Below are 144,179 nucleotides of genomic sequence, written 5' to 3'. Positions count from 1 at the left end.
GAGCTGGCTATTTCTAAGTCTGTAGTTCCGAGAGGGGGTAACCAGGCTCACTAATAAAGGTCAAGCCACTTGGCTGCCAGAATGCCCTGCTTCAGCACAGACGAGAAAGGCATTGTGATAAGCGTATCCCCGGTATAGTCAGGGGTTAATGGGAGTCGTCCCCGTCCCCCCAGTATACGCCCAGAACCATGGACCCGGTACTTGTGGTTCGGACTGTCTCCAACCAGCCATAATGTTGTGAGAGTGAAATTATGTCTAAGTCCAGCTTTGGTACATTAGAAGCAACTCTGAAACTTAACCTAAGCGTTTTTCGAAGCTACTTTTTGGCTAACTTCTTATAGGAATGTCTAGGAGCTCTGAAAATGAATGTGCGCGTCTTTCACTCTTCCCGAGGGACTTAGAAGAATTTTGTGATATTTTTTATTAAAATGGTTTATAAGGGTATATATATAAATATATTTTATGCACTGTATATGAGCTGGCGGTTTCTAAGTCTGTGGTTTCGAGAGGGGGTAACCAGGCTCACTAATAAAGGTCAAGCCACTTGGCTGCCAGAATGCCCTGCTTCAGCACAAACCAGAAAGGCATTGTGATAAGCGTATCCCCGGTTAAGTCAGGGGTTAATGGTAGTCGTCCCCGTCCCCCAGTATACGCCCAGAACCATGGACCCGGTACTTGTGGTTCGGACTGTCTCCAACCAGCCATAATGTTGTGAGTGAAATTATGTCTAAGTCCAGCTTTGGTACATTAGAAGCAACTCTGAAACTTAACCTAAGCGTTTTTCGAAGCTACTTTTTGTCTAACTTCTTATAGGAAGGTCTAGGAGCCCTGAAAATGAACGTGCGCGTCTTTCACTCTTCCCGAGGGACTTAGAAGAATTTTGTGATATTTTTTATTAAAATGGTGTATAAGGGTATATATATAAATATATTTTATGCACTGTATATGAGCTGGCTATTTCTAAGTCTGTAGTTCCGAGAGGGGGTAACCAGGCTCACTAATAAAGGTCAAGCCACTTGGCTGCCAGAATGCCCTGCTTCAGCACAGACGAGAAAGGCATTGTGATAAGCGTATCCCCGGTATAGTCAGGGGTTAATGGGAGTCGTCCCCGTCCCCCCAGTATACGCCCAGAACCATGGACCCGGTACTTGTGGTTCGGACTGTCTCCAACCAGCCATAATGTTGTAAGAGTGAAATTATGTCTAAGTCCAGCTTTGGTACATTAGAAGCAACTCTGAAACTTAACCTAAGCGTTTTTCGAAGCTACTTTTTGGCTAACTTCTTATAGGAAGGTCTAGGAGCTCTGAAAATGAACGTGCGCGTCTTTCACTCTTCCCGAGGGACTTAGAAGAATTTTGTGATATTTTTTATTAAAATGGTTTATAAGGGTATATATATAAATATATTTTATGCACTGTATATGAGCTGGCGGTTTCTAAGTCTGTGGTTCCGAGAGGGGGTAACCAGGCTCACTAATAAAGGTCAAGCCACTTGGCTGCCAGAATGCCCTGCTTCAGCACAAACCAGAAAGGCATTGTGATAAGCGTATCCCCGGTTAAGTCAGGGGTTAATGGGAGTCGTCCCCGTCCCCCAGTGTACGCCCAGAACCATGGACCCGGTACTTGTGGTTCGGACTGTCTCCAACCAGCCATAATGTTGTGAGAGTGAAATTATGTCTAAGTCCAGCTTTGGTACATTAGAAGCAACCCTGAAACTTAACCTAAGCGTTTTTCGAAGCTACTTTTTGTCTAACTTCTTATAGGAAGGTCTAGGAGCCCTGAAAATGAACGTGCGCATCTTTCACTCTTCCCGAGGGACTTAGAAGAATTTTGTGATATTTTTTATTAAAATGGTGTATAAGGGTATATATATAAATATAATTTATGCACTGTATATGAGCTGGCGATTTCTAAGTCTGTAGTTCCGAGAGGGAGTAACCAGGCTCACTAATAAAGGTCAAGCCACTTGGCTGCCAGAATGCCCTGCTTCAGCACAGACCAGAAAGGCATTGTGATAAGCGTATCCCCGGTATAGTCAGGGGTTAATGGGAGTCGTCCCCGTCCCCCCAGTATACGCCCAGAACCATGGACCCGGTACTTGTGGTTCGGACTGTCTCCAACCAGCCATAATGTTGTGAGAGTGAAATTATGTCTAAGTCCAGCTTTGGTACATTAGAAGCAACTCTGAAACTTAACCTAAGCGTTTTTCGAAGATACTTTTTGTCTAACTTCTTATAGGAAGGTCTAGGAGCCCTGAAAATGAACGTGCGCGTCTTTCACTCTTCCCGAGGGACTTAGAAGAATTTTGTGATATTTTTTATTAAAATGGTGTATAAGGGTATATATATAAATATAATTTATGCACTGTATATGAGCTGGCGATTTCTAAGTCTGTAGTTCCGAGAGGGGGTAACCAGGCTCACTAATAAAGGTCAAGCCACTTGGCTGCCAGAATGCCCTGCTTCAGCACAAACCAGAAAGGCATTGTGATAAGCGTATCCCCGGTTAAGTCAGGGGTTAATGGGAGTCGTCCACGTCCCCCAGTATACGCCCAGAACCATGGACCCGGTACTTGTGGTTCGGACTGTCTCCAACCAGCCATAATGTTGTGAGAGTGAAATTATGTCTAAGTCCTGCTTTGGTACATTAGAAGCAACTCTGAAACTTAACCTAAGCGTTTTTCGAAGCTACTTTTTGTCTAACTTCTTATAGGAAGGTCTAGGAGCCCTGAAAATGAACGTGCGCGTCTTTCACTCTTCCCGAGGGACTTAGAAGAATTTTGTGATATTTTTTATTAAAATGGTGTACTGTATAAGGGTATATATATAAATATAATTTATGCACTGTATATGAGCTGGCGATTTCTAAGTCTGTAGTTCCGAGAGGGGGTAACCAGGCTCACTAATAAAGGTCAAGCCACTTGGCTGCCAGAATGCCCTGCTTCAGCACAGACCAGAAAGGCATTGTGATAAGCGTATTCCCGGTATAGTCAGGGGTTAATGGGAGTCGTCCCCGTCCCCCCAGTATACGCCCAGAACCATGGACCCGGTACTTGTGGTTCGGACTGTCTCCAACCAGCCATAATGTTGTAAGAGTGAAATTATGTCTAAGTCCAGCTTTGGTACATTAGAAGCAACTCTGAAACTTAACCTAAGCGTTTTTCGAAGGTACTTTTTGGCTAACTTCTTATAGGAAGGTCTAGGAGCTCTGAAAATGAACGTGCGCGTCTTTCACTCTTCCCGAGGGACTTAGAAGAATTTTGTGATATTTTTTATTAAAATGGTTTATAAGGGTATATATATAAATATATTTTATGCACTGTATATGAGCTGGCGGTTTCTAAGTCTGTGGTTCCGAGAGGGGGTAACCAGGCTCACTAATAAAGGTCAAGCCACTTGGCTGCCAGAATGCCCTGCTTCAGCACAGACGAGAAAGGCATTGTGATAAGCGTATCCCCGGTATAGTCAGGGGTTAATGGGAGTCGTCCCCGTCCCCCCAGTATACGCCCAGAACCATGGACCCGGTACTTGTGGTTCGGACTGTCTCCAACCAGCCATAATGTTGTGAGAGTGAAATTATGTCTAAGTCCAGCTTTGGTACATTAGAAGCAACCCTGAAACTTAACCTAAGCGTTTTTCGAAGCTACTTTTTGGCTAACTTCTTATAGGAAGGTCTAGGAGCTCTGAAAATGAACGTGCGCGTCTTTCACTCTTCCCGAGGGACTTAGAAGAATTTTGTGATATTTTTTATTAAAATGGTGTATAAGGGTATATATATAAATATATTTTATGCACTGTATATGAGCTGGCTATTTCTAAGTCTGTAGTTCCGAGAGGGGGTAACCAGGCTCACTAATAAAGGTCAAGCCACTTGGCTGCCAGAATGCCCTGCTTCAGCACAGACGAGAAAGGCATTGTGATAAGCGTATCCCCGGTATAGTCAGGGGTTAATGGGAGTCGTCCCCGTCCCCCCAGTATACGCCCAGAACCATGGACCCGGTACTTGTGGTTCGGACTGTCTCCAACCAGCCATAATGTTGTGAGAGTGAAATTATGTCTAAGTCCAGCTTTGGTACATTAGAAGCAACCCTGAAACTTAACCTAAGCGTTTTTCGAAGCTACTTTTTGGCTAACTTCTTATAGGAAGGTCTAGGAGCTCTGAAAATGAACGTGCGCGTCTTTCACTCTTCCCGAGGGACTTAGAAGAATTTTGTGATATTTTTTATTAAAATGGTGTATAAGGGTATATATATAAATATATTTTATGCACTGTATATGAGCTGGCTATTTCTAAGTCTGTAGTTCCGAGAGGGGGTAACCAGGCTCACTAATAAAGGTCAAGCCACTTGGCTGCCAGAATGCCCTGCTTCAGCACAGACGAGAAAGGCATTGTGATAAGCGTATCCCCGGTATAGTCAGGGGTTAATGGGAGTCGTCCCCGTCCCCCCAGTATACGCCCAGAACCATGGACCCGGTACTTGTGGTTCGGACTGTCTCCAACCAGCCATAATGTTGTGAGAGTGAAATTATGTCTAAGTCCAGCTTTGGTACATTAGAAGCAACCCTGAAACTTAACCTAAGCGTTTTTCGAAGCTACTTTTTGGCTAACTTCTTATAGGAAGGTCTAGGAGCTCTGAAAATGAACGTGCGCGTCTTTCACTCTTCCCGAGGGACTTAGAAGAATTTTGTGATATTTTTTATTAAAATGGTGTATAAGGGTATATATATAAATATAATTTATGCACTGTATATGAGCTGGCGATTTCTAAGTCTGTAGTTCCGAGAGGGGGTAACCAGGCTCACTAATAAAGTTCAAGCCACTTGGCTGCCAGAATGCCCTGCTTCAGCACAGACCAGAAAGGCATTGTGATAAGCGTATTCCCGGTATAGTCAGGGGTTAATGGGAGTCGTCCCCGTCCCCCCAGTATACGCCCAGAACCATGGACCCGGTACTTGTGGTTCGGACTGTCTCCAACCAGCCATAATGTTGTGAGAGTGAAATTATGTCTAAGTCCAGCTTTGGTACATTAGAAGCAACTCTGAAACTTAACCTAAGCGTTTTTCGAAGCTACTTTTTGGCTAACTTCTTATAGGAAGGTCTAGGAGCTCTGAAAATGAACGTGCGCGTCTTTCACTCTTCCCGAGGGACTTAGAAGAATTTTGTGATATTTTTTATTAAAATGGTGTATAAGGGTATATACAGTTTATAAATATATTTTATGCACTGTATATGAGCTGGCTATTTCTAAGTCTGTAGTTCCGAGAGGGGGTAACCAGGCTCACTAATAAAGGTCAAGCCACTTGGCTGCCAGAATGCCCTGCTTCAGCACAGACGAGAAAGGCATTGTGATAAGCGTATCCCGGTATAGTCAGGGGTTAATGGGAGTCGTCCCCGTCCCCCCAGTATACGCCCAGAACCATGGACCCGGTACTTGTGGTTCGGACTGTCTCCAACCAGCCATAATGTTGTAAGAGTGAAATTATGTCTAAGTCCAGCTTTGGTACATTAGAAGCAACTCTGAAACTTAACCTAAGCGTTTTTCGAAGCTACTTTTTGGCTAACTTCTTATAGGAAGGTCTAGGAGCTCTGAAAATGAACGTGCGCGTCTTTCACTCTTCCCGAGGGACTTAGAAGAATTTTGTGATATTTTTTATTAAAATGGTTTATAAGGGTATATATATAAATATATTTTATGCACTGTATATGAGCTGGCGGTTTCTAAGTCTGTGGTTCCGAGAGGGGGTAACCAGGCTCACTAATAAAGGTCAAGCCACTTGGCTGCCAGAATGCCCTGCTTCAGCACAAACCAGAAAGGCATTGTGATAAGCGTATCCCCGGTTAAGTCAGGGGTTAATGGGAGTCGTCCCCGTCCCCCCAGTATACGCCCAGAACCATGGACCCGGTACTTGTGGTTCGGACTGTCTCCAACCAGCCATAATGTTGTGAGTGAAATTATGTCTAAGTCCAGCTTTGGTACATTAGAAGCAACTCTGAAACTTAACCTAAGCGTTTTTCGAAGCTACTTTTTGGCTAACTTCTTATAGGAAGGTCTAGGAGCTCTGAAAATGAACGTGCGCGTCTTTCACTCTTCCCGAGGGACTTAGAAGAATTTTGTGATATTTTTTATTAATATGGTTTATAAGGGTATATATATAAATATATTTTATGCACTGTATATGAGCTGGCGGTTTCTAAGTCTGTGGTTCCGAGAGGGGGTAACCAGGCTCACTAATAAAGGTAAAGCCACTTGGCTGCCAGAATGCCCTGCTTCAGCACAAACCAGAAAGGCATTGTGATAAGCGTATCCCCGGTTAAGTCAGGGGTTAATGGGAGTCGTCCCCGTCCCCCAGTGTACGCCCAGAACCATGGACCCGGTACTTGTGGTTCGGACTGTCTCCAACCAGCCATAATGTTGTGAGAGTGAAATTATGTCTAAGTCCAGCTTTGGTACATTAGAAGCAACCCTGAAACTTAACCTAAGCGTTTTTCGAAGCTACTTTTTGTCTAACTTCTTATAGGAAGGTCTAGGAGCCCTGAAAATGAACGTGCGCATCTTTCACTCTTCCCGAGGGACTTAGAAGAATTTTGTGATATTTTTTATTAAAATGGTGTATAAGGGTATATATATAAATATAATTTATGCACTGTATATGAGCTGGCGATTTCTAAGTCTGTAGTTCCGAGAGGGAGTAACCAGGCTCACTAATAAAGGTCAAGCCACTTGGCTGCCAGAATGCCCTGCTTCAGCACAGACCAGAAAGGCATTGTGATAAGCGTATCCCCGGTATAGTCAGGGGTTAATGGGAGTCGTCCCCGTCCCCCCAGTATACGCCCAGAACCATGGACCCGGTACTTGTGGTTCGGACTGTCTCCAACCAGCCATAATGTTGTGAGAGTGAAATTATGTCTAAGTCCAGCTTTGGTACATTAGAAGCAACTCTGAAACTTAACCTAAGCGTTTTTCGAAGCTACTTTTTGTCTAACTTCTTATAGGAAGGTCTAGGAGCCCTGAAAATGAACGTGCGCGTCTTTCACTCTTCCCGAGGGACTTAGAAGAATTTTGTGATATTTTTTATTAAAATGGTGTATAAGGGTATATATATAAATATAATTTATGCACTGTATATGAGCTGGCGATTTCTAAGTCTGTAGTTCCGAGAGGGGGTAACCAGGCTCACTAATAAAGGTCAAGCCACTTGGCTGCCAGAATGCCCTGCTTCAGCACAAACCAGAAAGGCATTGTGATAAGCGTATCCCCGGTTAAGTCAGGGGTTAATGGGAGTCGTCCACGTCCCCCAGTATACGCCCAGAACCATGGACCCGGTACTTGTGGTTCGGACTGTCTCCAACCAGCCATAATGTTGTGAGAGTGAAATTATGTCTAAGTCCTGCTTTGGTACATTAGAAGCAACTCTGAAACTTAACCTAAGCGTTTTTCGAAGCTACTTTTTGTCTAACTTCTTATAGGAAGGTCTAGGAGCCCTGAAAATGAACGTGCGCGTCTTTCACTCTTCCCGAGGGACTTAGAAGAATTTTGTGATATTTTTTATTAAAATGGTGTATAAGGGTATATATATAAATATAATTTATGCACTGTATATGAGCTGGCGATTTCTAAGTCTGTAGTTCCGAGAGGGGGTAACCAGGCTCACTAATAAAGGTCAAGCCACTTGGCTGCCAGAATGCCCTGCTTCAGCACAGACCAGAAAGGCATTGTGATAAGCGTATTCCCGGTATAGTCAGGGGTTAATGGGAGTCGTCCCCGTCCCCCCAGTATACGCCCAGAACCATGGACCCGGTACTTGTGGTTCGGACTGTCTCCAACCAGCCATAATGTTGTAAGAGTGAAATTATGTCTAAGTCCAGCTTTGGTACATTAGAAGCAACTCTGAAACTTAACCTAAGCGTTTTTCGAAGCTACTTTTTGGCTAACTTCTTATAGGAAGGTCTAGGAGCTCTGAAAATGAACGTGCGCGTCTTTCACTCTTCCCGAGGGACTTAGAAGAATTTTGTGATATTTTTTATTAAAATGGTTTATAAGGGTATATATATAAATATATTTTATGCACTGTATATGAGCTGGCGGTTTCTAAGTCTGTGGTTCCGAGAGGGGGTAACCAGGCTCACTAATAAAGGTCAAGCCACTTGGCTGCCAGAATGCCCTGCTTCAGCACAAACCAGAAAGGCATTGTGATAAGCGTATCCCCGGTTAAGTCAGGGGTTAATGGGAGTCGTCCCCGTCCCCCAGTATACGCCCAGAACCATGGACCCGGTACTTGTGGTTCGGACTGTCTCCAACCAGCCATAATGTTGTGAGTGAAATTATGTCTAAGTCCAGCTTTGGTACATTAGAAGCAACTCTGAAACTTAACCTAAGCGTTTTTCGAAGCTACTTTTTGGCTAACTTCTTATAGGAAGGTCTAGGAGCTCTGAAAATGAATGTGCGCGTCTTTCACTCTTCCCGAGGGACTTAGAAGAATTTTGTGATATTTTTTATTAAAATGGTGTATAAGGGTATATATATAAATATATTTTATGCACTGTATATGAGCTGGCTATTTGTAAGTCTGTAGTTCCGAGAGGGGGTAACCAGGCTCACTAATAAAGGTCAAGCCACTTGGCTGCCAGAATGCCCTGCTTCAGCACAGACGAGAAAGGCATTGTGATAAGCGTATCCCCGGTATAGTCAGGGGTTAATGGGAGTCGTCCCCGTCCCCCCAGTATACGCCCAGAACCATGGACCCGGTACTTGTGGTTCGGACTGTCTCCAACCAGCCATAATGTTGTGAGAGTGAAATTATGTCTACTGTAAGTCCAGCTTTGGTACATTAGAAGCAACCCTGAAACTTAACCTAAGCGTTTTTCGAAGCTACTTTTTGGCTAACTTCTTATAGGAAGGTCTAGGAGCTCTGAAAATGAACGTGCGCGTCTTTCACTCTTCCCGAGGGACTTAGAAGAATTTTGTGATATTTTTTATTAAAATGGTGTATAAGGGTATATATATAAATATATTTTATGCACTGTATATGAGCTGGCTATTTCTAAGTCTGTAGTTCCGAGAGGGGGTAACCAGGCTCACTAATAAAGGTCAAGCCACTTGGCTGCCAGAATGCCCTGCTTCAGCACAGACGAGAAAGGCATTGTGATAAGCGTATCCCCGGTATAGTCAGGGGTTAATGGGAGTCGTCCCCGTCCCCCCAGTATACGCCCAGAACCATGGACCCGGTACTTGTGGTTCGGACTGTCTCCAACCAGCCATAATGTTGTGAGAGTGAAATTATGTCTAAGTCCAGCTTTGGTACATTAGAAGCAACCCTGAAACTTAACCTAAGCGTTTTTCGAAGCTACTTTTTGGCTAACTTCTTATAGGAAGGTCTAGGAGCTCTGAAAATGAACGTGCGCGTCTTTCACTCTTCCCGAGGGACTTAGAAGAATTTTGTGATATTTTTTATTAAAATGGTGTATAAGGGTATATATATAAATATAATTTATGCACTGTATATGAGCTGGCGATTTCTAAGTCTGTAGTTCCGAGAGGGGGTAACCAGGCTCACTAATAAAGTTCAAGCCACTTGGCTGCCAGAATGCCCTGCTTCAGCACAGACCAGAAAGGCATTGTGATAAGCGTATTCCCGGTATAGTCAGGGGTTAATGGGAGTCGTCCCCGTCCCCCCAGTATACGCCCAGAACCATGGACCCGGTACTTGTGGTTCGGACTGTCTCCAACCAGCCATAATGTTGTGAGAGTGAAATTATGTCTAAGTCCAGCTTTGGTACATTAGAAGCAACTCTGAAACTTAACCTAAGCGTTTTTCGAAGCTACTTTTTGGCTAACTTCTTATAGGAAGGTCTAGGAGCTCTGAAAATGAACGTGCGCGTCTTTCACTCTTCCCGAGGGACTTAGAAGAATTTTGTGATATTTTTTATTAAAATGGTGTATAAGGGTATATACAGTATATAAATATATTTTATGCACTGTATATGAGCTGGCTATTTCTAAGTCTGTAGTTCCGAGAGGGGGTAACCAGGCTCACTAATAAAGGTCAAGCCACTTGGCTGCCAGAATGCCCTGCTTCAGCACAGACGAGAAAGGCATTGTGATAAGCGTATCCCGGTATAGTCAGGGGTTAATGGGAGTCGTCCCCGTCCCCCCAGTATACGCCCAGAACCATGGACCCGGTACTTGTGGTTCGGACTGTCTCCAACCAGCCATAATGTTGTAAGAGTGAAATTATGTCTAAGTCCAGCTTTGGTACATTAGAAGCAACTCTGAAACTTAACCTAAGCGTTTTTCGAAGCTACTTTTTGGCTAACTTCTTATAGGAAGGTCTAGGAGCTCTGAAAATGAACGTGCGCGTCTTTCACTCTTCCCGAGGGACTTAGAAGAATTTTGTGATATTTTTTATTAAAATGGTTTATAAGGGTATATATATAAATATATTTTATGCACTGTATATGAGCTGGCGGTTTCTAAGTCTGTGGTTCCGAGAGGGGGTAACCAGGCTCACTAATAAAGGTCAAGCCACTTGGCTGCCAGAATGCCCTGCTTCAGCACAAACCAGAAAGGCATTGTGATAAGCGTATCCCCGGTTAAGTCAGGGGTTAATGGGAGTCGTCCCCGTCCCCCAGTATACGCCCAGAACCATGGACCCGGTACTTGTGGTTCGGACTGTCTCCAACCAGCCATAATGTTGTGAGTGAAATTATGTCTAAGTCCAGCTTTGGTACATTAGAAGCAACTCTGAAACTTAACCTAAGCGTTTTTCGAAGCTACTTTTTGGCTAACTTCTTATAGGAAGGTCTAGGAGCTCTGAAAATGAATGTGCGCGTCTTTCACTCTTCCCGAGGGACTTAGAAGAATTTTGTGATATTTTTTATTAAAATGGTGTATAAGGGTATATATATAAATATATTTTATGCACTGTATATGAGCTGGCTATTTCTAAGTCTGTAGTTCCGAGAGGGGGTAACCAGGCTCACTAATAAAGGTCAAGCCACTTGGCTGCCAGAATGCCCTGCTTCAGCACAGACGAGAAAGGCATTGTGATAAGCGTATCCCCGGTATAGTCAGGGGTTAATGGGAGTCGTCCCCGTCCCCCCAGTATACGCCCAGAACCATGGACCCGGTACTTGTGGTTCGGACTGTCTCCAACCAGCCATAATGTTGTGAGAGTGAAATTATGTCTAAGTCCAGCTTTGGTACATTAGAAGCAACCCTGAAACTTAACCTAAGCGTTTTTCGAAGCTACTTTTTGGCTAACTTCTTATAGGAAGGTCTAGGAGCTCTGAAAATGAACGTGCGCGTCTTTCACTCTTCCCGAGGGACTTAGAAGAATTTTGTGATATTTTTTATTAAAATGGTGTATAAGGGTATATATATAAATATATTTTATGCACTGTATATGAGCTGGCTATTTCTAAGTCTGTAGTTCCCAGAGGGGGTAACCAGGCTCACTAATAAAGGTCAAGCCACTTGGCTGCCAGAATGCCCTGCTTCAGCACAGACGAGAAAGGCATTGTGATAAGCGTATCCCCGGTATAGTCAGGGGTTAATGGGAGTCGTCCCCGTCCCCCCAGTATACGCCCAGAACCATGGACCCGGTACTTGTGGTTCGGACTGTCTCCAACCAGCCATAATGTTGTGAGAGTGAAATTATGTCTAAGTCCAGCTTTGGTACATTAGAAGCAACCCTGAAACTTAACCTAAGCGTTTTTCGAAGCTACTTTTTGGCTAACTTCTTATAGGAAGGTCTAGGAGCTCTGAAAATGAACGTGCGCGTCTTTCACTCTTCCCGAGGGACTTAGAAGAATTTTGTGATATTTTTTATTAAAATGGTGTATAAGGGTATATATATAAATATATTTTATGCACTGTATATGAGCTGGCGATTTCTAAGTCTGTGGTTCCGAGAGGGGGTAACCAGGCTCACTAATAAAGGTCAAGCCACTTGGCTGCCAGAATGCCCTGCTTCAGCACAGACGAGAAAGGCATTGTGATAAGCGTATCCCCGGTATCGTCAGGGGTTAATGGGAGTCATCCCCGTCCCCCCAGTATACGCCCAGAAATATGGACCCGGTACTTGTGGTTCGGACTGTCTCCAACCAGCCATAATGTTGTGAGAGTGAAATTATGTCTAAGTCCAGCTTTGGTACATTAGAAGCAACTCTGAAACTTAACCTAAGCGTTTTTCGAAGCTACTTTTTGGCTAACTTCTTATAGGAATGTCTAGGAGCTCTGAAAATGAATGTGCGCGTCTTTCACTCTTCCCGAGGGACTTAGAAGAATTTTGTGATATATTTTATTAAAATGGTGTATAAGGGTATATATATAAATATATTTTATGCACTGTATATGAGCTGGCGATTTCCAAGTCTGTGGTTCCGAGAGGGGGTAACCAGGCTCACTAATAAAGGTCAAGCCACTTGGCTGCCAGAATGCCCTGCTTCAGCACAAACCAGAAAGGCATTGTGATAAACGTATCCCCGGTTAAGTCAGGGGGTAATGGGAGTCGTCCCCGTCCCCCAGTATACGCCCAGAACCATGGACCCGGTACTTGTGGTTCGGACTGTCTCCAACCAGCCATAATGTTGTGAGAGTGAAATTATGTCTAAGTCCAGCTTTGGTACATTAGAAGCAACTCTGAAACTTAACCTAAGCGTTTTTCGAAGCTACTTTTTGGCTAACTTCTTATAGGAATGTCTAGGAGCTCTGAAAATGAATGTGCGCGTCTTTCACTCTTCCCGAGGGACTTAGAAGAATTTTGTGATATATTTTATTAAAATGGTGTATAAGGGTATATATATAAATATATTTTATGCACTGTATATGAGCTGGCGATTTCCAAGTCTGTGGTTCCGAGAGGGGGTAACCAGGCTCACTAATAAAGGTCAAGCCACTTGGCTGCCTGAATGCCCTGCTTCAGCACAAACCAGAAAGGCATTGTGATAAACGTATCCCCGGTTAAGTCAGGGGGTAATGGGAGTCGTCCCCGTCCCCCAGTATACGCCCAGAACCATGGACCCGGTACTTGTGGTTCGGACTGTCTCCAACCAGCCATAATGTTGTGAGTGAAATTATGTCTAAGTCCAGCTTTGGTACATTAGAAGCAACTCTGAAACTTAACCTAAGCGTTTTTCGAAGCTACTTTTTGGCTAACTTCTTATAGGAAGGTCTAGGAGCTCTGAAAATGAATGTGCGCGTCTTTCACTCTTCCCGAGGGACTTAGAAGAATTTTGTGATATTTTTTATTAAAATGGTGTATAAGGGTATATATATAAATATATTTTATGCACTGTATATGAGCTGGCTATTTCTAAGTCTGTAGTTCCGAGAGGGGGTAACCAGGCTCACTAATAAAGGTCAAGCCACTTGGCTGCCAGAATGCCCTGCTTCAGCACAGACGAGAAAGGCATTGTGATAAGCGTATCCCCGGTATAGTCAGGGGTTAATGGGAGTCGTCCCCGTCCCCCAGTATACGCCCAGAACCATGGACCCGGTACTTGTGGTTCGGACTGTCTCCAACCAGCCATAATGTTGTGAGTGAAATTATGTCTAAGTCCAGCTTTGGTACATTAGAAGCAACTCTGAAACTTAACCTAAGCGTTTTTCGAAGCTACTTTTTGGCTAACTTCTTATAGGAAGGTCTAGGAGCTCTGAAAATGAATGTGCGCGTCTTTCACTCTTCCCGAGGGACTTAGAAGAATTTTGTGATATTTTTTATTAAAATGGTGTATAAGGGTATATATATAAATATATTTTATGCACTGTATATGAGCTGGCTATTTCTAAGTCTGTAGTTCCCAGAGGGGGTAACCAGGCTCACTAATAAAGGTCAAGCCACTTGGCTGCCAGAATGCCCTGCTTCAGCACAGACGAGAAAGGCATTGTGATAAGCGTATCCCCGGTATAGTCAGGGGTTAATGGGAGTCGTCCCCGTCCCCCCAGTATACGCCCAGAACCATGGACCCGGTACTTGTGGTTCGGACTGTCTCCAACCAGCCATAATGTTGTGAGAGTGAAATTATGTCTAAGTCCAGCTTTGGTACATTAGAAGCAACCCTGAAACTTAACCTACTGTAAGCGTTTTTCGAAGCTACTTTTTGGCTAACTTCTTATAGGAAGGTCTAGGAGCTCTGAAAATGAACGTGCGCGTCTTTCACTCTTCCCGAGGGACTTAGAAGAATTTTGTGATATTTTTTATTAAAATGGTGTATAAGGGTATATATATAAATATATTTTATGCACTGTATATGAGCTGGCGATTTCTAAGTCTGTGGTTCCGAGAGGGCGTAACCAGGCTCACTAATAAAGGTCAAGCCACTTGGCTGCCAGAATGCCCTGCTTCAGCACAGACGAGAAAGGCATTGTGATAAGCGTATCCCCGGTATCGTCAGGGGTTAATGGGAGTCATCCCCGTCCCCCCAGTATACGCCCAGAACCATGGACCCGGTACTTGTGGTTCGGACTGTCTCCAACCAGCCATAATGTTGTGAGAGTGAAATTATGTCTAAGTCCAGCTTTGGTACATTAGAAGCAACTCTGAAACTTAACCTAAGCGTTTTTCGAAGCTACTTTTTGGCTAACTTCTTATAGGAATGTCTAGGAGCTCTGAAAATGAATGTGCGCGTCTTTCACTCTTCCCGAGGGACTTAGAAGAATTTTGTGATATATTTTATTAAAATGGTGTATAAGGGTATATATATATAAATATATTTTATGCACTGTATATGAGCTGGCGATTTCCAAGTCTGTGGTTCCGAGAGGGGGTAACCAGGCTCACTAATAAAGGTCAAGCCACTTGGCTGCCAGAATGCCCTGCTTCAGCACAAACCAGAAAGGCATTGTGATAAACGTATCCCCGGTTAAGTCAGGGGGTAATGGGAGTCGTCCCCGTCCCCCAGTATACGCCCAGAACCATGGACCCGGTACTTGTGGTTCGGACTGTCTCCAACCAGCCATAATGTTGTGAGAGTGAAATTATGTCTAAGTCCAGCTTTGGTACATTAGAAGCAACTCTGAAACTTAACCTAAGCGTTTTTCGAAGCTACTTTTTGGCTAACTTCTTATAGGAATGTCTAGGAGCTCTGAAAATGAATGTGCGCGTCTTTCACTCTTCCCGAGGGACTTAGAAGAATTTTGTGATATATTTTATTAAAATGGTGTATAAGGGTATATATATAAATATATTTTATGCACTGTATATGAGCTGGCGATTTCCAAGTCTGTGGTTCCGAGAGGGGGTAACCAGGCTCACTAATAAAGGTCAAGCCACTTGGCTGCCAGAATGCCCTGCTTCAGCACAAACCAGAAAGGCATTGTGATAAACGTATCCCCGGTTAAGTCAGGGGGTAATGGGAGTCGTCCCCGTCCCCCAGTATACGCCCAGAACCATGGACCCGGTACTTGTGGTTCGGACTGTCTCCAACCAGCCATAATGTTGTGAGAGTGAAATTATGTCTAAGTCCAGCTTTGGTACATTAGAAGCAACTCTGAAACTTAACCTAAGCGTTTTTCGAAGCTACTTTTTGGCTAACTTCTTATAGGAAGGTCTAGGAGCTCTGAAAATGAACGTGCGCGTCTTTCACTCTTCCCGAGGGACTTAGAAGAATTTTGTGATATTTTTTATTAAAATGGTGTATAAGGTTATATATATAAATATATTTTATGCACTGTATATGAGCTGGCGGTTTCTAAGTCTGTGGTTCCGAGAGGGGGTAACCAGGCTCACTAATAAAGGTCAAGCCACTTGGCTGCCAGAATGCCCTGCTTCAGCACAAACCAGAAAGGCATTGTGATAAGCGTATCCCCGGTTAAGTCAGGGGTTAATGGGAGTCGTCCCCGTCCCCCAGTATACGCCCAGAACCATGGACCCGGTACTTGTGGTTCGGACTGTCTCCAACCAGCCATAATGTTGTGAGAGTGAAATTATGTCTAAGTCCAGCTTTGGTACATTAGAAGCAACTCTGAAACTTAACCTAAGCGTTTTTCGAAGCTACTTTTTGGCTAACTTCTTATAGGAAGGTCTAGGAGCTCTGAAAATGAACGTGCGCGTCTTTCACTCTTCCCGAGGGACTTAGAAGAATTTTGTGATATTTTTTATTAAAATGGTGTATAAGGGTATATATATAAATATATTTTATGCACTGTATATGAGCTGGCTATTTCTAAGTCTGTGGTTCCGAGAGGGGGTAACCAGGCTCACTAATAAAGGTCAAGCCACTTGGCTGCCAGAATGCCCTGCTTCAGCACAGACGAGAAAGGCATTGTGATAAGCATATCCCCGGTATCGTCAGGGGTTAATGGGAGTCGTCCCCGTCCCCCCAGTATACGCCCAGAACCATGGACCCGGTACTTGTGGTTCGGACTGTCTCCAACCAGCCATAATGTTGTGAGAGTGAAATTATGTCTAAGTCCAGCTTTGGTACATTAGAAGCAACTCTGAAACTTAACCTAAGCGTTTTTCGAAGCTACTTTTTGGCTAACTTCTTATAGGAAGGTCTAGGAGCTCTGAAAATGAATGTGCGCGTCTTTCACTCTTCCCGAGGGACTTAGAAGAATTTTGTGATATATTTTATTAAAATGGTGTATAAGGGTATATATATAAATATATTTTATGCACTGTATATGAGCTGGCGATTTCCAAGTCTGTGGTTCCGAGAGGGGGTAACCAGGCTCACTAATAAAGGTCAAGCCACTTGGCTGCCAGAATGCCCTGCTTCAGCACAGACGAGAAAGGCATTGTGATAAGCGTATCCCCGGTATAGTCAGGGGTTAATGGGAGTCGTCCCCGTCCCCCCAGTATACGCCCAGAACCATGGACCCGGCACTTGTGGTTCGGACTGTCTCCAACCAGCCATAATGTTGTGAGAGTGAAATTATGTCTAAGTCCAGCTTTGGTACATTAGAAGCAACCCTGAAACTTAACCTAAGCGTTTTTCGAAGCTACTTTTTGGCTAACTTCTTATAGGAAGGTCTAGGAGCCCTGAAAATGAACGTGCGCGTCTTTCACTCTTCCCGAGGGACTTAGAAGAATTTTGTGATATTTTTTATTAAAATGGTGTATAAGGGTATATATATAAATATATTTTATGCACTGTATATGAGCTGGCGATTTCTAATTCTGTGGTTCCGAGAGGGGGTAACCAGGCTCACTAATAAAGGTCAAGCCACTTGGCTGCCAGAATGCCCTGCTTCAGCACAGACGAGAAAGGCATTGTGATAAGCGTATCCCCGGTATCGTCAGGGGTTAATGGGAGTCGTCCCCGTCCCCCCAGTATACGCCCAGAACCATGGACCCGGTACTTGTGGTTCGGACTGTCTCCAACCAGCCATAATGTTGTGAGAGTTAAATTATGTCTAAGTCCAGCTTTGGTACATTAGAAGCAACTCTGAAACTTAACCTAAGCGTTTTTCGAAGCTACTTTTTGGCTAACTTCTTATAGGAAGGTCTAGGAGCTCTGAAAATGAATGTGCGCGTCTTTCACTCTTCCCGAGGGACTTAGAAGAATTTTGTGATATATTTTATTAAAATGGTGTATAAGGGTATATATATAAATATATTTTATGCACTGTATATGAGCTGGCGATTTCCAAGTCTGTGGTTCCGAGAGGGGGTAACCAGGCTCACTAATAAAGGTCAAGCCACTTGGCTGCCAGAATGCCCTGCTTCAGCACAAACCAGAAAGGCATTGTGATAAGCGTATCCCCGGTTAAGTCAGGGGTTAATGGGAGTCGTCCCCGTCCCCCAGTATACGCCCAGAACCATGGACCCGGTACTTGTGGTTCGGACTGTCTCCAACCAGCCATAATGTTGTGAGAGTGAAATTATGTCTAAGTCCAGCTTTGGTACATTAGAAGCAACTCTGAAACTTAACCTAAGCGTTTTTCGAAGCTATTTTTTGGCTAACTTCTTATAGGAAGGTCTAGGAGCTCTGAAAATGAACGTGCGCGTCTTTCACTCTTCTCGAGGGACTTAGAAGAATTTTGTGATATTTTTTATTAAAATGGTGTATAAGGGTATATATATAAATATATTTTATGCACTGTATATGAGCTGGCTATTTCTAAGTCTTTAGTTCCGAGAGGGGGTAACCAGGCTCACTAATAAAGGTCAAGCCACTTGGCTGCCAGAATGCCCTGCTTCAGCACAGACGAGAAAGGCATTGTGATAAGCGTATCCCCGGTATAGTCAGGGGTTAATGGGAGTCGTCCCCGTCCCCCCAGTATACGCCCAGAACCATGGACCCGGTACTTGTGGTTCGGACTGTCTCCAACCAGCCATAATGTTGTGAGAGTGAAATTATGTCTAAGTCCAGCTTTGGTACATTAGAAGCAACCCTGAAACTTAACCTAAGCGTTTTTCGAAGCTACTTTTTGGCTAACTTCTTATAGCAAGGTCTAGGATCTCTGAAAATGAACGTGCGCGTCTTTCACTCTTCCCGAGGGACTTAGAAGAATTTTGTGATATTTTTTATTAAAATGGTGTATAAGGGTATATATATAAATATATTTTATGCACTGTATATGAGCTGGCTATTTCTAAGTCTGTAGTTCCGAGAGGGGGTAACCAGGCTCACTAATAAAGGTCAAGCCACTTGGCTGCCAGAATGCCCTGCTTCAGCACAGACGAGAAAGGCATTGTGATAAGCGTTTCCCCGGTATAGTCAGGGGTTAATGGGAGTCGTCCCCGTCCCCCCAGTATACGCCCAGAACCATGGACCCGGTACTTGTGGTTCGGACTGTCTCCAACCAGCCATAATGTTGTGAGAGTGAAATTATGTCTAAGTCCAGCTTTGGTACATTAGAAGCAACCCTGAAACTTAACCTAAGCGTTTTTCGAAGCTACTTTTTGGCTAACTTCTTATAGGAAGGTCTAGGAGCTCTGAAAATGAACGTGCGCGTCTTTCACTCTTCCCGAGGGACTTAGAAGAATTTTGTGATATTTTTTATTAAAATGGTGTATAAGGGTATATATATAAATATATTTTATGCACTGTATATGAGCTGGCTATTTCTAAGTCTGTGGTTCCGAGAGGGGGTAACCAGGCTCACTAATAAAGGTCAAGCCACTTGGCTGCCAGAATGCCCTGCTTCAGCACAGACGAGAAAGGCATTGTGATAAGCGTATCCCCGGTATTTTCAGGGGTTAATGGGAGTCGTCCCCGTCCCCCAGTATACGCCCAGAACCATGGACCCGGTACTTGTGGTTCGGACTGTCTCCAACCAGCCATAATGTTGTGAGAGTGAAATTATGTCTAAGTCCAGCTTTGGTACATTAGAAGCAACTCTGAAACTTAACCTAAGCGTTTTTCGAAGCTACTTTTTGGCTAACTTCTTATAGCAAGGTCTAGGATCTCTGAAAATGAACGTGCGCGTCTTTCACTCTTCCCGAGGGACTTAGAAGAATTTTGTGATATTTTTTATTAAAATGGTGTATAAGGGTATATATATAAATATATTTTATGCACTGTATATGAGCTGGCTATTTCTAAGTCTCTGGTTCCGAGAGGGGGTAACCAGGCTCACTAATAAAGGTCAAGCCACTTGGCTGCCAGAATGCCCTGCTTCAGCACAGACGAGAAAGGCATTGTGATAAGCGTATCCCCGGTTAAGTCAGGGGTTAATGGGAGTCGTCCCCGTCCCCCAGTATACGCCCAGAACCATGGACCCGGTACTTGTGGTTCGGACTGTCTCCAACCAGCCATAATGTTGTGAGTGAAATTATGTCTAAGTCCAGCTTTGGTACATTAGAAGCAACTCTGAAACTTAACCTAAGCGTTTTTCGAAGCTACTTTTTGGCTAACTTCTTATAGGAAGGTCTAGGAGCTCTGAAAATGAACGTGCGCGTCTTTCACTCTTCCCGAGGGACTTAGAAGAATTTTGTGATATTTTTTATTAATATGGTTTATAAGGGTATATATATAAATATATTTTATGCACTGTATATGAGCTGGCGGTTTCTAAGTCTGTGGTTCCGAGAGGGGGTAACCAGGCTCACTAATAAAGGTCAAGCCACTTGGCTGCCAGAATGCCCTGCTTCAGCACAAACCAGAAAGGCATTGTGATAAGCGTATCCCCGGTTAAGTCAGGGGTTAATGGGAGTCGTCCCCGTCCCCCAGTGTACGCCCAGAACCATGGACCCGGTACTTGTGGTTCGGACTGTCTCCAACCAGCCATAATGTTGTGAGAGTGAAATTATGTCTAAGTCCAGCTTTGGTACATTAGAAGCAACCCTGAAACTTAACCTAAGCGTTTTTCGAAGCTACTTTTTGGCTAACTTCTTATAGCAAGGTCTAGGATCTCTGAAAATGAACGTGCGCGTCTTTCACTCTTCCCGAGGGAGTTAGAAGAATTTTGTGATATTTTTTATTAAAATGGTGTATAAGGGTATATATATAAATATATTTTATGCACTGTATATGAGCTGGCTATTTCTAAGTCTCTGGTTCCGAGAGGGGGTAACCAGGCTCACTAATAAAGGTCAAGCCACTTGGCTGCCAGAATGCCCTGCTTCAGCACAGACGAGAAAGGCATTGTGATAAGCGTATCCCCGGTTAAGTCAGGGGTTAATGGGAGTCGTCCCCGTCCCCCAGTATACGCCCAGAACCATGGAACCGGTACTTGTGGTTCGGACTGTCTCCAACCAGCCATAATGTTGTGAGTGAAATTATGTCTAAGTCCAGCTTTGGTACATTAGAAGCAACTCTGAAACTTAACCTAAGCGTTTTTCGAAGCTACTTTTTGGCTAACTTCTTATAGGAAGGTCTAGGAGCTCTGAAAATGAACGTGCGCGTCTTTCACTCTTCCCGAGGGACTTAGAAGAATTTTGTGATATTTTTTATTAATATGGTTTATAAGGGTATATATATAAATATATTTTATGCACTGTATATGAGCTGGCGGTTTCTAAGTCTGTGGTTCCGAGAGGGGGTAACCAGGCTCACTAATAAAGGTCAAGCCACTTGGCTGCCAGAATGCCCTGCTTCAGCACAAACCAGAAAGGCATTGTGATAAGCGTATCCCCGGTTAAGTCAGGGGTTAATGGGAGTCGTCCCCGTCCCCCAGTGTACGCCCAGAACCATGGACCCGGTACTTGTGGTTCGGACTGTCTCCAACCAGCCATAATGTTGTGAGAGTGAAATTATGTCTAAGTCCAGCTTTGGTACATTAGAAGCAACCCTGAAACTTAACCTAAGCGTTTTTCGAAGCTACTTTTTGTCTAACTTCTTATAGGAAGGTCTAGGAGCCCTGAAAATGAACGTGCGCATCTTTCACTCTTCCCGAGGGACTTAGAAGAATTTTGTGATATTTTTTATTAAAATGGTGTATAAGGGTATATATATAAATATAATTTATGCACTGTATATGAGCTGGCGATTTCTAAGTCTGTAGTTCCGAGAGGGAGTAACCAGGCTCACTAATAAAGGTCAAGCCACTTGGCTGCCAGAATGCCCTGCTTCAGCACAGACCAGAAAGGCATTGTGATAAGCGTATCCCCGGTATAGTCAGGGGTTAATGGGAGTCGTCCCCGTCCCCCCAGTATACGCCCAGAACCATGGACCCGGTACTTGTGGTTCGGACTGTCTCCAACCAGCCATAATGTTGTGAGAGTGAAATTATGTCTAAGTCCAGCTTTGGTACATTAGAAGCAACTCTGAAACTTAACCTAAGCGTTTTTCGAAGCTACTTTTTGTCTAACTTCTTATAGGAAGGTCTAGGAGCCCTGAAAATGAACGTGCGCGTCTTTCACTCTTCCCGAGGGACTTAGAAGAATTTTGTGATATTTATTATTAAAATGGTGTATAAGGGTATATATATAAATATAATTTATGCACTGTATATGAGCTGGCGATTTCTAAGTTTGTAGTTCCGAGAGGGGGTAACCAGGCTCACTAATAAAGGTCAAGCCACTTGGCTGCCAGAATGCCCTGCTTCAGCACAAACCAGAAAGGCATTGTGATAAGCGTATCCCCGGTTAAGTCAGGGGTTAATGGGAGTCGTCCACGTCCCCCGGTATACGCCCAGAACCATGGACCCGGTACTTGTGGTTCGGACTGTCTCCAACCAGCCATAATGTTGTGAGAGTGAAATTATGTCTAAGTCCTGCTTTGGTACATTAGAAGCAACTCTGAAACTTAACCTAAGCGTTTTTCGAAGCTACTTTTTGTCTAACTTCTTATAGGAAGGTCTAGGAGCCCTGAAAATGAACGTGCGCGTCTTTCACTCTTCCCGAGGGACTTAGAAGAATTTTGTGATATTTTTTATTAAAATGGTGTATAAGGGTATATATATAAATATAATTTATGCACTGTATATGAGCTGGCGATTTCTAAGTCTGTAGTTCCGAGAGGGGGTAACCAGGCTCACTAATAAAGGTCAAGCCACTTGGCTGCCAGAATGCCCTGCTTCAGCACAGACCAGAAAGGCATTGTGATAAGCGTATTCCCGGTATAGTCAGGGGTTAATGGGAGTCGTCCCCGTCCCCCCAGTATACGCCCAGAACCATGGACCCGGTACTTGTGGTTCGGACTGTCTCCAACCAGCCATAATGTTGTGAGAGTGAAATTATGTCTAAGTCCAGCTTTGGTACATTAGAAGCAACCCTGAAACTTAACCTAAGCGTTTTTCGAAGCTACTTTTTGGCTAACTTCTTATAGGAAGGTCTAGGAGCTCTGAAAATGAACGTGCGCGTCTTTCACTCTTCCCGAGGGACTTAGAAGAATTTTGTGATATTTTTTATTAAAATGGTGTATAAGGGTATATATATAAATATATTTTATGCACTGTATATGAGCTGGCTATTTCTAAGTCTGTAGTTCCGAGAGGGGGTAACCAGGCTCACTAATAAAGGTCAAGCCACTTGGCTGCCAGAATGCCCTGCTTCAGCACAGACGAGAAAGGCATTGTGATAAGCGTATCCCCGGTATAGTCAGGGGTTAATGGGAGTCGTCCCCGTCCCCCCAGTATACGCCCAGAACCATGGACCCGGTACTTGTGGTTCGGACTGTCTCCAACCAGCCATAATGTTGTGAGAGTGAAATTATGTCTAAGTCCAGCTTTGGTACATTAGAAGCAACCCTGAAACTTAACCTAAGCGTTTTTCGAAGCTACTTTTTGGCTAACTTCTTATAGGAAGGTCTAGGAGCTCTGAAAATGAACGTGCGCGTCTTTCACTCTTCCCGAGGGACTTAGAAGAATTTTGTGATATTTTTTATTAAAATGGTGTATAAGGGTATATATATAAATATAATTTATGCACTGTATATGAGCTGGCGATTTCTAAGTCTGTAGTTCCGAGAGGGGGTAACCAGGCTCACTAATAAAGTTCAAGCCACTTGGCTGCCAGAATGCCCTGCTTCAGCACAGACCAGAAAGGCATTGTGATAAGCGTATTCCCGGTATAGTCAGGGGTTAATGGGAGTCGTCCCCGTCCCCCCAGTATACGCCCAGAACCATGGACCCGGTACTTGTGGTTCGGACTGTCTCCAACCAGCCATAATGTTGTGAGAGTGAAATTATGTCTAAGTCCAGCTTTGGTACATTAGAAGCAACTCTGAAACTTAACCTAAGCGTTTTTCGAAGCTACTTTTTGGCTAACTTCTTATAGGAAGGTCTAGGAGCTCTGAAAATGAACGTGCGCGTCTTTCACTCTTCCCGAGGGACTTAGAAGAATTTTGTGATATTTTTTATTAAAATGGTGTATAAGGGTATATACAGTATATAAATATATTTTATGCACTGTATATGAGCTGGCTATTTCTAAGTCTGTAGTTCCGAGAGGGGGTAACCAGGCTCACTAATAAAGGTCAAGCCACTTGGCTGCCAGAATGCCCTGCTTCAGCACAGACGAGAAAGGCATTGTGATAAGCGTATCCCGGTATAGTCAGGGGTTAATGGGAGTCGTCCCCGTCCCCCCAGTATACGCCCAGAACCATGGACCCGGTACTTGTGGTTCGGACTGTCTCCAACCAGCCATAATGTTGTAAGAGTGAAATTATGTCTAAGTCCAGCTTTGGTACATTAGAAGCAACTCTGAAACTTAACCTAAGCGTTTTTCGAAGCTACTTTTTGGCTAACTTCTTATAGGAAGGTCTAGGAGCTCTGAAAATGAACGTGCGCGTCTTTCACTCTTCCCGAGGGACTTAGAAGAATTTTGTGATATTTTTTATTAAAATGGTTTATAAGGGTATATATATAAATATATTTTATGCACTGTATATGAGCTGGCGGTTTCTAAGTCTGTGGTTCCGAGAGGGGGTAACCAGGCTCACTAATAAAGGTCAAGCCACTTGGCTGCCAGAATGCCCTGCTTCAGCACAAACCAGAAAGGCATTGTGATAAGCGTATCCCCGGTTAAGTCAGGGGTTAATGGGAGTCGTCCCCGTCCCCCAGTATACGCCCAGAACCATGGACCCGGTACTTGTGGTTCGGACTGTCTCCAACCAGCCATAATGTTGTGAGTGAAATTATGTCTAAGTCCAGCTTTGGTACATTAGAAGCAACTCTGAAACTTAACCTAAGCGTTTTTCGAAGCTACTTTTTGGCTAACTTCTTATAGGAAGGTCTAGGAGCTCTGAAAATGAATGTGCGCGTCTTTCACTCTTCCCGAGGGACTTAGAAGAATTTTGTGATATTTTTTATTAAAATGGTGTATAAGGGTATATATATAAATATATTTTATGCACTGTATATGAGCTGGCTATTTCTAAGTCTGTAGTTCCGAGAGGGGGTAACCAGGCTCACTAATAAAGGTCAAGCCACTTGGCTGCCAGAATGCCCTGCTTCAGCACAGACGAGAAAGGCATTGTGATAAGCGTATCCCCGGTATAGTCAGGGGTTAATGGGAGTCGTCCCCGTCCCCCCAGTATACGCCCAGAACCATGGACCCGGTACTTGTGGTTCGGACTGTCTCCAACCAGCCATAATGTTGTGAGAGTGAAATTATGTCTAAGTCCAGCTTTGGTACATTAGAAGCAACCCTGAAACTTAACCTAAGCGTTTTTCGAAGCTACTTTTTGGCTAACTTCTTATAGGAAGGTCTAGGAGCTCTGAAAATGAACGTGCGCGTCTTTCACTCTTCCCGAGGGACTTAGAAGAATTTTGTGATATTTTTTATTAAAATGGTGTATAAGGGTATATATATAAATATATTTTATGCACTGTATATGAGCTGGCTATTTCTAAGTCTGTAGTTCCCAGAGGGGGTAACCAGGCTCACTAATAAAGGTCAAGCCACTTGGCTGCCAGAATGCCCTGCTTCAGCACAGACGAGAAAGGCATTGTGATAAGCGTATCCCCGGTATAGTCAGGGGTTAATGGGAGTCGTCCCCGTCCCCCCAGTATACGCCCAGAACCATGGACCCGGTACTTGTGGTTCGGACTGTCTCCAACCAGCCATAATGTTGTGAGAGTGAAATTATGTCTAAGTCCAGCTTTGGTACATTAGAAGCAACCCTGAAACTTAACCTAAGCGTTTTTCGAAGCTACTTTTTGGCTAACTTCTTATAGGAAGGTCTAGGAGCTCTGAAAATGAACGTGCGCGTCTTTCACTCTTCCCGAGGGACTTAGAAGAATTTTGTGATATTTTTTATTAAAATGGTGTATAAGGGTATATATATAAATATATTTTATGCACTGTATATGAGCTGGCGATTTCCAAGTCTGTGGTTCCGAGAGGGGGTAACCAGGCTCACTAATAAAGGTCAAGCCACTTGGCTGCCAGAATGCCCTGCTTCAGCACAAACCAGAAAGGCATTGTGATAAACGTATCCCCGGTTAAGTCAGGGGGTAATGGGAGTCGTCCCCGTCCCCCAGTATACGCCCAGAACCATGGACCCGGTACTTGTGGTTCGGACTGTCTCCAACCAGCCATAATGTTGTGAGAGTGAAATTATGTCTAAGTCCAGCTTTGGTACATTAGAAGCAACTCTGAAACTTAACCTACGCGTTTTTCGAAGCTACTTTTTGGCTAACTTCTTATAGGAATGTCTAGGAGCTCTGAAAATGAATGTGCGCGTCTTTCACTCTTCCCGAGGGACTTAGAAGAATTTTGTGATATATTTTATTAAAATGGTGTATAAGGGTATATATATAAATATATTTTATGCACTGTATATGAGCTGGCGATTTCCAAGTCTGTGGTTCCGAGAGGGGGTAACCAGGCTCACTAATAAAGGTCAAGCCACTTGGCTGCCTGAATGCCCTGCTTCAGCACAAACCAGAAAGGCATTGTGATAAACGTATCCCCGGTTAAGTCAGGGGGTAATGGGAGTCGTCCCCGTCCCCCAGTATACGCCCAGAACCATGGACCCGGTACTTGTGGTTCGGACTGTCTCCAACCAGCCATAATGTTGTGAGTGAAATTATGTCTAAGTCCAGCTTTGGTACATTAGAAGCAACTCTGAAACTTAACCTAAGCGTTTTTCGAAGCTACTTTTTGGCTAACTTCTTATAGGAAGGTCTAGGAGCTCTGAAAATGAATGTGCGCGTCTTTCACTCTTCCCGAGGGACTTAGAAGAATTTTGTGATATTTTTTATTAAAATGGTGTATAAGGGTATATATATAAATATATTTTATGCACTGTATATGAGCTGGCTATTTCTAAGTCTGTAGTTCCGAGAGGGGGTAACCAGGCTCACTAATAAAGGTCAAGCCACTTGGCTGCCAGAATGCCCTGCTTCAGCACAGACGAGAAAGGCATTGTGATAAGCGTATCCCCGGTATAGTCAGGGGTTAATGGGAGTCGTCCCCGTCCCCCCAGTATACGCCCAGAACCATGGACCCGGTACTTGTGGTTCGGACTGTCTCCAACCAGCCATAATGTTGTGAGAGTGAAATTATGTCTAAGTCCAGCTTTGGTACATTAGAAGCAACCCTGAAACTTAACCTAAGCGTTTTTCGAAGCTACTTTTTGGCTAACTTCTTATAGGAAGGTCTAGGAGCTCTGAAAATGAACGTGCGCGTCTTTCACTCTTCCCGAGGGACTTAGAAGAATTTTGTGATATTTTTTATTAAAATGGTGTATAAGGGTATATATATAAATATATTTTATGCACTGTATATGAGCTGGCTATTTCTAAGTCTGTAGTTCCCAGAGGGGGTAACCAGGCTCACTAATAAAGGTCAAGCCACTTGGCTGCCAGAATGCCCTGCTTCAGCACAGACGAGAAAGGCATTGTGATAAGCGTATCCCCGGTATAGTCAGGGGTTAATGGGAGTCGTCCCCGTCCCCCCAGTATACGCCCAGAACCATGGACCCGGTACTTGTGGTTCGGACTGTCTCCAACCAGCCATAATGTTGTGAGAGTGAAATTATGTCTAAGTCCAGCTTTGGTACATTAGAAGCAACCCTGAAACTTAACCTAAGCGTTTTTCGAAGCTACTTTTTGGCTAACTTCTTATAGGAAGGTCTAGGAGCTCTGAAAATGAACGTGCGCGTCTTTCACTCTTCCCGAGGGACTTAGAAGAATTTTGTGATATTTTTTATTAAAATGGTGTATAAGGGTATATATATAAATAAATTTTATGCACTGTATATGAGCTGGCGATTTCTAAGTCTGTGGTTCCGAGAGGGGGTAACCAGGCTCACTAATAAAGGTCAAGCCACTTGGCTGCCAGAATGCCCTGCTTCAGCACAGACGAGAAAGGCATTGTGATAAGCGTATCCCCGGTATCGTCAGGGGTTAATGGGAGTCATCCCCGTCCCCCCAGTATACGCCCAGAACCATGGACCCGGTACTTGTGGTTCGGACTGTCTCCAACCAGCCATAATGTTGTGAGAGTGAAATTATGTCTAAGTCCAGCTTTGGTACATTAGAAGCAACTCTGAAACTTAACCTAAGCGTTTTTCGAAGCTACTTTTTGGCTAACTTCTTATAGGAATGTCTAGGAGCTCTGAAAATGAATGTGCGCGTCTTTCACTCTTCCCGAGGGACTTAGAAGAATTTTGTGATATATTTTATTAAAATGGTGTATAAGGGTATATATATAAATATATTTTATGCACTGTATATGAGCTGGCGATTTCCAAGTCTGTGGTTCCGAGAGGGGGTAACCAGGCTCACTAATAAAGGTCAAGCCACTTGGCTGCCAGAATGCCCTGCTTCAGCACAAACCAGAAAGGCATTGTGATAAACGTATCCCCGGTTAAGTCAGGGGGTAATGGGAGTCGTCCCCGTCCCCCAGTATACGCCCAGAACCATGGACCCGGTACTTGTGGTTCGGACTGTCTCCAACCAGCCATAATGTTGTGAGAGTGAAATTATGTCTAAGTCCAGCTTTGGTACATTAGAAGCAACTCTGAAACTTAACCTAAGCGTTTTTCGAAGCTACTTTTTGGCTAACTTCTTATAGGAATGTCTAGGAGCTCTGAAAATGAATGTGCGCGTCTTTCACTCTTCCCGAGGGACTTAGAAGAATTTTGTGATATATTTTATTAAAATGGTGTATAAGGGTATATATATAAATATATTTTATGCACTGTATATGAGCTGGCGATTTCCAAGTCTGTGGTTCCGAGAGGGGGTAACCAGGCTCACTAATAAAGGTCAAGCCACTTGGCTGCCAGAATGCCCTGCTTCAGCACAAACCAGAAAGGTATTGTGATAAACGTATCCCCGGTTAAGTCAGGGGGTAATGGGAGTCGTCCCCGTCCCCCAGTATACGCCCAGAACCATGGACCCGGTACTTGTGGTTCGGACTGTCTCCAACCAGCCATAATGTTGTGAGAGTGAAATTATGTCTAAGTCCAGCTTTGGTACATTAGAAGCAACTCTGAAACTTAACCTAAGCGTTTTTCGAAGCTACTTTTTGGCTAACTTCTTATAGGAAGGTCTAGGAGCTCTGAAAATGAACGTGCGCGTCTTTCACTCTTCCCGAGGGACTTAGAAGAATTTTGTGATATTTTTTATTAAAATGGTGTATAAGGTTATATATATAAATATATTTTATGCACTGTATATGAGCTGGCGGTTTCTAAGTCTGTGGTTCCGAGAGGGGGTAACCAGGCTCACTAATAAAGGTCAAGCCACTTGGCTGCCAGAATGCCCTGCTTCAGCACAAACCAGAAAGGCATTGTGATAAGCGTATCCCCGGTTAAGTCAGGGGTTAATGGGAGTCGTCCCCGTCCCCCAGTATACGCCCAGAACCATGGACCCGGTACTTGTGGTTCGGACTGTCTCCAACCAGCCATAATGTTGTGAGAGTGAAATTATGTCTAAGTCCAGCTTTGGTACATTAGAAGCAACTCTGAAACTTAACCTAAGCGTTTTTCGAAGCTACTTTTTGGCTAACTTCTTATAGGAAGGTCTAGGAGCTCTGAAAATGAACGTGCGCGTCTTTCACTCTTCCCGAGGGACTTAGAAGAATTTTGTGATATTTTTTATTAAAATGGTGTATAAGGGTATATATATAAATATATTTTATGCACTGTATATGAGCTGGCTATTTCTAAGTCTGTGGTTCCGAGAGGGGGTAACCAGGCTCACTAATAAAGGTCAAGCCACTTGGCTGCCAGAATGCCCTGCTTCAGCACAGACGAGAAAGGCATTGTGATAAGCATATCCCCGGTATCGTCAGGGGTTAATGGGAGTCGTCCCCGTCCCCCCAGTATACGCCCAGAACCATGGACCCGGTACTTGTGGTTCGGACTGTCTCCAACCAGCCATAATGTTGTGAGAGTGAAATTATGTCTAAGTCCAGCTTTGGTACATTAGAAGCAACTCTGAAACTTAACCTAAGCGTTTTTCGAAGCTACTTTTTGGCTAACTTCTTATAGGAAGGTCTAGGAGCTCTGAAAATGAATGTGCGCGTCTTTCACTCTTCCCGAGGGACTTAGAAGAATTTTGTGATATATTTTATTAAAATGGTGTATAAGGGTATATATATAAATATATTTTATGCACTGTATATGAGCTGGCGATTTCCAAGTCTGTGGTTCCGAGAGGGGGTAACCAGGCTCACTAATAAAGGTCAAGCCACTTGGCTGCCAGAATGCCCTGCTTCAGCACAGACGAGAAAGGCATTGTGATAAGCGTATCCCCGGTATAGTCAGGGGTTAATGGGAGTCGTCCCCGTCCCCCCAGTATACGCCCAGAACCATGGACCCGGCACTTGTGGTTCGGACTGTCTCCAACCAGCCATAATGTTGTGAGAGTGAAATTATGTCTAAGTCCAGCTTTGGTACATTAGAAGCAACCCTGAAACTTAACCTAAGCGTTTTTCGAAGCTACTTTTTGGCTAACTTCTTATAGGAAGGTCTAGGAGCCCTGAAAATGAACGTGCGCGTCTTTCACTCTTCCCGAGGGACTTAGAAGAATTTTGTGATATTTTTTATTAAAATGGTGTATAAGGGTATATATATAAATATATTTTATGCACTGTATATGAGCTGGCGATTTCTAATTCTGTGGTTCCGAGAGGGGGTAACCAGGCTCACTAATAAAGGTCAAGCCACTTGGCTGCCAGAATGCCCTGCTTCAGCACAGACGAGAAAGGCATTGTGATAAGCGTATCCCCGGTATCGTCAGGGGTTAATGGGAGTCGTCCCCGTCCCCCCAGTATACGCCCAGAACCATGGACCCGGTACTTGTGGTTCGGACTGTCTCCAACCAGCCATAATGTTGTGAGAGTGAAATTATGTCTAAGTCCAGCTTTGGTACATTAGAAGCAACTCTGAAACTTAACCTAAGCGTTTTTCGAAGCTACTTTTTGGCTAACTTCTTATAGGAAGGTCTAGGAGCTCTGAAAATGAATGTGCGCGTCTTTCACTCTTCCCGAGGGACTTAGAAGAATTTTGTGATATATTTTATTAAAATGGTGTATAAGGGTATATATATAAATATATTTTATGCACTGTATATGAGCTGGCGATTTCCAAGTCTGTGGTTCCGAGAGGGGGTAACCAGGCTCACTAATAAAGGTCAAGCCACTTGGCTGCCAGAATGCCCTGCTTCAGCACAAACCAGAAAGGCATTGTGATAAGCGTATCCCCGGTTAAGTCAGGGGTTAATGGGAGTCGTCCCCGTCCCCCAGTATACGCCCAGAACCATGGACCCGGTACTTGTGGTTCGGACTGTCTCCAACCAGCCATAATGTTGTGAGAGTGAAATTATGTCTAAGTCCAGCTTTGGTACATTAGAAGCAACTCTGAAACTTAACCTAAGCGTTTTTCGAAGCTACTTTTTGGCTAACTTCTTATAGGAAGGTCTAGGAGCTCTGAAAATGAACGTGCGCGTCTTTCACTCTTCTCGAGGGACTTAGAAGAATTTTGTGATATTTTTTATTAAAATGGTGTATAAGGGTATATATATAAATATATTTTATGCACTGTATATGAGCTGGCTATTTCTAAGTCTTTAGTTCCGAGAGGGGGTAACCAGGCTCACTAATAAAGGTCAAGCCACTTGGCTGCCAGAATGCCCTGCTTCAGCACAGACGAGAAAGGCATTGTGATAAGCGTATCCCCGGTATAGTCAGGGGTTAATGGGAGTCGTCCCCGTCCCCCCAGTATACGCCCAGAACCATGGACCCGGTACTTGTGGTTCGGACTGTCTCCAACCAGCCATAATGTTGTGAGAGTGAAATTATGTCTAAGTCCAGCTTTGGTACATTAGAAGCAACCCTGAAACTTAACCTAAGCGTTTTTCGAAGCTACTTTTTGGCTAACTTCTTATAGCAAGGTCTAGGATCTCTGAAAATGAACGTGCGCGTCTTTCACTCTTCCCGAGGGACTTAGAAGAATTTTGTGATATTTTTTATTAAAATGGTGTATAAGGGTATATATATAAATATATTTTATGCACTGTATATGAGCTGGCTATTTCTAAGTCTGTAGTTCCGAGAGGGGGTAACCAGGCTCACTAATAAAGGTCAAGCCACTTGGCTGCCAGAATGCCCTGCTTCAGCACAGACGAGAAAGGCATTGTGATAAGCGTTTCCCCGGTATAGTCAGGGGTTAATGGGAGTCGTCCCCGTCCCCCCAGTATACGCCCAGAACCATGGACCCGGTACTTGTGGTTCGGACTGTCTCCAAACAGCCATAATGTTGTGAGAGTGAAATTATGTCTAAGTCCAGCTTTGGTACATTAGAAGCAACCCTGAAACTTAACCTAAGCGTTTTTCGAAGCTACTTTTTGGCTAACTTCTTATAGGAAGGTCTAGGAGCTCTGAAAATGAACGTGCGCGTCTTTCACTCTTCCCGAGGGACTTAGAAGAATTTTGTGATATTTTTTATTAAAATGGTGTATAAGGGTATATATATAAATATATTTTATGCACTGTATATGAGCTGGCTATTTCTAAGTCTGTGGTTCCGAGAGGGGGTAACCAGGCTCACTAATAAAGGTCAAGCCACTTGGCTGCCAGAATGCCCTGCTTCAGCACAGACGAGAAAGGCATTGTGATAAGCGTATCCCCGGTATAGTCAGGGGTTAATGGGAGTCGTCCCCGTCCCCCAGTATACGCCCAGAACCATGGACCCGGTACTTGTGGTTCGGACTGTCTCCAACCAGCCATAATGTTGTGAGAGTGAAATTATGTCTAAGTCCAGCTTTGGTACATTAGAAGCAACTCTGAAACTTAACCTAAGCGTTTTTCGAAGCTACTTTTTGGCTAACTTCTTATAGGAAGGTCTAGGAGCTCTGAAAATGAACGTGCGCGTCTTTCACTCTTCTCGAGGGACTTAGAAGAATTTTGTGATATTTTTTATTAAAATGGTGTATAAGGGTATATATATAAATATATTTTATGCACTGTATATGAGCTGGCTATTTCTAAGTCTTTAGTTCCGAGAGGGGGTAACCAGGCTCACTAATAAAGGTCAAGCCACTTGGCTGCCAGAATGCCCTGCTTCAGCACAGACGAGAAAGGCATTGTGATAAGCGTATCCCCGGTATAGTCAGGGGTTAATGGGAGTCGTCCCCGTCCCCCCAGTATACGCCCAGAACCATGGACCCGGTACTTGTGGTTCGGACTGTCTCCAACCAGCCATAATGTTGTGAGAGTGAAATTATGTCTAAGTCCAGCTTTGGTACATTAGAAGCAACCCTGAAACTTAACCTAAGCGTTTTTCGAAGCTACTTTTTGGCTAACTTCTTATAGCAAGGTCTAGGATCTCTGAAAATGAACGTGCGCGTCTTTCACTCTTCCCGAGGGACTTAGAAGAATTTTGTGATATTTTTTATTAAAATGGTGTATAAGGGTATATATATAAATATATTTTATGCACTGTATATGAGCTGGCTATTTCTAAGTCTCTGGTTCCGAGAGGGGGTAACCAGGCTCACTAATAAAGGTCAAGCCACTTGGCTGCCAGAATGCCCTGCTTCAGCACAGACGAGAAAGGCATTGTGATAAGCGTATCCCCGGTATAGTCAGGGGTTAATGGGAGTCGTCCCCGTCCCCCCAGTATACGCCCAGAACCATGGACCCGGCACTTGTGGTTCGGACTGTCTCCAACCAGCCATAATGTTGTGAGAGTGAAATTATGTCTAAGTCCAGCTTTGGTACATTAGAAGCAACCCTGAAACTTAACCTAAGCGTTTTTCGAAGCTACTTTTTGGCTAACTTCTTATAGGAAGGTCTAGGAGCTCTGAAAATGAACGTGCGCGTCTTTCACTCTTCCCGAGGGACTTAGAAGAATTTTGTGATATTTTTTATTAAAATGGTGTATAAGGGTATATATATAAATATATTTTATGCACTGTATATGAGCTGGCGATTTCTAATTCTGTGGTTCCGAGAGGGGGTAACCAGGCTCACTAATAAAGGTCAAGCCACTTGGCTGCCAGAATGCCCTGCTTCAGCACAGACGAGAAAGGCATTGTGATAAGCGTATCCCCGGTATCGTCAGGGGTTAATGGGAGTCGTCCCCGTCCCCCCAGTATACGCCCAGAACCATGGACCCGGTACTTGTGGTTCGGACTGTCTCCAACCAGCCATAATGTTGTGAGAGTGAAATTATGTCTAAGTCCAGCTTTGGTACATTAGAAGCAACTCTGAAACTTAACCTAAGCGTTTTTCGAAGCTACTTTTTGGCTAACTTCTTATAGGAAGGTCTAGGAGCTCTGAAAATGAATGTGCGCGTCTTTCACTCTTCCCGAGGGACTTAGAAGAATTTTGTGATATATTTTATTAAAATGGTGTATAAGGATATATATATAAATATATTTTATGCACTGTACAGTATATGAGCTGGCGATTTCCAAGTCTGTGGTTCCGAGAGGGGGTAACCAGGCTCACTAATAAAGGTCAAGCCACTTGGCTGCCAGAATGCCCTGCTTCAGCACAGACGAGAAAGGCATTGTGATAAGCGTATCCCCGGTATAGTCAGGGGTTAATGGGAGTCGTCCCCATCCCCCCAGTATACGCCCAGAACCATGGACCCGGCACTTGTGGTTCGGACTGTCTCCAACCAGCCATAATGTTGTGAGAGTGAAATTATGTCTAAGTCCAGCTTTGGTACATTAGAAGCAACCCTGAAACTTAACCTAAGCGTTTTTCGAAGCTACTTTTTGGCTAACTTCTTATAGGAAGGTCTAGGAGCTCTGAAAATGAACGTGCGCGTCTTTTACTCTTCCCGAGGGACTTAGAAGAATTTTGTGATATTTTTTATTAAAATGGTGTATAAGGGTATATATATAAATATATTTTATGCACTGTATATGAGCTGGCGATTTCTAATTCTGTGGTTCCGAGAGGGGGTAACCAGGCTCACTAATAAAGGTCAAGCCACTTGGCTGCCAGAATGCCCTGCTTCAGCACAAACGAGAAAGGCATTGTGATAAGCGTATCCCCGGTATCGTCAGGGGTTAATGGGAGTCGTCCCCGTCCCCCCAGTATACGCCCAGAACCATGGACCCGGTACTTGTGGTTCGGACTGTCTCCAACCAGCCATAATGTTGTGAGAGTGAAATTATGTCTAAGTCCAGCTTTGGTACATTAGAAGCAACTCTGAAACTTAACCTAAGCGTTTTTCGAAGCTACTTTTTGGCTAACTTCTTATAGGAAGGTCTAGGAGCTCTGAAAATGAATGTGCGCGTCTTTCACTCTTCCCGAGGGACTTAGAAGAATTTTGTGGTATATTTTATTAAAATGGTGTATAAGGGTATATATATAAATATATTTTATGCACTGTATATGAGCTGGCGATTTCCAAGTCTGTGGTTCCGAGAGGGGGTAACCAGGCTCACTAATAAAGGTCAAGCCACTTGGCTGCCAGAATGCCCTGCTTCAGCACAAACCAGAAAGGCATTGTGATAAGCGTATCCCCGGTTAAGTCAGGGGTTAATGGGAGTCGTCCCCGTCCCCCAGTATACGCCCAGAACCATGGACCCGGTACTTGTGGTTCGGACTGTCTCCAACCAGCCATAAAGTTGTGAGAGTGAAATTATGTCTAAGTCCAGCTTTGGTACATTAGAAGCAACTCTGAAACTTAACCTAAGCGTTTTTCGAAGCTACTTTTTGGCTAACTTCTTATAGGAAGGTCTAGGAGCTCTGAAAATGAACGTGCGCGTCTTTCACTCTTCCCGAGGGACTTAGAAGAATTTTGTGATATTTTTTATTAAAATGGTGTATAAGGGTATATATATAAATATATTTTATGCACTGTATATGAGCTGGCGATTTCCAAGTCTGTGGTTCCGAGAGGGGGTAACCAGGCTCACTAATAAAGGTCAAGCCACTTGGCTGCCAGAATGCCCTGCTTCAGCACAAACCAGAAAGGCATTGTGATAAGCGTATCCCCGGTTAAGTCAGGGGTTAATGGGAGTCGTCCCCGTCCCCCAGTATACGCCCAGAACCATGGACCCGGTACTTGTGGTTCGGACTGTCTCCAACCAGCCATAAAGTTGTGAGAGTGAAATTATGTCTAAGTCCAGCTTTGGTACATTACTGTAGAAGCAACTCTGAAACTTAACCTAAGCGTTTTTCGAAGCTACTTTTTGGCTAACTTCTTATAGGAAGGTCTAGTAGCTCTGAAAATGAACGTGCGCGTCTTTCACTCTTCCCGAGGGACTTAGAAGAATTTTGTGATATTTTTTATTAAAATGGTGTATAAGGGTATATATATAAATATATTTTATGCACTGTATATGAGCTGGCTATTTCTAAGTCTTTAGTTCCGAGAGGGGGTAACCAGGCTCACTAATAAAGGTCAAGCCACTTGGCTGCCAGAATGCCCTGCTTCAGCACAGACGAGAAAGGCATTGTGATAAGCGTATCCCCGGTATAGTCAGGGGTTAATGGGAGTCGTCCCCGTCCCCCCAGTATACGCCCAGAACCATGGACCCGGTACTTGTGGTTCGGACTGTCTCCAACCAGCCATAATGTTGTGAGAGTGAAATTATGTCTAAGTCCAGCTTTGGTACATTAGAAGCAACCCTGAAACTTAACCTAAGCGTTTTTCGAAGCTACTTTTTGGCTAACTTCTTATAGCAAGGTCTAGGATCTCTGAAAATGAACGTGCGCGTCTTTCACTCTTCCCGAGGGACTTAGAAGAATTTTGTGATATTTTTTATTAAAATGGTGTATAAGGGTATATATATAAATATATTTTATGCACTGTATATGAGCTGGCTATTTCTAAGTCTGTAGTTCCGAGAGGGGGTAACCAGGCTCACTAATAAAGGTCAAGCCACTTGGCTGCCAGAATGCCCTGCTTCAGCACAGACGAGAAAGGCATTGTGATAAGCGTTTCCCCGGTATAGTCAGGGGTTAATGGGAGTCGTCCCCGTCCCCCCAGTATACGCCCAGAACCATGGACCCGGTACTTGTGGTTCGGACTGTCTCCAAACAGCCATAATGTTGTGAGAGTGAAATTATGTCTAAGTCCAGCTTTGGTACATTAGAAGCAACCCTGAAACTTAACCTAAGCGTTTTTCGAAGCTACTTTTTGGCTAACTTCTTATAGGAAGGTCTAGGAGCTCTGAAAATGAACGTGCGCGTCTTTCACTCTTCCCGAGGGACTTAGAAGAATTTTGTGATATTTTTTATTAAAATGGTGTATAAGGTTATATATATAAATATATTTTATGCACTGTATATGAGCTGGCGATTTCTAAGTCTGTGGTTCCGAGAGGGGGTAACCAGGCTCACTAATAAAGGTCAAGCCACTTGGCTGCCAGAATGCCCTGCTTCACCACAGACGAGAAAGGCATTGTGATAAGCGTATCCCCGGTATCGTCAGGGGTTAATGGGAGTCGTCCCCGTCCCCCCAGTATACGCCCAGAACCATGGACCCGGTACTTGTGGTTCGGACTGTCTCCAACCAGCCATAATGTTGTGAGAGTGAAATTATGTCTAAGTCCAGCTTTGGTACATTAGAAGCAACTCTGAAACTTAACCTAAGCGTTTTTCGAAGCTACTTTTTGGCTAACTTCTTATAGGAAGGTCTAGGAGCTCTGAAAATGAATGTGCGCGTCTTTCACTCTTCCCGAGGGACTTAGAAGAATTTTGTGATATATTTTATTAAAATGGTGTATAAGGGTATATATATAAATATATTTTATGCACTGTATATGAGCTGGCGATTTCCAAGTCTGTGGTTCCGAGAGGGGGTAACCAGGCTCACTAATAAAGGTCAAGCCACTTGGCTGCCAGAATGCCCTGCTTCAGCACAAACCAGAAAGGCATTGTGATAAGCGTATCCCCGGTTAAGTCAGGGGTTAATGGGAGTCGTCCCCGTCCCCCAGTATACGCCCAGAACCATGGACCCGGTACTTGTGGTTCGGACTGTCTCCAACCAGCCATAATGTTGTGAGAGTGAAATTATGTCTAAGTCCAGCTTTGGTACATTAGAAGCAACTCTGAAACTTAACCTAAGCGTTTTTCGAAGCTACTTTTTGGCTAACTTCTTATACAGTAGGAAGGTCTAGGAGCTCTGAAAATGAATGTGCGCGTCTTTCACTCTTCCCGAGGGACTTAGAAGAATTTTGTGATATATTTTATTAAAATGGTGTATAAGGGTATATATATAAATATATTTTATGCACTGTATATGAGCTGGCGATTTCCAAGTCTGTGGTTCCGAGAGGGGGTAACCAGGCTCACTAATAAAGGTCAAGCCACTTGGCTGCCAGAATGCCCTGCTTCAGCACAAACCAGAAAGGCATTGTGATAAGCGTATCCCCGGTTAAGTCAGGGGTTAATGGGAGTCGTCCCCGTCCCCCAGTATACACCCAGAACCATGGACCCGGTACTTGTGGTTCGGACTGTCTCCAACCAGCCATAATGTTGTGAGAGTGAAATTATGTCTAAGTCCAGCTTTGGTACATTAGAAGCAACTCTGAAACTTAACCTAAGCGTTTTTCGAAGCTACTTTTTGGCTAACGTCTTATAGGAAGGTCTAGGAGCTCTGAAAATGAACGTGCGCGTCTTTCACTCTTCCCGAGGGACTTAGAAGAATTTTGTGATATTTTTTATTAAAATGGTGTATAAGGGTATATATATAAATATATTTTATGCACTGTATATGAGCTGGCTATTTCTAAGTCTTTAGTTCCGAGAGGGGGTAACCAGGCTCACTAATAAAGGTCAAGCCACTTGGCTGCCAGAATGCCCTGCTTCAGCACAGACGAGAAAGGCATTGTGATAAGCGTATCCCCGGTATAGTCAGGGGTTAATGGGAGTCGTCCCCGTCCCCCCAGTATACGCCCAGAACCATGGACCCGGTACTTGTGGTTCGGACTGTCTCCAACCAGCCATAATGTTGTGAGAGTGAAATTATGTCTAAGTCCAGCTTTGGTACATTAGAAGCAACCCTGAAACTTAACCTAAGCGTTTTTCGAAGCTACTTTTTGGCTAACTTCTTATAGGAAGGTCTAGGAGCTCTGAAAATGAACGTGCACGTCTTTCACTCTTCCCGAGGGACTTAGAAGAATTTTTTGATATTTTTTATTAAAATGGTGTATAAGGGTATATATATAAATATATTTTATGCACTGTATATGAGCTGGCGATTTCTAAGTCTGTGGTTCCGAGAGGGGGTAACCAGGCTCACTAATAAAGGTCAAGCCACTTGGCTGCCAGAATGCCCTGCTTCAGCACAGACCAGAAAGGCATTGTGATAAGCGTATCCCCGGTATAGTCAGGAGTTAATGGGAGTCCCCCCCGTCCCCCCAGTATACGCCCAGAACCATGGACCCGGTACTTGTGGTTCGGACTGTCTCCAACCAGCCATAATGTTGTGAGAGTGAAATTATGTCTAAGTCCAGCTTTGGTACATTAGAAGCAACTCTGAAACTTAACCTAAGCGTTTTTCGAAGCTACTTTTTGGCTAACTTCTTATAGGAAGGTCTAGGAGCTCTGAAAATGAATGTGCGCGTCTTTCACTCTTCCCGAGGGACTTAGAAGAATTTTGTGATATATTTTATTAAAATGGTGTATAAGGGTATATATATAAATATATTTTATGCACTGTATATGAGCTGGCGATTTCCAAGTCTGTGGTTCCGAGAGGGGGTAACCAGGCTCACTAATAAAGGTCAAGCCACTTGGCTGCCAGAATGCCCTGCTTCAGCACAAACCAGAAAGGCATTGTGATAAGCGTATCCCCGGTTAAGTCAGGGGTTAATGGGAGTCGTCCCCGTCCCCCAGTATACGCCCAGAACCATGGACCCGGTACTTGTGGTTCGGACTGTCTCCAACCAGCCATAATGTTGTGAGAGTGAAATTATGTCTAAGTCCAGCTTTGGTACATTAGAAGCAACTCTGAAACTTAACCTAAGCGTTTTTCGAAGCTACTTTTTGGCTAACTTCTTATAGGAAGGTCTAGGAGCTCTGAAAATGAACGTGCGCGTCTTTCACTCTTCCCGAGGGACTTAGAAGAATTTTGTGATATTTTTTATTAAAATGGTGTATAAGGGTATATATATAAATATATTTTATGCACTGTATATGAGCTGGCTATTTCTAAGTCTTTAGTTCCGAGAGGGGGTAACCAGGCTCACTAATAAAGGTCAAGCCACTTGGCTGCCAGAATGCCCTGCTTCAGCACAGACGAGAAAGGCATTGTGATAAGCGTATCCCCGGTATAGTCAGGGGTTAATGGGAGTCGTCCCCGTCCCCCCAGTATACGCCCAGAACCATGGACCCGGTACTTGTGGTTCGGACTGTCTCCAACCAGCCATAATGTTGTGAGAGTGAAATTATGTCTAAGTCCAGCTTTGGTACATTAGAAGCAACCCTGAAACTTAACCTAAGCGTTTTTCGAAGCTACTTTTTGGCTAACTTCTTATAGGAAGGTCTAGGAGCTCTGAAAATGAACGTGCACGTCTTTCACTCTTCCCGAGGGACTTAGAAGAATTTTTTGATATTTTTTATTAAAATGGTGTATAAGGGTATATATATAAATATATTTTATGCACTGTATATGAGCTGGCGATTTCTAAGTCTGTGGTTCCGAGAGGGGGTAACCAGGCTCACTAATAAAGGTCAAGCCACTTGGCTGCCAGAATGCCCTGCTTCAGCACAGACCAGAAAGGCATTGTGATAAGCGTATCCCCGGTATAGTCAGGAGTTAATGGGAGTCCCCCCCGTCCCCCCAGTATACGCCCAGAACCATGGACCCGGTACTTGTGGTTCGGACTGTCTCCAACCAGCCATAATGTTGTGAGAGTGAAATTATGTCTAAGTCCAGCTTTGGTACATTAGAAGCAACTCTGAAACTTAACCTAAGCGTTTTTCGAAGCTACTTTTTGGCTAACTTCTTATAGGAAGGTCTAGGAGCTCTGAAAATGAATGTGCGCGTCTTTCACTCTTCCCGAGGGACTTAGAAGAATTTTGTGATATATTTTATTAAAATGGTGTATAAGGGTATATATATAAATATATTTTATGCACTGTATATGAGCTGGCGATTTCCAAGTCTGTGGTTCCGAGAGGGGGTAACCAGGCTCACTAATAAAGGTCAAGCCACTTGGCTGCCAGAATGCCCTGCTTCAGCACAAACCAGAAAGGCATTGTGATAAGCGTATCCCCGGTTAAGTCAGGGGTTAATGGGAGTCGTCCCCGTCCCCCAGTATACGCCCAGAACCATGGACCCGGTACTTGTGGTTCGGACTGTCTCCAACCAGCCATAATGTTGTGAGAGTGAAATTATGTCTAAGTCCAGCTTTGGTACATTAGAAGCAACTCTGAAACTTAACCTAAGCGTTTTTCGAAGCTACTTTTTGGCTAACTTCTTATAGGAAGGTCTAGGAGCTCTGAAAATGAACGTGCGCGTCTTTCACTCTTCCCGAGGGACTTAGAAGAATTTTGTGATATTTTTTATTAAAATGGTGTATAAGGGTATATATATAAATATATTTTATGCACTGTATATGAGCTGGCTATTTCTAAGTCTTTAGTTCCGAGAGGGGGTAACCAGGCTCACTAATAAAGGTCAAGCCACTTGGCTGCCAGAATGCCCTGCTTCAGCACAGACGAGAAAGGCATTGTGATAAGCGTATCCCCGGTATCGTCAGTGGTTAATGGGAGTCGTCCCCGTCCCCCCAGTATACGCCCAGAACCATGGACCCGGTACTTGTGGTTCGGACTGTCTCCAACCAGCCATAATGTTGTGAGAGTGAAATTATGTCTAAGTCCAGCTTTGGTACATTAGAAGCAACCCTGAAACTTAACCTAAGCGTTTTTCGAAGCTACTTTTTGGCTAACTTCTTATAGCAAGGTCTAGGATCTCTGAAAATGAACGTGCGCGTCTTTCACTCTTCCCGAGGGACTTAGAAGAATTTTGTGATATTTTTTATTAAAATGGTGTATAAGGGTATATATATAAATATATTTTATGCACTGTATATGAGCTGGCTATTTCTAAGTCTGTAGTTCCGAGAGGGGGTAACCAGGCTCACTAATAAAGGTCAAGCCACTTGGCTGCCAGAATGCCCTGCTTCAGCACAGACGAGAAAGGCATTGTGATAAGCGTTTCCCCGGTATAGTCAGGGGTTAATGGGAGTCGTCCCCGTCCCCCCAGTATACGCCCAGAACCATGGACCCGGTACTTGTGGTTCGGACTGTCTCCAAACAGCCATAATGTTGTGAGAGTGAAATTATGTCTAAGTCCAGCTTTGGTACATTAGAAGCAACCCTGAAACTTAACCTAAGCGTTTTTCGAAGCTACTTTTTGGCTAACTTCTTATAGGAAGGTCTAGGAGCTCTGAAAATGAACGTGCGCGTCTTTCACTCTTCCCGAGGGACTTAGAAGAATTTTGTGATATTTTTTATTAAAATGGTGTATAAGGTTATATATATAAATATATTTTATGCACTGTATATGAGCTGGCGATTTCTAAGTCTGTGGTTCCGAGAGGGGGTAACCAGGCTCACTAATAAAGGTCAAGCCACTTGGCTGCCAGAATGCCCTGCTTCAGCACAGACGAGAAAGGCATTGTGATAAGCGTATCCCCGGTATCGTCAGGGGTTAATGGGAGTCGTCCCCGTCCCCCCAGTATACGCCCAGAACCATGGACCCGGTACTTGTGGTTCGGACTGTCTCCAACCAGCCATAATGTTGTGAGAGTGAAATTATGTCTAAGTCCAGCTTTGGTACATTAGAAGCAACTCTGAAACTTAACCTAAGCGTTTTTCGAAGCTACTTTTTGGCTAACTTCTTATAGGAAGGTCTAGGAGCTCTGAAAATGAATGTGCGCGTCTTTCACTCTTCCCGAGGGACTTAGAAGAATTTTGTGATATATTTTATTAAAATGGTGTATAAGGGTATATATATAAATATATTTTATGCACTGTATATGAGCTGGCGATTTCCAAGTCTGTGGTTCCGAGAGGGGGTAACCAGGCTCACTAATAAAGGTCAAGCCACTTGGCTGCCAGAATGCCCTGCTTCAGCACAAACCAGAAAGGCATTGTGATAAGCGTATCCCCGGTTAAGTCAGGGGTTAATGGGAGTCGTCCCCGTCCCCCAGTATACGCCCAGAACCATGGACCCGGTACTTGTGGTTCGGACTGTCTCCAACCAGCCATAATGTTGTGAGAGTGAAATTATGTCTAAGTCCAGCTTTGGTACATTAGAAGCAACTCTGAAACTTAAACTAAGCGTTTTTCGAAGCTACTTTTTGGCTAACTTCTTATAGGAAGGTCTAGGAGCTCTGAAAATGAATGTGCGCGTCTTTCACTCTTCCCGAGGGACTTAGAAGAATTTTGTGATATATTTTATTAAAATGGTGTATAAGGGTATATATATAAATATATTTTATGCACTGTATATGAGCTGGCGATTTCCAAGTCTGTGGTTCCGAGAGGGGGTAACCAGGCTCACTAATAAAGGTCAAGCCACTTGGCTGCCAGAATGCCCTGCTTCAGCACAAACCAGAAAGGCATTGTGATAAGCGTATCTCCGGTTAAGTCAGGGGTTAATGGGAGTCGTCCCCGTCCCCCAGTATACGCCCAGAACCATGGACCCGGTACTTGTGGTTCGGACTGTCTCCAACCAGCCATAATGTTGTGAGAGTGAAATTATGTCTAAGTCCAGCTTTGGTACATTAGAAGCAACTCTGAAACTTAACCTAAGCGTTTTTCGAAGCTACTTTTTGGCTAACGTCTTATAGGAAGGTCTAGGAGCTCTGAAAATGAACGTGCGCGTCTTTCACTCTTCCCGAGGGACTTAGAAGAATTTTGTGATATTTTTTATTAAAATGGTGTATAAGGGTATATATATAAATATATTTTATGCACTGTATATGAGCTGGCTATTTCTAAGTCTTTAGTTCCGAGAGGGGGTAACCAGGCTCACTAATAAAGGTCAAGCCACTTGGCTGCCAGAATGCCCTGCTTCAGCACAGACGAGAAAGGCATTGTGATAAGCGTATCCCCGGTATAGTCAGGGGTTAATGGGAGTCGTCCCCGTCCCCCCAGTATACGCCCAGAACCATGGACCCGGTACTTGTGGTTCGGACTGTCTCCAACCAGCCATAATGTTGTGAGAGTGAAATTATGTCTAAGTCCAGCTTTGGTACATTAGAAGCAACCCTGAAACTTAACCTAAGCGTTTTTCGAAGCTACTTTTTGGCTAACTTCTTATAGGAAGGTCTAGGAGCTCTGAAAATGAATGTGCGCGTCTTTCACTCTTCCCGAGGGACTTAGAAGAATTTTGTGATATATTTTATTAAAATGGTGTATAAGGGTATATATATAAATATATTTTATGCACTGTATATGAGCTGGCGATTTCCAAGTCTGTGGTTCCGAGAGGGGGTAACCAGGCTCACTAATAAAGGTCAAGCCACTTGGCTGCCAGAATGCCCTGCTTCAGCACAGACGAGAAAGGCATTGTGATAAGCGTATCCCCGGTATCGTCAGGGGTTAATGGGAGTCGTCCCCGTCCCCCCAGTATACGCCCAGAACCATGGACCCGGTACTTGTGGTTCGGACTGTCTCCAACCAGCCATAATGTTGTGAGAGTGAAATTATGTCTAAGTCCAGCTTTGGTACATTAGAAGCAACTCTGAAACTTAACCTAAGCGTTTTTCGAAGCTACTTTTTGGCTAACTTCTTATAGGAAGGTCTAGGAGCTCTGAAAATGAATGTGCGCGTCTTTCACTCTTCCCGAGGGACTTAGAAGAATTTTGTGATATATTTTATTAAAATGGTGTATAAGGGTATATATATAAATATATTTTATGCACTGTATATGAGCTGGCGATTTCCAAGTCTGTGGTTCCGAGAGGGGGTAACCAGGCTCACTAATAAAGGTCAAGCCACTTGGCTGCCAGAATGCCCTGCTTCAGCACAAACCAGAAAGGCATTGTGATAAGCGTATCCCCGGTTAAGTCAGGGGTTAATGGGAGTCGTCCCCGTCCCCCAGTATACGCCCAGAACCATGGACCCGGTACTTGTGGTTCGGACTGTCTCCAACCAGCCATAATGTTGTGAGAGTGAAATTATGTCTAAGTCCAGCTTTGGTACATTAGAAGCAACTCTGAAACTTAAACTAAGCGTTTTTCGAAGCTACTTTTTGGCTAACTTCTTATAGGAAGGTCTAGGAGCTCTGAAAATGAATGTGCGCGTCTTTCACTCTTCCCGAGGGACTTAGAAGAATTTTGTGATATATTTTATTAAAATGGTGTATAAGGGTATATATATAAATATATTTTATGCACTGTATATGAGCTGGCGATTTCCAAGTCTGTGGTTCCGAGAGGGGGTAACCAGGCTCACTAATAAAGGTCAAGCCACTTGGCTGCCAGAATGCCCTGCTTCAGCACAAACCAGAAAGGCATTGTGATAAGCGTATCTCCGGTTAAGTCAGGGGTTAATGGGAGTCGTCCCCGTCCCCCAGTATACGCCCAGAACCATGGACCCGGTACTTGTGGTTCGGACTGTCTCCAACCAGCCATAATGTTGTGAGAGTGAAATTATGTCTAAGTCCAGCTTTGGTACATTAGAAGCAACTCTGAAACTTAACCTAAGCGTTTTTCGAAGCTACTTTTTGGCTAACGTCTTATAGGAAGGTCTAGGAGCTCTGAAAATGAACGTGCGCGTCTTTCACTCTTCCCGAGGGACTTAGAAGAATTTTGTGATATTTTTTATTAAAATGGTGTATAAGGGTATATATATAAATATATTTTATGCACTGTATATGAGCTGGCTATTTCTAAGTCTTTAGTTCCGAGAGGGGGTAACCAGGCTCACTAATAAAGGTCAAGCCACTTGGCTGCCAGAATGCCCTGCTTCAGCACAGACGAGAAAGGCATTGTGATAAGCGTATCCCCGGTATAGTCAGGGGTTAATGGGAGTCGTCCCCGTCCCCCCAGTATACGCCCAGAACCATGGACCCGGTACTTGTGGTTCGGACTGTCTCCAACCAGCCATAATGTTGTGAGAGTGAAATTATGTCTAAGTCCAGCTTTGGTACATTAGAAGCAACCCTGAAACTTAACCTAAGCGTTTTTCGAAGCTACTTTTTGGCTAACTTCTTATAGGAAGGTCTAGGAGCTCTGAAAATGAATGTGCGCGTCTTTCACTCTTCCCGAGGGACTTAGAAGAATTTTGTGATATATTTTATTAAAATGGTGTATAAGGGTATATATATAAATATATTTTATGCACTGTATATGAGCTGGCGATTTCCAAGTCTGTGGTTCCGAGAGGGGGTAACCAGGCTCACTAATAAAGGTCAAGCCACTTGGCTGCCAGAATGCCCTGCTTCAGCACAGACGAGAAAGGCATTGTGATAAGCGTATCCCCGGTATAGTCAGGGGTTAATGGGAGTCGTCCCCGTCCCCCCAGTATACGCCCAGAACCATGGACCCGGTACTTGTGGTTCGGACTGTCTCCAACCAGCCATAATGTTGTGAGAGTGAAATTATGTCTAAGTCCAGCTTTGGTACATTAGAAGCAACCCTGAAACTTAACCTAAGCGTTTTTCGAAGCTACTTTTTGGCTAACTTCTTATAGGAAGGTCTAGGAGCTCTGAAAATGAACGTGCGCGTCTTTCACTCTTCCCGAGGGACTTAGAATAATTTTGTGATATTTTTTATTAAAATGGTGTATAAGGGTATATATATAAATATATTTTATGCACTGTATATGAGCTGGCTATTTCTAAGTCTGTGGTTCCGAGAGGGGGTAACCAGGCTCACTAATAAAGGTCAAGCCACTTGGCTGCCAGAATGCCCTGCTTCAGCACAGACGAGAAAGGCATTGTGATAAGCGTATCCCCGGTATAGTCAGGGGTTTATGGGAGTCGTCCCCGTCCCCCCAGTATACGCCCAGAACCATGGACCCGGCACTTGTGGTTCGGACTGTCTCCAACCAGACATAGTGTTGTGAGAGTGAAATTATGTCTAAGTCCAGCTTTGGTACATTAGAAGCAACCCTGAAACTTAACCTAAGCGTTTTTCGAAGCTACTTTTTGGCTAACTTCTTATAGGAAGGTCTAGGAGCTCTGAAAATGAACGTGCGCGTCTTCTACTCTTCCCGAGGGACTTAGAAGAATTTTGTGATATTTTTTATTAAAATGGTGTATAAGGGTATATATATAAATATATTTTATGCACTGTATATGAGCTGGCGATTTCTAATTCTGTGGTTCCGAGAGGGGGTAACCAGGCTCACTAATAAAGGTCAAGCCACTTGGCTGCCAGAATGCCCTGCTTCAGCACAGACGAGAAAGGCATTGTGATAAGCGTATCCCCGGTATCGTCAGGGGTTAATGGGAGTCGTCCCCGTCCCCCCAGTATACGCCCAGAACCATGGACCCGGTACTTGTGGTTCGGACTGTCTCCAACCAGCCATAATGTTGTGAGAGTGAAATTATGTCTAAGTCCAGCTTTGGTACATTAGAAGCAACCCTGAAACTTAACCTAAGCGTTTTTCGAAGCTACTTTTTGGCTAACTTCTTATAGGAAGGTCTAGGAGCTCTGAAAATGAATGTGCGCGTCTTTCACTCTTCCCGAGGGACTTAGAAGAATTTTGTGATATATTTTATTAAAATGGTGTATAAGGGTATATATATAAATATATTTTATGCACTGTATATGAGCTGGCTATTTCTAAGTCTGTGGTTCCGAGAGGGGGTAACCAGGCTCACTAATAAAGGTCAAGCCACTTGGCTGCCAGAATGCCCTGCTTCAGCACAGACGAGAAAGGCATTGTGATAAGCGTATCCCCGGTATAGTCAGGGGTTAATGGGAGTCGTCCCCGTCCCCCCAGTATACGCCCAGAACCATGGACCCGGTACTTGTGGTTCGGACTGTCTCCAACCAGCCATAATGTTGTGAGAGTGAAATTATGTCTAAGTCCAGCTTTGGTACATTAGAAGCAACCCTGAAACTTAACCTACGCGTTTTTCGAAGCTACTTTTTGGCTAACTTCTTATAGGAAGGTCTAGGAGCTCTGAAAATGAACGTGCGCGTCTTTCACTCTTCCCGAGGGACTTAGAAGAATTTTGTGATATTTTTTATTAAAATGGTGTATAAGGGTATATATATAAATATATTTTATGCACTGTATATGAGCTGGCGATTTCTAATTCTGTGGTTCCGAGAGGGGGTAACCAGGCTCACTAATAAAGGTCAAGCCACTTGGCTGCCAGAATGCCCTGCTTCAGCACAGACGAGAAAGGCATTGTGATAAGCGTATCCCCGGTATCGTCAGGGGTTAATGGGAGTCGTCCCCGTCCCCCCAGTATACGCCCAGAACCATGGACCCGGTACTTGTGGTTCGGACTGTCTCCAACCAGCCATAATGTTGTGAGAGTGAAATTATGTCTAAGTCCAGCTTTGGTACATTAGAAGCAACTCTGAAACTTAACCTAAGCGTTTTTCGAAGCTACTTTTTGGCTAACTTCTTATAGGAAGGTCTAGGAGCTCTGAAAATGAATGTGCGCGTCTTTCACTCTTCCCGAGGGACTTAGAAGAATTTTGTGATATATTTTATTAAAATGGTGTATAAGGGTATATATATAAATATATTTTATGCACTGTATATGAGCTGGCGATTTCCAAGTCTGTGGTTCCGAGAGGGGGTAACCAGGCTCACTAATAAAGGTCAAGCCACTTGGCTGCCAGAATGCCCTGCTTCAGCACAGACGAGAAAGGCATTGTGATAAGCGTATCCCCGGTATAGTCAGGGGTTAATGGGAGTCGTCCCCATCCCCCCAGTATACGCCCAGAACCATGGACCCGGCACTTGTGGTTCGGACTGTCTCCAACCAGCCATAATGTTGTGAGAGTGAAATTATGTCTAAGTCCAGCTTTGGTACATTAGAAGCAACCCTGAAACTTACCCTAAGCGTTTTTCGAAGCTACTTTTTGGCTAACTTCTTATAGGAAGGTCTAGGAGCTCTGAAAATGAACGTGCGCGTCTTTCACTCTTCCCGAGGGACTTAGAAGAATTTTGTGATATTTTTTATTAAAATGGTGTAAAAGGGTATATATATAAATATATTTTATGCACTGTATATGAGCTGGCTATTTCTAAGTCTGTGGTTCCGAGAGGGGGTAACCAGGCTCACTAATAAAGGTCAAGCCACTTGGCTGCCAGAATGCCCTGCTTCAGCACAGACGAGAAAGGCATTGTGATAAGCGTATCCCCGGTATAGTCAGGGGTTTATGGGAGTCGTCCCCGTCCCCCCAGTATACGCCCAGAACCATGGACCCGGCACTTGTGGTTCGGACTGTCTCCAACCAGACATAGTGTTGTGAGAGTGAAATTATGTCTAAGTCCAGCTTTGGTACATTAGAAGCAACCCTGAAACTTAACCTAAGCGTTTTTCGAAGCTACTTTTTGGCTAACTTCTTATAGGAAGGTCTAGGAGCTCTGAAAATGAACGTGCGCGTCTTTCACTCTTCCCGAGGGACTTAGAAGAATTTTGTGATATTTTTTATTAAAATGGTGTATAAGGGTATATATATAAATATATTTTATGCACTGTATATGAGCTGGCGATTTCTAATTCTGTGGTTCCGAGAGGGGGTAACCAGGCTCACTAATAAAGGTCAAGCCACTTGGCTGCCAGAATGCCCTGCTTCAGCACAGACGAGAAAGGCATTGTGATAAGCGTATCCCCGGTATCGTCAGGGGTTAATGGGAGTCGTCCCCGTCCCCCCAGTATACGCCCAGAACCATGGACCCGGTACTTGTGGTTCGGACTGTCTCCAACCAGCCATAATGTTGTGAGAGTGAAATTATGTCTAAGTCCAGCTTTGGTACATTAGAAGCAACCCTGAAACTTAACCTAAGCGTTTTTCGAAGCTACTTTTTGGCTAACTTCTTATAGGAAGGTCTAGAAGCTCTGAAAATGAATGTGCGCGTCTTTCACTCTTCCCGAGGGACTTAGAAGAATTTTGTGATATATTTTATTAAAATGGTGTATAAGGGTATATATATAAATATATTTTATGCACTGTATATGAGCTGGCTATTTCTAAGTCTGTGGTTCCGAGAGGGGGTAACCAGGCTCCCTAATAAAGGTCAAGCCACTTGGCTGCCAGAATGCCCTGCTTCAGCACAGACGAGAAAGGCATTGTGATAAGCGTATCCCCGGTATAGTCAGGGGTTAATGGGAGTCGTCCCCGTCCCCCCAGTATACGCCCAGAACCATGGACCCGGCACTTGTGGTTCGGACTGTCTCCAACCAGCCATAATGTTGTGAGAGTGAAATTATGTCTAAGTCCAGCTTTGGTACATTAGAAGCAACCCTGAAACTTAACCTAAGCATTTTTCGAAGCTACTTTTTGGCTAACTTCTTATAGGAAGGTCTAGGAGCTCTGAAAATGAACGTGCGCGTCTTTCACTCTTCCCGAGGGACTTAGAAGAATTTTGTGATATTTTTTATTAAAATGGTGTATAAGGGTATATATATAAATATATTTTATGCACTGTATATGAGCTGGCGATTTCTAATTCTGTGGTTCCGAGAGGGGGTAACCAGGCTCACTAATAAAGGTCAAGCCACTTGGCTGCCAGAATGCCCTGCTTCAGCACAGACGAGAAAGGCATTGTGATAAGCGTATCCCCGGTATCGTCAGGGGTTAATGGGAGTCGTCCCCGTCTCCCCAGTATACGCCCAGAACCATGGACCCGGTACTTGTGGTTCGGACTGTCTCCAACCAGCCATAATGTTGTGAGAGTGAAATTATGTCTAAGTCCAGCTTTGGTACATTAGAAGCAACCCTGAAACTTAACCTAAGCGTTTTTCGAAGCTACTTTTTGGCTAACTTCTTATAGGAAGGTCTAGGAGCTCTGAAAATGAATGTGCGCGTCTTTCACTCTTCCCGAGGGAGTTAGAAGAATTTTGTGATATATTTTATTAAAATGGTGTATAAGGGTATATATATAAATATATTTTATGCACTGTATATGAGCTGGCTATTTCTATGTCTGTGGTTCCGAGAGGGGGTAACCAGGCTCACTAATAAAGGTCAAGCCACTTGGCTGCCAGAATGCCCTGCTTCAGCACAGACGAGAAAGGCATTGTGATAAGCGTATCCCCGGTATAGTCAGGGGTTAATGGGAGTCGTCCCCGTCCCCCCAGTATACGCCCAGAACCATGGACCCGGCACTTGTGGTTCGGACTGTCTCCAACCAGCCATAATGTTGTGAGAGTGAAATTATGTCTAAGTCCAGCTTTGGTACATTAGAAGCAACCCTGAAACTTAACCTAAGCATTTTTCGAAGCTACTTTTTGGCTAACTTCTTATAGGAAGGTCTAGGAGCTCTGAAAATGAACGTGCGCGTCTTTCACTCTTCCCGAGGGACTTAGAAGAATTTTGTGATATTTTTTATTAAAATGGTGTATAAGGGTATATATATAAATATATTTTATGCACTGTATATGAGCTGGCGATTTCTAATTCTGTGGTTCCGAGAGGGGGTAACCAGGCTCACTAATAAAGGTCAAGCCACTTGGCTGCCAGAATGCCCTGCTTCAGCACAGACGAGAAAGGCATTGTGATAAGCGTATCCCCGGTATCGTCAGGGGTTAATGGGAGTCGTCCCCGTCCCCCCAGTATACGCCCAGAACCATGGACCCGGTACTTGTGGTTCGGACTGTCTCCAACCAGCCATAATGTTGTGAGAGTGAAATTATGTCTAAGTCCAGCTTTGGTACATTAGAAGCAACCCTGAAACTTAACCTAAGCGTTTTTCGAAGCTACTTTTTGGCTAACTTCTTATAGGAAGGTCTAGGAGCTCTGAAAATGAATGTGCGCGTCTTTCACTCTTCCCGAGGGACTTAGAAGAATTTTGTGATATATTTTATTAAAATGGTGTATAAGGGTATATATATAAATATATTTTATGCACTGTATATGAGCTGGCTATTTCTAAGTCTGTGGTTCCGAGAGGGGGTAACCAGGCTCACTAATAAAGGTCAAGCCACTTGGCTGCCAGAATGCCCTGCTTCAGCACAGACGAGAAAGGCATTGTGATAAGCGTATCCCCGGTATAGTCAGGGGTTAATGGGAGTCGTCCCCGTCCCCCCAGTATACGCCCAGAACCATGGACCCGGCACTTGTGGTTCGGACTGTCTCCAACCAGCCATAATGTTGTGAGAGTGAAATTATGTCTAAGTCCAGCTTTGGTACATTAGAAGCAACCCTGAAACTTAACCTAAGCGTTTTTCGAAGCTACTTTTTGGCTAACTTCTTATAGGAAGGTCTAGGAGCTCTGAAAATGAACGTGCGCGTCTTTCACTCTTCCAGAGGGACTTAGAAGAATTTTGTGATATTTTTTATTAAAATGGTGTATAAGGGTATATATATAAATATATTTTATGCACTGTATATGAGCTGGCGATTTCTAATTCTGTGGTTCCGAGAGGGGGTAACCAGGCTCACTAATAAAGGTCAAGCCACTTGGCTGCCAGAATGCCCTGCTTCAGCACAGACGAGAAAGGCATTGTGATAAGCGTATCCCCGGTATCGTCAGGGGTTAATGGGAGTCGTCCCCGTCCCCCCAGTATACGCCCAGAACCATGGACCCGGTACTTGTGGTTCGGACTGTCTCCAACCAGCCATAATGTTGTGAGAGTGAAATTATGTCTAAGTCCAGCTTTGGTACATTAGAAGCAACTCTGAAACTTAACCTAAGCGTTTTTCGAAGCTACTTTTTGGCTAACTTCTTATAGGAAGGTCTAGGAGCTCTGAAAATGAACGTGCGCGTCTTTCACTCTTCCAGAGGGACTTAGAAGAATTTTGTGATATATTTTATTAAAATGGTGTATAAGGGTATATATATAAATATATTTTATGCACTGTATATGAGCTGGCGATTTCCAAGTCTGTGGTTCCGAGAGGGGGTAACCAGGCTCACTAATAAAGGTCAAGCCACTTGGCTGCCAGAATGCCCTGCTTCAGCACAGACGAGAAAGGCATTGTGATAAGCGTATCCCCGGTATAGTCAGGGGTTAATGGGAGTCGTCCCCATCCCCCCAGTATACGCCCAGAACCATGGACCCGGCACTTGTGGTTCGGACTGTCTCCAACCAGCCATAATGTTGTGAGAGTGAAATTATGTCTAAGTCCAGCTTTGGTACATTAGAAGCAACCCTGAAACTTAACCTAAGCGTTTTTCGAAGCTACTTTTTGGCTAACTTCTTATAGGAAGGTCTAGGAGCTCTGAAAATGAACGTGCGCGTCTTTCACTCTTCCCGAGGGACTTAGAAGAATTTTGTGATATTTTTTATTAAAATGGTGTATAAGGGTATATATATAAATATATTTTATGCACTGTATATGAGCTGGCTATTTCTAAGTCTGTGGTTCCGAGAGGGGGTAACCAGGCTCACTAATAAAGGTCAAGCCACTTGGCTGCCAGAATGCCCTGCTTCAGCACAGACGAGAAAGGCATTGTGATAAGCGTATCCCCGGTATAGTCAGGGGTTTATGGGAGTCGTCCCCGTCCCCCCAGTATACGCCCAGAACCATGGACCCGGCACTTGTGGTTCGGACTGTCTCCAACCAGCCATAGTGTTGTGAGAGTGAAATTATGTCTAAGTCCAGCTTTGGTACATTAGAAGCAACCCTGAAACTTAACCTAAGCGTTTTTCGAAGCTACTTTTTGGCTAACTTCTTATAGGAAGGTCTAGGAGCTCTGAAAATGAACGTGCGCGTCTTTCACTCTTCCCGAGGGACTTAGAAGAATTTTGTGATATTTTTTATTAAAATGGTGTATAAGGGTATATATATAAATATATTTTATGCACTGTATATGAGCTGGCGATTTCTAATTCTGTGGTTCCGAGAGGGGGTAACCAGGCTCACTAATAAAGGTCAAGCCACTTGGCTGCCAGAATGCCCTGCTTCAGCACAGACGAGAAAGGCATTGTGATAAGCGTATCCCCGGTATCGTCAGGGGTTAATGGGAGTCGTCCCCGTCCCCCCAGTATACGCCCAGAACCATGGACCCGGTACTTGTGGTTCGGACTGTCTCCAACCAGCCATAATGTTGTGAGAGTGAAATTATGTCTAAGTCCAGCTTTGGTACATTAGAAGCAACCCTGAAACTTAACCTAAGCGTTTTTCGAAGCTACTTTTTGGCTAACTTCTTATAGGAAGGTCTAGGAGCTCTGAAAATGAATGTGCGCGTCTTTCACTCTTCCCGAGGGACTTAGAAGAATTTTGTGATATATTTTATTAAAATGGTGTATAAGGGTATATATATAAATATATTTTATGCACTGTATATGAGCTGGCGATTTCCAAGTCTGTGGTTCCGAGAGGGGGTAACCAGGCTCACTAATAAAGGTCAAGCCACTTGGCTGCCAGAATGCCCTGCTTCAGCACAGACGAGAAAGGCATTGTGATAAGCGTATCCCCGGTATAGTCAGGGGTTTATGGGAGTCGTCCCCGTCCCCCCAGTATACGCCCAGAACCATGGACCCGGCACTTGTGGTTCGGACTGTCTCCAACCAGCCATAGTGTTGTGAGAGTGAAATTATGTCTAAGTCCAGCTTTGGTACATTAGAAGCAACCCTGAAACTTAACCTAAGCGTTTTTCGAAGCTACTTTTTGGCTAACTTCTTATAGGAAGGTCTAGGAGCTCTGAAAATGAACGTGCGCGTCTTTCACTCTTCCCGAGGGACTTAGAAGAATTTTGTGATATTTTTTATTAAAATGGTGTATAAGGGTATATATATAAATATATTTTATGCACTGTATATGAGCTGGCGATTTCTAATTCTGTGGTTCCGAGAGGGGGTAACCAGGCTCACTAATAAAGGTCAAGCCACTTGGCTGCCAGAATGCCCTGCTTCAGCACAGACGAGAAAGGCATTGTGATAAGCGTATCCCCGGTATCGTCAGGGGTTAATGGGAGTCGTCCCCGTCCCCCCAGTATACGCCCAGAACCATGGACCCGGTACTTGTGGTTCGGACTGTCTCCAACCAGCCATAATGTTGTGAGAGTGAAATTATGTCTAAGTCCAGCTTTGGTACATTAGAAGCAACCCTGAAACTTAACCTAAGCGTTTTTCGAAGCTACTTTTTGGCTAACTTCTTATAGGAAGGTCTAGGAGCTCTGAAAATGAATGTGCGCGTCTTTCACTCTTCCCGAGGGACTTAGAAGAATTTTGTGATATATTTTATTAAAATGGTGTATAAGGGTATATATATAAATATATTTTATGCACTGTATATGAGCTGGCTATTTCTAAGTCTGTGGTTCCGAGAGGGGGTAACCAGGCTCACTAATAAAGGTCAAGCCACTTGGCTGCCAGAATGCCCTGCTTCAGCACAGACGAGAAAGGCATTGTGATAAGCGTATCCCCGGTATAGTCAGGGGTTAATGGGAGTCGTCCCCGTCCCCCCAGTATACGCCCAGAACCATGGACCCGGCACTTGTGGTTCGGACTGTCTCCAACCAGCCATAATGTTGTGAGAGTGAAATTATGTCTAAGTCCAGCTTTGGTACATTAGAAGCAACCCTGAAACTTAACCTAAGCGTTTTTCGAAGCTACTTTTTGGCTAACTTCTTATAGGAAGGTCTAGGAGCTCTGAAAATGAACGTGCGCGTCTTTCACTCTTCCCGAGGGACTTAGAAGAATTTTGTGATATTTTTTATTAAAATGGTGTATAAGGGTATATATATAAATATATTTTATGCACTGTATATGAGCTGGCGATTTCTAATTCTGTGGTTCCGAGAGGGGGTAACCAGGCTCACTAATAAAGGTCAAGCCACTTGGCTGCCAGAATGCCCTGCTTCAGCACAGACGAGAAAGGCATTGTGATAAGCGTATCCCCGGTATCGTCAGGGGTTAATGGGAGTCGTCCCCGTCCCCCCAGTATACGCCCAGAACCATGGACCCGGTACTTGTGGTTCGGACTGTCTCCAACCAGCCATAATGTTGTGAGAGTGAAATTATGTCTAAGTCCAGCTTTGGTACATTAGAAGCAACCCTGAAACTTAACCTAAGCGTTTTTCGAAGCTACTTTTTGGCTAACTTCTTATAGGAAGGTCTAGGAGCTCTGAAAATGAATGTGCGCGTCTTTCACTCTTCCCGAGGGACTTAGAAGAATTTTGTGATATATTTTATTAAAATGGTGTATAAGGGTATATATATAAATATATTTTATGCACTGTATATGAGCTGGCGATTTCTAATTCTGTGGTTCCGAGAGGGGGTAACCAGGCTCACTAATAAAGGTCAAGCCACTTGGCTGCCAGAATGCCCTGCTTCAGCACAGACGAGAAAGGCATTGTGATAAGCGTATCCCCGGTATCGTCAGGGGTTAATGGGAGTCGTCCCCGTCCCCCCAGTATACGCCCAGAACCATGGACCCGGTACTTGTGGTTCGGACTGTCTCCAACCAGCCATAATGTTGTGAGAGTGAAATTATGTCTAAGTCCAGCTTTGGTACATTAGAAGCAACTCTGAAACTTAACCTAAGCGTTTTTCGAAGCTACTTTTTGGCTAACTTCTTATAGGAAGGTCTAGGAGCTCTGAAAATGAATGTGCGCGTTTTTTCACTCTTCCCGAGGGACTTAGAAGAATTTTGTGATATATTTTATTAAAATGGTGTATAAGGGTATATATATAAATATATTTTATGCACTGTATATGAGCTGGCGATTTCCAAGTCTGTGGTTCCGAGAGGGGGTAACCAGGCTCACTAATAAAGGTCAAGCCACTTGGCTGCCAGAATGCCCTGCTTCAGCACAGACGAGAAAGGCATTGTGATAAGCGTTTCCCCGGTATAGTCAGGGGTTAATGGGAGTCGTCCCCGTCCCCCCAGTATACGCCCAGAACCATGGACCCGGTACTTGTGGTTCGGACTGTCTCCAAACAGCCATAATGTTGTGAGAGTGAAATTATGTCTAAGTCCAGCTTTGGTACATTAGAAGCAACCCTGAAACTTAACCTAAGCGTTTTTCGAAGCTACTTTTTGGCTAACTTCTTATAGGAAGGTCTAGGAGCTCTGAAAATGAACGTGCGCGTCTTTCACTCTTCCCGAGGGACTTAGAAGAATTTTGTGATATTTTTTATTAAAATGGTGTATAAGGGTATATATATAAATATATTTTATGCACTGTATATGAGCTGGCTATTTCTAAGTCTGTGGTTCCGAGAGGGGGTAACCAGGCTCACTAATAAAGGTCAAGCCACTTGGCTGCCAGAATGCCCTGCTTCAGCACAGACGAGAAAGGCATTGTGATAAGCGTATCCCCGGTATAGTCAGGGGTTTATGGGAGTCGTCCCCGTCCCCCCAGTATACGCCCAGAACCATGGACCCGGCACTTGTGGTTCGGACTGTCTCCAACCAGCCATAGTGTTGTGAGAGTGAAATTATGTCTAAGTCCAGCTTTGGTACATTAGAAGCAACCCTGAAACTTAACCTAAGCGTTTTTCGAAGCTACTTTTTGGCTAACTTCTTATAGGAAGGTCTAGGAGCTCTGAAAATGAACGTGCGCGTCTTTCACTCTTCCCGAGGGACTTAGAAGAATTTTGTGATATTTTTTATTAAAATGGTGTATAAGGGTATATATATAAATATATTTTATGCACTGTATATGAGCTGGCGATTTCTAATTCTGTGGTTCCGAGAGGGGGTAACCAGGCTCACTAATAAAGGTCAAGCCACTTGGCTGCCAGAATGCCCTGCTTCAGCACAGACGAGAAAGGCATTGTGATAAGCGTATCCCCGGTATCGTCAGGGGTTAATGGGAGTCGTCCCCGTCCCCCCAGTATACGCCCAGAACCATGGACCCGGTACTTGTGGTTCGGACTGTCTCCAACCAGCCATAATGTTGTGAGAGTGAAATTATGTCTAAGTCCAGCTTTGGTACATTAGAAGCAACCCTGAAACTTAACCTAAGCGTTTTTCGAAGCTACTTTTTGGCTAACTTCTTATAGGAAGGTCTAGGAGCTCTGAAAATGAATGTGCGCGTCTTTCACTCTTCCCGAGGGACTTAGAAGAATTTTGTGATATATTTTATTAAAATGGTGTATAAGGGTATATATATAAATATATTTTATGCACTGTATATGAGCTGGCGATTTCCAAGTCTGTGGTTCCGAGAGGGGGTAACCAGGCTCACTAATAAAGGTCAAGCCACTTGGCTGCCAGAATGCCCTGCTTCAGCACAGACGAGAAAGGCATTGTGATAAGCGTATCCCCGGTATAGTCAGGGGTTAATGGGAGTCGTCCCCATCCCCCCAGTATACGCCAAGAACCATGGACCCGGCACTTGTGGTTCGGACTGTCTCCAACCAGCCATAATGTTGTGAGAGTGAAATTATGTCTAAGTCCAGCTTTGGTACATTAGAAGCAACCCTGAAACTTAACCTAAGCGTTTTTCGAAGCTAGTTTTTGGCTAACTTCTTATAGGAAGGTCTAGGAGCTCTGAAAATGAACGTGCGCGTCTTTCACTCTTCCCGAGGGACTTAGAAGAATTTTGTGATATTTTTTATTAAAATGGTGTATAAGGGTATATATATAAATATATTTTATGCACTGTATATGAGCTGGCTATTTCTAAGTCTGTGGTTCCGAGAGGGGGTAACCAGGCTCACTAATAAAGGTCAAGCCACTTGGCTGCCAGAATGCCCTGCTTCAGCACAGACGAGAAAGGCATTGTGATAAGCGTATCCCCGGTATAGTCAGGGGTTTATGGGAGTCGTCCCCGTCCCCCCAGTATACGCCCAGAACCATGGACCCGGCACTTGTGGTTCGGACTGTCTCCAACCAGCCATAGTGTTGTGAGAGTGAAATTATGTCTAAGTCCAGCTTTGGTACATTAGAAGCAACCCTGAAACTTAACCTAAGCGTTTTTCGAAGCTACTTTTTGGCTAACTTCTTATAGGAAGGTCTAGGAGCTCTGAAAATGAACGTGCGCGTCTTTCTCTCTTCCCGAGGGACTTAGAAGAATTTTGTGATATTTTTTATTAAAATGGTGTATAAGGGTATATATATAAATATATTTTATGCACTGTATATGAGCTGGCGATTTCTAATTCTGTGGTTCCGAGAGGGGGTAACCAGGCTCACTAATAAAGGTCAAGCCACTTGGCTGCCAGAATGCCCTGCTTCAGCACAGACGAGAAAGGCATTGTGATAAGCGTATCCCCGGTATCGTCAGGGGTTAATGGGAGTCGTCCCCGTCCCCCCAGTATACGCCCAGAACCATGGACCCGGTACTTGTGGTTCGGACTGTCTCCAACCAGCCATAATGTTGTGAGAGTGAAATTATGTTTAAGTCCAGCTTTGGTACATTAGTAGCAACTCTGAAACTTAACCTAAGCGTTTTTCGAAGCTACTTTTTGGCTAACTTCTTATAGGAAGGTCTAGGAGCTCTGAAAATGAACGTGCGCGTCTTTCACTCTTCCCGAGGGACTTAGAAGAATTTTGTGATATTTTTTATTAAAATGGTGTATAAGGGTATATATATAAATATATTTTATGCACTGTATATGAGCTGGCGATTTCTAATTCTGTGGTTCCGAGAGGGGGTAACCAGGCTCACTAATAAAGGTCAAGCCACTTGGCTGCCAGAATGCCCTGCTTCAGCACAGACGAGAAAGGCATTGTGATAAGCGTATCCCCGGTATCGTCAGGGGTTAATGGGAGTCGTCCCCGTCCCCCCAGTATACGCCCAGAACCATGGACCCGGTACTTGTGGTTCGGACTGTCTCCAACCAGCCATAATGTTGTGAGAGTGAAATTATGTTTAAGTCCAGCTTTGGTACATTAGTAGCAACTCTGAAACTTAACCTAAGCGTTTTTCGAAGCTACTTTTTGGCTAACTTCTTATAGGAAGGTCTAGGAGCTCTGAAAATGAACGTGCGCGTCTTTCACTCTTCCCGAGGTCCTTAGAATAATTTTGTGATATTTTTTATTAAAATGGTGTATAAGGGTATATATATAAATATATTTTATGCACTGTATATGAGCTGGCGATTTCTAAGTCTGTAGTTCCGAGAGGGGGTAACCAGGCTCACTAATAAAGGTCAAGCCACTTGGCTGCCAGAATGCCCTGCTTCAGCACAGACCAGAAAGGCATTGTGATAAGCGTATCCCGGTATAGTCAGGAGTTAATGGGAGTCGCCCCCGTCCCCCCAGTATACGCCCAGAACCATGGACCCGGTACTTGTGGTTCGGACTGTCTCCAACCAGCCATAATGTTGTGAGTGAAATTATGTCTAAGTCCAGCTTTGGTACATTAGTAGCAACTCTGAAACTTAACCTAAGCGTTTTTCGAAGCTACTTTTTGGCTAACTTCTTATAGGAAGGTCTAGGAGCTCTGAAAATGAACGTGCGCGTCTTTCACTCTTCCAGAGGTCCTTAGAATAATTTTGTGATATTTTTTATTAAAATGGTGTATAAGGGTATATATATATAAATATATTTTATGAACTGTATATGAGCTGGCGATTTCTAAGTCTGTGGTTCCGAGAGGGGGTAACCAGGCTTACTAATAAAGGTCAAGCCACTTGGCTGCCAGAATGCCCTGCTTCAGCACAGACCAGAAAGGCATTGTGATAAGCGTATCCCCGGTTAGTCAGGGGTTAATGGGAGTCGTCCCCGTCCCCCCAGTATACGCCCAGAACCATGGACCCGGTACTTGTGGTTCGGACTGTCTCCAACCAGCCATAATGTTGTGAGAGTGAAATTATGTCTAAGTCCAGCTTTGGAACATTAGAAGCAACTCTGAAACTTAACCTAAGCGTTTTTCAAAGCTACGTTTTGGCTAACTTCTTATAGGAAGGTCTAGGAGCTCTGAAAATGAACGTGCGCATCTTTCACTCTTCCCGAGGGACTTAGAAGAATTTTGTGATATTTTTTATTAAAATGGTGTATAAGGGTATATATATAAATATATTTTATGCACTGTATATGAGCTGGCGATTTCTAAGTCTGTGGTTCCGAGAGGGGGTAACCAGGCTCACTAATAAAGGTCAAGCCACTTGGCTGCCAGAATGCCCTGCTTCAGCACAGACCAGAAAGGCATTGTGATAAGCGTATCCCCGGTATAGTCAGGAGTTAATGGGAGTCGCCCCCGTCCCCCCAGTATACGCCCAGAACCATGGACCCGGTACTTGTGGTTCGGACTGTCTCCAACCAGCCATAATGTTGTGAGAGTGAAATTATGTCTAAGTCCAGCTTTGGTACATTAGTAGCAACTCTGAAACTTAACCTAAGCGTTTTTCGAAGCTTCTTTTTGGCTAACTTCTTATAGGAAGGTCTAGGAGCTCTGAAAATGAACGTGCGCGTCTTTCACTCTTCCCGAGGTCCTTAGAATAATTTTGTGATATTTTTTATTAAAATGGTGTATAAGGGTATATATATATATAAATATATTTTATGCACTGTATATGAGCTGGCGATTTCTAAGTCTGTGGTTCCGAGAGGGGGTAACCAGGCTCACTAATAAAGGTCAAGCCACTTGGCTGCCAGAATGCCCTGCTTCAGCACAGACCAGAAAGGCATTGTGATAAGCGTATCCCCGGTATAGTCAGGGGTTAATGGGAGTCGTCCCCGTCCCCCCAGTATACGCCCAGAACCATGGACCCGGTACTTGTGGTTCGGACTGTCTCCAACCAGCCATACTGTTGTGAGAGTGAAATTATGTCTAAGTCCAGCTTTGGTACATTAGTAGCAACTCTGAAACTTAACCTTAGCGTTTTTCGAAGCTACTTTTTGGCTAACTTCTTATAGGAAGGTCTAGGAGCTCTGAAAATGAACGTGCGCGTCTTTCACTCTTCCCGAGGTCCTTAGAATAATTTTGTGATATTTTTTATTAAAATGGTGTATAAGGGTATATATATATAAATATATTTTATGCACTGTATATGAGCTGGCGATTTCTAAGTCTGTGGTTCCGAGAGGGGGTAACCAGGCTCACTAATAAAGGTCAAGCCACTTGGCTGCCAGAATGCCCTGCTTCAGCACAGACCAGAAAGGCATTGTGATAAGCGTATCCCCGGTATAGTCAGGAGTTAATGGGAGTCGCCCCCGTCCCCCCAGTATACGCCCAGAACCATGGACCCGGTACTTGTGGTTCGGACTGTCTCCAACCAGCCATAATGTTGTGAGAGTGAAATTATGTCTAAGTGCAGCTTTGGTACATTAGTAGCAACTCTGAAACTTAACCTAAGCGTTTTTCGAAGCTACTTTTTGGCTAACTTCTTATAGGAAGGTCTAGGAGCTCTGAAAATGAACGTGCGCGTCTTTCACTCTTCCCGAGGTCCTTAGAATAATTTTGTGATATTTTTTATTAAAATGGTGTATAAGGGTATATATATATAAATATATTTTATGCACTGTATATGAGCTGGCGATTTCTAAGTCTGTGGTTCCGAGAGGGGGTAACCAGGCTTACTAATAAAGGTCAAGCCACTTGGCTGCCAGAATGCCCTGCTTCAGCACAGACCAGAAAGGCATTGTGATAAGCGTATCCCCGGTTAGTCAGGGGTTAATGGGAGTCGTCCCCGTCCCCCCAGTATACGCCCAGAACCATGGACCCGGTACTTGTGGTTCGGACTGTCTCCAACCAGCCATAATGTTGTGAGAGTGAAATTATGTCTAAGTCCAGCATTGGTACATTAGAAGCAACTCTGAAACTTAACCTAAGCGTTTTTCGAAGCTACTTTTTGGCTAACTTCTTATAAGAAGGTCTAGGAGCTCTGAAAATGAACGTGCGCGTCTTTCACTCTTCCCGAGGGACTTAGAAGAATTTTGTGATATTTTTTATTAAAATGGTGTATAAGGGTATATATATAAATATATTTTATGCACTGTATATGAGCTGGCGATTTCTAAGTCTGTAGTTCCGAGAGGGGGTTACCAGGCTCACTAATAAAGGTCAAGCCACTTGGCTGCCAGAATGCCCTGCTTCAGCACAGACCAGAAAGACATTGTGATAAGCGTATCCCCGGTATAGTCAGGGGTTTATGGGAGTCGTCCCCGTCCCCCCAGTATACGCCCAGAACCATGGACCCGGCACTTGTGGTTCGGACTGTCTCCAACCAGCCATAGTGTTGTGAGAGTGAAATTATGTCTAAGTCCAGCTTTGGTACATTAGAAGCAACCCTGAAACTTAACCTAAGCGTTTTTCGAAGCTACTTTTTGGCTAACTTCTTATAGGAAGGTCTAGGAGCTCTGAAAATGAACGTGCGCGTCTTTCACTCTTCCCGAGGGACTTAGAAGAATTTTGTGATATTTTTTATTAAAATGGTGTATAAGGGTATATATATAAATATATTTTATGCACTGTATATGAGCTGGCGATTTCTAATTCTGTGGTTCCGAGAGGGGGTAACCAGGCTCACTAATAAAGGTCAAGCCACTTGGCTGCCAGAATGCCCTGCTTCAGCACAGACGAGAAAGGCATTGTGATAAGCGTATCCCCGGTATCGTCAGGGGTTAATGGGAGTCGTCCCCGTCCCCCCAGTATACGCCCAGAACCATGGACCCGGTACTTGTGGTTCGGACTGTCTCCAACCAGCCATAATGTTGTGAGAGTGAAATTATGTTTAAGTCCAGCTTTGGTACATTAGTAGCAACTCTGAAACTTAACCTAAGCGTTTTTCGAAGCTACTTTTTGGCTAACTTCTTATAGGAAGGTCTAGGAGCTCTGAAAATGAACGTGCGCGTCTTTCACTCTTCCCGAGGGACTTAGAAGAATTTTGTGATATTTTTTATTAAAATGGTGTATAAGGGTATATATATAAATATATTTTATGCACTGTATATGAGCTGGCGATTTCTAATTCTGTGGTTCCGAGAGGGGGTAACCAGGCTCACTAATAAAGGTCAAGCCACTTGGCTGCCAGAATGCCCTGCTTCAGCACAGACGAGAAAGGCATTGTGATAAGCGTATCCCCGGTATCGTCAGGGGTTAATGGGAGTCGTCCCCGTCCCCCCAGTATACGCCCAGAACCATGGACCCGGTACTTGTGGTTCGGACTGTCTCCAACCAGCCATAATGTTGTGAGAGTGAAATTATGTTTAAGTCCAGCTTTGGTACATTAGTAGCAACTCTGAAACTTAACCTAAGCGTTTTTCGAAGCTACTTTTTGGCTAACTTCTTATAGGAAGGTCTAGGAGCTCTGAAAATGAACGTGCGCGTCTTTCACTCTTCCCGAGGTCCTTAGAATAATTTTGTGATATTTTTTATTAAAATGGTGTATAAGGGTATATATATAAATATATTTTATGCACTGTATATGAGCTGGCGATTTCTAAGTCTGTAGTTCCGAGAGGGGGTAACCAGGCTCACTAATAAAGGTCAAGCCACTTGGCTGCCAGAATGCCCTGCTTCAGCACAGACCAGAAAGGCATTGTGATAAGCGTATCCCGGTATAGTCAGGAGTTAATGGGAGTCGCCCCCGTCCCCCCAGTATACGCCCAGAACCATGGACCCGGTACTTGTGGTTCGGACTGTCTCCAACCAGCCATAATGTTGTGAGTGAAATTATGTCTAAGTCCAGCTTTGGTACATTAGTAGCAACTCTGAAACTTAACCTAAGCGTTTTTCGAAGCTACTTTTTGGCTAACTTCTTATAGGAAGGTCTAGGAGCTCTGAAAATGAACGTGCGCGTCTTTCACTCTTCCAGAGGTCCTTAGAATAATTTTGTGATATTTTTTATTAAAATGGTGTATAAGGGTATATATATATAAATATATTTTATGAACTGTATATGAGCTGGCGATTTCTAAGTCTGTGGTTCCGAGAGGGGGTAACCAGGCTTACTAATAAAGGTCAAGCCACTTGGCTGCCAGAATGCCCTGCTTCAGCACAGACCAGAAAGGCATTGTGATAAGCGTATCCCCGGTTAGTCAGGGGTTAATGGGAGTCGTCCCCGTCCCCCCAGTATACGCCCAGAACCATGGACCCGGTACTTGTGGTTCGGACTGTCTCCAACCAGCCATAATGTTGTGAGAGTGAAATTATGTCTAAGTCCAGCTTTGGAACATTAGAAGCAACTCTGAAACTTAACCTAAGCGTTTTTCAAAGCTACGTTTTGGCTAACTTCTTATAGGAAGGTCTAGGAGCTCTGAAAATGAACGTGCGCATCTTTCACTCTTCCCGAGGGACTTAGAAGAATTTTGTGATATTTTTTATTAAAATGGTGTATAAGGGTATATATATAAATATATTTTATGCACTGTATATGAGCTGGCGATTTCTAAGTCTGTGGTTCCGAGAGGGGGTAACCAGGCTCACTAATAAAGGTCAAGCCACTTGGCTGCCAGAATGCCCTGCTTCAGCACAGACCAGAAAGGCATTGTGATAAGCGTATCCCCGGTATAGTCAGGAGTTAATGGGAGTCGCCCCCGTCCCCCCAGTATACGCCCAGAACCATGGACCCGGTACTTGTGGTTCGGACTGTCTCCAACCAGCCATACTGTTGTGAGAGTGAAATTATGTCTAAGTCCAGCTTTGGTACATTAGTAGCAACTCTGAAACTTAACCTTAGCGTTTTTCGAAGCTACTTTTTGGCTAACTTCTTATAGGAAGGTCTAGGAGCTCTGAAAATGAACGTGCGCGTCTTTCACTCTTCCCGAGGTCCTTAGAATAATTTTGTGATATTTTTTATTAAAATGGTGTATAAGGGTATATATATATAAATATATTTTATGCACTGTATATGAGCTGGCGATTTCTAAGTCTGTGGTTCCGAGAGGGGGTAACCAGGCTCACTAATAAAGGTCAAGCCACTTGGCTGCCAGAATGCCCTGCTTCAGCACAGACCAGAAAGGCATTGTGATAAGCGTATCCCCGGTATAGTCAGGAGTTAATGGGAGTCGCCCCCGTCCCCCCAGTATACGCCCAGAACCATGGACCCGGTACTTGTGGTTCGGACTGTCTCCAACCAGCCATAATGTTGTGAGAGTGAAATTATGTCTAAGTGCAGCTTTGGTACATTAGTAGCAACTCTGAAACTTAACCTAAGCGTTTTTCGAAGCTACTTTTTGGCTAACTTCTTATAGGAAGGTCTAGGAGCTCTGAAAATGAACGTGCGCGTCTTTCACTCTTCCCGAGGTCCTTAGAATAATTTTGTGATATTTTTTATTAAAATGGTGTATAAGGGTATATATATATAAATATATTTTATGCACTGTATATGAGCTGGCGATTTCTAAGTCTGTGGTTCCGAGAGGGGGTAACCAGGCTTACTAATAAAGGTCAAGCCACTTGGCTGCCAGAATGCCCTGCTTCAGCACAGACCAGAAAGGCATTGTGATAAGCGTATCCCCGGTTAGTCAGGGGTTAATGGGAGTCGTCCCCGTCCCCCCAGTATACGCCCAGAACCATGGACCCGGTACTTGTGGTTCGGACTGTCTCCAACCAGCCATAATGTTGTGAGAGTGAAATTATGTCTAAGTCCAGCATTGGTACATTAGAAGCAACTCTGAAACTTAACCTAAGCGTTTTTCGAAGCTACTTTTTGGCTAACTTCTTATAAGAAGGTCTAGGAGCTCTGAAAATGAACGTGCGCGTCTTTCACTCTTCCCGAGGGACTTAGAAGAATTTTGTGATATTTTTTATTAAAATGGTGTATAAGGGTATATATATAAATATATTTTATGCACTGTATATGAGCTGGCGATTTCTAAGTCTGTAGTTCCGAGAGGGGGTTACCAGGCTCACTAATAAAGGTCAAGCCACTTGGCTGCCAGAATGCCCTGCTTCAGCACAGACCAGAAAGACATTGTGATAAACGTATCCCTGGTATAGTCAGGGGTTAATGGGAGTCGTCCCCGTCCCCCCTGTATACGCCCAGAACCATGGACCCGGTACTTGTGGTTCGGACTGTCTCCAACCAGCCATAATGTTGTGAGAGTGAAATTATGTCTAAGTCCAGCTTTGGAACATTAGAAGCAACTCTGAAACTTAACCTAAGCGTTTTTCAAAGCTACGTTTTGGCTAACTTCTTATAGGAAGGTCTAGGAGCTCTGAAAATGAACGTGCGCGTCTTTCACTCTTCCCGAGGGACTTAGAAGAATTTTGTGATATTTTTTATTAAAATGGTGTATAAGGGTATATATATAAATATATTTTATGCACTGTATATGAGCTGGCGATTTCTAAGTCTGTAGTTCCGAGAGGGGGTTACCAGGCTCACTAATAAAGGTCAAGCCACTTGGCTGCCAGAATGCCCTGCTTCAGCACAGACCAGAAAGACATTGTGATAAACGTATCCCTGGTATAGTCAGGGGTTAATGGGAGTCGTCCCCGTCCCCCCTGTATACGCCCAGAACCATGGACCCGGTACTTGTGGTTCGGACTGTCTCCAACCAGCCATAATGTTGTGAGAGTGAAATTATGTCTAAGTCCAGCTTTGGAACATTAGAAGCAACTCTGAAACTTAACCTAAGCGTTTTTCAAAGCTACGTTTTGGCTAACTTCTTATAGGAAGGTCTAGGAGCTCTGAAAATGAACGTGCGCATCTTTCACTATTCCCGAGGGACTTAGAAGTATTTTGTGATATTTTTAATTAAAATGGTGTATAAGGGTATATATATAAATATATTTTATGCACTGTATATGAGCTGGCGATTTCTAAGTCTGTGGTTCCGAGAGGGGGTAACCAGGCTCACTAATAAAGGTCAAGCCACTTGGCTGCCAGAATGCCCTGCTTCAGCACAGACCAGAAAGGCATTGTGATAAGCGTATCCCCGGTATAGTCAGGAGTTAATGGGAGTCGCCCCCGTCCCCCCAGTATACGCCCAGAACCATGGACCCGGTACTTGTGGTTCGGACTGTCTCCAACCAGCCATAATGTTGTGAGAGTGAAATTATGTCTAAGTCCAGCTTTGGTACATTAGTAGCAACTCTGAAACTTAACCTAAGCGTTTTTCGAAGCTTCTTTTTGGCTAACTTCTTATAGGAAGGTCTAGGAGCTCTGAAAATGAACGTGCGCGTCTTTCACTCTTCCCGAGGTCCTTAGAATAATTTTGTGATATTTTTTATTAAAATGGTGTATAAGGGTATATATATATAAATATATTTTATGCACTGTATATGAGCTGGCGATTTCTAAGTCTGTGGTTCCGAGAGGGGGTAACCAGGCTCACTAATAAAGGTCAAGCCACTTGGCTGCCAGAATGCCCTGCTTCAGCACAGACCAGAAAGGCATTGTGATAAGCGTATCCCCGGTTAGTCAGGGGTTAATGGGAGTCGTCCCCATCCCCCCAGTATACGCCCAGAACCATGGACCCGGTACTTGTGGTTCGGACTGTCTCCAACCAGCCATACTGTTGTGAGAGTGAAATTATGTCTAAGTCCAGCTTTGGAACATTAGAAGCAACTCTGAAACTTAACCTAAGCGTTTTTCAAAGCTACGTTTTGGCTAACTTCTTATAGGAAGGTCTAGGAGCTCTGAAAATGAACGTGCACGTTTTTCACTCTTCCCGAGGGACTTAGAAGAATTTTGTGATATTTTTTATTAATATGGTGTATAAGGGTATATATATAAATATATTTTATGCACTGTATATGAGCTGGCGATTTCTAAGTCTGTGGTTCCGAGAGGGGGTAACCAGGCTCACTAATAAAGGTCAAGCCACTTGGCTGCCAGAATGCCCTGCTTCAGCACAGACTAGAAAGGCATTGTGATAAGCGTATCCCCGGTATAGTCAGGGGTTTATGGGAGTCGTCCCCGTCCCCCCAGTATACGCCCAGAACCATGGACCCGGCACTTGTGGTTCGGACTGTCTCCAACCAGCCATAGTGTTGTGAGAGTGAAATTATGTCTAAGTCCAGCTTTGGTACATTAGAAGCAACCCTGAAACTTAACCTAAGCGTTTTTCGAAGCTACTTTTTGGCTAACTTCTTATAGGAATGTCTAGGAGCTCTGAAAATGAACGTGCGCGTCTTTCACTCTTCCCGAGGGACTTAGAAGAATTTTGTGATATATTTTATTAAAATGGTGTATAAGGGTATATATATAAATATATTTTATGCACTGTATATGAGCTGGCGATTTCCAAGTCTGTGGTTCCGAGAGGGGGTAACCAGGCTCACTAATAAAGGTCAAGCCACTTGGCTGCCAGAATGCCCTGCTTCAGCACAGACGAGAAAGGCATTGTGATAAGCGTATCCCCGGTTAGTCAGGGGTTAATGGGAGTCGTCCCCGTCCCCCCAGTATACGCCCAGAACCATGGACCCGGTACTTGTGGTTCGGACTGTCTCCAACCAGCCATAATGTTGTGAGAGTGAAATTATGTCTAAGTCCAGCATTGGTACATTAGAAGCAACTCTGAAACTTAACCTAAGCGTTTTTCGAAGCTACTTTTTGGCTAACTTCTTATAAGAAGGTCTAGGAGCTCTGAAAATGAACGTGCGCGTCTTTCACTCTTCCCGAGGGACTTAGAAGAATTTTGTGATATTTTTTATTAAAATGGTGTATAAGGGTATATATATATAAATATATTTTATGCACTGTATATGAGCTGGCGATTTCTAAGTCTGTGGTTCCGAGAGGGGGTAACCAGGCTCACTAATAAAGGTCAAGCCACTTGGCTGCCAGAATGCCCTGCTTCAGCACAGACCAGAAAGGCATTGTGATAAGCGTATCCCCGGTATAGTCAGGAGTTAATGGGAGTCGCCCCCGTCCCCCCAGTATACGCCCAGAACCATGGACCCGGTACTTGTGGTTCGGACTGTCTCCAACCAGCCATAATGTTGTGAGAGTGAAATTATGTCTAAGTCCAGCTTTGGTACATTAGTAGCAACTCTGAAACTTAACCTAAGCGTTTTTCGAAGCTTCTTTTTGGCTAACTTCTTATAGGAAGGTCTAGGAGCTCTGAAAATGAACGTGCGCGTCTTTCACTCTTCCCGAGGTCCTTAGAATAATTTTGTGATATTTTTTATTAAAATGGTGTATAAGGGTATATATATATAAATATATTTTATGCACTGTATATGAGCTGGCGATTTCTAAGTCTGTGGTTCCGAGAGGGGGTAACCAGGCTCACTAATAAAGGTCAAGCCACTTGGCTGCCAGAATGCCCTGCTTCAGCACAGACCAGAAAGGCATTGTGATAAGCGTATCCCCGGTTAGTCAGGGGTTAATGGGAGTCGTCCCCATCCCCCCAGTATACGCCCAGAACCATGGACCCGGTACTTGTGGTTCGGACTGTCTCCAACCAGCCATACTGTTGTGAGAGTGAAATTATGTCTAAGTCCAGCTTTGGAACATTAGAAGCAACTCTGAAACTTAACCTAAGCGTTTTTCAAAGCTACGTTTTGGCTAACTTCTTATAGGAAGGTCTAGGAGCTCTGAAAATGAACGTGCACGTCTTTCACTCTTCCCGAGGGACTTAGAAGAATTTTGTGATATTTTTTATTAATATGGTGTATAAGGGTATATATATAAATATATTTTATGCACTGTATATGAGCATGCGATTTCTAAGTCTGTGGTTCCGAGAGGGGGTAACCAGGCTCACTAATAAAGGTCAAGCCACTTGGCTGCCAGAATGCCCTGCTTCAGCACAGACTAGAAAGGCATTGTGATAAGCGTATCCCCGGTATAGTCAGGGGTTTATGGGAGTCGTCCCCGTCCCCCCAGTATACGCCCAGAACCATGGACCCGGCACTTGTGGTTCGGACTGTCTCCAACCAGCCATAGTGTTGTGAGAGTGAAATTATGTCTAAGTCCAGCTTTGGTACATTAGAAGCAACCCTGAAACTTAACCTAAGCGTTTTTCGAAGCTACTTTTTGGCTAACTTCTTATAGGAAGGTCTAGGAGCTCTGAAAATGAACGTGCGCGTCTTTCACTCTTCCCGAGGGACTTAGAAGAATTTTGTGATATATTTTATTAAAATGGTGTATAAGGGTATATATATAAATATATTTTATGCACTGTATATGAGCTGGCGATTTCCAAGTCTGTGGTTCCGAGAGGGGGTAACCAGGCTCACTAATAAAGGTCAAGCCACTTGGCTGCCAGAATGCCCTGCTTCAGCACAGACGAGAAAGGCATTGTGATAAGCGTATCCCCGGTATAGTCAGGGGTTAATGGGAGTCGTCCCCATCCCCCCAGTATACGCCCAGAACCATGGACCCGGCACTTGTGGTTCGGACTGTCTCCAACCAGCCATAATGTTGTGAGAGTGAAATTATGTCTAAGTCCAGCTTTGGTACATTAGAAGCAACCCTGAAACTTAACCTAAGCGTTTTTCGAAGCTACTTTTTGGCTAACTTCTTATAGGAAGGTCTAGGAGCTCTGAAAATGAACGTGCGCGTCTTTCACTCTTCCCGAGGGACTTAGAAGAATTTTGTGATATTTTTTATTAAAATGGTGTATAAGGGTATATATATAAATATATTTTATGCACTGTATATGAGCTGGCTATTTCTAAGTCTGTGGTTCCGAGAGGGGGTAACCAGGCTCACTAATAAAGGTCAAGCCACTTGGCTGCCAGAATGCCCTGCTTCAGCACAGACCAGAAAGGCATTGTGATAAGCGTATCCCCGGTATAGTCAGGGGTTTATGGGAGTCGTCCCCGTCCCCCCAGTATACGCCCAGAACCATGGACCCGGCACTTGTGGTTCGGACTGTCTCCAACCAGCCATAGTGTTGTGAGAGTGAAATTATGTCTAAGTCCAGCTTTGGTACATTAGAAGCAACCCTGAAACTTAACCTAAGCGTTTTTCGAAGCTACTTTTTGGCTAACTTCTTATAGGAAGGTCTAGGAGCTCTGAAAATGAACGTGCGCGTCTTTCACTCTTCCCGAGGTCCTTAGAATAATTTTGTGATATTTTTTATTAAAATGGTGTATAAGGGTATATATATATAAATATATTTTATGCACTGTATATGAGCTGGCGATTTCTAAGTCTGTGGTTCCGAGAGGGGGTAACCAGGCTCACTAATAAAGGTCAAGCCACTTGGCTGCCAGAATGCCCTGCTTCAGCACAGACCAGAAAGGCATTGTGATAAGCGTATCCCCGGTTAGTCAGGGGTTAATGGGAGTCGTCCCCATCCCCCCAGTATACGCCCAGAACCATGGACCCGGTACTTGTGGTTCGGACTGTCTCCAACCAGCCATACTGTTGTGAGAGTGAAATTATGTCTAAGTCCAGCTTTGGAACATTAGAAGCAACTCTGAAACTTAACCTAAGCGTTTTTCAAAGCTACGTTTTGGCTAACTTCTTATAGGAAGGTCTAGGAGCTCTGAAAATGAACGTGCACGTCTTTCACTCTTCCCGAGGGACTTAGAAGAATTTTGTGATATTTTTTATTAATATGGTGTATAAGGGTATATATATAAATATATTTTATGCACTGTATATGAGCTGGCGATTTCTAAGTCTGTGGTTCCGAGAGGGGGTAACCAGGCTCACTAATAAAGGTCAAGCCACTTGGCTGCCAGAATGCCCTGCTTCAGCACAGACTAGAAAGGCATTGTGATAAGCGTATCCCCGGTATAGTCAGGGGTTTATGGGAGTCGTCCCCGTCCCCCCAGTATACGCCCAGAACCATGGACCCGGCACTTGTGGTTCGGACTGTCTCCAACCAGCCATAGTGTTGTGAGAGTGAAATTATGTCTAAGTCCAGCTTTGGTACATTAGAAGCAACCCTGAAACTTAACCTAAGCGTTTTTCGAAGCTACTTTTTGGCTAACTTCTTATAGGAAGGTCTAGGAGCTCTGAAAATGAACGTGCGCGTCTTTCACTCTTCCCGAGGGACTTAGAAGAATTTTGTGATATATTTTATTAAAATGGTGTATAAGGGTATATATATAAATATATTTTATGCACTGTATATGAGCTGGCGATTTCCAAGTCTGTGGTTCCGAGAGGGGGTAACCAGGCTCACTAATAAAGGTCAAGCCACTTGGCTGCCAGAATGCCCTGCTTCAGCACAGACGAGAAAGGCATTGTGATAAGCGTATCCCCGGTATAGTCAGGGGTTAATGGGAGTCGTCCCCATCCCCCCAGTATACGCCCAGAACCATGGACCCGGCACTTGTGGTTCGGACTGTCTCCAACCAGCCATAATGTTGTGAGAGTGAAATTATGTCTAAGTCCAGCTTTGGTACATTAGAAGCAACCCTGAAACTTAACCTAAGCGTTTTTCGAAGCTACTTTTTGGCTAACTTCTTATAGGAAGGTCTAGGAGCTCTGAAAATGAACGTGCGCGTCTTTCACTCTTCCCGAGGGACTTAGAAGAATTTTGTGATATTTTTTATTAAAATGGTGTATAAGGGTATATATATAAATATATTTTATGCACTGTATATGAGCTGGCTATTTCTAAGTCTGTGGTTCCGAGAGGGGGTAACCAGGCTCACTAATAAAGGTCAAGCCACTTGGCTGCCAGAATGCCCTGCTTCAGCACAGACGAGAAAGGCATTGTGATAAGCGTATCCCCGGTATAGTCAGGGGTTTATGGGAGTCGTCCCCGTCCCCCCAGTATACGCCCAGAACCATGGACCCGGCACTTTTGGTTCGGACTGTCTCCAACCAGCCATAGTGTTGTGAGAGTGAAATTATGTCTAAGTCCAGCTTTGGTACATTAGAAGCAACCCTGAAACTTAACCTAAGCGTTTTTCGAAGCTACTTTTTGGCTAACTTCTTATAGGAAGGTCTAGGAGCTCTGAAAATGAACGTGCGCGTCTTTCACTCTTCCCGAGGGACTTAGAAGAATTTTGTGATATTTTTTATTAAAATGGTGTATAAGGGTATATATATATAAATATATTTTATGCACTGTATATGAGCTGGCGATTTCTAATTCTGTGGTTCCGAGAGGGGGTAACCAGGCTCACTAATAAAGGTCAAGCCACTTGGCTGCCAGAATGCCCTGCTTCAGCACAGACGAGAAAGGTATTGTGATAAGCGTATCCCCGGTATCGTCAGGGGTTAATGGGAGTCGTCCCCGTCCCCCCAGTATACGCCCAGAACCATGGACCCGGTACTTGTGGTTCGGACTGTCTCCAACCAGCCATAATGTTGTGAGAGTGAAATTATGTCTAAGTCCAGCTTTGGTACATTAGAAGCAACCCTGAAACTTAACCTAAGCGTTTTTCGAAGCTACTTTTTGGCTAACTTCTTATAGGAAGGTCTAGGAGCTCTGAAAATGAATGTGCGCGTCTTTCACTCTTCCCGAGGGACTTAGAAGAATTTTGTGATATATTTTATTAAAATGGTGTATAAGGGTATATATATAAATATATTTTATGCACTGTATATGAGCTGGCTATTTCTAAGTCTGTGGTTCCGAGAGGGGGTAACCAGGCTCACTAATAAAGGTCAAGCCACTTGGCTGCCAGAATGCCCTGCTTCAGCACAGACGAGAAAGGCATTGTGATAAGCGTATCCCCGGTATAGTCAGGGGTTAATGGGAGTCGTCCCCGTCCCCCCAGTATACGCCCAGAACCATGGACCCGGCACTTGTGGTTCGGACTGTCTCCAACCAGCCATAATGTTGTGAGAGTGAAATTATGTCTAAGTCCAGCTTTGGTACATTAGAAGCAACCCTGAAACTTAACCTAAGCGTTTTTCGAAGCTACTTTTTGGCTAACTTCTTATAGGAAGGTCTAGGAGCTCTGAAAATGAACGTGCGCGTCTTTCACTCTTCCCGAGGGACTTAGAAGAATTTTATGATATTTTTTATTAAAATGGTGTATAAGGGTATATATATAAATATATTTTATGCACTGTATATGAGCTGGCGATTTCTAATTCTGTGGTTCCGAGAGGGGGTAACCAGGCTCACTAATAAAGGTCAAGCCACTTGGCTGCCAGAATGCCCTGCTTCAGCACAGACGAGAAAGGCATTGTGATAAGCGTATCCCCGGTATCGTCAGGGGTTAATGGGAGTCGTCCCCGTCCCCCCAGTATACGCCAAGAACCATGGACCCGGTACTTGTGGTTCGGACTGTCTCCAACCAGCCATAATGTTGTGAGAGTGAAATTATGTCTAAGTCCAGCTTTGGTACATTAGAAGCAACCCTGAAACTTAACCTAAGCGTTTTTCGAAGCTACTTTTTGGCTAACTTCTTATAGGAAGGTCTAGGAGCTCTGAAAATGAATGTGCGCGTCTTTCACTCTTCCCGAGGGACTTAGAAGAATTTTGTGATATATTTTATTAAAATGGTGTATAAGGGTATATATATAAATATATTTTATGCACTGTATATGAGCTGGCGATTTCCAAGTCTGTGGTTCCGAGAGGGGGTAACCAGGCTCACTAATAAAGGTCAAGCCACTTGGCTGCCAGAATGCCCTGCTTCAGCACAGACGAGAAAGGCATTGTGATAAGCGTTTCCCCGGTATAGTCAGGGGTTAATGGGAGTCGTCCCCGTCCCCCCAGTATACGCCCAGAACCATGGACCCGGTACTTGTGGTTCGGACTGTCTCCAAACAGCCATAATGTTGTGAGAGTGAAATTATGTCTAAGTCCAGCTTTGGTACATTAGAAGCAACCCTGAAACTTAACCTAAGCGTTTTTCGAAGCTACTTTTTGGCTAACTTCTTATAGGAAGGTCTAGGAGCTCTGAAAATGAACGTGCGCGTCTTTCACTCTTCCCGAGGGACTTAGAAGAATTTTGTGATATTTTTTATTAAAATGGTGTATAAGGGTATATATATAAATATATTTTATGCACTGTATATGAGCTGGCGATTTCTAATTCTGTGGTTCCGAGAGGGGGTAACCAGGCTCACTAATAAAGGCAAGCCACTTGGCTGCCAGAATGCCCTGCTTCAGCACAGACGAGAAAGGCATTGTGATAAGCGTATCCCCGGTATCGTCAGGGGTTAATGGGAGTCGTCCCCGTCCCCCCAGTATACGCCCAGAACCATGGACCCGGTACTTGTGGTTCGGACTGTCTCCAACCAGCCATAATGTTGTGAGAGTGAAATTATGTCTAAGTCCAGCTTTGGTACATTAGAAGCAACCCTGAAACTTAACCTAAGCGTTTTTCGAAGCTACTTTTTGGCTAACTTCTTATAGGAAGGTCTAGGAGCTCTGAAAATGAATGTGCGCGTCTTTCACTCTTCCCGAGGGACTTAGAAGAATTTTGTGATATATTTTATTAAAATGGTGTATAAGGGTATATATATAAATATATTTTATGCACTGTATATGAGCTGGCGATTTCCAAGTCTGTGGTTCCGAGAGGGGGTAACCAGGCTCACTAATAAAGGTCAAGCCACTTGGCTGCCAGAATGCCCTGCTTCAGCACAGACGAGAAAGGCATTGTGATAAGCGTATCCCCGGTATAGTCAGGGGTTAATGGGAGTCGATCCCATCCCCCCAGTATACGCCCAGAACCATGGACCCGGCACTTGTGGTTCGGACTGTCTCCAACCAGCCATAATGTTGTGAGAGTGAAATTATGTCTAAGTCCAGCTTTGGTACATTAGAAGCAACCCTGAAACTTAACCTAAGCGTTTTTCGAAGCTACTTTTTGGCTAACTTCTTATAGGAAGGTCTAGGAGCTCTGAAAATGAACGTGCGCGTCTTTCACTCTTCCCGAGGGACTTAGAAGAATTTTGTGATATTTTTTATTAAAATGGTGTATAAGGGTATATATATAAATATATTTTATGCACTGTATATGAGCTGGCGATTTCTAATTCTGTGGTTCCGAGAGGGGGTAACCAGGCTCACTAATAAAGGTCAAGCCACTTGGCTGCCAGAATGCCCTGCTTCAGCACAGACGAGAAAGGCATTGTGATAAGCGTATCCCCGGTATAGTCAGGGGTTTATGGGAGTCGTCCCCGTCCCCCCAGTATACGCCCAGAACCATGGACCCGGCACTTGTGGTTCGGACTGTCTCCAACCAGCCATAGTGTTGTGAGAGTGAAATTATGTCTAAGTCCAGCTTTGGTACATTAGAAGCAACCCTGAAACTTAACCTAAGCGTTTTTCGAAGCTACTTTTTGGCTAACTTCTTATAGGAAGGTCTAGGAGCTCTGAAAATGAACGTGCGCGTCTTTCACTCTTCCCGAGGGACTTAGAAGAATTTTGTGATATTTTTTATTAAAATGGTGTATAAGGGTATATATATATAAATATATTTTATGCACTGTATATGAGCTGGCGATTTCTAATTCTGTGGTTCCGAGAGGGGGTAACCAGGCTCACTAATAAAGGTCAAGCCACTTGGCTGCCAGAATGCCCTGCTTCAGCACAGACGAGAAAGGTATTGTGATAAGCGTATCCCCGGTATCGTCAGGGGTTAATGGGAGTCGTCCCCGTCCCCCCAGTATACGCCCAGAACCATGGACCCGGTACTTGTGGTTCGGACTGTCTCCAACCAGCCATAATGTTGTGAGAGTGAAATTATGTCTAAGTCCAGCTTTGGTACATTAGAAGCAACCCTGAAACTTAACCTAAGCGTTTTTCGAAGCTACTTTTTGGCTAACTTCTTATAGGAAGGTCTAGGAGCTCTGAAAATGAATGTGCGCGTCTTTCACTCTTCCCGAGGGACTTAGAAGAATTTTGTGATATATTTTATTAAAATGGTGTATAAGGGTATATATATAAATATATTTTATGCACTGTATATGAGCTGGCTATTTCTAAGTCTGTGGTTCCGAGAGGGGGTAACCAGGCTCACTAATAAAGGTCAAGCCACTTGGCTGCCAGAATGCCCTGCTTCAGCACAGACCAGAAAGGCATTGTGATAAGCGTATCCCCGGTATAGTCAGGGGTTAATGGGAGTCGTCCCCGTCCCCCCAGTATACGCCCAGAACCATGGACCCGGCACTTGTGGTTCGGACTGTCTCCAACCAGCCATAATGTTGTGAGAGTGAAATTATGTCTAAGTCCAGCTTTGGTACATTAGAAGCAACCCTGAAACTTAACCTAAGCGTTTTTCGAAGCTACTTTTTGGCTAACTTCTTATAGGAAGGTCTAGGAGCTCTGAAAATGAACGTGCGCGTCTTTCACTCTTCCCGAGGGACTTAGAAGAATTTTATGATATTTTTTATTAAAATGGTGTATAAGGGTATATATATAAATATATTTTATGCACTGTATATGAGCTGGCGATTTCTAATTCTGTGGTTCCGAGAGGGGGTAACCAGGCTCACTAATAAAGGTCAAGCCACTTGGCTGCCAGAATGCCCTGCTTCAGCACAGACGAGAAAGGCATTGTGATAAGCGTATCCCCGGTATCGTCAGGGGTTAATGGGAGTCGTCCCCGTCCCCCCAGTATACGCCAAGAACCATGGACCCGGTACTTGTGGTTCGGACTGTCTCCAACCAGCCATAATGTTGTGAGAGTGAAATTATGTCTAAGTCCAGCTTTGGTACATTAGAAGCAACCCTGAAACTTAACCTAAGCGTTTTTCGAAGCTACTTTTTGGCTAACTTCTTATAGGAAGGTCTAGGAGCTCTGAAAATGAATGTGCGCGTCTTTCACTCTTCCCGAGGGACTTAGAAGAATTTTGTGATATATTTTATTAAAATGGTGTATAAGGGTATATATATAAATATATTTTATGCACTGTATATGAGCTGGCGATTTCCAAGTCTGTGGTTCCGAGAGGGGGTAACCAGGCTCACTAATAAAGGTCAAGCCACTTGGCTGCCAGAATGCCCTGCTTCAGCACAGACGAGAAAGGCATTGTGATAAGCGTTTCCCCGGTATAGTCAGGGGTTAATGGGAGTCGTCCCCGTCCCCCCAGTATACGCCCAGAACCATGGACCCGGTACTTGTGGTTCGGACTGTCTCCAAACAGCCATAATGTTGTGAGAGTGAAATTATGTCTAAGTCCAGCTTTGGTACATTAGAAGCAACCCTGAAACTTAACCTAAGCGTTTTTCGAAGCTACTTTTTGGCTAACTTCTTATAGGAAGGTCTAGGAGCTCTGAAAATGAACGTGCGCGTCTTTCACTCTTCCCGAGGGACTTAGAAGAATTTTGTGATATTTTTTATTAAAATGGTGTATAAGGGTATATATATAAATATATTTTATGCACTGTATATGAGCTGGCGATTTCTAATTCTGTGGTTCCGAGAGGGGGTAACCAGGCTCACTAATAAAGGCAAGCCACTTGGCTGCCAGAATGCCCTGCTTCAGCACAGACGAGAAAGGCATTGTGATAAGCGTATCCCCGGTATCGTCAGGGGTTAATGGGAGTCGTCCCCGTCCCCCCAGTATACGCCCAGAACCATGGACCCGGTACTTGTGGTTCGGACTGTCTCCAACCAGCCATAATGTTGTGAGAGTGAAATTATGTCTAAGTCCAGCTTTGGTACATTAGAAGCAACCCTGAAACTTAACCTAAGCGTTTTTCGAAGCTACTTTTTGGCTAACTTCTTATAGGAAGGTCTAGGAGCTCTGAAAATGAATGTGCGCGTCTTTCACTCTTCCCGAGGGACTTAGAAGAATTTTGTGATATATTTTATTAAAATGGTGTATAAGGGTATATATATAAATATATTTTATGCACTGTATATGAGCTGGCGATTTCCAAGTCTGTGGTTCCGAGAGGGGGTAACCAGGCTCACTAATAAAGGTCAAGCCACTTGGCTGCCAGAATGCCCTGCTTCAGCACAGACGAGAAAGGCATTGTGATAAGCGTATCCCCGGTATAGTCAGGGGTTAATGGGAGTCGTCCCCATCCCCCCAGTATACGCCCAGAACCATGGACCCGGCACTTGTGGTTCGGACTGTCTCCAACCAGCCATAATGTTGTGAGAGTGAAATTATGTCTAAGTCCAGCTTTGGTACATTAGAAGCAACCCTGAAACTTAACCTAAGCGTTTTTCGAAGCTACTTTTTGGCTAACTTCTTATAGGAAGGTCTAGGAGCTCTGAAAATGAACGTGCGCGTCTTTCACTCTTCCCGAGGGACTTAGAAGAATTTTGTGATATTTTTTATTAAAATGGTGTATAAGGGTATATATATAAATATATTTTATGCACTGTATATGAGCTGGCTATTTCTAAGTCTGTGGTTCCGAGAGGGGGTAACCAGGCTCACTAATAAAGGTCAAGCCACTTGGCTGCCAGAATGCCCTGCTTCAGCACAGACGAGAAAGGCATTGTGATAAGCGTATCCCCGGTATAGTCAGGGGTTTATGGGAGTCGTCCCCGTCCCCCCAGTATACGCCCAGAACCATGGACCCGGCACTTGTGGTTCGGACTGTCTCCAACCAGCCATAGTGTTGTGAGAGTGAAATTATGTCTAAGTCCAGCTTTGGTACATTAGAAGCAACCCTGAAACTTAACCTAAGCGTTTTTCGAAGCTACTTTTTGGCTAACTTCTTATAGGAAGGTCTAGGAGCTCTGAAAATGAACGTGCGCGTCTTTCACTCTTCCCAAGGGACTTAGAAGAATTTTGTGATATTTTTTATTAAAATGGTGTATAAGGGTATATATATAAATATATTTTATGCACTGTATATGAGCTGGCGATTTCTAATTCTGTGGTTCCGAGAGGGGGTAACCAGGCTCACTAATAAAGGTCAAGCCACTTGGCTGCCAGAATGCCCTGCTTCAGCACAGACGAGAAAGGCATTGTGATAAGCGTATCCCCGGTATCGTCAGGGGTTAATGGGAGTCGTCCCCGTCCCCCCAGTATACGCCCAGAACCATGGACCCGGTACTTGTGGTTCGGACTGTCTCCAACCAGCCATAATGTTGTGAGAGTGAAATTATGTCTAAGTCCAGCTTTGGTACATTAGAAGCAACCCTGAAACTTAATCTAAGCGTTTTTCGAAGCTACTTTTTGGCTAACTTCTTATAGGAAGGTCTAGGAGCTCTGAAAATGAATGTGCGCGTCTTTCACTCTTCCCGAGGGACTTAGAAGAATTTTGTGATATATTTTATTAAAATGGTGTATAAGGGTATATATATAAATATATTTTATGCACTGTATATGAGCTGGCGATTTCCAAGTCTGTGGTTCCGAGAGGGGGTAACCAGGCTCACTAATAAAGGTCAAGCCACTTGGCTGCCAGAATGCCCTGCTTCAGCACAGACCAGAAAGGCATTGTGATAAGCGTATCCCCGGTTAGTCAGGGGTTAATGGGAGTCGTCCCCGTCCCCCCAGTATACGCCCAGAACCATGGACCCGGTACTTGTGGTTCGGACTGTCTCCAACCAGCCATAATGTTGTGAGAGTGAAATTATGTCTAAGTCCAGCTTTGGAACATTAGAAGCAACTCTGAAACTTAACCTAAGCGTTTTTCAAAGCTACGTTTTGGCTAACTTCTTATAGGAAGGTCTAGGAGCTCTGAAAATGAACGTGCGCATCTTTCACTCTTCCCGAGGGACTTAGAAGAATTTTGTGATATATTTTATTAAAATGGTGTATAAGGGTATATATATAAATATATTTTATGCACTGTATATGAGCTGGCGATTTCCAAGTCTGTGGTTCCGAGAGGGGGTAACCAGGCTCACTAATAAAGGTCAAGCCACTTGGCTGCCAGAATGCCCTGCTTCAGCACAGACGAGAAAGGCATTGTGATAAGCGTTTCCCCGGTATAGTCAGGGGTTAATGGGAGTCGTCCCCGTCCCCCCAGTATACGCCCAGAACCATGGACCCGGTACTTGTGGTTCGGACTGTCTCCAAACAGCCATAATGTTGTGAGAGTGAAATTATGTCTAAGTCCAGCTTTGGTACATTAGAAGCAACCCTGAAACTTAACCTAAGCGTTTTTCGAAGCTACTTTTTGGCTAACTTCTTATAGGAAGGTCTAGGAGCTCTGAAAATGAACGTGCGCGTCTTTCACTCTTCCCGAGGGACTTAGAAGAATTTTGTGATATTTTTTATTAAAATGGTGTATAAGGGTATATATATAAATATATTTTATGCACTGTATATGAGCTGGCTATTTCTAAGTCTGTGGTTCCGAGAGGGGGTAACCAGGCTCACTAATAAAGGTCAAGCCACTTGGCTGCCAGAATGCCCTGCTTCAGCACAGACGAGAAAGGCATTCTGATAAGCGTATCCCCGGTATAGTCAGGGGTTTATGGGAGTCGTCCCCGTCCCCCCAGTATACGCCCAGAACCATGGACCCGGCACTTGTGGTTCGGACTGTGTCCAACCAGCCATAGTGTTGTGAGAGTGAAATTATGTCTAAGTCCAGCTTTGGTACATTAGAAGCAACCCTGAAACTTAACCTAAGCGTTTTTCGAAGCTACTTTTTGGCTAACTTCTTATAGGAAGGTCTAGGAGCTCTGAAAATGAACGTGCGCGTCTTTCACTCTTCCCGAGGGACTTAGAAGAATTTTGTGATATTTTTTATTAAAATGGTGTATAAGGGTATATATATAAATATATTTTATGCACTGTATATGAGCTGGCGATTTCTAATTCTGTGGTTCCGAGAGGGGGTAACCAGGCTCACTAATAAAGGTCAAGCCACTTGGCTGCCAGAATGCCCTGCTTCAGCACAGACGAGAAAGGCATTGTGATAAGCGTATCCCCGGTATCGTCAGGGGTTAATGGGAGTCGTCCCCGTCCCCCCAGTATACGCCCAGAACCATGGACCCGGTACTTGTGGTTCGGACTGTCTCCAACCAGCCATAATGTTGTGAGAGTGAAATTATGTCTAAGTCCAGCTTTGGTACATTAGAAGCAACCCTGAAACTTAACCTAAGCGTTTTTCGAAGCTACTTTTTGGCTAACTTCTTATAGGAAGGTCTAGGAGCTCTGAAAATGAATGTGCGCGTCTTTCACTCTTCCCGAGGGACTTAGAAGAATTGTGTGATATATTTTATTAAAATGGTGTATAAGGGTATATATATAAATATATTTTATGCACTGTATATGAGCTGGCGATTTCCAAGTCTGTGGTTCCGAGAGGGGGTAACCAGGCTCACTAATAAAGGTCAAGCCACTTGGCTGCCAGAATGCCCTGCTTCAGCACAGACGAGAAAGGCATTGTGATAAGCGTATCCCCGGTATAGTCAGGGGTTAATGGGAGTCGTCCCCATCCCCCCAGTATACGCCCAGAACCATGGACCCGGCACTTGTGGTTCGGACTGTCTCCAACCAGCCATAATGTTGTGAGAGTGAAATTATGTCTAAGTCCAGCTTTGGTACATTAGAAGCAACCCTGAAACTTAACCTAAGCGTTTTTCGAAGCTACTTTTTGGCTAACTTCTTATAGGAAGGTCTAGGAGCTCTGAAAATGAACGTGCGCGTCTTTCACTCTTCCCGAGGGACTTAGAAGAATTTTGTGATATTTTTTATTAAAATGGTGTATAAGGGTATATATATAAATATATTTTATGCACTGTATATGAGCTGGCTATTTCTAAGTCTGTGGTTCCGAGAGGGGGTAACCAGGCTCACTAATAAAGGTCAAGCCACTTGGCTGCCAGAATGCCCTGCTTCAGCACAGACGAGAAAGGCATTGTGATAAGCGTATCCCCGGTATAGTCAGGGGTTTATGGGAGTCGTCCCCGTCCCCCCAGTATACGCCCAGAACCATGGACCCGGCACTTGTGGTTCGGACTGTCTCCAACCAGCCATAGTGTTGTGAGAGTGAAATTATGTCTAAGTCCAGCTTTGGTACATTAGAAGCAACCCTGAAACTTAACCTAAGCGTTTTTCGAAGCTACTTTTTAGCTAACTTCTTATAGGAAGGTCTAGGAGCTCTGAAAATGAACGTGCGCGTCTTTCACTCTTCCCGAGGGACTTAGAAGAATTTTGTGATATTTTTTATTAAAATGGTGTATAAGGGTATATATATAAATATATTTTATGCACTGTATATGAGCTGGCGATTTCTAATTCTGTGGTTCCGAGAGGGGGTAACCAGGCTCACTAATAAAGGTCAAGCCACTTGGCTGCCAGAATGCCCTGCTTCAGCACAGACGAGAAAGGCATTGTGATAAGCGTATCCCCGGTATCGTCAGGGGTTAATGGGAGTCGTCCCCGTCCCCCCAGTATACGCCCAGAACCATGGACCCGGTACTTGTGGTTCGGACTGTCTCCAACCAGCCATAATGTTGTGAGAGTGAAATTATGTCTAAGTCCAGCTTTGGTACATTAGAAGCAACCCTGAAACTTAACCTAAGCGTTTTTCGAAGCTACTTTTTGGCTAACTTCTTATAGGAAGGTCTAGGAGCTCTGAAAATGAATGTGCGCGTCTTTCACTCTTCCCGAGGGACTTAGAAGAATTTTGTGATATATTTTATTAAAATGGTGTATAAGGGTATATATATAAATATATTTTATGCACTGTATATGAGCTGGCGATTTCCAAGTCTGTGGTTCCGAGAGGGGGTAACCAGGCTCACTAATAAAGGTCAAGCCACTTGGCTGCCAGAATGCCCTGCTTCAGCACAGACCAGAAAGGCATTGTGATAAGCGTATCCCCGGTTAGTCAGGGGTTAATGGGAGTCGTCCCCGTCCCCCCAGTATACGCCCAGAACCATGGACCCGGTACTTGTGGTTCGGACTGTCTCCAACCAGCCATAATGTTGTGAGAGTGAAATTATGTCTAAGTCCAGCTTTGGAACATTAGAAGCAACTCTGAAACTTAACCTAAGCGTTTTTCAAAGCTACGTTTTGGCTAACTTCTTATAGGAAGGTCTAGGAGCTCTGAAAATGAACGTGCGCATCTTTCACTCTTCCCGAGGGACTTAGAAGAATTTTGTGATATATTTTATTAAAATGGTGTATAAGGGTATATATATAAATATATTTTATGCACTGTATATGAGCTGGCGATTTCCAAGTCTGTGGTTCCGAGAGGGGGTAACCAGGCTCACTAATAAAGGTCAAGCCACTTGGCTGCCAGAATGCCCTGCTTCAGCACAGACGAGAAAGGCATTGTGATAAGCGTTTCCCCGGTATAGTCAGGGGTTAATGGGAGTCGTCCCCGTCCCCCCAGTATACGCCCAGAACCATGGACCCGGTACTTGTGGTTCGGACTGTCTCCAAACAGCCATAATGTTGTGAGAGTGAAATTATGTCTAAGTCCAGCTTTGGTACATTAGAAGCAACCCTGAAACTTAACCTAAGCGTTTTTCGAAGCTACTTTTTGGCTAACTTCTTATAGGAAGGTCTAGGAGCTCTGAAAATGAACGTGCGCGTCTTTCACTCTTCCCGAGGGACTTAGAAGAATTTTGTGATATTTTTTATTAAAATGGTGTATAAGGGTATATATATAAATATATTTTATGCACTGTATATGAGCTGGCTATTTCTAAGTCTGTGGTTCCGAGAGGGGGTAACCAGGCTCACTAATAAAGGTCAAGCCACTTGGCTGCCAGAATGCCCTGCTTCAGCACAGACGAGAAAGGCATTCTGATAAGCGTATCCCCGGTATAGTCAGGGGTTTATGGGAGTCGTCCCCGTCCCCCCAGTATACGCCCAGAACCATGGACCCGGCACTTGTGGTTCGGACTGTCTCCAACCAGCCATAGTGTTGTGAGAGTGAAATTATGTCTAAGTCCAGCTTTGGTACATTAGAAGCAACCCTGAAACTTAACCTAAGCGTTTTTCGAAGCTACTTTTTGGCTAACTTCTTATAGGAAGGTCTAGGAGCTCTGAAAATGAACGTGCGCGTCTTTCACTCTTCCCGAGGGACTTAGAAGAATTTTGTGATATTTTTTATTAAAATGGTGTATAAGGGTATATATATAAATATATTTTATGCACTGTATATGAGCTGGCTATTTCTAAGTCTGTGGTTCCGAGAGGGGGTAACCAGGCTCACTAATAAAGGTCAAGCCACTTGGCTGCCAGAATGCCCTGCTTCAGCACAGACGAGAAAGGCATTCTGATAAGCGTATCCCCGGTATAGTCAGGGGTTTATGGGAGTCGTCCCCGTCCCCCCAGTATACGCCCAGAACCATGGACCCGGCACTTGTGGTTCGGACTGTCTCCAACCAGCCATAGTGTTGTGAGAGTGAAATTATGTCTAAGTCCAGCTTTGGTACATTAGAAGCAACCCTGAAACTTAACCTAAGCGTTTTTCGAAGCTACTTTTTGGCTAACTTCTTATAGGAAGGTCTAGGAGCTCTGAAAATGAACGTGCGCGTCTTTCACTCTTCCCGAGGGACTTAGAAGAATTTTGTGATATTTTTTATTAAAATGGTGTATAAGGGTATATATATAAATATATTTTATGCACTGTATATGAGCTGGCGATTTCTAATTCTGTGGTTCCGAGAGGGGGTAACCAGGCTCACTAATAAAGGTCAAGCCACTTGGCTGCCAGAATGCCCTGCTTCAGCACAGACGAGAAAGGCATTGTGATAAGCGTATCCCCGGTATCGTCAGGGGTTAATGGGAGTCGTCCCCGTCCCCCCAGTATACGCCCAGAACCATGGACCCGGTACTTGTGGTTCGGACTGTCTCCAACCAGCCATAATGTTGTGAGAGTGAAATTATGTCTAAGTCCAGCTTTGGTACATTAGAAGCAACCCTGAAACTTAACCTAAGCGTTTTTCGAAGCTACTTTTTGGCTAACTTCTTATAGGAAGGTCTAGGAGCTCTGAAAATGAATGTGCGCGTCTTTCACTCTTCCCGAGGGACTTAGAAGAATTTTGTGATATATTTTATTAAAATGGTGTATAAGGGTATATATATAAATATATTTTATGCACTGTATATGAGCTGGCGATTTCCAAGTCTGTGGTTCCGAGAGGGGGTAACCAGGCTCACTAATAAAGGTCAAGCCACTTGGCTGCCAGAATGCCCTGCTTCAGCACAGACGAGAAAGGCATTGTGATAAGCGTATCCCCGGTATAGTCAGGGGTTAATGGGAGTCGTCCCCATCCCCCCAGTATACGCCCAGAACCATGGACCCGGCACTTGTGGTTCGGACTGTCTCCAACCAGCCATAATGTTGTGAGAGTGAAATTATGTCTAAGTCCAGCTTTGGTACATTAGAAGCAACCCTGAAACTTAACCTAAGCGTTTTTCGAAGCTACTTTTTGGCTAACTTCTTATAGGAAGGTCTAGGAGCTCTGAAAATGAACGTGCGCGTCTTTCACTCTTCCCCAGGGACTTAGAAGAATTTTGTGATATTTTTTATTAAAATGGTGTATAAGGGTATATATATAAATATATTTTATGCACTGTATATGAGCTGGCTATTTCTAAGTCTGTGGTTCCGAGAGGGGGTAACCAGGCTCACTAATAAAGGTCAAGCCACTTGGCTGCCAGAATGCCCTGCTTCAGCACAGACGAGAAAGGCATTGTGATAAGCGTATCCCCGGTATAGTCAGGGGTTTATGGGAGTCGTCCCCGTCCCCCCAGTATACGCCCAGAACCATGGACCCGGCACTTGTGGTTCGGACTGTCTCCAACCAGCCATAGTGTTGTGAGAGTGAAATTATGTCTAAGTCCAGCTTTGGTACATTAGTAGCAACTCTGAAACTTAACCTAAGCGTTTTTCGAAGCTTCTTTTTGGCTAACTTCTTATAGGAAGGTCTAGGAGCTCTGAAAATGAACGTGCGCGTCTTTCACTCTTCCCGAGGTCCTTAGAATAATTTTGTGATATTTTTTATTAAAATGGTGTATAAGGGTATATATATATATATAAATATATTTTATGCACTGTATATGAGCTGGCGATTTCTAAGTCTGTGGTTCCGAGAGGGGGTAACCAGGCTCACTAATAAAGGTCAAGCCACTTGGCTGCCAGAATGCCCTGCTTCAGCACAGACCAGAAAGGCATTGTGATAAGCGTATCCCCGGTTAGTCAGGGGTTAATGGGAGTCGTCCCCGTCCCCCCAGTATACGCCCAGAACCATGGACCCGGTACTTGTGGTTCGGACTGTCTCCAACCAGCCATAATGTTGTGAGAGTGAAATTATGTCTAAGTCCAGCTTTGGAACATTAGAAGCAACTCTGAAACTTAACCTAAGCGTTTTTCAAAGCTACGTTTTGGCTAACTTCTTATAGGAAGGTCTAGGAGCTCTGAAAATGAACGTGCGCATCTTTCACTCTTCCCGAGGGACTTAGAAGAATTTTGTGATATTTTTTATTAAAATGGTGTATAAGGGTATATATATAAATATATTTTATGCACTGTATATGAGCTTGCGATTTCTAAGTCTGTGGTTCCGAGAGGGGGTAACCAGGCTCACTAATAAAGGTCAAGCCACTTGGCTGCCAGAATGCCCTGCTTCAGCACAGACCAGAAAGGCATTGTGATAAGCGTATCCCCGGTATAGTCAGGAGTTAATGGGAGTCGCCCCCGTCCCCCCAGTATACGCCAAGAACCATGGACCCGGTACTTGTGGTTCGGACTGTCTCCAACCAGCCATAATGTTGTGTGAGTGAAATTATGTCTAAGTCCAGCTTTGGTACATTAGTAGCAACTCTGAAACTTAACCTAAGCGTTTTTCGAAGCTTCTTTTTGGCTAACTTCTTATAGGAAGGTCTAGGAGCTCTGAAAATGAACGTGCGCGTCTTTCACTCTTCCCGAGGTCCTTAGAATAATTTTGTGATATTTTTTATTAAAATGGTGTATAAGGGTATATATATATATATAAATATATTTTATGCACTGTATATGAGCTGGCGATTTCTAAGTCTGTGGTTCCGAGAGGGGGTAACCAGGCTCACTAATAAAGGTCAAGCCACTTGGCTGCCAGAATGCCCTGCTTCAGCACAGACCAGAAAGGCATTGTGATAAGCGTATCCCCGGTTAGTCAGGGGTTAATGGGAGTCGTCCCCGTCCCCCCAGTATACGCCCAGAACCATGGACCCGGTACTTGTGGTTCGGACTGTCTCCAACCAGCCATACTGTTGTGAGAGTGAAATTATGTCTAAGTCCAGCTTTGGAACATTAGAAGCAACTCTGAAACTTAACCTAAGCGTTTTTCAAAGCTACGTTTTGGCTAACTTCTTATAGGAAGGTCTAGGAGCTCTGAAAATGAACTTGCGCGTCTTTCACTCTTCCCGAGGGACTTAGAAGAATTTTGTGATATTTTTTATTAAAATGGTGTATAAGGGTATATATATAAATATATTTTATGCACTGTATATGAGCTGGCTATTTCTAAGTCTGTGGTTCCGAGAGGGGGTAACCAGGCTCACTAATAAAGGTCAAGCCACTTGGCTGCCAGAATGCCCTGCTTCAGCACAGACGAGAAAGGCATTGTGATAAGCGTATCCCCGGTATAGTCAGGGGTTTATGGGAGTCGTCCCCGTCCCCCCAGTATACGCCCAGAACCATGGACCCGGCACTTGTGGTTCGGACTGTCTCCAACCAGCCATAGTGTTGTGAGAGTGAAATTATGTCTAAGTCCAGCTTTGGTACATTAGTAGCAACTCTGAAACTTAACCTAAGCGTTTTTCGAAGCTTCTTTTTGGCTAACTTCTTATAGGAAGGTCTAGGAGCTCTGAAAATGAACGTGCGCGTCTTTCACTCTTCCCGAGGTCCTTAGAATAATTTTGTGATATTTTTTATTAAAATGGTGTATAAGGGTATATATATATATATAAATATATTTTATGCACTGTATATGAGCTGGCGATTTCTAAGTCTGTGGTTCCGAGAGGGGGTAACCAGGCTCACTAATAAAGGTCAAGCCACTTGGCTGCCAGAATGCCCTGCTTCAGCACAGACCAGAAAGGCATTGTGATAAGCGTATCCCCGGTTAGTCAGGGGTTAATGGGAGTCGTCCCTGTCCCCCCAGTATACGCCCAGAACCATGGACCCGGTACTTGTGGTTCGGACTGTCTCCAACCAGCCATAATGTTGTGAGAGTGAAATTATGTCTAAGTCCAGCTTTGGAACATTAGAAGCAACTCTGAAACTTAACCTAAGCGTTTTTCAAAGCTACGTTTTGGCTAACTTCTTATAGGAAGGTCTAGGAGCTCTGAAAATGAACGTGCGCATCTTTCACTCTTCCCGAGGGACTTAGAAGAATTTTGTGATATTTTTTATTAAAATGGTGTATAAGGGTATATATATAAATATATTTTATGCACTGTATATGAGCTTGCGATTTCTAAGTCTGTGGTTCCGAGAGGGGGTAACCAGGCTCACTAATAAAGGTCAAGCCACTTGGCTGCCAGAATGCCCTGCTTCAGCACAGACCAGAAAGGCATTGTGATAAGCGTATCCCCGGTATAGTCAGGAGTTAATGGGAGTCGCCCCCGTCCCCCCAGTATACGCCAAGAACCATGGACCCGGTACTTGTGGTTCGGACTGTCTCCAACCAGCCATAATGTTGTGTGAGTGAAATTATGTCTAAGTCCAGCTTTGGTACATTAGTAGCAACTCTGAAACTTAACCTAAGCGTTTTTCGAAGCTTCTTTTTGGCTAACTTCTTATAGGAAGGTCTAGGAGCTCTGAAAATGAACGTGCGCGTCTTTCACTCTTCCCGAGGTCCTTAGAATAATTTTGTGATATTTTTTATTAAAATGGTGTATAAGGGTATATATATATATATAAATATATTTTATGCACTGTATATGAGCTGGCGATTTCTAAGTCTGTGGTTCCGAGAGGGGGTAACCAGGCTCACTAATAAAGGTCAAGCCACTTGGCTGCCAGAATGCCCTGCTTCAGCACAGACCAGAAAGGCATTGTGATAAGCGTATCCCCGGTTAGTCAGGGGTTAATGGGAGTCGTCCCCGTCCCCCCAGTATACGCCCAGAACCATGGACCCGGTACTTGTGGTTCGGACTGTCTCCAACCAGCCATACTGTTGTGAGAGTGAAATTATGTCTAAGTCCAGCTTTGGAACATTAGAAGCAACTCTGAAACTTAACCTAAGCGTTTTTCAAAGCTACGTTTTGGCTAACTTCTTATAGGAAGGTCTAGGAGCTCTGAAAATGAACTTGCACGTCTTTCACTCTTCCCGAGGGACTTAGAAGAATTTTGTGATATTTTTTATTAAAATGGTGTATAAGGGTATATATATAAATATATTTTATGCACTGTATATGAGCTGGCGATTTCTAAGTCTGTGGTTCCGAGAGGGGGTAACCAGGCTCACTAATAAAGGTCAAGCCACTTGGCTGCCAGAATGCCCTGCTTCAGCACAGACCAGAAAGGCATTGTGATAAGCGTATCCCCGGTATAGTCAGGAGTTAATGGGAGTCGCCCCCGTCCCCCCAGTATACGCCCAGAACCATGGACCCGGTACTTGTGGTTCGGACTGTCTCCAACCAGCCATAATGTTGTGAGAGTGAAATTATGTCTAAGTCCAGCATTGGTACATTAGTAGCAACTCTGAAACTTAACCTAAGCGTTTTTCGAAGCTACTTTTTGGCTAACTCTTTATAGGAAGGTCTAGGAGCTCTGAAAATGAACGTGCGCGTCTTTCACTCTTCCCGAGGCCCTTAGAATAATTTTGTGATATTTTTTATTAAAATGGTGTATAAGGGTATATATATATAAATATATTTTATGCACTGTATATGAGCTGGCGATTTCTAAGTCTGTGGTTCCGAGAGGGGGTAACCAGGCTCACTAATAAAGGTCAAGCCACTTGGCTGCCAGAATGCCCTGCTTCAGCACAGACCAGAAAGGCATTGTGATAAGCGTATCCCCGGTATAGTCAGGAGTTAATGGGAGTCGCCCCCGTCCCCCCAGTATACGCCCAGAACCATGGACCCGGTACTTGTGGTTCGGACTGTCTCCAACCAGCCATAATGTTGTGAGAGTGAAATTATGTCTAAGTCCAGCTTTGGTACATTAGTAGCAACTCTGAAACTTAACCTAAGCGTTTTTCGAAGCTACTTTTTGGCTAACTTCTTATAGGAAGGTCTAGGAGCTCTGAAAATGAACGTGCGCGTCTTTCACTCTTCCCGAGGTCCTTAGAATAATTTTGTGATATTTTTTATTAAAATGGTGTATAAGGGTATATATATATAAATATATTTTATGCACTGTATATGAGCTGGCTATTTCTAAGTCTGTGGTTCCGAGAGGGGGTAACCAGGCTCACTAATAAAGGTCAAGCCACTTGGCTGCCAGAATGCCCTGCTTCAGCACAGACGAGAAAGGCATTGTGATAAGCGTATCCCCGGTATAGTCAGGGGTTTATGGGAGTCGTCCCCGTCCCCCCAGTATACGCCCAGAACCATGGACCCGGCACTTGTGGTTCGGACTGTCTCCAACCAGCCATAGTGTTGTGAGAGTGAAATTATGTCTAAGTCCAGCTTTGGTACATTAGTAGCAACTCTGAAACTTAACCTAAGCGTTTTTCGAAGCTTCTTTTTGGCTAACTTCTTATAGGACGGTCTAGGAGCTCTGAAAATGAACGTGCGCGTCTTTCACTCTTCCCGAGGTCCTTAGAATAATTTTGTGATATTTTTTATTAAAATGGTGTATAAGGGTATATATATATATATAAATATATTTTATGCACTGTATATGAGCTGGCGATTTCTAAGTCTGTGGTTCCGAGAGGGGGTAACCAGGCTCACTAATAAAGGTCAAGCCACTTGGCTGCCAGAATGCCCTGCTTCAGCACAGACCAGAAAGGCATTGTGATAAGCGTATCCCCGGTTAGTCAGGGGTTAATGGGAGTCGTCCCTGTCCCCCCAGTATACGCCCAGAACCATGGACCCGGTACTTGTGGTTCGGACTGTCTCCAACCAGCCATAATGTTGTGAGAGTGAAATTATGTCTAAGTCCAGCTTTGGAACATTAGAAGCAACTCTGAAACTTAACCTAAGCGTTTTTCAAAGCTACGTTTTGGCTAACTTCTTATAGGAAGGTCTAGGAGCTCTGAAAATGAACGTGCGCATCTTTCACTCTTCCCGAGGGACTTAGAAGAATTTTGTGATATTTTTTATTAAAATGGTGTATAAGGGTATATATATAAATATATTTTATGCACTGTATATGAGCTTGCGATTTCTAAGTCTGTGGTTCCGAGAGGGGGTAACCAGGCTCACTAATAAAGGTCAAGCCACTTGGCTGCCAGAATGCCCTGCTTCAGCACAGACCAGAAAGGCATTGTGATAAGCGTATCCCCGGTATAGTCAGGAGTTAATGGGAGTCGCCCCCGTCCCCCCAGTATACGCCAAGAACCATGGACCCGGTACTTGTGGTTCGGACTGTCTCCAACCAGCCATAATGTTGTGTGAGTGAAATTATGTCTAAGTCCAGCTTTGGTACATTAGTAGCAACTCTGAAACTTAACCTAAGCGTTTTTCGAAGCTTCTTTTTGGCTAACTTCTTATAGGAAGGTCTAGGAGCTCTGAAAATGAACGTGCGCGTCTTTCACTCTTCCCGAGGTCCTTAGAATAATTTTGTGATATTTTTTATTAAAATGGTGTATAAGGGTATATATATATATATAAATATATTTTATGCACTGTATATGAGCTGGCGATTTCTAAGTCTGTGGTTCCGAGAGGGGGTAACCAGGCTCACTAATAAAGGTCAAGCCACTTGGCTGCCAGAATGCCCTGCTTCAGCACAGACCAGAAAGGCATTGTGATAAGCGTATCCCCGGTTAGTCAGGGGTTAATGGGAGTCGTCCCCGTCCCCCCAGTATACGCCCAGAACCATGGACCCGGTACTTGTGGTTCGGACTGTCTCCAACCAGCCATACTGTTGTGAGAGTGAAATTATGTCTAAGTCCAGCTTTGGAACATTAGAAGCAACTCTGAAACTTAACCTAAGCGTTTTTCAAAGCTACGTTTTGGCTAACTTCTTATAGGAAGGTCTAGGAGCTCTGAAAATGAACTTGCACGTCTTTCACTCTTCCCGAGGGACTTAGAAGAATTTTGTGATATTTTTTATTAAAATGGTGTATAAGGGTATATATATAAATATATTTTATGCACTGTATATGAGCTGGCGATTTCTAAGTCTGTGGTTCCGAGAGGGGGTAACCAGGCTCACTAATAAAGGTCAAGCCACTTGGCTGCCAGAATGCCCTGCTTCAGCACAGACCAGAAAGGCATTGTGATAAGCGTATCCCCGGTATAGTCAGGAGTTAATGGGAGTCGCCCCCGTCCCCCCAGTATACGCCCAGAACCATGGACCCGGTACTTGTGGTTCGGACTGTCTCCAACCAGCCATAATGTTGTGAGAGTGAAATTATGTCTAAGTCCAGCATTGGTACATTAGTAGCAACTCTGAAACTTAACCTAAGCGTTTTTCGAAGCTACTTTTTGGCTAACTCTTTATAGGAAGGTCTAGGAGCTCTGAAAATGAACGTGCGCGTCTTTCACTCTTCCCGAGGCCCTTAGAATAATTTTGTGATATTTTTTATTAAAATGGTGTATAAGGGTATATATATATAAATATATTTTATGCACTGTATATGAGCTGGCGATTTCTAAGTCTGTGGTTCCGAGAGGGGGTAACCAGGCTCACTAATAAAGGTCAAGCCACTTGGCTGCCAGAATGCCCTGCTTCAGCACAGACCAGAAAGGCATTGTGATAAGCGTATCCCCGGTATAGTCAGGAGTTAATGGGAGTCGCCCCCGTCCCCCCAGTATACGCCCAGAACCATGGACCCGGTACTTGTGGTTCGGACTGTCTCCAACCAGCCATAATGTTGTGAGAGTGAAATTATGTCTAAGTCCAGCTTTGGTACATTAGTAGCAACTCTGAAACTTAACCTAAGCGTTTTTCGAAGCTACTTTTTGGCTAACTTCTTATAGGAAGGTCTAGGAGCTCTGAAAATGAACGTGCGCGTCTTTCACTCTTCCCGAGTTCCTTAGAATAATTTTGTGATATTTTTTATTAAAATGGTGTATAAGGGTATATATATATAAATATATTTTATGCACTGTATATGAGCTGGCGATTTCTAAGTCTGTGGTTCCGAGAGGGGGTAACCAGGCTTACTAATAAAGGTCAAGCCACTTGGCTGCCAGAATGCCCTGCTTCAGCACAGACCAGAAAGGCATTGTGATAAGCGTATCCCCGGTTAGTCAGGGGTTAATGGGAGTCGTCCCCGTCCCCCCAGTATACGCCCAGAACCATGGACCCGGTACTTGTGGTTCGGACTGTCTCCAACCAGCCATACTGTTGTGAGAGTGAAATTATGTCTAAGTCCAGCTTTGGAACATTAGAAGCAACTCTGAAACTTAACCTAAGCGTTTTTCAAAGCTACGTTTTGGCTAACTTCTTATAGGAAGGTCTAGGAGCTCTGAAAATGAACGTGCACGTCTTTCACTCTTCCCGAGGGACTTAGAAGAATTTTGTGATATTTTTTATTAAAATGGTGTATAAGGGTATATATATAAATATATTTTATGCACTGTATATGAGCTGGCGATTTCTAAGTCTGTGGTTCCGAGAGGGGGTAACCAGGCTCACTAATAAAGGTCAAGCCACTTGGCTGCCAGAATGCCCTGCTTCAGCACAGACTAGAAAGGCATTGTGATAAGCGTATCCCCGGTATAGTCAGGAGTTAATGGGAGTCCCCCCCGTCCCCCCAGTATACGCCCAGAACCATGGACCCGGTACTTGTGGTTCGGAGTGTCTCCAACCAGCCATAATGTTGTGAGAGTGAAATTATGTCTAAGTCCAGCATTGGAACATTAGAAGCAACTCTGAAACTTAACCTAAGCGTTTTTCGAAGCTACTTTTTGGCTAACTTCTTATAAGAAGGTCTAGGAGCTCTGAAAATGAACGTGCGCGTCTTTCACTCTTCCCGAGGGACTTAGAAGAATTTTGTGATATTTTTTATTAAAATGGTGTATAAGGGTATATATATAAATATATTTTATGCACTGTATATGAGCTGGCGATTTCTAAGTCTGTAGTTCCGAGAGGGGGTAACCAGGCTCACTAATAAAGGTCAAGCCACTTGGCTGCCAGAATGCCCTGCTTCAGCACAGACCAGAAAGACATTGTGATAAGCGTATCCCTGGTATAGTCAGGGGTTAATAGGAGTCGTCCCCGTCCCCCCTGTATACGCCCAGAACCATGGACCCGGTACTTGTGGTTCGGACTGTCTCCAACCAGCCATAATGTTGTGAGAGTGAAATTATGTCTAAGTCCAGCTTTGGTACATTAGAAGCAACTCTGAAACTTAACCTAAGCGTTTTTCAAAGCTACTTTTTGGCTAACTTCTTATAGGAAGGTCTAGGAGCTCTGAAAATGAACGTGCGCGTCTTTCACTCTTCCCGAGGGACTTAGAAGAATTTTGTGATATTTTTTATTAAAATGGTGTATAAGGGTATATATATAAATATATTTTATGCACTGTATATGAGCTGGCGATTTCTAAGTCTGTAGTTCTGAGAGGGGGTAACCAGGCTCACTAATAAAGGTCAAGCCACTTGGCTGCCAGAATGCCCTGCTTCAGCACAGACCATAAAGGCATTGTGATAAGCGTATCCCCGGTATAGTCAGGGGTTAATGGGAGTCGTCCCCGTCCCCCCAGTATACGCCCAGAACCATGGACCCGGTACTTGTGGTTCGGACTGTCTCCAACCAGCCATAATGTTGTGAGAGTGAAATTATGTTTAAGTCCAGCTTTGGTACATTAGTAGCAACTCTGAAACTTAACCTAAGCGTTTTTCGAAGCTACTTTTTGGCTAACTTCTTATAGGAAGGTCTAGGAGCTCTGAAAATGAACGTGCGCGTCTTTCACTCTTCCCGAGGTCCTTAGAATAATTTTGTGATATTTTTTATTAAAATGGTGTATAAGGGTATATATATAAATATATTTTATGCACTGTATATGAGCTGGCGATTTCTAAGTCTGTAGTTCCGAGAGGGGGTAACCAGGCTCACTAATAAAGGTCAAGCCACTTGGCTGCCAGAATGCCCTGCTTCAGCACAGACCAGAAAGGCATTGTGATAAGCGTATCCCCGGTATAGTCAGGAGTTAATGGGAGTCGCCCCCGTCCCCCCAGTATACGCCCAGAACCATGGACCCGGTACTTGTGGTTCGGACTGTCTCCAACCAGCCATAATGTTGTGAGTGAAATTATGTCTAAGTCCAGCTTTGGAACATTAGAAGCAACTCTGAAACTTAACCTAAGCGTTTTTCAAAGCTACTTTTTGGCTAACTTCTTATAGGAAGGTCTAGGAGCTCTGAAAATGAACGTGCGCGTCTTTCACTCTTCCCGAGGGACTTAGAAGAATTTTGTGATATTTTTTATTAAAATGGTGTATAAGGGTATATATATAAATATATTTTATGCACTGTATATGAGCTGGCGATTTCTAAGTCTGTGGTTCCGAGAGGGGGTAACCAGGCTCACTAATAAAGGTCAAGCCACTTGGCTGCCAGAATGCCCTGCTTCAGCACAGACCAGAAAGGCATTGTGATAAGCGTATCCCCGGTATAGTCAGGAGTTAATGGGAGTCGCCCCCGTCCCCCCAGTATACGCCCAGAACCATGGACCCGGTACTTGTGGTTCGGACTGTCTCCAACCAGCCATAATGTTGTGAGAGTGAAATTATGTTTAAGTCCAGCTTTGGTACATTAGTAGCAACTCTGAAACTTAACCTAAGCGTTTTTCGAAGCTACTTTTTGGCTAACTTCTTATAGGAAGGTCTAGGAGCTCTGAAAATGAACGTGCGCGTCTTTCACTCTTCCCGAGGTCCTTAGAATAATTTTGTGATATTTTTTATTAAAATGGTGTATAAGGGTATATATATAAATATATTTTATGCACTGTATATGAGCTGGCGATTTCTAAGTCTGTAGTTCCGAGAGGGGGTAACCAGGCTCACTAATAAAGGTCAAGCCACTTGGCTGCCAGAATGCCCTGCTTCAGCACAGACCAGAAAGGCATTGTGATAAGCGTATCCCCGGTATAGTCAGGAGTTAATGGGAGTCGCCCCCGTCCCCCCAGTATACGCCCAGAACCATGGACCCGGTACTTGTGGTTCGGACTGTCTCCAACCAGCCATAATGTTGTGAGTGAAATTATGTCTAAGTCCAGCTTTGGAACATTAGAAGCAACTCTGAAACTTAACCTAAGCGTTTTTCAAAGCTACTTTTTGGCTAACTTCTTATAGGAAGGTCTAGGAGCTCTGAAAATGAACGTGCGCGTCTTTCACTCTTCCCGAGGGACTTAGAATAATTTTGTGATATTTTTTATTAAAATGGTGTATAAGGGTATATATATAAATATATTTTATGCACTGTATATGAGCTGGCGATTTCTAAGTCTGTGGTTCCGAGAGGGGGTAACCAGGCTCACTAATAAAGGTCAAGCCACTTGGCTGCCAGAATGCCCTGCTTCAGCACAGACCAGAAAGGCATTGTGATAAGCGTATCCCCGGTATAGTCAGGAGTTAATGGGAGTCGCCCCCGTCCCCCCAGTATACGCCCAGAACCATGGACCCGGTACTTGTGGTTCGGACTGTCTCCAACCAGCCATAATGTTGTGAGAGTGAAATTATGTCTAAGTCCAGCTTTGGTACATTAGTAGCAACTCTGAAACTTAACCTAAGCGTTTTTCGAAGCTTCTTTTTGGCTAACTTCTTATAGGAAGGTCTAGGAGCTCTGAAAATGAACGTGCGCGTCTTTCACTCTTCCCGAGGTCCTTAGAATAATTTTGTGATATTTTTTATTAAAATGGTGTATAAGGGTATATATATATATAAATATATTTTATGCACTGTATATGAGCTGGCGATTTCTAAGTCTGTGGTTCCGAGAGGGGGTAACCAGGCTCACTAATAAAGGTCAAGCCACTTGGCTGCCAGAATGCCCTGCTTCAGCACAGACCAGAAAGGCATTGTGATAAGCGTATCCCCGGTATAGTCAGGGGTTAATGGGAGTCGTCCCCGTCCCCCCAGTATACGCCCAGAACCATGGACCCGGAACTTGTGGTTCGGACTGTCTCCAACCAGCCATACTGTTGTGAGAGTGAAATTATGTCTAAGTCCAGCTTTGGTACATTGATAGCAACTCTGAAACTTAACCTTAGCGTTTTTCGAAGCTACTTTTTGGCTAACTTCTTATAGGAAGGTCTAGGAGCTCTGAAAATGAACGTGCGCGTCTTTAACTCTTCCCGAGGTCCTTAGAATAATTTTGTGATATTTTTTATTAAAATGGTGTATAAGGGTATATATATATAAATATATTTTATGCACTGTATATGAGCTGGCGATTTCTAAGTCTGTGGTTCCGAGAGGGGGTAACCAGGCTTACTAATAAAGGTCAAGCCACTTGGCTGCCAGAATGCCCTGCTTCAGCACAGACCAGAAAGGCATTGTGATAAGCGTATCCCCGGTATAGTCAGGAGTTAATGGGAGTCGCCCCCGTCCCCCCAGTATACGCCCAGAACCATGGACCCGGTACTTGTGGTTCGGACTGTCTCCAACCAGCCATAATGTTGTGAGAGTGAAATTATGTCTAAGTCCAGCTTTGGTACATTAGTAGCAACTCTGAAACTTAACCTAAGCGTTTTTCGAAGCTACTTTTTGGCTAACTTCTTATAAGAAGGTCTAGGAGCTCTGAAAATGAACGTGCGCGTCTTTCACTCTTCCCGAGGGACTTAGAAGAATTTTGTGATATTTTTTATTAAAATGGTGTATAAGGGTATATATATAAATATATTTTATGCACTGTATATGAGCTGGCGATTTCTAAGTCTGTAGTTCCGAGAGGGGGTTACCAGGCTCACTAATAAAGGTCAAGCCACTTGGCTGCCAGAATGCCCTGCTTCAGCACAGACCAGAAAGACATTGTGATAAACGTATCCCTGGTATAGTCAGGGGTTAATGGGAGTCGTCCCCGTCCCCCCTGTATACGCCCAGAACCATGGACCCGGTACTTGTGGTTCGGACTGTCTCCAACCAGCCATAATGTTGTGAGAGTGAAATTATGTCTAAGTCCAGCTTTGGAACATTAGAAGCAACTCTGAAACTTAACCTAAGCGTTTTTCAAAGCTACGTTTTGGCTAACTTCTTATAGGAAGGTCTAGGAGCTCTGAAAATGAACGTGCGCATCTTTCACTCTTCCCGAGGGACTTAGAAGAATTTTGTGATATTTTTAATTAAAATGGTGTATAAGGGTATATATATAAATATATTTTATGCACTGTATATGAGCTGGCGATTTCTAAGTCTGTGGTTCCGAGAGGGGGTAACCAGGCTCACTAATAAAGGTCAAGCCACTTGGCTGCCAGAATGCCCTGCTTCAGCACAGACCAGAAAGGCATTGTGATAAGCGTATCCCCGGTATAGTCAGGAGTTAATGGGAGTCGCCCCCGTCCCCCCAGTATACGCCCAGAACCATGGACCCGGTACTTGTGGTTCGGACTGTCTCCAACCAGCCATAATGTTGTGAGAGTGAAATTATGTCTAAGTCCAGCTTTGGTACATTAGTAGCAACTCTGAAACTTAACCTAAGCGTTTTTCGAAGCTTCTTTTTGGCTAACTTCTTATAGGAAGGTCTAGGAGCTCTGAAAATGAACGTGCGCGTCTTTCACTCTTCCCGAGGTCCTTAGAATAATTTTGTGATATTTTTTATTAAAATGGTGTATAAGGGTATATATATATAAATATATTTTATGCACTGTATATGAGCTGGCGATTTCTAAGTCTGTGGTTCCGAGAGGGGGTAACCAGGCTCACTAATAAAGGTCAAGCCACTTGGCTGCCAGAATGCCCTGCTTCAGCACAGACCAGAAAGGCATTGTGATAAGCGTATCCCCGGTTAGTCAGGGGTTAATGGGAGTCGTCCCCATCCCCCCAGTATACGCCCAGAACCATGGACCCGGTACTTGTGGTTCGGACTGTCTCCAACCAGCCATACTGTTGTGAGAGTGAAATTATGTCTAAGTCCAGCTTTGGAACATTAGAAGCAACTCTGAAACTTAACCTAAGCGTTTTTCAAAGCTACGTTTTGGCTAACTTCTTATAGGAAGGTCTAGGAGCTCTGAAAATGAACGTGCACGTCTTTCACTCTTCCCGAGGGACTTAGAAGAATTTTGTGATATTTTTTATTAATATGGTGTATAAGGGTATATATATAAATATATTTTATGCACTGTATATGAGCTGGCGATTTCTAAGTCTGTGGTTCCGAGAGGGGGTAACCAGGCTCACTAATAAAGGTCAAGCCACTTGGCTGCCAGAATGCCCTGCTTCAGCACAGACTAGAAAGGCATTGTGATAAGCGTATCCCCGGTATAGTCAGGGGTTTATGGGAGTCGTCCCCGTCCCCCCAGTATACGCCCAGAACCATGGACCCGGCACTTGTGGTTCGGACTGTCTCCAACCAGCCATAATGTTGTGAGAGTGAAATTATGTCTAAGTCCAGCATTGGTACATTAGAAGCAACTCTGAAACTTAACCTAAGCGTTTTTCGAAGCTACTTTTTGGCTAACTTCTTATAGGAAGGTCTAGGAGCTCTGAAAATGAACGTGCGCGTCTTTCACTCTTCCCGAGGGACTTAGAAGAATTTTGTGATATTTTTTATTAAAATGGTGTATAAGGGTATATATATAAATATATTTTATGCACTGTATATGAGCTGGCGATTTCTAAGTCTGTAGTTCCGAGAGGGGGTAACCAGGCTCACTAATAAAGGTCAAGCCACTTGGCTGCCAGAATGCCCTGCTTCAGCACAGACCAGAAAGACATTGTGATAAGCGTATCCCTGGTATAGTCAGGGGTTAATAGGAGTCGTCCCCGTCCCCCCTGTATACGCCCAGAACCATGGACCCGGTACTTGTGGTTCGGACTGTCTCCAACCAGCCATAATGTTGTGAGAGTGAAATTATGTCTAAGTCCAGCTTTGGTACATTAGAAGCAACTCTGAAACTTAACCTAAGCGTTTTTCAAAGCTACTTTTTGGCTAACTTCTTATAGGAAGGTCTAGGAGCTCTGAAAATGAACGTGCGCGTCTTTCACTCTTCCCGAGGGACTTAGAAGAATTTTGTGATATTTTTTATTAAAATGGTGTATAAGGGTATATATATAAATATATTTTATGCACTGTATATGAGCTGGCGATTTCTAAGTCTGTAGTTCCGAGAGGGGGTAACCAGGCTCACTAATAAAGGTCAAGCCACTTGGCTGCCAGAATGCCCTGCTTCAGCACAGACCATAAAGGCATTGTGATAAGCGTATCCCCGGTATAGTCAGGGGTTAATGGGAGTCGTCCCCGTCCCCCCAGTATACGCCCAGAACCATGGACCCGGTACTTGTGGTTCGGACTGTCTCCAACCAGCCATAATGTTGTGAGAGTGAAATTATGTCTAAGTCCAGCTTTGGTACATTAGTAGCAACTCTGAAACTTAACCTAAGCGTTTTTCGAAGCTACTTTTTGGCTAACTTCTTATAGGAAGGTCTAGGAGCTCTGAAAATGAACGTGCGCGTCTTTCACTCTTCCCGAGGTCCTTAGAATAATTTTGTGATATTTTTTATTAAAATGGTGTATAAGGGTATATATATATAAATATATTTTATGCACTGTATATGAGCTGGCGATTTCTAAGTCTGTGGTTCCGAGAGGGGGTAACCAGGCTCACTAATAAAGGTCAAGCCACTTGGCTGCCAGAATGCCCTGCTTCAGCACAGACCAGAAAGGCATTGTGATAAGCGTATCCCCGGTATAGTCAGGAGTTAATGGGAGTCGCCCCCGTCCCCCCAGTATACGCCCAGAACCATGGAACCGGTACTTGTGGTTCGGACTGTCTCCAACCAGCCATCATGTTGTGAGAGTGAAATTATGTCTAAGTCCAGCTTTGGTACATTAGTAGCAACTCTGAAACTTAACCTAAGCGTTTTTCGAAGCTACTTTTTGGCTAACTTCTTATAGGAAGGTCTAGGAGCTCTGAAAATGAACGTGCGCGTCTTTCACTCTTCCCGAGGTCCTTAGAATAATTTTGTGATATTTTTTATTAAAATGGTGTATAAGGGTATATATATATAAATATATTTTATGCACTGTATATGAGCTGGCGATTTCTAAGTATGTGGTTCCGAGAGGGGGTAACCAGGCTTACTAATAAAGGTCAAGCCACTTGGCTGCCAGAATGCCCTGCTTCAGCACAGACCAGAAAGGCATTGTGATAAGCGTATCCCCGGTTAGTCAGGGGTTAATGGGAGTCGTCCCCGTCCCCCCAGTATACGCCCAGAACCATGGACCCGGTACTTGTGGTTCGGACTGTCTCCAACCAGCCATAATGTTGTGAGAGTGAAATTATGTCTAAGTCCAGCTTTGGAACATTAGAAGCAACTCTGAAACTTAACCTAAGCGTTTTTCAAAGCTACTTTTTGGCTAACTTCTTATAGGAAGGTCTAGGAGCTCTGAAAATGAACGTGCGCATCTTTCACTCTTCCCGAGGGACATAGAAGAATTTTGTGATATTTTTTATTAAAATGGTGTATAAGGGTATATATATAAATATATTTTATGCACTGTATATGAGCTGGCGATTTCTAAGTCTGTGGTTCCGAGAGGGGGTAACCAGGCTCACTAATAAAGGTCAAGCCACTTGGCTGCCAGAATGCCCTGCTTCAGCACAGACCAGAAAGGCATTGTGATAAGCGTATCCCCGGTATAGTCAGGAGTTAATGGGAGTCGCCCCCGTCCCCCCAGTATACGCCCAGAACCATGGACCCGGTACTTGTGGTTCGGACTGTCTCCAACCAGCCATAATGTTGTGAGAGTGAAATTATGTCTAAGTCCAGCTTTGGTACATTAGTAGCAACTCTGAAACTTAACCTAAGCGTTTTTCGAAGCTTCTTTTTGGCTAACTTCTTATAGGAAGGTCTAGGAGCTCTGAAAATGAACGTGCGCGTCTTTCACTCTTCCCGAGGTCCTTAGAATAATTTTGTGATATTTTTTTATTAAAATGGTGTATAAGGGTATATATATATATATAAATATATTTTATGCATTGTATATGAGCTGGCGATTTCTAAGTCTGTGGTTCCGAGAGGGGGTAACCAGGCTCACTAATAAAGGTCAAGCCACTTGGCTGCCAGAATGCCCTGCTTCAGCACAGACCAGAAAGGCATTGTGATAAGCGTATCCCCGGTTAGTCAGGGGTTAATGGGAGTCGTCCCCGTCCCCCCAGTATACGCCCAGAACCATGGACCCGGTACTTGTGGTTCGGACTGTCTCCAACCAGCCATACTGTTGTGAGAGTGAAATTATGTCTAAGTCCAGCTTTGGTACATTAGAAGCAACTCTGAAACTTAACCTAAGCGTTTTTCAAAGCTACGTTTTGGCTAACTTCTTATAGGAAGGTCTAGGAGCTCTGAAAATGAACGTGCACGTCTTTCACTCTTCCCGAGGGACTTAGAAGAATTTTGTGATATTTTTTATTAAAATGGTGTATAAGGGTATATATATAAATATATTTTATGCACTGTATATGAGCTGGCGATTTCTAAGTCTGTGGTTCCGAGAGGGGGTAACCAGGCTCACTAATAAAGGTCAAGCCACTTGGCTGCCAGAATGCCCTGCTTCAGCACAGACCAGAAAGGCATTGTGATAAGCGTATCCCCGGTATAGTCTGGAGTTAATGGGAGTCGCCCCCGTCCCCCCAGTATACGCCCAGAACCATGGACCCGGTACTTGTGGTTCGGACTGTCTCCAACCAGCCATAATGTTGTGAGAGTGAAATTATGTCTAAGTCCAGCTTTGGTACATTAGTAGCAACTCTGAAACTTAACCTAAGCGTTTTTCGAAGCTTCTTTTTGGCTAACTTCTTATAGGAAGGTCTAGGAGCTCTGAAAATGAACGTGCGCGTCTTTCACTCTTCCCGAGGTCCTTAGAATAATTTTGTGATATTTTTTATTAAAATGGTGTATAAGGGTATATATATATATAAATATATTTTATGCATTGTATATGAGCTGGCGATTTCTAAGTCTGTGGTTCCGAGAGGGGGTAACCAGGCTCACTAATAAAGGTCAAGCCACTTGGCTGCCAGAATGCCCTGCTTCAGCACAGACCAGAAAGGCATTGTGATAAGCGTATCCCCGGTTAGTCAGGGGTTAATGGGAGTCGTCCCCGTCCCCCCAGTATACGCCCAGAACCATGGACCCGGTACTTGTGGTTCGGACTGTCTCCAACCAGCCATACTGTTGTGAGAGTGAAATTATGTCTAAGTCCAGCTTTGGAACATTAGAAGCAACTCTGAAACTTAACCTAAGCGTTTTTCAAAGCTACTTTTTGGCTAACTTCTTATAGGAAGGTCTAGGAGCTCTGAAAATGAACGTGCGCGTCTTTCACTCTTCCCGAGGGACTTAGAAGAATTTTGTGATATTTTTTATTAAAATGGTGTATAAGGGTATATATATAAATATATTTTATGCACTGTATATGAGCTGGCGATTTCTAAGTCTGTGGTTCCGAGAGGGGGTAACCAGGCTCACTAATAAAGGTCAAGCCACTTGGCTGCCAGAATGCCCTGCTTCAGCACAGACCAGAAAGGCATTGTGATAAGCGTATCCCCGGTATAGTCTGGAGTTAATGGGAGTCGCCCCCGTCCCCCCAGTATACGCCCAGAACCATGGACCCGGTACTTGTGGTTCGGACTGTCTCCAACCAGCCATAATGTTGTGAGAGTGAAATTATGTCTAAGTCCAGCTTTGGTACATTAGTAGCAACTCTGAAACTTAACCTAAGCGTTTTTCGAAGCTTCTTTTTGGCTAACTTCTTATAGGAAGGTCTAGGAGCTCTGAAAATGAACGTGCGCGTCTTTCACTCTTCCCGAGGTCCTTAGAATAATTTTGTGATATTTTTTATTAAAATGGTGTATAAGGGTATATATATATATAAATATATTTTATGCATTGTATATGAGCTGGCGATTTCTAAGTCTGTGGTTCCGAGAGGGGGTAACCAGGCTCACTAATAAAGGTCAAGCCACTTGGCTGCCAGAATGCCCTGCTTCAGCACAGACCAGAAAGGCATTGTGATAAGCGTATCCCCGGTTAGTCAGGGGTTAATGGGAGTCGTCCCCGTCCCCCCAGTATACGCCCAGAACCATGGACCCGGTACTTGTGGTTCGGACTGTCTCCAACCAGCCATACTGTTGTGAGAGTGAAATTATGTCTAAGTCCAGCTTTGGAACATTAGAAGCAACTCTGAAACTTAACCTAAGCGTTTTTCAAAGCTACTTTTTGGCTAACTTCTTATAGGAAGGTCTAGGAGCTCTGAAAATGAACGTGCGCGTCTTTCACTCTTCCCGAGGGACTTAGAAGAATTTTGTGATATTTTTTATTAAAATGGTGTATAAGGGTATATATATAAATATATTTTATGCACTGTATATGAGCTGGCGATTTCTAAGTCTGTGGTTCCGAGAGGGGGTAACCAGGCTCACTAATAAAGGTCAAGCCACTTGGCTGCCAGAATGCCCTGCTTCAGCACAGACCAGAAAGGCATTGTGATAAGCGTATCCCCGGTATAGTCAGGAGTTAATGGGAGTCGCCCCCGTCCCCCCAGTATACGCCCAGAACCATGGACCCGGTACTTGTGGTTCGGACTGTCTCCAACCAGCCATAATGTTGTGAGAGTGAAATTATGTCTAAGTCCAGCTTTGGTACATTAGTAGCAACTCTGAAACTTAACCTAAGCGTTTTTCGAAGCTTCTTTTTGGCTAACTTCTTATAGGAAGGTCTAGGAGCTCTGAAAATGAACGTGCGCGTCTTTCACTCTTCCCGAGGTCCTTAGAATTATTTTGTGATATTTTTTATTAAAATGGTGTATAAGGGTATATATATATATAAATATATTTTATGCATTGTATATGAGCTGGCGATTTCTAAGTCTGTGGTTCCGAGAGGGGGTAACCAGGCTCACTAATAAAGGTCAAGCCACTTGGCTGCCAGAATCGCCTGCTTCAGCACAGACCAGAAAGGCATTGTGATAAGCGTATCCCCGGTTAGTCAGGGGTTAATGGGAGTCGTCCCCGTCCCCCCAGTATACGCCCAGAACCATGGACCCGGTACTTGTGGTTCGGACTGTCTCCAACCAGCCATACTGTTGTGAGAGTGAAATTATGTCTAAGTCCAGCTTTGGTACAGTACATTAGAAGCAACTCTGAAACTTAACCTAAGCGTTTTTCAAAGCTACGTTTTGGCTAACTTCTTATAGGAAGGTCTAGGAGCTCTGAAAATGAACGTGCACGTCTTTCACTCTTCCCGAGGGACTTAGAAGAATTTTGTGATATTTTTTATTAAAATGGTGTATAAGGGTATATATATAAATATATTTTATGCACTGTATATGAGCTGGCGATTTCTAAGTCTGTGGTTCCGAGAGGGGGTAACCAGGCTCACTAATAAAGGTCAAGCCACTTGGCTGCCAGAATGCCCTGCTTCAGCACAGACCAGAAAGGCATTGTGATAAGCGTATCCCCGGTATAGTCAGGAGTTAATGGGAGTCGCCCCCGTCCCCCCAGTATACGCCCAGAACCATGGACCCGGTACTTGTGGTTCGGACTGTCTCCAACCAGCCATAATGTTGTGAGAGTGAAATTATGTCTAAGTCCAGCTTTGGTACATTAGTAGCAACTCTGAAACTTAACCTAAGCGTTTTTCGAAGCTTCTTTTTGGCTAACTTCTTATAGGAAGGTCTAGGAGCTCTGAAAATGAACGTGCGCGTCTTTCACTCTTCCCGAGGGACTTAGAAGAATATTGTGATATTTTTTATTAAAATGGTGTATAAGGGTATATATATAAATATATTTTATGCACTGTATATGAGCTGGCGATTTCTAAGTCTGTAGTTCCGAGAGGGGGTAACCAGGCTCACTAATAAAGGTCAAGCCACTTGGCTGCCAGAATGCCCTGCTTCAGCACAGACCAGAAAGGCATTGTGATAAGCGTATCCCCGGTTAGTCAGGGGTTAATGGGAGTCGTCCCCGTCCCCCCAGTATACGCCCAGAACCATGGACCCGGTACTTGTAGTTCGGACTGTCTCCAACCAGCCATACTGTTGTGAGAGTGAAATTATGTCTAAGTCCAGCTTTGGAACATTAGAAGCAACTCTGAAACTTAACCTAAGCGTTTTTCATAGCTACGTTTTGGCTAACTTCTTATAGGAAGGTCTAGGAGCTCTGAAAATGAACGTGCACGTCTTTCACTCTTCCCGAGGGACTTAGAAGAATTTTGTGATATTTTTTATTAAAATGGTGTATAAGGGTATATATATAAATATATTTTATGCACTGTATATGAGCTGGCGATTTCTAAGTCTGTGGTTCCGAGAGGGGGTAACCAGGCTCACTAATAAAGGTCAAGCCACTTGGCTGCCAGAATGCCCTGCTTCAGCACAGACCAGAAAGGCATTGTGATAAGCGTATCCCCGGTATAGTCAGGAGTTAATGGGAGTCCCCCCCGTCCCCCCAGTATACGCCCAGAACCATGGACCCGGTACTTGTGGTTCGGACTGTCTCCAACCAGCCATAATGTTGTGAGAGTGAAATTATGTCTAAGTCCAGCTTTGGTACATTAGTAGCAACTCTGAAACTTAACCTAAGCGTTTTTCGAAGCTTCTTTTTGGCTAACTTCTTATAAGAAGGTCTAGGAGCTCTGAAAATGAACGTGCGCGTCTTTCACTCTTCCCGAGGTCCTTAGAATAATTTTGTGATATTTTTTATTAAAATGGTGTATAAGGGTATATATATATAAATATATTTTATGCACTGTATATGAGCTGGCGATTTCTAAGTCTGTAGTTCCGAGAGGGGGTAACCAGGCTCACTAATAAAGGTCAAGCCACTTGGCTGCCAGAATGCCCTGCTTCAGCACAGACCAGAAAGACATTGTGATAAGCGTATCCCTGGTATAGTCAGGGGTTAATAGGAGTCGTCCCCGTCCCCCCTGTATACGCCCAGAACCATGGACCCGGTACTTGTGGTTCGGACTGTCTCCAACCAGCCATAATGTTGTGAGAGTGAAATTATGTCTAAGTCCAGCTTTGGTACATTAGAAGCAACTCTGAAACTTAACCTAAGCGTTTTTCAAAGCTACTTTTTGGCTAACTTCTTATAGGAAGGTCTAGGAGCTCTGAAAATGAACGTGCGCGTCTTTCACTCTTCCCGAGGGACTTAGAAGAATTTTGTGATATTTTTTATTAAAATGGTGTATAAGGGTATATATATAAATATATTTTATGCACTGTATATGAGCTGGCGATTTCTAAGTCTGTAGTTCCGAGAGGGGGTAACCAGGCTCACTAATAAAGGTCAAGCCACTTGGATGCCAGAATGCCCTGCTTCAGCACAGACCATAAAGGCATTGTGATAAGCGTATCCCCGGTATAGTCAGGAGTTAATGGGAGTCCCCCCCGTCCCCCCAGTATACGCCCAGAACCATGGACCCGGTACTTGTGGTTCGGAATGTCTCCAACCAGCCATAATGTTGTGAGAGTGAAATTATGTCTAAGTCCAGCTTTGGTACATTAGAAGCAACTCTGAAACTTAACCTAAGCGTTTTTCGAAGCTACTTTTTGGCTAACTTCTTATAGGAAGGTCTAGGAGCTCTGAAAATGAACGTGCGCGTCTTTCACTCTTCCCGAGGTCCTTAGAATAATTTTGTGATATTTTTTATTAAAATGGTGTATAAGGGTATATATATATAAATATATTTTATGCACTGTATATGAGCTTGCGATTTCTAAGTCTGTGGTTCCGAGAGGGGGTAACCAGGCTCACTAATAAAGGTCAAGCCACTTGGCTGCCAGAATGCCCTGCTTCAGCACAGACCAGAAAGGCATTGTGATAAGCGTATCCCCGGTATAGTCAGGAGTTAATGGGAGTCGCCCCCGTCCCCCCAGTATACGCCCAGAACCATGGACCCGGTACTTGTGGTTCGGACTGTCTCCAACCAGCCATAATGTTGTGAGAGTGAAATTATGTCTAAGTCCAGCTTTGGTACATTAGTAGCAACTCTGAAACTTAACCTAAGCGTTTTTCGAAGCTACTTTTTGGCTAACTTCTTATAGGAAGGTCTAGGAGCTCTGAAAATGAACGTGCGCGTCTTTCACTCTTCCCGAGGTCCTTAGAATAATTTTGTGATATTTTTTATTAAAATGGTGTATAAGGGTATATATATATAAATATATTTTATGCACTGTATATGAGCTGGTGATTTCTAAGTCTGTGGTTCCGAGAGGGGGTAACCAGGCTTACTAATAAAGGTCAAGCCACTTGGCTGCCAGAATGCCCTGCTTCAGCACAGACCAGAAAGGCATTGTGATAAGCGTATCCCCGGTTAGTCAGGGGTTAATGGGAGTCGTCCCCGTCCCCCCAGTATACGCCCAGAACCATGGACCCGGTACTTGTGGTTCGGACTGTCTCCAACCAGCCATAATGTTGTGAGAGTGAAATTATGTCTAAGTCCAGCTTTGGAACATTAGAAGCAACTCTGAAACTTAACCTAAGCGTTTTTCAAAGCTACGTTTTGGCTAACTTCTTATAGGAAGGTCTAGGAGCTCTGAAAATGAACGTGCGCATCTTTCACTCTTCCCGAGGGACTTAGAAGAATTTTGTGATATTTTTTATTAAAATGGTGTATAAGGGTATATATATAAATATATTTTATGCACTGTATATGAGCTGGCGATTTCTAAGTCTGTGGTTCCGAGAGGGGGTAACCAGGCTCACTAATAAAGGTCAAGCCACTTGGCTGCCAGAATGCCCTGCTTCAGCACAGACCAGAAAGGCATTGTGATAAGCGTATCCCCGGTTAGTCAGGGGTTAATGGGAGTCGCCCCCGTCCCCCCAGTATACGCCCAGAACCATGGACCCGGTACTTGTGGTTCGGACTGTCTCCAACCAGCCATACTGTTGTGAGAGTGAAATTATGTCTAAGTCCAGCTTTGGAACATTAGAAGCAACTCTGAAACTTAACCTAAGCGTTTTTCAAAGCTACGTTTTGGCTAACTTCTTATAGGAAGGTCTAGGAGCTCTGAAAATGAACGTGCACGTCTTTCACTCTTCCCGAGGGACTTAGAAGAATTTTGTGATATTTTTTATTAAAATGGTGTATAAGGGTATATATATAAATATATTTTATGCATTGTATATGAGCTGGCGATTTCTAAGTCTGTGGTTCCGAGAGGGGGTAACCAGGCTCACTAATAAAGGTCAAGCCACTTGGCTGCCAGAATGCCCTGCTTCAGCACAGACTAGAAAGGCATTGTGATAAGCGTATCCCCGGTATAGTCAGGAGTTAATGGGAGTCCCCCCCGTCCCCCCAGTATACGCCCAGAACCATGGACCCGGTACTTGTGGTTCGGAATGTCTCCAACCAGCCATAATGTTGTGAGAGTGAAATTATGTCTAAGTCCAGCATTGGTACATTAGAAGCAACTCTGAAACTTAACCTAAGCGTTTTTCGAAGCTACTTTTTGGCTAACTTCTTATAAGAAGGTCTAGGAGCTCTGAAAATGAACGTGCGCGTCTTTCACTCTTCCCGAGGGACTTAGAAGAATTTTGTGATATTTTTTATTAAAATGGTGTATAAGGGTATATATATAAATATATTTTATGCACTGTATATGCGCTGGCGATTTCTAAGTCTGTAGTTCCGAGAGGGGGTAACCAGGCTCACTAATAAAGGTCAAGCCACTTGGCTGCCAGAATGCCCTGCTTCAGCACAGACCAGAAAGACATTGTGATTAGCGTATCCCTGGTATAGTCAGGGGTTAATAGGAGTCGTCCCCGTCCCCCCTGTATACGCCCAGAACCATGGACCCGGTACTTGTGGTTCGGACTGTCTCCAACCAGCCATAATGTTGTGAGAGTGAAATTATGTCTAAGTCCAGCTTTGGTACATTAGTAGCAACTCTGAAACTTAACCTAAGCGTTTTTCGAAGCTACTTTTTGGCTAACTTCTTATAGGAAGGTCTAGGAGCTCTGAAAATGTACGTGCGCGTCTTTCACTCTTCCCGAGGTCCTTAGAATAATTTTGTGATATTTTTTATTAAAATGGTGTATAAGGGTATATATATATAAATATATTTTATGCACTGTATATGAGCTGGTGATTTCTAAGTCTGTGGTTCCGAGAGGGGGTAACCAGGCTTACTAATAAAGGTCAAGCCACTTGGCTGCCAGAATGCCCTGCTTCAGCACAGACCAGAAAGGCATTGTGATAAGCGTATCCCCGGTTAGTCAGGGGTTAATGGGAGTCGTCCCCGTCCCCCCAGTATACGCCCAGAACCATGGACCCGGTACTTGTGGTTCGGACTGTCTCCAACCAGCCATAATGTTGTGAGAGTGAAATTATGTCTAAGTCCAGCTTTGGAACATTAGAAGCAACTCTGAAACTTAACCTAAGCGTTTTTCAAAGCTACGTTTTGGCTAACTTCTTATAGGAAGGTCTAGGAGCTCTGAAAATGAACGTGCGCATCTTTCACTCTTCCCGAGGGACTTAGAAGAATTTTGTGATATTTTTTATTAAAATGGTGTATAAGGGTATATATATAAATATATTTTATGCACTGTATATGAGCTGGCGATTTCTAAGTCTGTGGTTCCGAGAGGGGGTAACCAGGCTCACTAATAAAGGTCAAGCCACTTGGCTGCCAGAATGCCCTGCTTCAGCACAGACCAGAAAGGCATTGTGATAAGCGTATCCCCGGTATAGTCAGGAGTTAATGGGAGTCGCCCCCGTCCCCCCAGTATACGCCCAGAACCATGGACCCGGTACTTGTGGTTCTGACTGTCTCCAACCAGCCATAATGTTGTGAGAGTGAAATTATGTCTAAGTCCAGCTTTGGTACATTAGTAGCAACTCTGAAACTTAACCTAAGCGTTTTTCGAAGCTTCTTTTTGGCTAACTTCTTATAGGAAGGTCTAGGAGCTCTGAAAATGAACGTGCGCGTCTTTAACTCTTCCCGAGGTCCTTAGAATAATTTTGTGATATTTTTTATTAAAATGGTGTATAAGGGTATATATATATAAATATATTTTATGCACTGTATATGAGCTGGCGATTTCTAAGTCTGTGGTTCCGAGAGGGGGTAACCAGGCTCACTAATAAAGGTCAAGACACTTGGCTGCCAGAATGCCCTGCTTCAGCACAGACCAGAAAGGCATTGTGATAAGCGTATCCCCGGTTAGTCAGGGGTTAATGGGAGTCGTCCCCGTCCCCCCAGTATACGCCCAGAACCATGGACCCGGTACTTGTGGTTCGGACTGTCTCCAACCAGCCATACTGTTGTGAGAGTGAAATTATGTCTAAGTCCAGCTTTGGAACATTAGAAGCAACTCTGAAACTTAACCTAAGCGTTTTTCAAAGCTACGTTTTGGCTAACTTCTTATAGGAAGGTCTAGGAGCTCTGAAAATGAACGTGCACGTCTTTCACTCTTCCAGAGGGACTTAGAAGAATTTTGTGATATTTTTTATTAAAATGGTGTATAAGGGTATATATATAAATATATTTTATGCACTGTATATGAGCTGGCGATTTCTAAGTCTGTGGTTCCGAGAGGGGGTAACCAGGCTCACTAATAAAGGTCAAGCCACTTGGCTGCCAGAATGCCCTGCTTCAGCACAGACCAGAAAGGCATTGTGATAAGCGTATCCCCGGTATAGTCAGGAGTTAATGGGAGTCGCCCCCGTCCCCCCAGTATACGCCCAGAACCATGGACCCGGTACTTGTGGTTCGGACTGTCTCCAACCAGCCATAATGTTGTGAGAGTGAAATTATGTCTAAGTCCAGCTTTGGTACATTAGTAGCAACTCTGAAACTTAACCTAAGCGTTTTTCGAAGCTACTTTTTGGCTAACTTCTTATAGGAAGGTCTAGGAGCTCTGAAAATGAACGTGCGCGTCTTTCACTCTTCCCGAGGTCCTTAGAATAATTTTGTGATATTTTTTATTAAAATGGTGTATAAGGGTATATATATATAAATATATTTTATGCACTGTATATGAGCTGGCGATTTCTAAGTCTGTGGTTCCGAGAGGGGGTAACCAGGCTTACTAATAAAGGTCAAGCCACTTGGCTGCCAGAATGCCCTGCTTCAGCACAGACCAGAAAGGCATTGTGATAAGCGTATCCCCGGTTAGTCAGGGGTTAATGGGAGTCATCCCCGTCCCCCCAGTATACGCCCAGAACCATGGACCCTGTACTTGTGGTTCGGACTGTCTCCAACCAGCCATAATGTTGTGAGAGTGAAATTATGTCTAAGTCCAGCTTTGGAACATTAGAAGCAACTCTGAAACTTAACCTAAGCGTTTTTCAAAGCTACGTTTTGGCTAACTTCTTATAGGAAGGTCTAGGAGCTCTGAAAATGAACGTGGGCATCTTTCACTCTTCCCGAGGGACTTAGAAGAATTTTGTGATATTTTTTATTAAAATGGTGTATAAGGGTATATATATAAATATATTTTATGCACTGTATATGAGCTGGCGATTTCTAAGTCTGTGGTTCCGAGAGGGGGTAACCAGGCTCACTAATAAAGGTCAAGCCACTTGGCTGCCAGAATGCCCTGCTTCAGCACAGACCAGAAAGGCATTGTGATAAGCGTATCCCCGGTATAGTCAGGAGTTAATGGGAGTCGCCCCCGTCCCCCCAGTATACGCCCAGAACCATGGACCCGGTACTTGTGGTTCGGACTGTCTCCAACCAGCCATAATGTTGTGAGAGTGAAATTATGTCTAAGTCCAGCTTTGGTACATTAGTAGCAACTCTGAAACTTAACCTAAGCGTTTTTCGAAGCTTCTTTTTGGCTAACTTCTTATAGGAAGGTCTAGGAGCTCTGAAAATGAACGTGCGCGTCTTTTACTCTTCCCGAGGTCCTTAGAATAATTTTGTGATATTTTTTATTAAAATGGTGTATAAGGGTATATATATATATAAATATATTTTATGCACTGTATATGAGCTGGCGATTTCTAAGTCTGTGGTTCCGAGAGGGGGTAACCAGGCTCACTAATAAAGGTCAAGCCACTTGGCTGCCAGAATGCCCTGCTTCAGCACAGACCAGAAAGGCATTGTGATAAGCGTATCCCCGGTTAGTCAGGGGTTAATGGGAGTCGTCCCCGTCCCCCCAGTATACGCCCAGAACCATGGACCCGGTACTTGTGGTTCGGACTGTCTCCAACCAGCCATACTGTTGTGAGAGTGAAATTATGTCTAAGTCCAGCTTTGGAACATTAGAAGCAACTCTGAAACTTAACCTAAGCGTTTTTCAAAGCTACGTTTTGGCTAACTTCTTATAGGAAGGTCTAGGAGCTCTGAAAATGAACGTGCACGTCTTTCACTCTTCCCGAGGGACTTAGAAGAATTTTGTGATATTTTTTATTAAAATGGTGTATAAGGGTATATATATATAAATATATTTTATGCACTGTATATGAGCTGGCGATTTCTAAGTCTGTGGTTCCGAGAGGGGGTAACCAGGCTCACTAATAAAGGTCAAGCCATTTGGCTGCCAGAATGCCCTGCTTCAGCACAGACTAGAAAGGCATTGTGATAAGCGTATCCCCGGTATAGTCAGGAGTTAATGGGAGTCCCCCCCGTCCCCCCAGTATACGCCCAGAACCATGGACCCGGTACTTGTGGTTCGGAATGTCTCCAACCAGCCATAATGTTGTGAGAGTGAAATTATGTCTAAGTCCAGCATTGGTACATTAGAAGCAACTCTGAAACTTAACCTAAGCGTTTTTCGAAGCTACTTTTTGGCTAACTTCTTATAAGAAGGTCTAGGAGCTCTGAAAATGAACGTGCGCGTCTTTCACTCTTCCCGAGGGACTTAGAAGAATGTTGTGATATTTTTTATTAAAATGGTGTATAAGGGTATATATATAAATATATTTTATGCACTGTATATGAGCTGGCGATTTCTAAGTCTGTAGTTCCGAGAGGGGGTAACCAGGCTCACTAATAAAGGTCAAGCCACTTGGCTGCCAGAATGCCCTGCTTCAGCACAGACCAGAAAGACATTGTGATAAGCGTATCCCTGGTATAGTCAGGGGTTAATAGGAGTCGTCCCCGTCCCCCCTGTATACGCCCAGAACCATGGACCCGGTACTTGTGGTTCGGACTGTCTCCAACCAGCCATAATGTTGTGAGAGTGAAATTATGTCTAAGTCCAGCTTTGGTACATTAGAAGCAACTCTGAAACTTAACCTAAGCGTTTTTCGAAGCTACTTTTTGGCTAACTTCTTATAGGAAGGTCTAGGAGCTCTGAAAATGTACGTGCGCGTCTTTCACTCTTCCCGAGGTCCTTAGAATAATTTTGTGATATTTTTTATTAAAATGGTGTATAAGGGTATATATATATAAATATATTTTATGCACTGTATATGAGCTGGTGATTTCTAAGTCTGTGGTTCCGAGAGGGGGTAACCAGGCTTACTAATAAAGGTCAAGCCACTTGGCTGCCAGAATGCCCTGCTTCAGCACAGACCAGAAAGGCATTGTGATAAGCGTATCCCCGGTTAGTCAGGGGTTAATGGGAGTCGTCCCCGTCCCCCCAGTATACGCCCAGAACCATGGACCCGGTACTTGTGGTTCGGACTGTCTCCAACCAGCCATAATGTTGTGAGAGTGAAATTATGTCTAAGTCCAGCTTTGGAACATTAGAAGCAACTCTGAAACTTAACCTAAGCGTTTTTCAAAGCTACGTTTTGGCTAACTTCTTATAGGAAGGTCTAGGAGCTCTGAAAATGAACGTGCGCATCTTTCACTCTTCCCGAGGGACTTAGAAGAATTTTGTGATATTTTTTATTAAAATGGTGTATAAGGGTATATATATAAATATATTTTATGCACTGTATATGAGCTGGCGATTTCTAAGTCTGTGGTTCCGAGAGGGGGTAACCAGGCTCACTAATAAAGGTCAAGCCACTTGGCTGCCAGAATGCCCTGCTTCAGCACAGACCAGAAAGGCATTGTGATAAGCGTATCCCCGGTATAGTCAGGAGTTAATGGGAGTCGCCCCCGTCCCCCCAGTATACGCCCAGAACCATGGACCCGGTACTTGTGGTTCTGACTGTCTCCAACCAGCCATAATGTTGTGAGAGTGAAATTATGTCTAAGTCCAGCTTTGGTACATTAGTAGCAACTCTGAAACTTAACCTAAGCGTTTTTCGAAGCTTCTTTTTGGCTAACTTCTTATAGGAAGGTCTAGGAGCTCTGAAAATGAACGTGCGCGTCTTTAACTCTTCCCGAGGTCCTTAGAATAATTTTGTGATATTTTTTATTAAAATGGTGTATAAGGGTATATATATATAAATATATTTTATGCACTGTATATGAGCTGGCGATTTCTAAGTCTGTGGTTCCGAGAGGGGGTAACCAGGCTCACTAATAAAGGTCAAGCCACTTGGCTGCCAGAATGCCCTGCTTCAGCACAGACCAGAAAGGCATTGTGATAAGCGTATCCCCGGTATAGTCAGGAGTTAATGGGAGTCGCCCCCGTCCCCCCAGTATACGCCCAGAACCATGGACCCGGTACTTGTGGTTCGGACTGTCTCCAACCAGCCATAATGTTGTGAGAGTGAAATTATGTCTAAGTCCAGCTTTGGTACATTAGTAGCAACTCTGAAACTTAACCTAAGCGTTTTTCGAAGCTACTTTTTGGCTAACTTCTTATAGGAAGGTCTAGGAGCTCTGAAAATGAACGTGCGCGTCTTTCACTCTTCCCGAGGTCCTTAGAATAATTTTGTGATATTTTTTATTAAAATGGTGTATAAGGGTATATATATATAAATATATTTTATGCACTGTATATGAGCTGGCGATTTCTAAGTCTGTGGTTCCGAGAGGGGGTAACCAGGCTTACTAATAAAGGTCAAGCCACTTGGCTGCCAGAATGCCCTGCTTCAGCACAGACCAGAAAGGCATTGTGATAAGCGTATCCCCGGTTAGTCAGGGGTTAATGGGAGTCATCCCCGTCCCCCCAGTATACGCCCAGAACCATGGACCCTGTACTTGTGGTTCGGACTGTCTCCAACCAGCCATAATGTTGTGAGAGTGAAATTATGTCTAAGTCCAGCTTTGGAACATTAGAAGCAACTCTGAAACTTAACCTAAGCGTTTTTCAAAGCTACGTTTTGGCTAACTTCTTATAGGAAGGTCTAGGAGCTCTGAAAATGAACGTGGGCATCTTTCACTCTTCCCGAGGGACTTAGAAGAATTTTGTGATATTTTTTATTAAAATGGTGTATAAGGGTATATATATAAATATATTTTATGCACTGTATATGAGCTGGCGATTTCTAAGTCTGTGGTTCCGAGAGGGGGTAACCAGGCTCACTAATAAAGGTCAAGCCACTTGGCTGCCAGAATGCCCTGCTTCAGCACAGACCAGAAAGGCATTGTGATAAGCGTATCCCCGGTATAGTCAGGAGTTAATGGGAGTCGCCCCCGTCCCCCCAGTATACGCCCAGAACCATGGACCCGGTACTTGTGGTTCGGACTGTCTCCAACCAGCCATAATGTTGTGAGAGTGAAATTATGTCTAAGTCCAGCTTTGGTACATTAGTAGCAACTCTGAAACTTAACCTAAGCGTTTTTCGAAGCTTCTTTTTGGCTAACTTCTTATAGGAAGGTCTAGGAGCTCTGAAAATGAACGTGCGCGTCTTTTACTCTTCCCGAGGTCCTTAGAATAATTTTGTGATATTTTTTATTAAAATGGTGTATAAGGGTATATATATATATAAATATATTTTATGCACTGTATATGAGCTGGCGATTTCTAAGTCTGTGGTTCCGAGAGGGGGTAACCAGGCTCACTAATAAAGGTCAAGCCACTTGGCTGCCAGAATGCCCTGCTTCAGCACAGACCAGAAAGGCATTGTGATAAGCGTATCCCCGGTTAGTCAGGGGTTAATGGGAGTCGTCCCCGTCCCCCCAGTATACGCCCAGAACCATGGACCCGGTACTTGTGGTTCGGACTGTCTCCAACCAGCCATACTGTTGTGAGAGTGAAATTATGTCTAAGTCCAGCTTTGGAACATTAGAAGCAACTCTGAAACTTAACCTAAGCGTTTTTCAAAGCTACGTTTTGGCTAACTTCTTATAGGAAGGTCTAGGAGCTCTGAAAATGAACGTGCACGTCTTTCACTCTTCCCGAGGGACTTAGAAGAATTTTGTGATATTTTTTATTAAAATGGTGTATAAGGGTATATATATATAAATATATTTTATGCACTGTATATGAGCTGGCGATTTCTAAGTCTGTGGTTCCGAGAGGGGGTAACCAGGCTCACTAATAAAGGTCAAGCCATTTGGCTGCCAGAATGCCCTGCTTCAGCACAGACTAGAAAGGCATTGTGATAAGCGTATCCCCGGTATAGTCAGGAGTTAATGGGAGTCCCCCCCGTCCCCCCAGTATACGCCCAGAACCATGGACCCGGTACTTGTGGTTCGGAATGTCTCCAACCAGCCATAATGTTGTGAGAGTGAAATTATGTCTAAGTCCAGCATTGGTACATTAGAAGCAACTCTGAAACTTAACCTAAGCGTTTTTCGAAGCTACTTTTTGGCTAACTTCTTATAAGAAGGTCTAGGAGCTCTGAAAATGAACGTGCGCGTCTTTCACTCTTCCCGAGGGACTTAGAAGAATGTTGTGATATTTTTTATTAAAATGGTGTATAAGGGTATATATATAAATATATTTTATGCACTGTATATGAGCTGGCGATTTCTAAGTCTGTAGTTCCGAGAGGGGGTAACCAGGCTCACTAATAAAGGTCAAGCCACTTGGCTGCCAGAATGCCCTGCTTCAGCACAGACCAGAAAGACATTGTGATAAGCGTATCCCTGGTATAGTCAGGGGTTAATAGGAGTCGTCCCCGTCCCCCCTGTATACGCCCAGAACCATGGACCCGGTACTTGTGGTTCGGACTGTCTCCAACCAGCCATAATGTTGTGAGAGTGAAATTATGTCTAAGTCCAGCTTTGGTACATTAGAAGCAACTCTGAAACTTAACCTAAGCGTTTTTCAAAGCTACTTTTTGGCTAACTTCTTATAGGAAGGTCTAGGAGCTCTGAAAATGAACGTGCGCGTCTTTCACTCTTCCCGAGGGACTTAGAAGAATTTTGTGATATTTTTTATTAAAATGGTGTATAAGGGTATATATATAAATATATTTTATGCACTGTATATGAGCTGGCGATTTCTAAGTCTGTAGTTCCGAGAGGGGGTAACCAGGCTCACTAATAAAGGTTAAGCCACTTGGCTGCCAGAATGCCCTGCTTCAGCACAGACCATAAAGGCATTGTGATAAGCGTATCCCCGGTATAGTCAGGGGTTAATGGGAGTCGTCCCCGTCCCCCCAGTATACGCCCAGAACCATGGACCCGGTACTTGTGGTTCGGACTGTCTCCAACCAGCCATAATGTTGTGAGAGTGAAATTATGTCTAAGTCCAGCTTTGGTACATTAGTAGCAACTCTGAAACTTAACCTAAGCGTTTTTCGAAGCTACTTTTTGGCTAACTTCTTATAGGAAGGTCTAGGAGCTCTGAAAATGAACGTGCGCGTCTTTCACTCTTCCCGAGGTCCTTAGAATAATTTTGTGATATTTTTTATTAAAATGGTGTATAAGGGTATAAATATATAAATATATTTTATGCACTGTATATGAGCTGGCGATTTCTAAGTCTGTGGTTCCTAGAGGGGGTAACCAGGCTCACTAATAAAGGTCAAGCCACTTGGCTGCCAGAATGCCCTGCTTCAGCACAGACCAGAAAGGCATTGTGATAAGCGTATCCCCGGTATAGTCAGGAGTTAATGGGAGTCGCCCCCGTCCCCCCAGTATACGCCCAGAACCATGGACCCGGTACTTGTGGTTCGGACTGTCTCCAACCAGCCATAATGTTGTGAGAGTGAAATTATGTCTAAGTCCAGCTTTGGTACATTAGTAGCAACTCTGAAACTTAACCTAAGCGTTTTTCGAAGCTACTTTTTGGCTAACTTCTTATAGGAAGGTCTAGGAGCTCTGAAAATGAACGTGCACGTCTTTCACTCTTCCCGAGGTCCTTAGAATAATTTTGTGATATTTTTTATTAAAATGGTGTATAAGGGTATATATATATAAATATATTTTATGCACTGTATATGAGCTGGCGATTTCTAAGTCTGTGGTTCCGAGAGGGGGTAACCAGGCTTACTAATAAAGGTCAAGCCACTTGGCTGCCAGAATGCCCTGCTTCAGCACAGACCATAAAGGCATTGTGATAAGCGTATCCCCGGTTAGTCAGGGGTTAATGGGAGTCGTCCCCGTCCCCCCAGTATACGCCCAGAACCATGGACCCGGTACTTGTGGTTCGGACTGTCTCCAACCAGCCATAATGTTGTGAGAGTGAAATTATGTCTAAGTCCAGCTTTGGAACATTAGAAGCAACTCTGAAACTTAACCTAAGCGTTTTTCAAAGCTACGTTTTGGCTAACTTCTTATAGGAAGGTCTAGGAGCTCTGAAAATGAACGTGCGCATCTTTCACTCTTCCCGAGGGACTTAGAAGAATTTTGTGATATTTTTTATTAAAATGGTGTATAAGGGTATATATATAAATATATTTTATGCACTGTATATGAGCTGGCGATTTCTAAGTCTGTGGTTCCGAGAGGGGGTAACCAGGCTTACTAATAAAGGTCAAGCCACTTGGCTGCCAGAATGCCCTGCTTCAGCACAGACCAGAAAGGCATTGTGATAAGCGTATCCCCGGTTAGTCAGGGGTTAATGGGAGTCGTCCCCGTCCCCCCAGTATACGCCCAGAACCATGGACCCGGTACTTGTGGTTCGGACTGTCTCCAACCAGCCATAATGTTGTGAGAGTGAAATTATGTCTAAGTCCAGCTTTGGAACATTAGAAGCAACTCTGAAACTTAACCTAAGCGTTTTTCAAAGCTACGTTTTGGCTAACTTCTTATAGGAAGGTCTAGGAGCTCTGAAAATGAACGTGCGCATCTTTCATTCTTCCCGAGGGACTTAGAAGAATTTTGTGATATTTTTTATTAAAATGGTGTATAAGGGTATATATATAAATATATTTTATGCACTGTATATGAGCTGGCGATTTCTAAGTCTGTGGTTCCGAGAGGGGGTAACCAGGCTCACTAATAAAGGTCAAGCCACTTGGCTGCCAGAATGCCCTGCTTCAGCACAGACCAGAAAGGCATTGTGATAAGCGTATCCCCGGTATAGTCAGGAGTTAATGGGAGTCGCCCCCGTCCCCCCAGTATACGCCCAGAACCATGGACCCGGTACTTGTGGTTCGGACTGTCTCCAACCAGGCATAATGTTGTGAGAGTGAAATTATGTCTAAGTCCAGCTTTGGTACATTAGTAGCAACTCTGAAACTTAACCTAAGCGTTTTTCGAAGCTTCTTTTTGGCTAACTACTTACTGTATAGGAAGGTCTAGGAGCTCTGAAAATGAACGTGCGCGACTTTCACTCTTCCCGAGGTCCTTAGAATAATTTTGTGATATTTTTTATTAAAATGGTGTATAAGGGTATATATATATATAAATATATTTTATGCACTGTATATGAGCTGGCGATTTCTAAGTCTGTGGTTCCGAGAGGGGGTAACCAGGCTCACTAATAAAGGTCAAGCCACTTGGCTGCCAGAATGCCCTGCTTCAGCACAGACCAGAAAGGCATTGTGATAAGCGTATCTCCGGTTAGTCAGGGGTTAATGGGAGTCGTCCCCGTCCCCCCAGTATACGCCCAGAACCATGGACCCGGTACTTGTGGTTCGGACTGTCTCCAACCAGCCATACTGTTGTGAGAGTGAAATTATGTCTAAGTCCAGCTTTGGAACATTAGAAGCAACTCTGAAACTTAACCTAAGCGTTTTTCAAAGCTACGTTTTGGCTAACTTCTTATAGGAAGGTCTAGGAGCTCTGAAAATGAACGTGCACGTCTTTCACTCTTCCCGAGGGACTTAGAAGAATTTTGTGATATTTTTTATTAAAATGGTGTATAAGGGTATATATATAAATATATTTTATGCACTGTATATGAGCTGGCGATTTCTAAGTCTGTGGTTCCGAGAGGGGGTAACCAGGCTCACTAATAAAGGTCAAGCCATTTGGCTGCCAGAATGCCCTGCTTCAGCACAGACTAGAAAGGCATTGTGATAAGCGTATCCCCGGTATAGTCAGGAGTTAATGGGAGTCCCCCCCGTCCCCCCAGTATACGCCCAGAACCATGGACCCGGTACTTGTGGTTCGGAATGTCTCCAACCAGCCATAATGTTGTGAGAGTGAAATTATGTCTAAGTCCAGCATTGGTACATTAGAAGCAACTCTGAAACTTAACCTAAGCGTTTTTCGAAGCTACTTTTTGGCTAACTTCTTATAAGAAGGTCTAGGAGCTCTGAAAATGAACGTGCGCGTCTTTCACTCTTCCCGAGGGACTTAGAAGAATGTTGTGATATTTTTTATTAAAATGGTGTATAAGGGTATATATATAAATATATTTTATGCACTGTATATGAGCTGGCGATTTCTAAGTCTGTAGTTCCGAGAGGGGGTAACCAGGCTCACTAATAAAGGTCAAGCCACTTGGCTGCCAGAATGCCCTGCTTCAGCACAGACCAGAAAGACATTGTGATAAGCGTATCCCTGGTATAGTCAGGGGTTAATAGGAGTCGTCCCCGTCCCCCCTGTATACGCCCAGAACCATGGACCCGGTACTTGTGGTTCGGACTGTCTCCAACCAGCCATAATGTTGTGAGAGTGAAATTATGTCTAAGTCCAGCTTTGGTACATTAGAAGCAACTCTGAAACTTAACCTAAGCGTTTTTCAAAGCTACTTTTTGGCTAACTTCTTATAGGAAGGTCTAGGAGCTCTGAAAATGAACGTGCGCGTCTTTCACTCTTCCCGAGGGACTTAGAAGAATTTTGTGATATTTTTTATTAAAATGGTGTATAAGGGTATATATATAAATATATTTTATGCACTGTATATGAGCTGGCGATTTCTAAGTCTGTAGTTCCGAGAGGGGGTAACCAGGCTCACTAATAAAGGTTAAGCCACTTGGCTGCCAGAATGCCCTGCTTCAGCACAGACCATAAAGGCATTGTGATAAGCGTATCCCCGGTATAGTCAGGGGTTAATGGGAGTCGTCCCCGTCCCCCCAGTATACGCCCAGAACCATGGACCCGGTACTTGTGGTTCGGACTGTCTCCAACCAGCCATAATGTTGTGAGAGTGAAATTATGTCTAAGTCCAGCTTTGGTACATTAGTAGCAACTCTGAAACTTAACCTAAGCGTTTTTCGAAGCTACTTTTTGGCTAACTTCTTATAGGAAGGTCTAGGAGCTCTGAAAATGAACGTGCGCGTCTTTCACTCTTCCCGAGGTCCTTAGAATAATTTTGTGATATTTTTTATTAAAATGGTGTATAAGGGTATAAATATATAAATATATTTTATGCACTGTATATGAGCTGGCGATTTCTAAGTCTGTGGTTCCTAGAGGGGGTAACCAGGCTCACTAATAAAGGTCAAGCCACTTGGCTGCCAGAATGCCCTGCTTCAGCACAGACCAGAAAGGCATTGTGATAAGCGTATCCCCGGTATAGTCAGGAGTTAATGGGAGTCGCCCCCGTCCCCCCAGTATACGCCCAGAACCATGGACCCGGTACTTGTGGTTCGGACTGTCTCCAACCAGCCATAATGTTGTGAGAGTGAAATTATGTCTAAGTCCAGCTTTGGTACATTAGTAGCAACTCTGAAACTTAACCTAAGCGTTTTTCGAAGCTACTTTTTGGCTAACTTCTTATAGGAAGGTCTAGGAGCTCTGAAAATGAACGTGCACGTCTTTCACTCTTCCCGAGGTCCTTAGAATAATTTTGTGATATTTTTTATTAAAATGGTGTATAAGGGTATATATATATAAATATATTTTATGCACTGTATATGAGCTGGCGATTTCTAAGTCTGTGGTTCCGAGAGGGGGTAACCAGGCTTACTAATAAAGGTCAAGCCACTTGGCTGCCAGAATGCCCTGCTTCAGCACAGACCATAAAGGCATTGTGATAAGCGTATCCCCGGTTAGTCAGGGGTTAATGGGAGTCGTCCCCGTCCCCCCAGTATACGCCCAGAACCATGGACCCGGTACTTGTGGTTCGGACTGTCTCCAACCAGCCATAATGTTGTGAGAGTGAAATTATGTCTAAGTCCAGCTTTGGAACATTAGAAGCAACTCTGAAACTTAACCTAAGCGTTTTTCAAAGCTACGTTTTGGCTAACTTCTTATAGGAAGGTCTAGGAGCTCTGAAAATGAACGTGCGCATCTTTCACTCTTCCCGAGGGACTTAGAAGAATTTTGTGATATTTTTTATTAAAATGGTGTATAAGGGTATATATATAAATATATTTTATGCACTGTATATGAGCTGGCGATTTCTAAGTCTGTGGTTCCGAGAGGGGGTAACCAGGCTTACTAATAAAGGTCAAGCCACTTGGCTGCCAGAATGCCCTGCTTCAGCACAGACCAGAAAGGCATTGTGATAAGCGTATCCCCGGTTAGTCAGGGGTTAATGGGAGTCGTCCCCGTCCCCCCAGTATACGCCCAGAACCATGGACCCGGTACTTGTGGTTCGGACTGTCTCCAACCAGCCATAATGTTGTGAGAGTGAAATTATGTCTAAGTCCAGCTTTGGAACATTAGAAGCAACTCTGAAACTTAACCTAAGCGTTTTTCAAAGCTACGTTTTGGCTAACTTCTTATAGGAAGGTCTAGGAGCTCTGAAAATGAACGTGCGCATCTTTCATTCTTCCCGAGGGACTTAGAAGAATTTTGTGATATTTTTTATTAAAATGGTGTATAAGGGTATATATATAAATATATTTTATGCACTGTATATGAGCTGGCGATTTCTAAGTCTGTGGTTCCGAGAGGGGGTAACCAGGCTCACTAATAAAGGTCAAGCCACTTGGCTGCCAGAATGCCCTGCTTCAGCACAGACCAGAAAGGCATTGTGATAAGCGTATCCCCGGTATAGTCAGGAGTTAATGGGAGTCGCCCCCGTCCCCCCAGTATACGCCCAGAACCATGGACCCGGTACTTGTGGTTCGGACTGTCTCCAACCAGGCATAATGTTGTGAGAGTGAAATTATGTCTAAGTCCAGCTTTGGTACATTAGTAGCAACTCTGAAACTTAACCTAAGCGTTTTTCGAAGCTTCTTTTTGGCTAACTACTTACTGTATAGGAAGGTCTAGGAGCTCTGAAAATGAACGTGCGCGACTTTCACTCTTCCCGAGGTCCTTAGAATAATTTTGTGATATTTTTTATTAAAATGGTGTATAAGGGTATATATATATATAAATATATTTTATGCACTGTATATGAGCTGGCGATTTCTAAGTCTGTGGTTCCGAGAGGGGGTAACCAGGCTCACTAATAAAGGTCAAGCCACTTGGCTGCCAGAATGCCCTGCTTCAGCACAGACCAGAAAGGCATTGTGATAAGCGTATCTCCGGTTAGTCAGGGGTTAATGGGAGTCGTCCCCGTCCCCCCAGTATACGCCCAGAACCATGGACCCGGTACTTGTGGTTCGGACTGTCTCCAACCAGCCATACTGTTGTGAGAGTGAAATTATGTCTAAGTCCAGCTTTGGAACATTAGAAGCAACTCTGAAACTTAACCTAAGCGTTTTTCAAAGCTACGTTTTGGCTAACTTCTTATAGGAAGGTCTAGGAGCTCTGAAAATGAACGTGCACGTCTTTCACTCTTCCCGAGGGACTTAGAAGAATTTTGTGATATTTTTTATTAAAATGGTGTATAAGGGTATATATATAAATATATTTTATGCACTGTATATGAGCTGGCGATTTCTAAGTCTGTGGTTCCGAGAGGGGGTAACCAGGCTCACTAATAAAGGTCAAGCCACTTGGCTGCCAGAATGCCCTGCTTCAGCACAGACCAGAAAGGCATTGTGATAAGCGTATCCCCGGTATAGTCAGGAGTTAATGGGAGTCGCCCCCGTCCCCCCAGTATACGCCCAGAACCATGGACCCGGTACTTGTGGTTCGGACTGTCTCCAACCAGGCATAATGTTGTGAGAGTGAAATTATGTCTAAGTCCAGCTTTGGTACATTAGTAGCAACTCTGAAACTTAACCTAAGCGTTTTTCGAAGCTTCTTTTTGGCTAACTACTTACTGTATAGGAAGGTCTAGGAGCTCTGAAAATGAACGTGCGCGACTTTCACTCTTCCCGAGGTCCTTAGAATAATTTTGTGATATTTTTTATTAAAATGGTGTATAAGGGTATATATATATAAATATATTTTATGCACTGTATATGAGCTGGCGATTTCTAAGTCTGTGGTTCCGAGAGGGGGTAACCAGGCTCACTAATAAAGGTCAAGCCACTTGGCTGCCAGAATGCCCTGCTTCAGCACAGACCAGAAAGGCATTGTGATAAGCGTATCCCCGGTATAGTCAGGAGTTAATGGGAGTCGCCCCCGTCCCCCCAGTATACGCCCAGAACCATGGACCCGGTACTTGTGGTTCGGACTGTCTCCAACCAGCCATAATGTTGTGAGAGTGAAATTATGTCTAAGTCCAGCTTTGGTACATTAGTAGCAACTCTGAAACTTAACCTAAGCGTTTTTCGAAGCTACTTTTTGGCTAACTTCTTATAGGAAGGTCTAGGAGCTCTGAAAATGAACGTGCGCGTCTTTTACTCTTCCCGAGGTCCTTAGAATAATTTTGTGATATTTTTTATTAAAATGGTGTATAAGGGTATATATATATAAATATATTTTATGCACTGTATATGAGCTGGCGATTTCTAATTCTGTGGTTCCGAGAGGGGGTAACCAGGCTTACTAATAAAGGTCAAGCCACTTGGCTGCCAGAATGCCCTGCTTCAGCACAGACCATAAAGGCATTGTGATAAGCGTATCCCCGGTTAGTCAGGGGTTAATGGGAGTCGTCCCCGTCCCCCCAGTATACGCCCAGTACCATGGACCCGGTACTTGTGGTTCGGACTGTCTCCAACCAGCCATAATGTTGTGAGAGTGAAATTATGTCTAAGTCCAGCTTTGGAACATTAGAAGCAACTCTGAAACTTAACCTAAGCGTTTTTCAAAGCTACGTTTTGGCTAACTTCTTATAGGAAGGTCTAAGAGCTCTGAAAATGAACGTGCGCATCTTTCACTCTTCCCGAGGGACTTAGAAGAATTTTGTGATATTTTTTATTAAAATGGTGTATAAGGGTATATATATAAATATATTTTATGCACTGTATATGAGCTGGCGATTTCTAAGTCTGTGGTTCCGAGAGGGGGTAACCAGGCTTACTAATAAAGGTCAAGCCACTTGGCTGCCAGAATGCCCTGCTTCAGCACAGACCAGAAAGGCATTGTGATAAGCGTATCCCCGGTTAGTCAGGGGTTAATGGGAGTCGTCCCCGTCCCCCCAGTATACGCCCAGAACCATGGACCCGGTACTTGTGGTTCGGACTGTCTCCAACCAGCCATAATGTTGTGAGAGTGAAATTATGTCTAAGTGCAGCTTTGGAACATTAGAAGCAACTCTGAAACTTAACCTAAGCGTTTTTCAAAGCTACGTTTTGGCTAACTTCTTATAGGAAGGTCTAGGAGCTCTGAAAATGAACGTGCGCATCTTTCACTCTTCCCGAGGGACTTAGAAGAATTTTGTGATATTTTTTATTAAAATGGTGTATAAGGGTATATATATAAATATATTTTATGCACTGTATATGAGCTGGCGATTTCTAAGTCTGTGGTTCCGAGAGGGGGTAACCAGGCTCACTAATAAAGGTCAAGCCACTTGGCTGCCAGAATGCCCTGCTTCAGCACAGACCAGAAAGGCATTGTGATAAGCGTATCCCCGGTATAGTCAGGAGTTAATGGGAGTCGCCCCCGTCCCCCCAGTATACGCCCAGAACCATGGACCCGGTACGTGTGGTTCGGACTGTCTCCAACCAGGCATAATGTTGTGAGAGTGAAATTATGTCTAAGTCCAGCTTTGGTACATTAGTAGCAACTCTGAAACTTAACCTAAGCGTTTTTCGAAGCTTCTTTTTGGCTAACTACTTATAGGAAGGTCTAGGAGCTCTAAAAATGAACGTGCGCGTCTTTAACTCTTCCCGAGGTCCTTAGAATAATTTTGTGATATTTTTTATTAAAATGGTGTATAAGGGTATATATATATATAAATATATTTTATGCACTGTATATGAGCTGGCGATTTCTAAGTCTGTGGTTCCGAGAGGGGGTAACCAGGCTCACTAATAAAGGTCAAGCCACTTGGCTGCCAGAATGCCCTGCTTCAGCACAGACCAGAAAGGCATTGTGATAAGCGTATCTCCGGTTAGTCAGGGGTTAATGGGAGTCGTCCCCGTCCCCCCAGTATACGCCCAGAACCATGGACCCGGTACTTGTGGTTCGGACTGTCTCCAACCAGCCATACTGTTGTGAGAGTGAAATTATGTCTAAGTCCAGCTTTGGAACATTAGAAGCAACTCTGAAACTTAACCTAAGCGTTTTTCAAAGCTACGTTTTGGCTAACTTCTTATAGGAAGGTCTAGGAGCTCTGAAAATGAACGTGCACGTCTTTCACTCTTCCCGAGGGACTTAGAAGAATTTTGTGATATTTTTTATTAAAATGGTGTTTAAGGGTATATATATAAATATATTTTATGCACTGTATATGAGCTGGCGATTTCTAAGTCTGTGGTTCCGAGAGGGGGTAACCAGGCTCACTAATAAAGGTCAAGCCACTTGGCTGCCAGAATGCCCTGCTTCAGCACAGACCAGAAAGGCATTGTGATAAGCGTATCCCCGGTATAGTCAGGAGTTAATGGGAGTCGCCCCCGTCCCCCCAGTATACGCCCAGAACCATGGACCCGGTACTTGTGGTTCGGACTGTCTCCAACCAGGCATAATGTTGTGAGAGTGAAATTATGTCTAAGTCCAGCTTTGGTACATTAGTAGCAACTCTGAAACTTAACCTAAGCGTTTTTCGAAGCTTCTTTTTGGCTAACTTCTTATAGGAAGGTCTAGGAGCTCTGAAAATGAACGTGCGCGTCTTTCACTCTTCCCGAGGTCCTTAGAATAATTGTGTGATATTTTTTATTAAAATGGTGTATAAGGGTATATATATATATAAATATATTTTATGCACTGTATATGAGCTGGCGATTTCTAAGTCTGTGGTTCCGAGAGGGGGTAACCAGGCTCACTAATAAAGGTCAAGCCACTTGGCTGCCAGAATGCCCTGCTTCAGCACAGACCAGAAAGGCATTGTGATAAGCGTATCTCCGGTTAGTCAGGGGTTAATGGGAGTCGTCCCCGTCCCCCCAGTATACGCCCAGAACCATGGACCCGGTACTTGTGGTTCGGACTGTCTCCAACCAGCCATAATGTTGTGAGAGTGAAATTATGTCTAAGTGCAGCTTTGGAACATTAGAAGCAACTCTGAAACTTAACCTAAGCGTTTTTCAAAGCTACGTTTTGGCTAACTTCTTATAGGAAGGTCTAAGAGCTCTGAAAATGAACGTGCGCATCTTTCACTCTTCCCGAGGGACTTAGAAGAATTTTGTGATATTTTTTATTAAAATGGTGTATAAGGGTATATATATAAATATATTTTATGCACTGTATATGAGCTGGCGATTTCTAAGTCTGTGGTTCCGAGAGGGGGTAACCAGGCTTACTAATAAAGGTCAAGCCACTTGGCTGCCAGAATGCCCTGCTTCAGCACAGACCAGAAAGGCATTGTGATAAGCGTATCCCCGGTTAGTCAGGGGTTAATGGGAGTCGTCCCCGTCCCCCCAGTATACGCCCAGAACCATGGACCCGGTACTTGTGGTTCGGACTGTCTCCAACCAGCCATAATGTTGTGAGAGTGAAATTATGTCTAAGTGCAGCTTTGGAACATTAGAAGCAACTCTGAAACTTAACCTAAGCGTTTTTCAAAGCTACGTTTTGGCTAACTTCTTATAGGAAGGTCTAGGAGCTCTGAAAATGAACGTGCGCATCTTTCACTCTTCCCGAGGGACTTAGAAGAATTTTGTGATATTTTTTATTAAAATGGTGTATAAGGGTATATATATAAATATATTTTATGCACTGTATATGAGCTGGCGATTTCTAAGTCTGTGGTTCCGAGAGGGGGTAACCAGGCTCACTAATAAAGGTCAAGCCACTTGGCTGCCAGAATGCCCTGCTTCAGCACAGACCAGAAAGGCATTGTGATAAGCGTATCCCCGGTATAGTCAGGAGTTAATGGGAGTCGCCCCCGTCCCCCCAGTATACGCCCAGAACCATGGACCCGGTACGTGTGGTTCGGACTGTCTCCAACCAGGCATAATGTTGTGAGAGTGAAATTATGTCTAAGTCCAGCTTTGGTACATTAGTAGCAACTCTGAAACTTAACCTAAGCGTTTTTCGAAGCTTCTTTTTGGCTAACTACTTATAGGAAGGTCTAGGAGCTCTAAAAATGAACGTGCGCGTCTTTAACTCTTCCCGAGGTCCTTAGAATAATTTTGTGATATTTTTTATTAAAATGGTGTATAAGGGTATATATATATATAAATATATTTTATGCACTGTATATGAGCTGGCGATTTCTAAGTCTGTGGTTCCGAGAGGGGGTAACCAGGCTCACTAATAAAGGTCAAGCCACTTGGCTGCCAGAATGCCCTGCTTCAGCACAGACCAGAAAGGCATTGTGATAAGCGTATCTCCGGTTAGTCAGGGGTTAATGGGAGTCGTCCCCGTCCCCCCAGTATACGCCCAGAACCATGGACCCGGTACTTGTGGTTCGGACTGTCTCCAACCAGCCATACTGTTGTGAGAGTGAAATTATGTCTAAGTCCAGCTTTGGAACATTAGAAGCAACTCTGAAACTTAACCTAAGCGTTTTTCAAAGCTACGTTTTGGCTAACTTCTTATAGGAAGGTCTAGGAGCTCTGAAAATGAACGTGCACGTCTTTCACTCTTCCCGAGGGACTTAGAAGAATTTTGTGATATTTTTTATTAAAATGGTGTTTAAGGGTATATATATAAATATATTTTATGCACTGTATATGAGCTGGCGATTTCTAAGTCTGTGGTTCCGAGAGGGGGTAACCAGGCTCACTAATAAAGGTCAAGCCACTTGGCTGCCAGAATGCCCTGCTTCAGCACAGACCAGAAAGGCATTGTGATAAGCGTATCCCCGGTATAGTCAGGAGTTAATGGGAGTCGCCCCCGTCCCCCCAGTATACGCCCAGAACCATGGACCCGGTACTTGTGGTTCGGACTGTCTCCAACCAGGCATAATGTTGTGAGAGTGAAATTATGTCTAAGTCCAGCTTTGGTACATTAGTAGCAACTCTGAAACTTAACCTAAGCGTTTTTCGAAGCTTCTTTTTGGCTAACTTCTTATAGGAAGGTCTAGGAGCTCTGAAAATGAACGTGCGCGTCTTTCACTCTTCCCGAGGTCCTTAGAATAATTGTGTGATATTTTTTATTAAAATGGTGTATAAGGGTATATATATATATAAATATATTTTATGCACTGTATATGAGCTGGCGATTTCTAAGTCTGTGGTTCCGAGAGGGGGTAACCAGGCTCACTAATAAAGGTCAAGCCACTTGGCTGCCAGAATGCCCTGCTTCAGCACAGACCAGAAAGGCATTGTGATAAGCGTATCTCCGGTTAGTCAGGGGTTAATGGGAGTCGTCCCCGTCCCCCCAGTATACGCCCAGAACCATGGACCCGGTACTTGTGGTTCGGACTGTCTCCAACCAGCCATACTGTTGTGAGAGTGAAATTATGTCTAAGTCCAGCTTTGGAACATTAGAAGCAACTCTGAAACTTAACCTAAGCGTTTTTCAAAGCTACGTTTTGGCTAACTTCTTATAGGAAGGTCTAGGAGCTCTGAAAATGAACGTGCGCGTCTTTCACTCTTCCCGAGGGACTTAGAAGAATTTTGTGATATTTTTTATTAAAATGGTGTATAAGGGTATATATATAAATATATTTTATGCACTGTATATGAGCTGGCGATTTCTAAGTCTGTGGTTCCGAGAGGGGGTAACCAGGCTCACTAATAAAGGTCAAGCCACTTGGCTGCCAGAATGCCCTGCTTCAGCACAGACTAGAAAGGCATTGTGATAAGCGTATCCCCGGTATAGTCAGGAGTTAATGGGAGTCCCTCCCGTCCCCCCAGTATACGCCCAGAACCATGGACCCGGTACTTGTGGTTCGGACTGTCTCCAACCAGCCATAATGTTGTGAGTGAAATTATGTCTAAGTCCAGCATTGATACATTAGAAGCAACTCTGAAACTTAACCTAAGCGTTTTTCGAAGCTACTTTTTGGCTAACTTCTTATAGGAAGCTCTAGGAGCTCTGAAAATGAACGTGCGCGTCTTTCACTCTTCCCGAGGTCCTTAGAATAATTTTGTGATATTTTTTATTAAAATGGTGTATAAGGGTATATATATATAAATATATTTTATGCACTGTATATGAGCTGGCGATTTCTAAGTCTGTGGTTCCGAGAGGGGGTAACCAGGCTCACTAATAAAGGTCAAGCCACTTGGCTGCCAGAATGCCCTGCTTCAGCACAGACCAGAAAGGCATTGTGATAAGCGTATCCCCGGTATAGTCAGGAGTTAATGGGAGTCGCCCCCGTCCCCCCAGTATACGCCCAGAACCATGGACCCGGTACTTGTGGTTCGGACTGTCTCCAACCAGCCATAATGTTGTGAGAGTGAAATTATGTCTAAGTCCAGCTTTGGTACATTAGTAGCAACTCTGAAACTTAACCTAAGCGTTTTTCGAAGCTACTTTTTGGCTAACTTCTTATAGGAAGGTCTAGGAGCTCTGAAAATGAACGTGCGCGTCTTTTACTCTTCCCGAGGTCCTTAGAATAATTTTGTGATATTTTTTATTAAAATGGTGTATAAGGGTATATATATATAAATATATTTTATGCACTGTATATGAGCTGGCGATTTCTAAGTCTGTGGTTCCGAGAGGGGGTAACCAGGCTTACTAATAAAGGTCAAGCCACTTGGCTGCCAGAATGCCCTGCTTCAGCACAGACCATAAAGGCATTGTGATAAGCGTATCCCCGGTTAGTCAGGGGTTAATGGGAGTCGTCCCCGTCCCCCCAGTATACGCCCAGAACCATGGACCCGGTACTTGTGGTTCGGACTGTCTCCAACCAGCCATAATGTTGTGAGAGTGAAATTATGTCTAAGTCCAGCTTTGGAACATTAGAAGCAACTCTGAAACTTAACCTAAGCGTTTTTCAAAGCTACGTTTTGGCTAACTTCTTATAGGAAGGTCTAAGAGCTCTGAAAATGAACGTGCGCATCTTTCACTCTTCCCGAGGGACTTAGAAGAATTTTGTGATATTTTTTATTAAAATGGTGTATAAGGGTATATATATAAATATATTTTATGCACTGTATATGAGCTGGCGATTTCTAAGTCTGTGGTTCCGAGAGGGGGTAACCAGGCTTACTAATAAAGGTCAAGCCACTTGGCTGCCAGAATGCCCTGCTTCAGCACAGACCAGAAAGGCATTGTGATAAGCGTATCCCCGGTTAGTCAGGGGTTAATGGGAGTCGTCCCCGTCCCCCCAGTATACGCCCAGAACCATGGACCCGGTACTTGTGGTTCGGACTGTCTCCAACCAGCCATAATGTTGTGAGAGTGAAATTATGTCTAAGTGCAGCTTTGGAACATTAGAAGCAACTCTGAAACTTAACCTAAGCGTTTTTCGAAGCTTCTTTTTGGCTAACTACTTATAGGAAGGTCTAGGAGCTCTAAAAATGAACGTGCGCGTCTTTAACTCTTCCCGAGGTCCTTAGAATAATTTTGTGATATTTTTTATTAAAATGGTGTATAAGGGTATATATATATATAAATATATTTTATGCACTGTATATGAGCTGGCGATTTCTAAGTCTGTGGTTCCGAGAGGGGGTAACCAGGCTCACTAATAAAGGTCAAGCCACTTGGCTGCCAGAATGACCTGCTTCAGCACAGACCAGAAAGGCATTGTGATAAGCGTATCTCCGGTTAGTCAGGGGTTAATGGGAGTCGTCCCCGTCCCCCCAGTATACGCCCAGAACCATGGACCCGGTACTTGTGGTTCGGACTGTCTCCAACCAGCCATACTGTTGTGAGAGTGAAATTATGTCTAAGTCCAGCTTTGGAACATTAGAAGCAACTCTGAAACTTAACCTAAGCGTTTTTCAAAGCTACGTTTTGGCTAACTTCTTATAGGAAGGTCTAGGAGCTCTGAAAATGAACGTGCACGTCTTTCACTCTTCCCGAGGGACTTAGAAGAATTTTGTGATATTTTTTATTAAAATGGTGTTTAAGGGTATATATATAAATATATTTTATGCACTGTATATGAGCTGGCGATTTCTAAGTCTGTGGTTCCGAGAGGGGGTAACCAGGCTCACTAATAAAGGTCAAGCCACTTGGCTGCCAGAATGCCCTGCTTCAGCACAGACCAGAAAGGCATTGTGATAAGCGTATCCCCGGTATAGTCAGGAGTTAATGGGAGTCGCCCCCGTCCCCCCAGTATACGCCCAGAACCATGGACCCGGTACTTGTGGTTCGGACTGTCTCCAACCAGGCATAATGTTGTGAGAGTGAAATTATGTCTAAGTCCAGCTTTGGTACATTAGTAGCAACTCTGAAACTTAACCTAAGCGTTTTTCGAAGCTTCTTTTTGGCTAACTTCTTATAGGAAGGTCTAGGAGCTCTGAAAATGAACGTGCGCGTCTTTCACTCTTCCCGAGGTCCTTAGAATAATTGTGTGATATTTTTTATTAAAATGGTGTATAAGGGTATATATATATATAAATATATTTTATGCACTGTATATGAGCTGGCGATTTCTAAGTCTGTGGTTCCGAGAGGGGGTAACCAGGCTCACTAATAAAGGTCAAGCCACTTGGCTGCCAGAATGCCCTGCTTCAGCACAGACTAGAAAGGCATTGTGATAAGCGTATCCCCGGTATAGTCAGGAGTTAATGGGAGTCCCTCCCGTCCCCCCAGTATACGCCCAGAACCATGGACCCGGTACTTGTGGTTCGGACTGTCTCCAACCAGCCATAATGTTGTGAGTGAAATTATGTCTAAGTCCAGCATTGATACATTAGAAGCAACTCTGAAACTTAACCTAAGCGTTTTTCGAAGCTACTTTTTGGCTAACTTCTTATAGGAAGCTCTAGGAGCTCTGAAAATGAACGTGCGCGTCTTTCACTCTTCCCGAGGGACTTAGAAGAATTTTGTGATATTTTTTATTAAAATGGTGTATAAGGGTATATATATATAAATATATTTTATGCACTGTATATGAGCTGGCGATTTCTAAGTCTGTGGTTCCGAGAGGGGGTAACCAGGCTCACTAATAAAGGTCAAGCCACTTGGCTGCCAGAATGCCCTGCTTCAGCACAGACCAGAAAGGCATTGTGATAAGCGTATCCCCGGTATAGTCAGGAGTTTATGGGAGTCGCCCCCGTCCCCCCAGTATACGCCCAGAACCATGGACCCGGTACTTGTGGTTCGGACTGTCTCCAACCAGCCATACTGTTGTGAGAGTGAAATTATGTCTAAGTCCAGCTTTGGAACATTAGAAGCAACTCTGAAACTTAACCTAAGCGTTTTTCAAAGCTACGTTTTGGCTAACTTCTTATAGGAAGGTCTAGGAGCTCTGAAAATGAACGTGCACGTCTTTCACTGTTCCCGAGGGACTTAGAAGAATTTTGTGATATTTTTTATTAAAATGGTGTATAAGGGTATATATATAAATATATTTTATGCACTGTATATGAGCTGGCGATTTCTAAGTCTGTGGTTCCGAGAGGGGGTAACCAGGCTCACTAATAAAGGTCAAGCCACTTGGCTGCCAGAATGCCCTGCTTCAGCACAGACTAGAAAGGCATTGTGATAAGCGTATCCCCGGTATAGTCAGGAGTTAATGGGAGTCCCCCCCGTCCCCCCAGTATACGCCCAGAACCATGGACCCGGTACTTGTGGTTCGGACTGTCTCCAACCAGCCATAATGTTGTGAGTGAAATTATGTCTAAGTCCAGCATTGGTACATTAGAAGCAACTCTGAAACTTAACCTAAGCGTTTTTCGAAGCTACTTTTTGGCTAACTTCTTATAGGAAGGTCTAGGAGCTCTGAAAATGAACGTGCGCGTCTTTCACTCTTCCCGAGGGACTTAGAAGAATTTTGTGATATTTTTTATTAAAATGGTGTATAAGGGTATATATATATAAATATATTTTATGCACTGTATATGAGCTGGCGATTTCTAAGTCTGTGGTTCCGAGAGGGGGTAACCAGGCTCACTAATAAAGGTCAAGCCACTTGGCTGCCAGAATGCCCTGCTTCAGCACAGACCAGAAAGGCATTGTGATAAGCGTATCCCCGGTATAGTCAGGAGTTAATGGGAGTCGCCCCCGTCCCCCCAGTATACGCCCAGAACCATGGACCCGGTACTTGTGGTTCGGACTGTCTCCAACCAGCCATAATGTTGTGAGAGTGAAATTATGTCTAAGTCCAGCTTTGGTACATTAGTAGCAACTCTGAAACTTAACCTAAGCGTTTTTCGAAGCTACTTTTTGGCTAACTTCTTATAGGAAGGTCTAGGAGCTCTGAAAATGAACGTGCGCGTCTTTCACTCTTCCCGAGGTCCTTAGAATAATTGTGTGATATTTTTTATTAAAATGGTGTATAAGGGTATATATATATAAATATATTTTATGCACTGTATATGACCTGGCGATTTCTAAGTCTGTGGTTCCGAGAGGGGGTAACCAGGCTTACTAATAAAGGTCAAGCCACTTGGCTGCCAGAATGCCCTGCTTCAGCACAGACCAGAAAGGCATTGTGATAAGCGTATCCCCGGTTAGTCAGGGGTTAATGGGAGTCGTCCCCGTCCCCCCAGTATACGCCCAGAACCATGGACCCGGTACTTGTGGTTCGGACTGTCTCCAACCATCCATAATGTTGTGAGAGTGAAATTATGTCTAAGTCCAGCTTTGGAACATTAGAAGCAACTCTGAAACTTAACCTAAGCGTTTTTCAAAGCTACGTTTTGGCTAACTTCTTATAGGAAGGTCTAGGAGCTCTGAAAATGAATGTGCGCATCTTTCACTCTTCCCGAGGGACTTAGAAGAATTTTGTGATATTTTTTATTAAAATGGTGTATAAGGGTATATATATAAATATATTTTATGCACTGTATATGAGCTGGCGATTTCTAAGTCTGTGGTTCCGAGAGGGGGTAACCAGGCTCACTAATAAAGGTCAAGCCACTTGGCTGCCAGAATGCCCTGCTTCAGCACAGACCAGAAAGGCATTGTGATAAGCGTATCCCCGGTATAGTCAGGAGTTAATGGGAGTCGCCCCCGTCCCCCCAGTATACGCCCAGAACCATGGACCCGGTACTTGTGGTTCGGACTGTCTCCAACCAGGCATAATGTTGTGAGAGTGAAATTATGTCTAAGTCCAGCTTTGGTACATTAGTAGCAACTCTGAAACTTAACCTAAGCGTTTTTCGAAGCTTCTTTTTGGCTAACTTCTTATAGGAAGGTCTAGGAGCTCTGAAAATGAACGTGCGCGTCTTTCACTCTTCCCGAGGTCCTTAGAATAATTTTGTGATATTTTTTATTAAAATGGTGTATAAGGGTATATATATATATAAATATATTTTATGCACTGTATATGAGCTGGCGATTTCTAAGTCTGTGGTTCCGAGAGGGGGTAACCAGGCTCACTAATAAAGGTCAAGCCACTTGGCTGCCAGAATGCCCTGCTTCAGCACAGACCAGAAAGGCATTGTGATAAGCGTATCTCCGGTTAGTCAGGGGTTAATGGGAGTCGTCCCCGTCCCCCCAGTATACGCCCAGAACCATGGACCCGGTACTTGTGGTTCGGACTGTCTCCAACCAGCCATACTGTTGTGAGAGTGAAATTATGTCTAAGTCCAGCTTTGGAACATTAGAAGCAACTCTGAAACTTAACCTAAGCGTTTTTCAAAGCTACGTTTTGGCTAACTTCTTATAGGAAGGTCTAGGAGCTTTGAAAATGAACGTGCACGTCTTTCACTCTTCCCGAGGGACTTAGAAGAATTTTGTGATATTTTTTATTAAAATGGTGTATAAGGGTATATATATAAATATATTTTATGCACTGTATATGAGCTGGCGATTTCTAAGTCTGTGGTTCCGAGAGGGGGTAACCAGGCTCACTAATAAAGGTCAAGCCACTTGGCTGCCAGAATGCCCTGCTTCAGCACAGACTAGAAAGGCATTGTGATAAGCGTATCCCCGGTATAGTCAGGAGTTAATGGGAGTTCCCCCCGTCCCCCCAGTATACGCCCAGAACCATGGACCCGGTACTTGTGGTTCGGACTGTCTCCAACCAGCCATAATGTTGTGAGTGAAATTATGTCTAAGTCCAGCATTGGTACATTAGAAGCAACTCTGAAACTTAACCTAAGCGTTTTTCGAAGCTACTTTTTGGCTAACTTCTTATAGGAAGGTCTAGGAGCTCTGAAAATGAACGTGCGCGTCTTTCACTCTTCCCGAGGGACTTAGAAGAATTTTGTGATATTTTTTATTAAAATGGTGTATAAGGGTATATATATATAAATATATTTTATGCACTGTATATGAGCTGGCGATTTCTAAGTCTGTGGTTCCGAGAGGGGGTAACCAGGCTCACTAATAAAGGTCAAGCCACTTGGCTGCCAGAATGCCCTGCTTCAGCACAGACCAGAAAGGCATTGTGATAAGCGTATCCCCGGTATAGTCAGGAGTTAATGGGAGTCGCCCCCGTCCCCCCAGTATACGCCCAGAACCATGGACCCGGTACTTGTGGTTCGGACTGTCTCCAACCAGCCATAATGTTGTGAGAGTGAAATTATGTCTAAGTCCAGCTTTGGTACATTAGTAGCAACTCTGAAACTTAACCTAAGCGTTTTTCGAAGCTACTTTTTGGCTAACTTCTTATAGGAAGGTCTAGGAGCTCTGAAAATGAACGTGCGCGTCTTTCACTCTTCCCGAGGTCCTTAGAATAATTTTGTGATATTTTTTATTAAAATGGTGTATAAGGGTATATATATATAAATATATTTTATGCACTGTATATGAGCTGGCGATTTCTAAGTCTGTGGTTCCGAGAGGGGGTAACCAGGCTTACTAATAAAGGTCAAGCCACTTGGCTGCCAGAATGCCCTGCTTCAGCACAGACCAGAAAGGCATTGTGATAAGCGTATCCCCGGTTAGTCAGGGGTTAATGGGAGTCCCCCCCGTCCCCCCAGTATACGCCCAGAACCATGGACCCGGTACTTGTGGTTCGGACTGTCTCCAACCAGCCATAATGTTGTGAGAGTGAAATTATGTCTAAGTCCAGCTTTGGAACATTAGAAGCAACTCTGAAACTTAACCTAAGCGTTTTTCAAAGCTACGTTTTGGCTAACTTCTTATAGGAAGGTCTAGGAGCTCTGAAAATGAATGTGCGCATCTTTCACTCTTCCCGAGGGACTTAGAAGAATTTTGTGATATTTTTTATTAAAATAGTGTATAAGGGTATATATATAAATATATTTTATGCACTGTATATGAGCTGGCGATTTCTAAGTCTGTGGTTCCGAGAGGGGGTAACCAGGCTCACTAATAAAGGTCAAGCCACTTGGCTGCCAGAATGCCCTGCTTCAGCACAGACCAGAAAGGCATTGTGATAAGCGTATCCCCGGTATAGTCAGGAGTTAATGGGAGTCGCCCCCGTCCCCCCAGTATACGCCCAGAACCATGGACCCGGTACTTGTGGTTCGGACTGTCTCCAACCAGGCATAATGTTGTGAGAGTGAAATTATGTCTAAGTCCAGCTTTGGTACATTAGTAGCAACTCTGAAACTTAACCTAAGCGTTTTTCGAAGCTTCTTTTTGGCTAACTTCTTATAGGAAGGTCTAGGAGCTCTGAAAATGAACGTGCGCGTCTTTCACTCTTCCCGAGGTCCTTAGAATAATTTTGTGATATTTTTTATTAAAATGGTGTATAAGGGTATATATATATATAAATATATTTTATGCACTGTATATGAGCTGGCGATTTCTAAGTCTGTGGTTCCGAGAGGGGGTAACCAGGCTCACTAATAAAGGTCAAGCCACTTGGCTGCCAGAATGCCCTGCTTCAGCACAGACCAGAAAGGCATTGTGATAAGCGTATCCCCGGTTAGTCAGGGGTTAATGGGAGTCGTCCCCGTCCCCCCAGTATACGCCCAGAACCATGGACCCGGTACTTGTGGTTCGGAATGTCTCCAACCAGCCATACTGTTGTGAGAGTGAAATTATGTCTAAGTCCAGCTTTGGAACATTAGAAGCAACTCTGAAACTTAACCTAAGCGTTTTTCAAAGCTACGTTTGGGCTAACTTCTTATAGGAAGGTCTAGGAGCTCTGAAAATGAACGTGCACGTCTTTCACTCTTCCCGAGGGACTTAGAAGAATTTTGTGATATTTTTTATTAAAATGGTGTATAAGGGTATATATATAAATATATTTTATGCACTGTATATGAGCTGGCGATTTCTAAGTCTGTGGTTCCGAGAGGGGGTAACCAGGCTCACTAATAAAGGTCAAGCCACTTGGCTGCCAGAATGCCCTGCTTCAGCACAGACTAGAAAGGCATTGTGATAAGCGTATCCCCGGTATAGTCAGGAGTTAATGGGAGTCCCCCCCGTCCCCCCAGTATACGCCCAGAACCATGGACCCGGTACTTGTGGTTCGGACTGTCTCCAACCAGCCATAATGTTGTGAGAGTGAAATTATGTCTAAGTCCAGCATTGGTACATTAGAAGCAACTCTGAAACTTAACCTAAGCGTTTTTCGAAGCTACTTTTTGGCTAACTTCTTATAGGAAGGTCTAGGAGCTCTGAAAATGAACGTGCGCGTCTTTTACTCTTCCCGAGGGACTTAGAAGAATATTGTGATATTTTTTATTAAAATGGTGTATAAGGGTATATATATAAATATATTTTATGCACTGTATATGAGCTGGCGATTTCTAAGTCTGTGGTTCCGAGAGGGGGTAACCAGGCTCACTAATAAAGGTCAAACCACTTGGCTGCCAGAATGCCCTGCTTCAGCACAGACCAGAAAGGCATTGTGATAAGCATATCCCCGGTATAGTCAGGGGTTAATGGGAGTCCCCCCCATCCCCCCAGTATACGCCCAGAACCATGGACCCGGTACTTGTGGTTCGGACTGTCTCCAACCAGCCATAATGTTGTGAGAGTGAAATTATGTCTAAGTCCAGCTTCGGTACATTAGAAGCAACTCTGAAACTTAACCTAAGCGTTTTTCGAAGCTACTTTTTGGCTAACTTCTTATAGGAAGGTCTAGGAGCTCTGAAAATGAACGTGCGCGTCTTTCACTCTTCCCGAGGTCCTTAGAATAATTTTGTGATATTTTTTATTAAAATGGTGTATAAGGGTATATATATATAAATATATTTTATGCACTGTATATGAGCTGGCGATTTCTAAGTCTGTGGTTCCGAGAGGGGGTAACCAGGCTTACTAATAAAGGTCAAGCCACTTGGCTGCCAGAATGCCCTGCTTCAGCACAGACCAGAAAGGCATTGTGATAAGCGTATCCCCGGTTAGTCAGGGGTTAATGGGAGTCGTCCCCGTCCCCCCAGTATACGCCCAGAACCATGGACCCGGTACTTGTGGTTCGGACTGTCTCCAACCAGCCATACTGTTGTGAGAGTGAAATTATGTCTAAGTCCAGCTTTGGAACATTAGAAGCAACTCTGAAACTTAACCTAAGCGTTTTTCGAAGCTACTTTTTGGCTAACTTCTTATAGGAAGGTCTAGGAGCTCTGAAAATGAACGTGCGTGTCTTTTACTCTTCCCGAGGGACTTAGAAGAATATTGTGATATTTTTTATTAAAATGGTGTATAAGGGTATATATATAAATATATTTTATGCACTGTATATGAGCTGGCGATTTCTAAGTCTGTAGTTCCGAGAGGGGGTAACCAGGCTCACTAATAAAGGTCAAGCCACTTGGCTGCCAGAATGCCCTGCTTCAGCACAGACCAGAAAGACATTGTGATAAGCGTATCCCTGGTATAGTCAGGGGTTAATAGGAGTCGTCCCCGTCCCCCCTGTATACGCCCAGAACCATGGACCCGGTACTTGTGGTTCGGACTGTCTCCAACCAGCCATAATGTTGTGAGAGTGAAATTATGTCTAAGTCCAGCTTTGGTACATTAGAAGCAACTCTGAAACTTAACCTAAGCGTTTTTCAAAGCTACTTTTTGGCTAACTTCTTATAGGAAGGTCTAGGAGCTCTGAAAATGAACGTGCGCGTCTTTCACTCTTCCCGAGGGACTTAGAAGAATTTTGTGATATTTTTTATTAAAATGGTGTATAAGGGTATATATATACAGTAAATATATTTTATGCACTGTATATGAGCTGGCGATTTCTAAGTCTGTGGTTCCGAGAGGGGGTAACCAGGCTCACTAATAAAGGTCAAGCCACTTGGCTGCCAGAATGCCCTGCTTCAGCACAGACCAGAAAGGCATTGTGATAAGCATATCCCCGGTATAGTCAGGGGTTAATGGGAGTCCCCCCCATCCCCCCAGTATACGCCCAGAACCATGGACCCGGTACTTGTGGTTCGGACTGTCTCCAACCAGCCATAATGTTGTGAGAGTGAAATTATGTCTAAGTCCAGCTTCGGTACATTAGAAGCAACTCTGAAACTTAACCTAAGCGTTTTTCGAAGCTACTTTTTGGCTAACTTCTTATAGGAAGGTCTAGCAGCTCTGAAAATGAACGTGCGCGTCTTTCACTCTTCCCGAGGTCCTTAGAATAATTTTGTGATATTTTTTATTAAAATGGTGTATAAGGGTATATATATATAAATATATTTTATGCACTGTATATGAGCTGGCGATTTCTAAGTCTGTGGTTCCGAGAGGGGGTAACCAGGCTTACTAATAAAGGTCAAGCCACTTGGCTGCCAGAATGCCCTGCTTCAGCACAGACCAGAAAGGCATTGTGATAAGCGTATCCCCGGTTAGTCAGGGGTTAATGGGAGTCGTCCCCGTCCCCCCAGTATACGCCCAGAACCATGGACCCGGTACTTGTGGTTCGGACTGTCTCCAACCAGCCATACTGTTGTGAGAGTGAAATTATGTCTAAGTCCAGCTTTGGAACATTAGAAGCAACTCTGAAACTTAACCTAAGCGTTTTTCAAAGCTACGTTTTGGCTAACTTCTTATAGGATGATCTAGGAGCTCTGAAAATGAACGTGCACGTCTTTCACTCTTCCCGAGGGACTTAGAAGAATTTTGTGATATTTTTTATTAAAATGGTGTATAAGGGTATATATATAAATATATTTTATGCACTGTATATGAGCTGGCGATTTCTAAGTCTGTGGTTCCGAGAGGGGGTAACCAGGCTCACTAATAAAGGTCAAGCCACTTGGCTGCCAGAATGCCCTGCTTCAGCACAGACTAGAAAGGCATT

The sequence above is a fragment of the Ascaphus truei genome, chromosome 3, assembly GCF_040206685.1.
Source record: "Ascaphus truei isolate aAscTru1 chromosome 3, aAscTru1.hap1, whole genome shotgun sequence".
In the NCBI taxonomy this organism is placed as follows: domain Eukaryota; kingdom Metazoa; phylum Chordata; class Amphibia; order Anura; family Ascaphidae; genus Ascaphus; species Ascaphus truei.
Note: the sequence above shows the minus strand (reverse complement) of the source record.